At 37.1% G+C, this 127,649-nt stretch overlaps 4 protein-coding genes across 5 annotated transcripts in view; all 4 read left to right on the top strand.

The window, feature by feature from the left end:
- Positions 1-2,592: 2,592 nt before the first annotated feature.
- LOC141443242 (uncharacterized) lies at positions 2,593-11,263 on the top strand. Its single transcript, XM_074108454.1, has 5 exons — positions 2,593-2,732; positions 8,747-8,975; positions 9,291-9,455; positions 9,850-9,963; positions 10,753-11,263. Exons 1-5 carry the CDS (start codon positions 2,609-2,611, stop codon positions 10,874-10,876), a joined length of 756 nt encoding a protein of 251 aa, XP_073964555.1. The 5' UTR covers positions 2,593-2,608; the 3' UTR covers positions 10,877-11,263.
- A 5,664-nt stretch (positions 11,264-16,927) lies between these two features.
- LOC141443250 (alpha-tocopherol transfer protein-like) lies at positions 16,928-22,032 on the top strand. Of its 2 annotated transcripts, none has more exons than XM_074108467.1 (6): positions 16,928-17,222; positions 17,747-17,897; positions 17,983-18,087; positions 18,415-18,529; positions 21,364-21,574; positions 21,767-22,032. In XM_074108467.1, exons 1-6 carry the CDS (start codon positions 17,093-17,095, stop codon positions 21,919-21,921), a joined length of 867 nt encoding a protein of 288 aa, XP_073964568.1. In that variant the 5' UTR covers positions 16,928-17,092; the 3' UTR covers positions 21,922-22,032. The 2 variants fall into 2 exon arrangements, with proteins under 2 accessions (XP_073964568.1, XP_073964562.1); XM_074108461.1 differs by having other exon boundaries at positions 16,935-17,222; positions 18,415-18,562.
- Positions 22,033-32,768: 10,736 nt separating this feature from the next.
- LOC141443265 (semaphorin-2A-like) lies at positions 32,769-113,879 on the top strand. Its single transcript, XM_074108476.1, has 15 exons — positions 32,769-32,968; positions 92,652-92,739; positions 94,519-94,570; positions 96,639-96,809; positions 97,418-97,688; positions 98,003-98,233; positions 99,336-99,481; positions 101,112-101,227; positions 108,973-109,127; positions 110,025-110,205; positions 110,524-110,799; positions 111,331-111,465; position 111,774; positions 112,943-113,050; positions 113,374-113,879. The coding sequence occupies exons 1-15, from the start codon at positions 32,839-32,841 to the stop codon at positions 113,446-113,448; spliced, it is 2,136 nt and encodes a 711-aa protein (XP_073964577.1). The 5' UTR covers positions 32,769-32,838; the 3' UTR covers positions 113,449-113,879.
- A 12,455-nt stretch (positions 113,880-126,334) lies between these two features.
- LOC141445463 (semaphorin-2A-like) overlaps positions 126,335-127,649 on the top strand; it is a 20,934-nt gene continuing 19,619 nt past the window's right edge. Inside the window, exon 1 of the mRNA XM_074111306.1 lies at positions 126,335-126,398. Coding sequence (XP_073967407.1) covers positions 126,335-126,398 — 64 coding nt within the window. The remainder of the gene's footprint in view (positions 126,399-127,649) is intronic.

Raw genomic sequence — 127,649 nt, forward strand, 5'->3', positions numbered from 1 at the left:
AAACTTTAGATGGTTAATAATATATAAAATTTGTAAAAGAATCTCTATCTATATCTCAATATAGTCATTATTCATCATTGGCATATCAATGTGCCTAATTTATTAATTATAATCGATAATAATGATCTTTGTATTTTGGTATCGGTACTATTTCTGTATACTAATTAATAATAACTAATGCCATAACTCGGAGTCATCTGCTCCTAATGTGTGCTCTGCAACAACATATTATGAGTACTCATTGTGCGTCCCTTCAACATTTTTTACTCAATATAAATGAGTATTGTCACCAAGGGCATGGTCACCTATAAAAAAATACCTTGGCATATTCATCACCCATTTCGGTCAAACTGACGAAAAAACGACAGTTACCTTATCCTTAATTACACACATAATGAAATGAACGTCGTAATCATGATCAAAGACTATTTTGCTTCACTCTTAGATTTATGAAAATATGGATAAAAGATTTTCGTTGATGTGTACCTCTAGAGTAACGCAGTGCAATTGCAATACTACGTAATGGTAACCGTTGAGCATGTACAGCGCCATCGCATCGTAATGTCGGAGCATCAGAATAATACAGTTGCGCTACCAATTAGCTCTACTTATGACTAGAAAAGTATTGAAACTTTGAACAAATTTGAAGGTCAACTCAAAATACAAATTATGATGACAAATTACTCAATCGTACTTAATTGTATTATATAAGGTTTTTTGCATGTTTTGTTTCAGCGACTTGCCACCTGTAGCAGTCGAAACTATTCAAATGCCGACCAAAGCACCGACCGGGGCTATTGAATTTCGGGATGATGTTGATTTAATAGAACAGGTATTGCGATTTAAAATATATTAAAGAATAATAAAGGGAACCACATAATACATAATATACAATTGCGTGTTTCAGTTAAGATATCGTAGGCGTTATCAAAGAAAAATAAAAGCTGGGCAAGCGGATGTTATTACTGTGCAGTACCTACTTTTTCATCACACTTCCTCGTCAATGATGTTAAATAATATTTCATGCCTGTATACTAAAGGACAATGGCCTCAATTGTTTTCTTTTCAAGGGAGTTTATTACTTTAGTTTAAAAGTAAGTACGTCATTTCAGACTAAAGAGGTTTCAGGTCAGCCAACGTTTTACTTACATCTTTAAAACTTAGCTATAACCAAATTTTACACCATAAATTTTTTACTTCTTAACTTCTTTTTTATATTTAATTTATATCAAATTGTTTTGCAATTATTTTAGTTCATATTTTTAGCGTGTCGGAATAATGAGGGCTATCGCGTATGAATTCGCCACTAGAGGCGCTAGTGTAGCGTGAGCGTGAGGTCTCCGAAATGTCAAATCTCATAGTTTTTGGGTGAGCTACGCGGGTTTATTTATAATTGAAATAATTTTGTGAATATTTTGCAATATCTGAAATTAATTATGGCAAATATGCGTTCCGGGCAATGAATGTCTGTGTTTTGAGACAGTTTTGTCTTCGGAACCTTTGTCCTCCCATTTTCCGAAAAAACGGGAACTATGCAACACTGTGGCATGCTCGATAATTTTATGGTACGGTTTTAAGGTGTATTAAATATGATTTTAATCTAAACTATGTTTTCACGCCCGTAATAACAGACTTTGAAAGCCATACTTAAAAACCTCACGCAACAGTGCGCCATCTAGTGAGACAAAAAACGACAGCCTCATTAGCTTTAAATTTATTAAATTTTTGTTACTTTTACGGTCATCCCGTAAAACCCATATCGAAAATACAAACTGAAATATAGATGCACAGAAAAACCAGCAAAATAAGACCAGAGCTGGAAATCGAACCCAGAATATTATTACGAAAGTGAGAAGGACGGTACGATACCAACTTCGATTTTAAAATTTTGTTGTAGCACCCTATATTGCCGGGTAGCCATTATTTTATTCAGTTTGTTTTCTTAGCACAAAATAATTTAATTTTTTGCGTTTTTTTTCTCGCAATGTGATGAAAATCATTGTGGGCGTCACGGGCCGTAAGGGGATTACAAACGTAATCGAGTAATCCCCTTCTTACGCCCCTTAGTGCACAATGTACTCAACAATATCACGATGTCCAGAGGGTGGTTATGTTAATTAAATAGATTTTAATTTTATACAGGATGCTAAGGATATTGCCATACACAGCTCCACTAAGCATACTCAGCCCCACACTGATAAACCTGCTACATCTTCCGACGACAGAGCGATTTATAAAGGCGTTGATTTTCTGCTGTCAGTATTACTTACAAGTAAGCAAAATTTGTTTTATAATGATTTTTCAGGTGATAAATAGTAATTAGATTAAGTTACAAGCAGTTTCTTTAGGTTGCAGATGAAATGGCAAAATCGTATTTTGGAACAAGAAACCAAAGTGAGAACTCCGTTTTGTGACATACTGGAAACTGAATTTCGGACCAATTTAAACGACTTGCGTGTTTTAGTGGCTAAGGAGTACTGTACTATGCTCATTGGTATGTAGAAATGTAACCAAGTAGGTAATTGCTAAGAGAATTAAAGTACCTACACTATCGTTTAATTGTAATCATTCTTTGAACAGGCGTGCTGACACTAGAAAGTATCACCACATGGGACCCGCGAAAAAAAGGCGTTCCCTGTCGGACAAGGATGCGCGTCTTTTCGAAACTATGTTGCGGATGTGTGTGCAGATTGTCTGGCTAGCATTAGGGCGAAAAGCTTTCAATCAAATAGGTACAGTCAAGTGTAAAAATATGAACTTATTCAAAGTTTAAAAAATAAGTATCACAGACTCTTATTCCTACGCAATAAGGCCGTAGGTACTCGTAACATTTAGTATTTATTTATGAATAGATACTTATTTTTGCACTTGACTGTACACAGAAACAAATTTATACCTAGGTACCTATAAACTATACCTCATTTTTTTAGCATTAGAATAAGGGTAAACAATCTTGACGAGCCTTTCTATTTATTTTACGTAACGTTTAAATAAAACAGTAACTATTAGGTACTTATGATACCAAAAGAATGTAAAATATCATATCCTTGCTAATTGTTCATATTTGCTTGGACTTATTTTTCAAAAGTGTTTTTGAGTATAAACACACTAATGTTAAAAAAAAGAAGTACAGTAATAGGATAAATAATTAGAGCTTGTTTAAGCTAGATGATGCGTGCCTCACTCAACCAAGTCTGTACATTATGACTATATATATTTTTCACCTATGATGAGTTCTGTGACGTTTCGAGTTTGACAGTTTTAGATGTACCAATTATCGAGTGAACTATCGATTTTTCTAAGAGTTATCAGTGCCAATTTTTGAGATGCATTATATTTAAAAAAATTATTTTCCAGTTTCCACCCACGGGCCACCGTTTTCTCGTTATCGCTCAAAATAATCCTAAACGAATTACAAACTCTCGACTCTGGGAGTTCAAAACAGTGTTTTTAGACCGTTTCGGCATTTTGACAAAAAATAACAACAAACTTAACGAGAAACAGTAACAAAGTCAACAATAACAGAATATGAACAATAACAAAATACAATGCTAAGAAAATGCAACGGACATCAACTCGCTCTCGTATTAAATAGTATAAGTGTCAGAGGGACCGCACGACACGAATTCGAGTTTCGAGTTTCGTAGTAGCTCTGCTGACGCATTCGTACTGACAAGCACTGGCCACAAAATGGCTGCGGCGCGTTCCAAATAGCCGCGTTTACAAAATCTTGCAAGTTTTGTTTAAGTAAAAATTTAAAATATCTTAGTGTGCATTGTTATTGAATAATGAACCGCGGCAATTGCCGATAATGTTGTGTTACATCACTACTCTGTTCCGTTTCACACATTGCGTCATTTAAGGGCAACACACACAGAGAGCGGGCGCGGGTCGGGTCGTGTCCGCCGCGGGAGCCGCGCGGCTCGTTGTATTCACACAGAGCGCGGTCGGACCCGCGACGGGCCCGCGGCGGCTATCAATGTTGCCAGTTTAGTGACTTTATCCCTAGAAGTGACGGCTTTTGCTTAAATCTTAGCGACCAAAAAAAAGTTTTGATTAAAAAAATGGTTTATCTGGCGACTTTTGGAGTACAAATGAAAACAGTTCTAGAACCAATAATAAGAATAAGAATAATTTTATTTTCTCAAACATGCTCGGAAATGTATGCGTTAATGTCACGAAAGAGACATGAAGATTCTCATTTATGGCTCCCTACCACCTCTCTACATAACTTCTTGGCCTAGGCCATGAAGTATGTATGAAAATCCATTATTGTCCGTTGCTCTAATTTTAATTTTACTTACTAACATTAAACTGACAAAGGAAAAATTACGAACAGCCAACCACACTACTCTATAAGCATTTGCGATACTGCGATGCGATGCCATGCGAAGTGATGGGATACGATGCGAAGTGATGCGATGCGATGCGAAGCGATGCCAAGCGATGCCAAGCGTTGCCAAGCGATGCCAAGCGATGCCAAGCGATGCCACGCGATGCCAAGCGATGCCAAGCGATGCCAACGATGCCAAGCGATGCCAAGCGATGCCAAGCTATGCCAAGCGATGCCAAGCGATGCCAAGCGATGCCAAGCGATGCCAAGCGATGCGAAGCGATGCGATGCGATGCGATGCGATGCGAAGCGAAGCGATGCGATGCGAAGCGAAGCGAAGCGATGCGATGCGATACGATACGAAGCGATGCGATGCGATGCGATGCGATGCGATGCGATGCGAAGCGATGTGAAGCGATGCGAAGCGATGCGAAGCGATGCGATGCGAAGCGATGCGAAGCGATGCGAGGCGATGCGAAGCGATGCGAGGCGATGCGAAGCGATGCGAGGCGATGCGAAGCGATGCGAGGCGATGCGAAGCGATGCGATGCGATGCGAAGCGATGCGAGCGATGCAAAGCGATGCGAGGCGATGCGAAGCGATGCGAAGCGATGCGAAGCGATGCGAAGCGATGCGAAGCGATGCAAGCGATGCGAAGCGATGCAATGCGATGACGAAGCGATGCAATGCGATGCGATGCGATACGATGCGATGCGATGCGATGCGAAGCGATGCGAAGCGATGCGAAGCGATGCGAAGCGATGCGAAGCGATGCGATGCGAAAGCGATGCGATGGATGGATGGATGGATGGATAGATGGATGAAATATTTCCTCACATTGTTTGAGAAAAGCACTATACAAGCCTCGGCCAGAACAGAGATTGCTGAACTCGCCCCTTACTTCATGGCTTCAGGCAATTATACAGTGCCGCGAGATATATGTGGTTAACAAAAAAGTAAAACCGACTCCAAAAAAAAAAAAAATAACAATAAATGGAACCGACTACAAAACCCTTCAAAATATTTTCCTAGGTGTACCTACTAGCTCGAAGTCGGTGCCTCAGCACGAGCCAGCATAAATAATTGAAATAAAAAAAAACGACACGCTCTTGGCCGGTTCTTGTTTATTACTTCATCACGTCTAAACCACTGAACCGATTTAGATGAAATTTGGTATACATATAGTTGTAGTCACAGAGATGGACATAGGATAGTTTAATCCCGAAAATTTGTATAGTTTCTGCGGGATACATTGTATACCGAATTTCATCTAAATCGGTTCAGCGATTTTGACGTGATGATGATGGCTGATGAAGTAATAAAGAAACAGACTTACAAACTTTCGCATTCATAATATTAGTGGGATAGGATTAAAAGTAAGTATTTTTTTTTTATATTAGTATGTTGTTCGACAGTCAACGTCATAAATAAGTGATCACTGTTTAGGTATAGGTACCTTGTCGCTTTCAGTCGTTACACAATTTCGTATGGCTTATCAAACATGACGTTAAAGTGCCAAGGTACAAAAGTGATCACTTATTTATTACGTTGAATGTACCTACACGATATGTCATTAATTAATTATAATATTTATCTAATTAGTTATCAACATTTTTTTTTCACGTAATCCAACCTTTCAGACCGCAGTGCCCTGTCACTACAGATTATTGTATTGTTACACAATTTACATAAGTATTCCAAATTTCAAGTCAATCTGACTACTGGAAGTGGTCAAAATATACTTGCAGAATTTGACTACAGACGGACAGACAGACAACGGGACATGTGAAACTAAATAAAAGGTTGTAAAAAGTAGCCTTTATGTTATTCCAGCTATCTACGTACCAAATTTCATTCAAATGCCGTTTTAGTGTGAAGGAGTAACAAACAAACAAACACACACACACACGCACACACACACACACACACACAACGCACACAAACTTTCGCATTTATAATATTTACTTATATATAGTACTTGTCAATTTAATTAGCTGTACATGGCTGACAATTATATTTTTATTAGAAAGTTAACAGTGTGGATTTTACTTTATTATTTAAATTTATGTAATGGTTAAGTTACAGAAATACGTTACTTTAACTTCCCTTAAAAAAAAGCCTGGGTGCCGGTAGCCCAGTAACACACTGTAGATAGGCAATGCTAATATATCAATACTGTGGAGTCAAAGTTATCGATACTATCAAAAATTCGATATATCGTTGCAACCCTATCTGTCAAAGGACGCGCGTGCGAAGGTAAAGCCATAAATCGCACGCGGCATCCTTTGACAGAGGCGGCGCGTGTCAAAGCGGCGGCGCGATACAAACACCGGCCATTTGCCGCTCGGCACGGCTGCCAAATTAGGGGTTTCCCCTCAAATTTAGGGGTAAATAACTGGGATGGGGTATTTTTAAGGATTGTTGGGAAGTTTTGCTTTTTATATTTATTTTGTATTTCTTCTATTTCACATTATTTCTTGATAAAAAAAATAAAAATACAAAATTATTGGGCCTGGGGTAACCCGATCTAGCCAGTCAAATTTGATGACTCAGCATGACCCAGCAGGATCGTGAGGTAGACGACTATTGTTCCATACCTGCTGGCTCGTGCTGAGTCACCGACTTCGAGCTTTCAAGGGTTTTGCGGTCGGTTCCATTTTTGTTATTTTTTTTGAGTCGGTTTTACTTTCTTCTTAAAAAAATATTTTTATACGTATTAACCTGTTGAACCTAATAAGATTTTGCATTACCTGCAGCAACGCATGCTAAAATGTGGTATAGTAGTTAGGTTATATTAACATATATATGTTTTATCCAATATAGCTTTCATCGAAATTAGCCTAGTGTGTATTTCTTTTCAGTCTGTTCCATATGGGTATCAATGAAAGGGCTCGAAAAATAGAATCTTCACACGAAAAAAAATCAAATCCATGTCGCTGCCATCACAAAAGCAAATTTAATCGTCTGGACCATAGTTCAAAAACGGAACCCGTATAGTTTCGCCATGTCTGTCTGTCTGTCTGTCCGTCCGCGGCTTTGCTCAGGGACTATCAATGCTAGAAAGCTGTAATTTTGCACGGATATATAATGAAAACTATCCCGACAAAATGATACTTGTACAATGAAAATTAAAAAAAAAAAAAAAAACATTTTTTTGGGTACCTACCTCCCATAGACGTAAAGTAGAGTTTTTGTGTATGTAAGTAAGCCGGTGGGTGGAAAATTAAAAAAAATCTGGATGGTAAGTATATCAAACTACAATCCTGCCTGATGTCATTATACGACATGTTGCTGTGTGTGTAATCATTCACTTCATTCTTGTGGCACTACCTATACTAACATGTTTTAGGGGGATTTCAATGAATTATAGCAATTTTAGGGGTTTTTAACTTAAGTTTTAGGGATAAATATTTTAGAGAGTTGGTAACTCTGCGCTCGGCCGCGCGCTGTTTGTGACGACGGGCGACGGGCGCGGGCCCGCGCACGACCGCGCCGCGCCCGCGTTCTGTGTGAAGGCGTCCATATACCGCCATGCAAATACGCCCGTCGCGGGCCGCGCACGACCCGCGCCGCTCTCTGTGTGTGTTGCCCTTTAAAGAAAAAAATATTTTTCAATCGTATTCGATGGATTTTATTTAATGAACACTGATATTGCTATATATTTAAAAAAGTACAGTTTTCTTTTTTTTTGATTATTTTGCTTCAAAATAGAAATAATTTTTAAAAAATATTTTGCGAACATAGTATGCGTAAATGCGTAATTCGGAAAATTTTCAAGTGTCACAGAACTCATCGTAGGCGAAAAATACAATAATTAGACAGCAAATTTTTACAATAACCGCCCGAGTCTAACGGGGAACGAAATCTCCGTTAGACTCAGGGGGTTATTGTAAGATTTGTTGTCTTACTAATCATAATGAACTGATTTAGTTGAGTGAGGCACGCGTCATCATAGCATAGACAAGCTCTACAGTAGTTTAAAAAAACCGGCCAAGTGCGAGTCGGACTAGCGCACGAAGGGCTCCTTACTAATCTATTTAACATTTTATAGACATTAGCAAAAACGGCAAAGAAATCACGTTTGTTGTATGGGAGCCCCTTAAAGATTTATTTTATTCTGTTTTTAGTATTTGTTGTTATAGCGGCCACAGTTATTCATAGTGAAAATTTCAACTGTCTAACTATCACGGTTCATGAGATACAGCCTGGTGATACACGGACGGACAGACAGCGCAGTCTTAGTAATAGAGTCCCGTTTTTACCCTTTGGGTACGGAACCCTAAAACACATAAAACACGCTATAATGGTAAACTGTCGGATTGATTATAACGTGAACTGCTAAGATAAAAAGATCACGCAAACTTTGAAGTGTCAATAAATACTAAAGAAGTCACACCTCAATTCTATTGACAGAATTGGAAGTCAACCGGCTATTTAAGTCAGAGATCTTTAATGCGGTGGAACACACGTTACATACCAATTACATAGCAAAAATGTCTAAAGAAGAAAGAGCTGTCCTGTTGGGATCATGTGTGCGACACGACAAGAAGCTAAACACGCGATCACCTCTGATGAACGAGGTCTTCTGTGACAGAGACATCGATTACCGTATGATGGGCCTCGGAGTCATCAAAGTGCAAAGGTATTTACAAATTCGATAGCCAGACAGCCAAGGGTTCCGGTTTAAATCCCCGGTTAGGGCTGATATTCGTACGAAAAATACAAATGTTTGCTTGCTCTCGAGTCTCTGGTGCTTAAAATATATTTAGTATGTTATTTACCTCTATATACGTATCGTTGCGTAATACTCATAGTACAAGCTTTGCTTAGTTTGAGATGTGGTCAAATAGGTTGGTTACAATAACGTGCACTGAATCTGAATTTTTGAACTGATTTTTTTTGGAACTCAAGTCTTTATTTTTTTCTGTGGCCTTAAATTGCCTGATTTCCTTCTCAGGACTACGCCTCGTATCCAATATATGTACAATGCGGTAGCCGGCCCTGAAGAGAAGCTAAACGAGCTGGGTATACCACTCGGAATAATCGGCAAGCCTCGCACAGCGTTCGACACCATGTTGAGACCTGTTCCTACTGCTGGTGACGGAAAATCAAAACCTTCTATGTAAGTTTATTGGTATCTTGTCACAATCACAAGAGGTTTTTCCGAACTGGTTTTCGATTATTTTTGACATTCATAAGTGCTTGTTATAGCCTAAATTGAATAAAAATATTTTGACTTTGACTTTTTTGAATCCTGATAAATCTGGTAGCATGGTGAACGGTTGTGTTGCTCTGAATATGAACTCTGGTTGAGTTCGAAACGCGTCGGTGTAGTGTGGTGGTGGTGATAGTTAGGTTTGTGTGAATTGTGTGTTCTTACAGTGTGGAGGCGGAGGAGCTGCATGAAGACATATTTGTTGCATAGCGTAGCTATCATAAGGTGCGGGCGGGGGTGCCGCGCACTGTTTTACCTAGCTTGTTAACTGGTTTAATCGTTAATTATCGCCGTTTAACAGGTCTTCTGCAAGTGGATACAGCACTAGAAGCAGCGTTGGTTCCATGAAGAATCGGTCAGCGGCCGCTCAAAAATTATATCCCGACATCACCTTACCAGCTAGGACTCCACATGAGTAAGTAATCAGACTTTCAGATTAAGGGGCTGTTTGACCATCCATTGATAAGTGTTAACTGACGGTTAAATGTGATGCCGTCTCCGTCTATTTGAACAAAACAAATAGAGACGGCATCACATTTAACCGTCAGTTAACACTAATCAATGGATGGTGAAACAGCCCCTAATATATCTTAAATTTCCCTATTAACAAAAAATAGTTCACCAAATGCTTTCTATACATTTTAGTATAAGTATGTTGGAAACAAATGCATACTTTGTATGTACTTACTCGCAAATGTTGTTACCTATATCTTGGCCTGTCCATCTAGATTCTGACGAATTCTTGTTATACGAGGAGTTCGTGATACCAAACTTTTATTAGTTTAAAATCATCATGTCAATCGCATTTCAGTCACGGTAGAGACGAGTTTTCTGTTTTTTTACACGATACTGACTCTATCATTGATTGACCCTTTTCCGGAACGCTATAATCTGGACATCTTTAAGGTAAAAGTGAACAGACACCTTCTAGGCAACGTGTACCATCTTAGGCCTCATCTTCACCTTCCATCCAGCGAGATTGAGGCCAAACGTAAGCCTATGAAAAAAATCTCACCTAATGAAAAGTGCAGATGAGAATACCTACTCTAGTCTTGAAGAGCCCTAGTTTGTATCTATACGGAATTATCTATTATTCTATTAGTGATTCTATTCCTACCAGTTACTAGAAGCGAACCGCTGCATACGGCCCAATGCAATACGGACTACGTAATCAAATCTATGACCATAGTAATATTTCTCACAGGGACCACTTTCCCCCTTCGTTCCCGAGCGAGCCAGAAATCCCACGGCCGTGCAGCGAGACCCAACGTCGTCGCTGGCAGAATCGCCTAAAGCGGTTAATGCATCCACAGTCTGCAGGTCACTAGTACAATATCAAAGGTTACAGAAGGTAAGTCAAGAGCGAAGTCGTGATGGCTTAAATGTGCCTAAAATGGTAACTGTCGCAGTACCGAAGATCATAATTTTAAACGGTGTGAGTGAGCAAACATTTGAACAATATTTCTTTGGCGAACAGTACACTGAACCTTGTATTTAAATGCTGTTCAACGATAAATGCTGTGAGGTGCTCTACCGCAGTTAGAAAGGTTAATTTTTATGACAACTGTTCTTCATCAGACACATCTTTCTACTGAACTTTTTCTGCTTTGATTATGAGCTCATTAGGTACATTTTATTTTACAAGTTTGCTAATAATTGTTATTTAGTTTAATCTGTTTTCCTTTACTAATATTTAACTAAGATCTTTAATGATTGCCTTGATGTTTTATTTAAAAAACACAATTTCTTGCGGGTTTGGAGTGGGAAAAGTGAACTTTACTACTCAAATCTAAAGTAGGTATCTGATCTAGTCTGATGTAAACTTGTGTGTAATTTGAACTTTGTCGCTTAACTGGAAAACTATTTAATGTATTTGAATTTTCCGTAATTTCTCTTAAAAATATTTTGAATTATGTTTTAAGAAAGTCTGTACCTATCTTCCCCGGCTTAGACCCATTAACTTCATAGTCGTAGAAACTGACTGGTAAATATATTTCTGAAATTGCTCCTAGTAAATTGATATCGATTTCCGTTGTGCCATATAATTTAATGTATTCCAAATCACTGCCTTACCAGGTGATAGGTAGGTAAGTTATAGAAATTTTAGTTCATAAGAATCGAGGACTTCGATTGGCGGGTGACAGGATAATTGCGGTTTCAATGTATGCTTCATCCAACCTGCTGTCTGAAGACAAGTCGGCGTCTGAAAATTACTATATATGCTGCTATATTACTCTTTTTTTCTAAGTAACTGTTTTCTAAAGATTTAAACAATGTACAGAAGTACAAAAATATGTTTTTATTTGAACTTCTTAATAATATGCTACCACGGCACATATTTTGGAAGGGTTGGATAAGTTCATATTTATACATTCGACTGTACCTATGAGTATTTATCCTTTGCAAATTTGACGACCGGATGGCCAAGTGGTTAGAGAACCTGACTGCGAAGCTTGAGGTCCCGGGTTCGATCCCCGGCCGAGGCTGATATTTGTATGTATAATATGTTTAATATGTATTTAAATATGTATTTATCTATAAAACTAAGCTAACCATAAAAATGACATTTTTAATACAAGCTTTTTTTGCTGACTGTACTTGCATTGTCACTCAAACTACATTTGCATACCAAATTTCAAGTCGATGCTATTAACCGTTGAAGAGTTCCGTCCTGCAAGGACGATCCTGGCCGAACTACCAGGATGTCACTACTAGATTATTATATTGTCACGCGATTTACATAAGTATACCAAATTTCAAGTCAAACTGTCTATACTGGAAGTTGGTCAAATTTAACTTACAAGATTTGATTACAGACCGACAACGGTGAAACTAAATAAAAAGCTTGTAATAAGTATGTTTATCCGTTGCCTAGTATCCATAGTACAAGCTTTGCTTAGTTTGGGACTAGGTCAATTGGTTTCAAGTGTCCCATGATATTTATTTGCAATCTGTTTAATTATGATATACGGTATAAATATATACATAAATATGGTTGCAATTTAAGTCAGTTAATATTTATAAGCTGAGCTATTTAACATACCTACCTTGAAATTAAATATATGTATATAAAAATCAAAAGCAGTAATATGTCGTCACTTGCAATCCCATTATAAAATAATAGACGGTTTAGATCAGAATTAAGTTTAAATTTTTATTTGATCTTTTATCGAGTTAACGAATGCGAGCAATATTATAACTAACAATATTTTGCACTTTAAAAATGAACCCTCTGCATCAAGTTAAATTTGACAAGGCTTAAAACGATCAAGCAGCGACAGAGTAATTATCCCAAAGGGGATTAGTGATTTAATTACAGTGGGATCGATCGTTTGTTTTTATTTCATATATATTTTTATAACAAGTTATTTTCGTGTTATTTAAAAATGTATTCTGTATGTGCCTCACTACAGAATTAAACTTTTAAAGGTTAAAGAAGTAAAATATTGATATGATTAAGATAAGAAACAACACGATATAGGGGTGTACCTAGGGGGTGTGTAACTTGCGAGGCTTATCGTGCGTTTGAGGCATTTATCATTATTTCCTTACTTACTTATCGTTATAAAGTGTTACAAATGCAGCTGACCTAAATGCATATTAATCCTGTTTGACCAATATGCGATCATAGAAAATCTCTATTTTCAATACCTGGGCCATTTTTTATTTTGTTGTCGTTTTTTTCTTTCATTTTGAGTTCCTCATTTTATACTAAATTTTCAGTTTAGTTACGAAATTTCCATACAATTTTGTGTAACTCAATGGAACAATTTGTAGGACATATTGTGAAATTGGCCTTACCATAGTCAGAATAAGCAACTTTACCAATCCACCAAATTGCATTGAAATCTGAGAAAAAAATATATCGACAAAAAATAAAAAATGGCCCACCTAGTGCTGCAGAAATTACAAAAAGCTGAGGTTTCTGTACAATTTTAGGTACATACTACATACATACTTAATGGAAACTTACGTCGTATGTTTGTATCTAAAATCGTTTGTCTTACCACAGAATACTTGATAGTACAGTCGAGTTCTATTTAGTTTAGAGCAAAATTTAATCAAAAATATGTGAACACGACTCTAGTCTAGTGTTAACGGCGTAAAAGCCTGTTCAGGTATGTTTGATTGAATTTTTGCTCAGACGTATGAACTAGACTGTACAAGTACAGACGAGTCACTCTCCAAATACATTTAAATAATTAGGGACTCTTGCTACGATATAACATTTAAAGTGCAATTCCGGTCCCATAGCGCTTTGCTTTCAGTCATATTAACTTACAAGTTGCCTCTCTTTCTATCGCGTTTCTTATCTTTTCTGACTATGATAGGGGCTGTCTTCTCTTGAAAATAATATCATAAATCTGAAAATAAATCTGTTTTTTTCATTATAAGTCACTAGCTCTTACCAGCGGCTTCGCACACCATAAATCATTAGGTCTAGCAATTTTATTGAATTTTCGGGATATCACCAAAATACGCATGGGAATTCACAAAAAATTATAAAAAATCTGCACTCACTTTCATGATTGAAGCTTTGAAATCCCCGTGGGAATTCCCGGATAAAAAGCAGCCTATGTGTTATTCGTTAGTCGTTACGTTAGTTTGGATGACAATGCAAGTACATTTTGCAAAAGAAAGCGTGAATTAATAATTAACAACATGCTAAGTGAAAACTAAACGTAACAAGTATACCTACTCTACCCAAAATAAAATAGGGGCTGCGGTGTTTCATTGGTAAAACGAAAAAACTACTCTATTGAAAATGGTTTTATTAAATACATACGACATATTAAATAACACAAAAATTAAAGCGTATCTTTATTTAGTTTTACGAATAAAACTCATGGGCCATATGAGTTTATTAAGCCTTATTTTCTGTTGATTAGTAGGTATACCAATATCTAGCAATTTTCTCTCTAAGGCAACATTTTTGCCTGTCGCGGCTAATGACTTACGAAGGTTATCCGTTTTACGTAATATTATTAAAAGTTCATAGGTATGTTGATATATGTATAATATTATTTGTGATATGTTATGATGGGCCGAGGGCTCTTTGAAGGCGCCTGGCGGACCGTGAGGCTCACTCACCCGGCGTACGTTGATGTTCTGGAAACTTGAACGGGTAACTTTATTTGAAGCTCACCGCCCGCCAAGCGCTTTGCTATCTGGTTATCATGACGTTATTATTATTGCTGAATATTTGGACATCGATTGTGTACAGTCCCTGCATTAGTATCTGCACCGCGAAGAGTGCAAAAATATTTGACACGTACTATTCCACGGCCCTAGAAATAGAGTGAGTATTTATGGACGCTTTCTTGTGTCAGATATGGTGATGGTGACTGTACTGTACGAATAACGTTCGGTATGACCCGCATCTTTTTTGAGCCTGTATCAAACAAGTGGTTCATGGCTATCGCTCTATGATGCGTCTTTTCAAATGATTCTCAACTTTCACAAGCGTCAGATTTGGCGATCGTAAAAAGCTCGGGACTCAGAAAATCAAGAACAAAATTAATATAGATAGCTATGCAATGCATTTATACCTAGTGCTATCCACGAAGACGCGTGATTTTGTCAAAATTAGACATGACATTGTAATATGAACCACGGCACGCGTCATCGTGAATGGCACAAACTATATCTTCAGATACAGTAAGTAATAACTTTTTGATTTGTTTCATTCAAGTTATAGAAGTACCTAGGTTCATAGCTGTGAACGTTTTTGAGTGCACGCAGTACTGGGCAGCTGTGACCGCACGTTTCGGCCGCGCAGCGGTGTGTGCTATCGACGTGTGTATCCTGTTCACTGGCCATGGCCGCAGCTCACGCCTCGGGCCAAATACGTGCATGGCTCACCAAAAAGTTATACAATTCCGTCAAAGATTAAAAAACGGAATCGTCGGTATGGGAACACCATTTGTTTTCTTTAGCTAATCCTACTAATAATATAAATACGAAAGTTTGTGCGTGCGTGCGTGTGCATGTTTGTTACTTCTTCAGGCTAAAATTGCTGAGCAGGTTTGGATGACATTTGGTATATATAGCTGACGTCTGTTTTTGTTTCGATATGCCCACGGGATCTATGTAAAATCCTAACATGTTGATCGCTAAGTCTAGAAACTTATTTTTAGGGTTCCGTACCCAAAGGGTGCCAACGGGACCCTATTACTGAGACTCCGCTGTCTGTCTGTATGTCTGTCTGTATGTCTGTCTGTCTGTCCGTCTGTCACAGGGCTCTATCTCATAAGCCGTAAAAGTTAGACACTTGAAATTTTCACAAATTATGTATTACTGTGGCCGCTATATACGCTATATATATACAACAAATACTAAAAATTGATTAAAGGGGGTCGTCATACAAGAAACGTGTTTTTTTCAGCGTTTTTTGGTTGCTAGACGTTATTAGCCGTTGCTAAGGCGACCGAGTCGCCTAGCAACGACTAGCTATTTCGGTTGAATATTTACCTTTTAAGTTTGCGATTTTAATGATGTTTTATAAAAGCTTCGATAATATAATATAGTGACTGTCTGATTGTGTGGTTTACTCGTTTTTGTGTAAAATTAATAAAGCAATTTATGAACCACAAACCTCAATGAAGCCAACTTTGATACAGCGCTCGCCAAATCCACACCATATAATCACTATGTTTACCTATTGTTTTTTACACTAAAAAAGTCATACTAAGTATTTAACTCTATTTACAAGGTTTATAATACAGTTTAAAATTTATTCACACTAGTTTACTGAACTATATTTTGTTTTTAAAACATTGTACGGAGTTGCGGAACCCTTCATGCGCGAGTCGCTCGTACTCGCACTTGACCGATTTTTTACGGGTATTGTTAGACAGGGTAAATGATGACGATAATATAAATTTTCATTGGAATTTAGTGAAACCTCGGAATTTCAATTGGACTGCCACGTAATGGTTCACGGGAGCGATCTGCGTAAAGTCTAGTGTTTGATAAATAGTTTTGTTATCTGTGAGTTTTCTCATGTTCTACAAAATATTTGGCTAAAAAATAATAAGAATTAAATGTCTAAAGGGGGTGCTTTCATCAAAAAGTGGTAAAATTCGGACCAACCACATTATCAATAAATTGAAATCCACGTCTCTGCCGTAATGCAACAATGTGACGAGTATTTAAAATACTTTGGGTGGTCAATTCTGCATACTTTTGCTCTGGTCAGATTCTATCGAAGCGTACCCTTTACTTTCCGGGATCGAATTATACGAGTCACCTTAGAACGGTTACTTTAAAACATTCAGTAAAAAATCCCTGCGTGCGAGACGAGACTGGCGCTTGAGTACAACGAAAATAAAAAGTCCAAGACTGGAACAATGCTGCGTCTGGCCTCAACAAATAGTAGCTTGCTTGACCTTGCTCCAACAATACTAGGTATTCACCGTGTGGCCGTGTCATAGCCAGAGCCGTCTGGGACTCTCAGAGACTCGCATGTCTCCAACCAATTACGGGTGTATTCGGTCTAGTGAACCAGTTGTTCTTGTCAATCGAAGAAGCAGTTACTAGTAAAGATGCCCGTTGTTATTGAAATGTCAGTGCTTAAAGAGCTTGAAAAGCATCCCGAGATAGCATTTGAAGACATCACAAAGTTGAGGGAATGGATTAGGAGCCAGCCGCATTTACCCCATGAATATATCACTGGTTAGTAGAAATAAGATATTTAAGTGCTCTAAGCAACATATCAGCCCTAAACTGTTATAGCATTCAGTCTTGAACGTAAATAAGCGTTTTGCTCAGTTTCTCTCTGTGTCTGGACTGGCACGCATATAAGCAGAAAGCGAACTTTTAGTATCTACTCTTGACAATGACTTAAATACAGTACTTACTAGGAAGTAATAAGTATTTGAATTATCTTTTGATATCTAATCGACGTCATTTTTATCTAATCCGCACCAAAAGTTCGCTTCCTATAAGTTCATATCATAGAGAACCTTTTGCGCGTCAGTGCCCTGACCGCAAAGGTCAGTTCATTATAACGTTGTTTGTTGTAATGGGTTGGTGCTATGAACCACTATGAAAACCTATATGCGGTTGCTTGTATGCGTTTTAAACACTGAGTGAAATTCATACCTGGCGGAAGTTTGAAAAAGACAAGTAGGTAGTGAATGCGTTAATTATTATTACGGTCAACAGAATTTCTAAACTATTCATCTATATTTTTCTAGATCTGGATATAATCTTAGCATATCATAGCTGTGAACGAAATATGAACAACACGAAAAAGGTTATTGATTGCAATTTTACATTGAGAACGTTATTCTCATTTTACCAAGACAGAAAAGTTAATACAGCAGTAGAAAATGCTTTGCGAACTTGGTTAGTAATAAATAGCAATTGTCACGAAATTTCAATGGTTATTGAAACTTATATACAATTATTTAATCATTTTTGTCAATCGTAGGCTAATAACCCCGTTGAAAACCAAGTCTATAAAAGAAGACCGAGCTATTTATTGCCAATTATTAGACGCCGACACCAGCAAATTTGTTTACAGCGACGTAGTGAGGTAAGTGCCAATTGTGAACGATTACTCGCCTACCTAGCCTCTCATCCTACCGAAAGTTTGTAAGTCTGTTTGTTTGTTACCCCATCACGTCTAAACCGCTGAACCGATTTAGATGAAATTCGGTGTACAGATAGGAGTCCCGGGGAAGGACGTAAAATAGTTTTTATCGTAGAAAATTGCATAGTTCCCGCGGGAAGCGATAAACGAATTCTACGCGGATGGAGTCACGGGCATCAGCTAGTTTTCAATATGCAATTTTACCCTTACTTTATTCAATTATACTTTTCCTTTTTTTACTTATTATTTTATTTTATTTTCCACTTCTAGAGCTTTTGTAATGATAGTGGATCTGTGGCAACTAGAAGAGGGCACAGCGCCGGGCGTCGTGGTAATCGTGAATATGGACCGGGTGTCGCCGGGGCACTTGTACAAAATTGATCTGGTAGTCGCACAACAATTTTTCTATTTTTTACAGGTAATTTACAAATAAAATTAATCTTTACTATCCAAAAGAAAATAGGAGCCACGGAGTATCATTGGTAAAACGAAAATACTAATAAATAGTATATAATTCCTTAAAAAATGATGTATTAATACTTAATTGCACAATACTCATTTTTTATCCAATCAGGTGGTAGGACCTTGTACAAGGTCCGCTCGGATTGCTACCACCATCTTGCTCGCTAATCCTGCCGTGAAGCAGCAGTGCTTGCGCTGTTGTGTTTCGGCGTGGAGAGTAAAGGGCAACACACACAGAGAGCGGGCGCGGGTCGTGCGCGGGCCCGCGACGGGCGTATTTGCATGGCGGTATATGGACGCCTTCACACAGAACGCGGGCGCGGGCGCGGGTCGTGCGCGGGCCGCGCCGTCGCCCGTCGTCACAAACAGCACGAGCCGAGCGCAGTGTTACCAACTCTCAAAAATATTTATCCCTAAAGCTTAAGTTAAAAACCTCTAAAACTCGTTTTTAATGAAAATGTTTACTTTAAATTTGAATATTTCGCAAAAAAAATACTGAATCGAAAAATCGTCTTAGTAACCCCCTAATGCTTTTAATTTAAAAGACCCTACACTAAGGTAAGGGTTTTTTTTTCTATGGGAGGTACCCAAAAAAATTTTTTTTTTAATTTTTCATTGTACCATTTTGTTGGGATAGTTTTCATAATAAGTATATCTATGTTAAATTACAGCTTTGAAGCATTGATAGTCCCTGAGCAAAGCCGCGGACGGACAGACAGACAGACAGACATGGCGTAACTATAAAAATGGCAAAAACGGAACCCTAAAAACCGTATTCATGCGCAGTAGCTAGTTCATTTAGGCAAGAATAAAATTTATTTATTTTATTTTTTTAATTAATTGGTAGGTACTACAGAAAAATCTGTTATTTTTTCCATTGACTAGTATAAGCTTATTCCTGTCTATAAAAAAAAAACAGCCACTTTTAAAAATTTCATCCATCGCCCATCATTACATAAATTGGATTTAATTAAGTAAGTAGGTAAATAAAGTTTGACCTTGGTGCGCAAGCGCGTTTGTCGTTTTCCACATATATCTCGCGGCACTGTATAATTCTGTGTCGAGTTGAGAAAAATGTCGTATCTATTATTGGTTCTAGAACTGTTTTAATTTGTACTCCAAAAGTCGCCAGATACCTAAACCATTTCTGTCGTCAAAACTTTTTTGCGGTCGCTAAGATTTAAGCAAAAGTCGTCACTTCTAGGGACTAAGTCACTAAACTGGCAACATTGATAGCCGCCGCGGGCCCGTCGCGGGTCCGACCCGCTCTCTGTGTGAATACAACGAACCGCGCGGCTCCCGCGGCGGACACGACCCGACCCGCGCACGCTTTCTGTGTGTGTTGCCCTTAAGACAGCCGGTGAAATTACTGGCACTTGTGGTATCCCATCTTAGGCCTCTAGGTTGGCAACGCATCTACAATACCCCTGGTGTTGCAGATGTTTATGGGCGGTGGTGATCTCTTACCGTCAGGAGACCTACTTGCTCGTTGCCATCCAGTCGAATAAAAAAAAACAAATATTTAATGTATTCAGATAAAAATGCAAAAATATTTTTTCACCTCAGCACCTCAAACAGGCAGGTTTTGCTATGAGAAATCAGTGAGCAAAATCGCATTTTGCTCACTCCGTGAGACAAAGTAACTTTTTAATTTTTTTTTTAAATGCTGGGTACAGTGTTGGGTCTACTCACTAAATTCCAAATATTTGAACTTTACTTTGATCTGTCATTTCACTTCAACACGAAAAAAGCGAGAGATAGGATCAAATGTGTTGATTACAATCTTAAATTAAATTTTTGGTATTATAAATATAAATTACATGACAACGAAATATTTCCAAAATGTAAATTTTACCGATCTTTTAATAAAGTATGCAACCTCGTTGCACGAAAGCCGCTTCTCTTGTTTTTTTTTTATAAAAAGAATTCCGTATATCCTCTACAGTTGGAATAAATATTTGTTAAATTGTATGAATTTTTAACAAATCTATTTAATGTTTATGTAATATAAATCTTAGTAAAATTCATATATAAAGTTAATAGCATTTATAATAAATTATACGTTATTGTCCAACCTTTTTAATGACCCATGACGCTTTTGCAGTATTAAAAAAGTGTGACATTAGTACAAGATCAAATTACAATGCATGTATTGAGTATGAGATTTGTATTGTATACCTACTGGACACTTTGTTATGGTTTTAAATGTGATTATGATGTTTGTTTCTTAATAATCGGATTCTATTTAAAAAAATGTGTTTGTTTGTAAACAGGTAGGTATAATGTAGTTTTATTCTTATGTTACATTTAAATTATGTTCTCGCTGCTGAGGTGAAAAATTGTATGTGTCACACGAGAGCAAAGTTTTTTTGCATCTCGTATATAATTAAGAATCCCTTGCTGTTCTCAGGATTCTAACCTAGAATCACTCGCTGACGCTCGTGATTCAATTATAGAATCCTTCGCTTACTCGGGATTCAAAATCAACACTCGCAACAAAAAACAACTTTGCTCTCTTGTTGCACAAATAACTATTAATTTCATTTTACAGATGAAACTCAAGTGGCTCTTATTTTCTTTTCACTAGGATTTAGTCATATAATTTTTTGTTAATATTTTGTGCAATAGGAATTCTGAATATCTTGTTCAATTAGGAACTGCATTTGGAATAGATAATTAATAATTACCTATATTCCTTTGTATTTACTGTGTAGGTAAGCTGTTCTGTTTTTTTTTCATACCTATTTTGTGTTTCAGGAGGCTATGTTCGTTCGACTCAAAGAGTTCCATTTTATTAATGCACCGAGTTTCATCGACCGTCTGCTATTTATGGTCAAACCATTTATGAAGGAGGATTTGTTGCACAAACTTAAAGTTCACACTGTCGGCTCTAATACTCTGGATGAGTACATTGATACGACCGAATTTTTCAAGGAGGTGGCTGAAATAAGTTCCGAAGGTGAAAGAGGTATCAAGTTAAGATAATTGTAATTGTGTTAAACAAATGAATGTTGTTTTTTTTTGTCCGAATGGGTAAACAGAAATGGAATCGCTTTTATCTGTCACATTAAATTTATCAACGACTCAACGAGTAATGAAAGCTCTTAGTGTTGTTAAAAATACATGAACATGATATACCCCATTCACGGTTTTTTTTCAGATATTATGTGGAATAGACTCAAAGAGAATACAAAATATTTCGAAGAGGAATCTAAGAAGAGAGTGGACGAAACCAAACGACTCGACAAATCGGTGTCAATGGGCAATATCTTTAGCGGCATGGAAGAAACTTTCAGGAGTTTAGAAATCGATTAGCGTTTAAGATGTCGTTGAATTGATGTCGTGTTTAAAATAATGTTAAAGTACCTACGCTTTTATTAGAACAATAAATGTTTTCGCTCATGTCAAACTTAACGTCTAAGTTTACTTGCCTGTATAATTTTATAGTAAGGGGGAATAAGTTGAAAATAAAATGCGTAAAAGTAGGACACATACTGTAAGATGATATTTTAGTTAAAGTGATATTCAGGAATCAAAAACAAATTTGACCACCGCGTCGAGTGTTTCTGCAACCGAGTTTAGACTGTCTATTCAAAGCGAACTCGCTACTGATGGATCTTGCCGATTCATCAACGGCATTTAAGGTACATTGTTACTGAATAAACATCCGAATGGAATGGACACAAACGATCCCATCAGCATTCACAAACTCTCCGCAAATTGCATATAAACACTGTACTTATGATGCTTCATTTGTGGTTTCACTATATTAAGTGAAATAGGAGGATTGCAATCGGATATAAATAAACACGTAATACGAAAATTTAAGTCAAACCGGCTACTGAATGCGAGTAAGTAATATTTTTAGATTTCAGTGAAACGCTAATGTAGTTCTCGCTAAAAATACGCCAAGTGCGAGTTGAACTCGGGCACCAGGGGTTTCGTACATATTTGTAGGTACCTACCTACCTATATATAAATATCAGTGTTAGCAGAGCCGCCTTCCCTAAGCAAAATATAGGCAGTGTATGATCTCTGAGCACTTTAGATGGTTACCGACATAGACAGAGAGACAAATAATTATGATTTTCAAATATTTTTTTTGGTTGTGCTATCAGAGCTACCTTAAATTTTATACCAAGTTCCAATTTTCTAATACAACTGGAAGTACCCTATTGGTTTTGGATCCCCGGAAATTAACATAGAAACTTATTTTTTCATAACTGTATCTTTTGATGGCGCATGGCGTTGACTTAGAAGTTTGATTTTTTTCATTGCTCCAAAGGGTAGCAAACCTGGGTACAGTCACCAGCACCAATATCTGACACAACAAGCGTGCATGAATATCTGATACGACTTTATTTCTAGGGCCGGAAGGACCGCGTGTCACATATTTTTGCACGCTCTGCTGTGGCAGATATTAATGCTGGTGACTGAACGTACATATTTGATTTTAATTTCAGTTTATCACCACACGTTCTTAATATAAAGGTCTGGACTGACGGACAGACAGACGGGCAACAGAGTGATCCTATAAGGGTTTGGTTTTGCTAACTGAGGTATGGAAATAAATTAAAATAAATTAATTAAATCTCAATAAAGCAGAATAACATATCACGAAATATCTTCAAAACGATGATACAGGTATGATAAGTATGGAAGTAAAAAGCTGATATTTCATGGAGAAGGAATGGCGATCAATGCGGATGCATAAAATGAGACCCGCAGGGCTCCATTTTGTTGCAAATTTGAATACCTAGCCATAAAGTTGGAGGTAAATTTACATTTCCCTCCTGTCTTTTAGTATGCTTTTAGTGTATCTTTTTCAAATGTTGATAAAGATAGATTTGACATTCTGGAAACAAATTAATTAGAGAAAATGTGTAAAGAAGAGGTAATGAAATTAATGATTTTAATACAGAAATTTAATCTGAAATCCACAACGCAATCTTTGAATCTCCACGATTGCTCTGTTTTATCATCAAAGTATTTACGGAAAGAAAACTTAATTTTTCACTAATTTTTATCATGATGTAGTGGTGGTGTAGCGGTATAGCACGCGGTACGGAATACCGAGGACCTGGGTTCGATTCCCAGTGCTGGTCTTATTTTTCTGGTTTTTCTGTGCATCTATATTTCAGTTTGTATTTTCAATTTAGGTTTTACGGGATGACCGTAAAACTAAAAATTTGGAATTGAAATAAAAAATACAAAAAAGATTCCAAAAATCAATCTTAGACGACCAGATGGCCTAGTGGTTAGAGAACCTGACTACGAAGCTTAAGGTCCCGGGTTCGATTCCCGTGTCGGGGCAGATATTTGTATGAAAAATACGAATGTTTGTTCTCGGGTCTTGGGTGTTTAATATGTATTTAAGTATGTGTCTATCTATATAATTATATTTATCCGTTGCTTAGTACCCATAACACAAGCTTTGCTAAGCTTACTTTGGGACTAGGTCAATTGGTGTGAATTGTCCCGTGATATTTATTTATTTATTATTAATCTAAATTTTTATCATGTTTAAGTTAGTAGAAACGCCTTCTACGCTGAAAGGAAGTAATACTACTAGTACTATTTTCCAAGGCGTATAAGTTTCACAGGAGGCCACATTTTGTATTAGTCAAGGACCCATGTATCAGAATCATCATCAGTCATATCTGCCACACATTGGTTGAAGACTATTTGCCTTGTTAAAATACAATAAACTTTAATAGGCGATGTAAGCATGCACTGACAATATTGCAAGCAGGGTATGAAACCTAAGAACTCTAGCACGACGCGTCATTGACGGCAGTTCGTGGTAGATGACATAGAGGAAATTGCTTCCTTGCAACGCGATGCCGGTATCTCGGGTGGCCGGTCCGAGTGCAAGAGCAGAGCGGCAGCCACGACGTATGCCATTAAAAACTTAAAACAAAGCGTTCATTACAATATATCCATGATTAGAGATTGTCAACTTAAGAATAACAATGAAATACCATATTTCATAATAAGTAACTGATCTAAAAAGAAAAAATGAGACGTCAATCAAGATCATTTCAGCAAAATTGATCGGCTACGTTATCCGCAAGGCATCAACCGAAAGTAACCTGAAAACCCGTTGTACATTCTACCGGCCAAGCGAGTAACTTACTGTTTACAAATACAGATATACTCGAGTCACAGCAAAGTCAGCGTTGTCCCAATTTCCCACCTCTGGTCCGGACAAAGCTGCTGGCTACAATACCGAAAGAATTTGCGGTGTAACGAGCATTATACCTATAAAACGGGTTACATTGTTCTGTGGGCCGTGATGTTCCTCACGTGGCGTATTGTATCGACTCAATGATTCAGCCGACGATGGCGTAATGTTACAAAATAAAATGCCAGGAACCCGCTGCCGCTGCAATCGCTGCACCATTGTCTCCTAACCCAAATACTGTAGGTACAAAGACATTTGGGGTTATTAAAATTAATCATGCATTATGTTGCGTTAATAAGTTAAGTACCTACCTACTGAGATTCTATTTGTGAGCATTTAGAAAAAATATAGGTAGAGGAGTTATTATACTACGATTTTATAGGATTGAGATATTTATCGTTTCACAAGCATTTTGACGTAAGTATAACGAAAATATTGTCAGTTCCATTCCTAAAGCCGTATTGCTTACCGTTTCTGACGCCCGCGATCGCAATCAAATGACTCATTTCGCATACAAAATCTATCATTTGATTGCGATGGCGAGCGTCAGAAAATTAAATGTTAGGCAATAAGGCCTCTGGTAATAAGTACGAGTAGGTAATATGCTTGCATCTCATTACAAGTGCCATTGACTTTTAGTGAGTAACTAGTAGGTACTTTTTGTTACTGTACGGACTTTTACTATACGGACACTATAATATACTTACAATTTTCTAATTTTACTAGATTTTTACATTTATTTACACTTTACAGAATTTATATAAAACTAAAACTAAATCAAAATAAATCAATAAAACTAAAAAAATACAAAAATCTAAATTAACCAATAATGTACTTATAATTTAAATAACTGACCATTATAACTGGACATTTGTAGGTTAAATAAAAAAACAGTTCTTTAAAATACTTCAATCAAATTGCCCACAGAGGCGAGAACTAAGGAAATAGCATCGGACCGATTACAAAACGATGCTAATAAAATATTCCATATTATGAAGGTTATTTCTCCGCTAAGATCGTTGAAAAAATGTTTCGAGTATATCTTGAAAGTCCATGTCTACTACGTATAACAATCATTAGCAATCTATTACAGCACAATGAACAAAACGAAACGTTTCAATATTAAAATTGGCGGACAGAATAAAGTGCATGTGCTGTTACATAGTAAATAATTCTGGCGAGAGCTTCGGCATCCGCACTTGCAATAAAACGAACAATGCAATTTAGCTAGTGCTGCATTCACGAGACTTCTCTGTAAAAGTTGGTTGGGCGGTTGTTTTGCCCGCGCGACGCCCTGTCCTCGATTACCGACGCGCCGACATAAACCATGTGAAAACCTAAACTAACGGGAATCACAACTCCGCAAAATATTAGGATCAGGTGCCGTTATAACCGAATGTATTGCAAAACAAAAAACTGGCCGAATAACACATGTTCCCGTCTCTTTTTGGGCGGCTGCCGTAACGGTCAGTGTTCCATGCACATAACTTTAATGTGTTTCAGTTTGCGTTGAATTTATCCTATGGAGTAAAAGTGGAGCACTTTAGTATTGCCAATGTGTTTGAACTTTTTTAAACGAGTCATTTAACTGGGTCATATTTCTGGTTCACGATATGATCAAACTCAGGTAAATAAATACCTGCTAATTGGGAGTAGGACTCGCGCACCAATGTTTCCTAAATATCCAGTGATAGCAGAGTCCCAGTCCTAAGCAAAATAATGTACGCAGTGTCGTTCTAGAGGTAATTTTAGATGGTTGCTGAGATTCACTTTTTTTTGGTTGTGCTATAAAAGTTACCTTCATATCAATTTCAAGTTTCTAGGACAATTGAAAGTAGGTATCATCGGTTTTGATTCCCCAGAGATTTGTATGGAAACACCGTTTTAATGACTATAAGTACATCTATTGAGTGTGTTAACTTAGAAGTTTGATTTTTGCACTGCTTGAACGGGTCGCTGAGCATTTGATGTAAATTTCAGCCCATACGCCTCCGTACATTCCTGAGAAACAGGTTCTTGACATACGGACGGACGGACAGACAGATAGGCGGACAACAAAGTGATCCAATAATGATTCTGTTTTTGCCAACTGGGGCACGAAACCCTAATAATAAAGTGATTTGGTTGGTAAATAATAATCGTCACCTATAGTATCTGTTACTACGGCAAAAAAATATACAAAGGATGCACAACACAGTTGAGCACGACACCGTTCGTCATAAAATGCGGCGACGTCCGATTTGTGGGAATAGCGTATAAAAATTTCATAGAGTCTGTACGCGCGTGCAGTGTCCGCCCGCATCACTCGCCGCTGCATAAAACATGCAAATTGGACCACTTCGCTGGTGTGCCTAAGTTCACTCGCTTTTGCACTTTTATGTAAAATTGAGGCCCATTAGTCATGTAAATATTGTTAAACGTTAACGTGGGCTCGCCACACCTCCGCTCCGCCACGAAACTGTTTATATACGGCACTCTCATTTGTGTATTCATTCAAAAACAATTAGGACATTCTTTGAGATTAATTATTATTTTTCTTTTATAAGTTTTTAAAAACTTTTAATTGGCGTGACATGGTAAAAAATACATTTCATTGTTAGTGTTGAATGCCACAATAGAAGTTTAATGACTGCGGCGGATCGTCGGCTGTCGTGGATGTGCGAATGAATGGCGGCCGTTCGGCGCAATACCATCTAATGAGCTTCTAAATTATCCAACGAGCTTATCTATTTATTTATCTACCAAACGTCATTTAAGTTTCCTTCAGTCTGGCAGTCGGTACGCTAACATAAACCATTCCAATGTACTGACTGGGAAAATAACAAAACACGTCTCAAGGGCTTGGTAGTTAAAATAAATGAAATGAGAATAGGTGTTACCATGCAATAGAATTGTGGTGGCATATTTTGATATTATATTAACTGTAGATAGCAGAACATGAATAAGTTTTGTAATTCAGATTTTAAGTTACATATGTTATATTATGCTAAGTTAGAGCGTTAGTAAGAAATTAGGTTCAAATGTCTGCTTCAGACTATTTTATAAAACAGTCCAAACGGTTGTTAAAATCTTAAAAATAGAAGGTGATCTCTTTACGTCTTCTCAAGAGTACCTAGATAAAGTTTGTGTTGTCGAAGGTGCCCGGCTGGAGATTAACCGCGAGGTCTCACTTCATCAATTACCCCCGCGCCCGCGCCCCGCGCCCCCCGCCGGCCTCGCTGCCCCTGCTGACTCTTCCAGGACCCAAAGACACGCCTCCGAACATCTGCTTCGAGATGAAACGTTTTGTTCCTCTCGAATGATTGATCTCAATTGAATGGTGTTACATACTTTAAAAAAATTATAGTCGTTATGGAATATTTATACCTAGAGATTACCTACTTTGCAATATTCAGCGCTAGTGTAAACCTTACACGTTATTTACATAATAATTTGTACTAGGGTGCTGCACTAGTTTCCTGACTACCTGTTCACCTTTATAAAGAACAAAGCAATTTTGGGCGGGAAGCTTAGCTACGAACATGTCTAACGAACCGTGTGTGGAAATTTCAAAAAGCTACTTTAACGAAGAACATTGTTTTAGTGTTCTTCCATTTCCTTCAGATAGTTTCTTTGTTACACTTCAGCTAGTAGCTTTGTATTCTCAATCAACATAATGTTCATTTTATTTTGTCAGAACTTACTATGGACGTCACAAATTAAATGTCTGTAAGCTATAATTTTATAAAAAAAAATATTCGACTGGATGGTAAACGAGCATGTGGGTCTCCTGATGGTAAGAGATCACCACCGCCCATAAACATCTGCATATTGTTACATAACATAACATAAGCTTACGATTTGACGCTGCGACGCCGCACATTGGGGAACTTAAAAGTCAATAATTAAAAAAATGCTACTTGTCTTTAATTACTCGTACAAAATTTCTCTCGACAAAGTGGCGTCACTTAAAAAGTATTCAATGACTTGCTAGCGTAGTTCGAAGACCGAACCGACATTGAAAGAGCCGTAGGTTATGTACGTATCGAAATTCAATATAATGATATTTAATAAAATTTTGTAATTCCTAAAATTTATTACGAAAAATTAAACTCAACCCAGACTGAGTCACAAGGCAAAGACATTCATTAATGTTGGAATTTATAATAGAGTTGTAAGTTGTGTGGCATATTTCGGTCTAGTTTGTTAGCCAGTGCTGCATGATCATTGTTGCATTGTTTACGATTGCACGATTAAGGCAGGATTGGTGCACTACGGTGCCCGCTGAAACAAATTGAATGTATTAAGAACAGCTTTATAGGTACTGAGTTTATACTGCTCACTTTACGATACTGCGTGCGTGTTCTTTTGTTTTATAGCGGAATTATTTTTCTTGGTGTAAGTTGCTTGTTTTCTTTAAAGAATTCTTTAGCAAACGCTCGTTTTCTCTTTAGCTGCTTGGTTGTTGATTTGAAAAGATTTAGATATTTGTAGAACATGTGTAGTATTTTTGAGTTAAATTAATTGTGATATTTTAAAATGCTTTAGACGTTTCCACCATTATGGAGAGTTTTAGGGTTTTACCGTACATTTTGTGTTAGCAGCGCGATAATAATACGAACTATAATTTCTAGCAGTGTTAATCAAGAATTGCCATATACCTTATACATTAAATCCACCATAAATAGCATTGCGATGATCGGCCGTAAACAGCGAGGTACCTATTGACGGCTGAGATATTGTAATTGGAGTGGCCGCGTGGCGCAGCGGGTCGCAGCCGAGCTGAAGTGCTACGACCTTTCTCCTTTAATGGATACCGAAACCTTCTCCGCTTTTACGCGAAAAATCTTTTGGAAAATAAATGAATCCATACCGTATGTAAATGGGACGCCGTCGAAAGTTTTTATTGAAAAACTTGAAGAACTGATGAAAATGGGGCCGCGACGTTAAAGATCTCTCCGAGCCCCTTATGAAATATTTACCGAGGTATCTATCTACTCTTAAAATGTGATACTTCAGTTCTTTTGTGACCCGTTCGGTTTGTTATTCAGGCGCGCGCATCTATTCATTTGTGTATCCGCTGCGTACACCTTGTCTATATTAGCCCTTGGCTAGGTATACTTAATTAATAACTTAGTCTGTCTTCGTGTTTGTACCAACTGTCTCGCAGCTCGTAGCTAATTAAAGTAAATTTACGTGGAATTATGGTGAAAGGGTGTTGTTGTGATAATTAAGTTATTTAAGATTAAAGGCGAGTGGAGGCCACTTGGCAGTCCTGGCTGAGGGCGCGGGTTAAGTAATTGATAAAGCTAACCCTGCTGCCCTTAATCACGGTCAGCTCAAAGCTGGGACTTATCGACAAGTTTGCAGACAACTTAATAAATAGATTAGTTGTTAGTGCCCACTTACACATTGGATAGACGCTTCGCTTATCCACTTTCGAACATTGTATTTACCTGCTATCATATTTAGGAGAGATAATGTCGTTCAATCTTAATGTGATGTTTTGTAGTCTTAAAGTACTTACATACACATGGTAGGTAATCTTAAAATTTGAGTACCTTTACTAGAGTATTTGATTAATTGGTTTTTAATTTTTGATATTTTTAAGCTACTTTGAAGTTTAAATTTATTAAGAAAAAAATCAATAATCCTGTTTGCGACTAACAATTTTTATAATTTATAATGAAATATATATTTATATGATGATGAATAACATGTAGCAATTCCATTTACTTACATGCCTTACCTCGCTATATTGAAAGTAAAGTTGTCAAAAAACAAATGCTTTGTCTTAACGACTCTGAAAATCATGTCAAAATTTGTTTACTGACTAACATTAAATTATTTCTGTATTACGAAGCTTCCAGAAGCTAGGGCATTGCTTAATCACGAAACATTGTGCACATACATGCACACTATCATATGCACAGTTTATTAATTTTGGATTGTAATAGAGCCTGTTTAGTGTCTGAATGACCTAACGTGTGGCGGACGTTAAAAATCAGATTTTTCCAATGAGACCTGCGTATGACTACGAATACTTATAGCTTGCTTGTCGAAACTATTCACTCCCAGATCCTTATGGAAGAGTTATATATAAAATATATTTATAAATATAACATGGTGATAACCTGTGAATGTATGACATTTTTGTAAGCTTTATTCTTACTTCACGATTAAGAAGTACAATCACCAGCATCAATATCTGACACAACAAAGTGCGCATAAATATCTGATACGACTCTATTTTTAGGGCCGGAAGAACGTGTCAGATATTGTTGCACGCTCTGCATGGCTGATATTAATGCATGTTACTGTCCACATACCTAAGTGAATCAGTTTATTAGTGAAATCTTTCAAGTCAACACCCGTTAGCTAAGGTGAACTGATTTGAATTTGATGTAGAGAATAAAACAAATAAAAATGAATAAAAACATTGTTCGCATGTGAACCCTTTATTGTTACAAAACAAAGAAACAAACAAAATTGCCAAACATTCAGATACATGAACAAATGTGAACGCTTTAATGAATCTCTACCAGGCAATCTTTGAGTGGACGAGTGGAACACTTTGTCTTGACAGTATACTTAATGATAGTTAATTTCAAGATAAACGATATTTAAACGATTATTCACTACTATACTCATTATAAAAATAAAATCCATTTATTTCGGGCAACTTGGCCAATACAATAAATACCTTATAGACTAAAATACATATCATCAGTAATATTTAAAATAAATCTTCTAATCTTTATGTTCTAATTGCTATTTTCAATATTTTTGATGGAGATTTTTGATACAGACTGCGTACTTTCATGTCTGTCTGTCTCTTCTGTACCTACTAAAATGTGTCTTATGAATGACCAAAAAACATTAGAAGACTAAGAGTGTATGTGAAGAGGTCGAAAGTCAGTAACAAAATAGACTTAAAGTTAAAGGTAAGTTACGATCCAGGACCCTAGTCTACTCTAGACGCACCTAAATTTGATATTTCGAATTCAACCTGCATATTTAGAGCTGATGTAGGTCGAGCGGCGAGTTAGTTTTGTCTCGTCTATGTTTACCACTGACGAGGTGGAGACTTGTATAAATTCCGTCCGTAATTTACGACACACACGACTAACGTGACTCATACGTACCGGCTTGCTAATAAACATATACAAAAGAAAAAATAAACTACTAACTTCCTTTCGCGTGCTTACGAACATAAAAGTTTTTCGTGCGTATCCTAACGAAAACATAAATTAGGTAAATTTACTACGTTTTATAGAGAGCATCCATCCCCTTCGTTACAATATGTTCGTAACGACCGAGGGTCAACGCGCAGTCAGATCTCCCCCACGATTTCGAAGCGGCTCCGGATCGGCGAAATTATCAAAACTTTTTAACTTACAACTTTTTGTTAAGTCTTGTCCTTACGAGTGGAGCGGAGCGAGCTTCCTCATTCGTTTGGAGCTTTCAAAGTTCGAACCGTTTCGGATTCGTGCCGTCCTTGTTAGGCACGAGAAAAGGGCACAGGCCAGAGGTAGAGTCTCGGTTCGGTTAGATCCGTTGTCTCTTGTAGCGAGTTTACCGGTTTGATGGCAGCACGACGGCGAATCGTCTCGCCGCGACTCGGGCCAGGCCAGTTGCCGCCGCTGCGATGCCGGAGGCGCACGCCGCGCCTGGCGCTCGCCGACTCCACGCTGTGACGATCGCGACGATACTTCTTCCCCAACTAATAAATCACGCGAGCCGAACAAAGTAAGCGCTCACGAACAGATTATAACTTGATACGAGATAACAAGCGCCGTATGGCTGTGGTGATTAATCGCTCAAGTACGTTCAACTCGTCGAATGATTCGAAATCAACCGTAATCTCGTAGCGTTTCGATTTGCGCGTAATGTAAACACGGTTTAAGTTTTCTGGAATAAGTTGTTGACTTTGCTAACAATAGTTGTGGATGCATTGTTTGACGGGTCGTGTAGGTCCGACGATGTAACTTCAGTAGAGGTATTTACGGTGTCTCGGAAGAGTCAGTGAGTGTGTTGGATGTGCCGGGGAAGATAGTCTTGGACTTAGGATGGGCGGGCAATGGACGTGCGGCGTGCTGTGGGCCGTGCTGGCGGCGGCGCTGGCGGACTCCTGGACCGCCTACCAGGAGCAGCCGTGCTGCCGGCCGGTCTCGCACCACCGGATCCGGCACCACCGAGGTGAGTCACTCGCAATACACTCAACAACATACGACTCATATTATTATTTTTCCACAACACACATTTCTAAAAGGATCTACTTATTCGTTATATCAAAAAGTAAAATGCGCTACAAATAGTAAAGGCAGAGCACGAAATGAACGGAAGACATTTCTAATACTTAAATAATGAAGAGATAGATTATGACCTATTCAAATAGGGCCCGTCGTTCGTTATTATACAAATGAAAACATTATTCAGATGCCTATTTGGATAGGTACTCATGCAACCTTCTCATGCACAAAGGTAAAGTAGAACGGGACGGTTTGAAGACGATTCAAATAATTAACAGACATTCAAACGGAGGTCATTGTCCGATAGATAACTTTAAGTGTATGCAGATAACTGGGTTTACCTTTGTTCTGAGCAACTTGTGACTAATCGGAAACACGCGGTAGGTAGGCAGTAGGCGCCGGCGGGCACAATTGCTCTTAAATATTGTCTGCCCACTGTTAGTTAAGATTTGTGGGAATGATCGCCAATTTAGTTTCACTTTAAGTATATCCGAATGTTGAAATCATTATAAAAAATAAGCTCTAGGACCATGATTTAATTTCGGATATTGTTTACTACTGTTCTGAAACGAATTAGTTTCACAATATTTTTTTTACCGAGGTTTAGGTACCTTAGGTACTTTGGCTTGCTTTACCCTTTTATTAATTGATAGGTTAAAGTTTAAACATTGCTATCACCTTCATAATAGGTATATTTAAAAAACCGGGCAAGTGCGAGTCAGACTCGCGCACCGAGGGTTCCGTACACATTTATAGGTACTATGTAAGTAAACGGGAATCGTGTCTTGAAGATATTTCTCGCTTTTTCCGAGTGATTTAAAACTACCAGTGTATGCAGAGCCCTACTCTTAAGCAAAATGTACGCAGTGTGGGGTCAGATTATATTGGTCATTGATATTTACAGACAGACATAAAAAATCAAGACTCAGACTTTTCTATTTGGTTGTGTTATAATAGCTACCTTCGTACCAAATTTCAAGATTCTGAGTTCACGAGAAGTACCCTGTAGGTTTTGATTTCCTTGCGAGTTTCGAAAATTTGCGGAAATTTGCAGCATAAACGGCTGCATCTTTTGATTGCGTTGGCTTAGAAGTTAGATTTTTTCACAGCTCTAAGGGACAGTAGACTTCAGTAATTGTTTTTTTTTATTTTTTTTTATTTGTGGATGGCAAACGAGCAAATGGGTCTCCTGATGGTAAGAGATCACCACCGCCCATAAACATCTGCAACACCAGGGGTATTGCAGACGCGTTGCCAACCTAGAGGCCCAAGATGGGATACCTCACGTGCCAGTAATTTCACCGGCTGTCTTACTCTCCACGCCGAAACACAACAGTTTCACGGCAGGATTAGCGAGCAAGATGGTGGTAGCAATCCGGGCGGACCTTGCACAAGGTCCTACCACCTGCAATTTGATATAAATTTCAGCTTGATACCTCCACGCGTTCCCGAGAGAAAGGGTCTTGACAGACAGACAGAAAGACGGACAAAAAGTGATCCTTTAAGGGTTCAGTTTTTTTCTTTTGAGGTACGGAACCCTAAAAACGATGATTTGATTAATGCACCACAAAGACAAAATAGCAATCATAATTTAGAAAAACTCACTCTGATATTGCTATTGATATTTATTAACATTATTTTTTACCGCTTTAACTCTAGAATTATGTTTTTTTTAATTTTCCACAATTAATAAAAGGAACAGCTAAAATTATTGGTTATCTTGTCATAGAATTAAGACACCATTAAAATATTGCTGGCTTTGAAAATGCGTGTTACTTGTCATTTCATTATAGTTGATAGTCGTCTCTACACACCTTCAATGCCCTTCATAATATTAATATATTATAGTAAAACGGATATATTAAAGAAAACCTATGTGTTGTTTTGTTACTTACTAGCTTGTTAAATATTCTTTGTAAATTTTACCTCAGTTAAAATAAATACACAACAAAACTCAACAAAAATGCTAGCTATGAATTCAAATTCTATCAAAAATAACAATTACTTAAAGCTTAATTATTTCGTAAACAGATCCCTGAATCGAAAAAATATTTTAACATACTCACAACGCTGGTGAGTGCAAAAGTGGCACAAGTAAACATAATAAAATAACTATGTACTAATTAACTGCTACAATACAATAATTACAGTCCATTATTAATTGTTCTTATATTTTGACTTTTTCCACTCTTGCACTCACCCAGCGACAGTACCTTATATACTGAGCGGCAAAAAATCTTGCCCCCAAATGTATGCAGTAATAAGTAATTTTGTATGTAATTAGAGTGGGCCAAATTTTGTGCCGGTGAGTATACTTCGACGGTTACGTAATTTCTCTGGAAAGTATTCCGAAGTTCATTGGGGGGAAGTTAAAAGGTTATTTGGGGGTCCAGATTATCCTGATTTTTCGAGCTCGAGGACCTTGTACTAACTTTACAAATTGACATTTGATTTTTAGTGTGAGATAAGGATCCGTAGAAAGCATAAAACTTAAAACTTTGTTTATCTTTCATCGCCTGTACCTATCTTCAGTAGGTATATATTAAGACTGAAAATCTAAACATCACGCAGGTACGACTTGTAGAAAATTGTACTTATGTTCTTAAATTTGGTTATACTTACAATACAATGTGTTATACAATTATGTGCTTCGTTTATGAGATATTACCTAAAACTGCTAAAAGTGGCTTCGAAGCAGTAATGTTTCGTGTGCTCTGCCTACCCTATTTGGGAATACAGGCGTGATGTTTGTGTGTGTGTGTGTGTGTGTGTGTGTGTGTGTTTGTTTAAGAGATATCGAAGAACTGAAAAAGCCAGTAAATTATGAGGTTATTGTCCCCCCTCACAGTTAGCACAGCGTTCTTGAGGTCGAAAAGATAGGATAGTCTTAGTTTACACCCAAGTAAACAGTGAAATTCCATTAACATCGGAATATCTTCCAGAGAAAATACGTAATAAAAAAAAACCCACTTTACTCACATCACAAGTGCTACTAAGCCAAAAGATTTTTTGTTGTTTTACCACTTTATAATACCTAAATGTTTTTGACGGATCAATGCCAAATTATAACTTTCTAGTATCTACTATACCGACAGACTGTTGTTAATTTTTATGGAACCATAAAAAGTCAGTAGACAGGTTAAAAAATTACAAATATTTATTTTTTAACGGGATATAGATCGCGATTACCTCTAATGAGCTCCCAATATTTCCGTACAAAATATTTCTTATGAATTTAACCCTGAGTTATTAAAAACCATAAACCTCATATTACTTAGACGAACAGACCTTGCTTGGCAGCGTGACTGAAAGTGAGATGGGCCTGTGTAAATTTGTAAATGGCTGTGTGAGTGTTAGAGTTGCCCTCACTGCTAAATATGAGTTGTCGATAACCATAGGTACCGTATCCCCGGTATCCCCGTATATTCGGTATCGTCATATAGGTAAGGCACACAGTACAAATAAATCTTAAGGGCTGTTGCAGTAAAGTAGGTACTAGAAACTTCATAAATATTTCTAAATTAAAAAAAAATTGCCAGCAAATATTTGTCACTCCCACTCATGTCACTTGTCGTTAACTTTACACTAGAGTGTTAGGAACCTATATTCGTATGTCGAGAGTATAAATAGTAAGCTATGAATAAATCACAAACAAGATATGTACCTACTTAGCTTTAATAAACACTTAAGGTATTTTTAGTTAGCGTGGCACAAAAGTTCAATTGTTATCTCAATATTAAAAATGACTCGAACGAAACGTATGAAAATAACTATAATAGTATATATTTATCCGTTGCTTAGTACCCATAACACTAGCTTTGCTAAGCTTACTTTGGGACTAGGTCAATTGGTGTGAATTGTCCCGTGATATTTATTTTATAACAAAACTCAACAAATAACTGGCAACTAATGAATAACTAAAATCATTAAATTCTCAATGTTAAGTTATTTTACTTATATTTTATCAAATCTTTAAATCGGAGAAAAACAGCTACAAATTTTAGTACAAAACTTAATTGTAAGAATATCGATATAGGTATCGATAAAAAATATTCAAACTCTACGCCGTAAGTGCTCAAGTTCACGGATACAATATATTTTTATTTAACACATAATTATTAGAAATCAAACCATATTTATGAAATAGACTGTTGACCGCTTCATATTAGCATATTAATAAGTAAATTGAGAATACATTCAATTAAAATAAGAGCTATAAAAATGGTACTTGTACAATCATATTTACCTATGAAATGTATGTTTATTTGGGTTATTGCAGAAGGTTGTATCACAACTCAACACAGAACACGACACCATTCTGGAATCCAACCGTTTTATGCAAAAAATCGAAAGGATTGCAGAAAAAAACACAAAACAAATACGACGAAAATTTTGACAGGAGGCTAAAGGAGGCTAACTGATTCAAAACGGCCTCACGCTGTAATTTAAATTTTTCTCTTTCCCGCACATAACTTATGCCGTAAGAATCGGTTTCTTCACTCGCACCACTGTTGGTTTATTTACGCCAGTAATATGAGGTTTATGTTAAAAACAGACACACTGATGGACAACAAAGTGATCTGATCTCATTATGGTTCTTTTATTCCTTTTGAGGTTGGGAAACCAAAAAATCACGCCACTTTTAATTATAAATCAAAACTAACAATGAAAGCTTTTAAATTAGGAGCCTGTCATAGGTCTGAGTATTTTGAATACTAAAGCAGATTTAAGTGGGATATTTGGAGAGTTTCGTGCACATTAAGCGCATTTTCGTGTCGAGATGATGGATATTTAATATTTGGGAACGAGTGGTCCGTGCGGAATTCTTTCGGGACATCTTCAGGCGAGACGCGGACAAAGTCTCCGTCATTAGCAAGTAATAAGCATTCCTCAGTGACGTGACACCATGAAATAAAAAATGCGCTTTATTAAATGCTTGGTCATGACGCTCATAAGTTTGGCCGTACATTGCTTCTTACTTTTATTAAAAACGCACAGCGCTAAGAGCAAACTTAGAGGTAATATCAAAAATTTTGCGAAGAAAGAAAAATACGCCATTTCTTCATATTAAGAGGACTTTGACTCTTCAAGCATATTTATTATAACGCAATTTATTTATTCCATCGTCAGTCCGACATCTATACTTCGTTTTTTTTAGCATTAGAAAAAGAGTAAACAATCTTGACGAGTATTTTTATTGAAAAACGTTTTAAAAAAAACAGTAACTATTTACTTAAGATACCAAAAGCATGTAAATCATATATGTCCTTGCTAATTGTTACATATTTGCTGTGTTTTTCAATAAAAATACACGTTTAGATCGTTCACCTTCTTTCTAATGCTAAAAAAAACGAGGTATCTATATATATAAAAGAAGAAACTGACTGACTTATAGATCAACGCACAGCCCAAACCGCTGGGGCTAGAAACTTGAAATTTGAAATATATATTCCTTAATAGATGTAGACGCGCACTAAGAAAGGATTTTTCGAAATTCCCACGGGATAGGGAAATATCTAAAATTTTTTCGCTTCTTTGTTTGTAGTCGAATCTCCGAAACTATTGAGCCGATTTTAAAAATTCTTTCACCTTTAGTAAGCTACACTATCCTTGATTGACATAAGTTACTTTTTATCCGGGATAATGCAAAATTCCCGCGGGATAGAAATAAATTAATTCAATTTCGGAGCTAATTTAAAAAAATCTTACATATTATGTGATATGACTATCTCCAAATAACAAAGGCTACTTTTTCTTCGGGAAATTACCAAAATTCCCATGGGATAGAAAAAACTGAATGCAACTTCGGGGATGATTTTAAAAATTCTTTCACCAATAGAAAGCTACACTATTTCTCATTAGTATAGACTACTTTTCTTCGGGAAAATGCAAAATTCCCGCGGGATAGAAATAAGTAAATTCAACCTTGGCTTTTAAAATTTCTTTCATATGATATAATTGACTATCCTCGATTGACATAGGCCACTTTTTTTTTCGGAAAATCCAAAATTCCGATGGGATAGAAAAAACTGAATTCAACTTCAGAGCTGATTTTAAAAATTCTTCCACTCATATAAAGCTGCACTATTGCTGATTGGTATACTCTTCTTTGGGAAAATGCAAAATTCCCGCAGGATAGGTAGAAGTAAGTAAGACAATCCAAATTCGGAGCTGATTTTAAAAATTCTTTCACTAATAGTAATCTGCAGTATCTCTGATTGACATAGGCTGCTTTTCTACAGAAGAATGCAAAATTCCCGCAGGATCGAAATAAGTAAATTCATCATTGGGGTTGATTTAAAAAGATATTTTACCAATTGGGAGCTACATTATCCCTGATTGGCATACGCTACTTTTCTCCGGGAAAACGTAAAATTCCCGCGGGATAGCAAAAAGTGAATTTAACTTCAGGGTTGATTTATTTATAATTCTATACCTAACTCCACCTGAACAGTACCATGACTGGCTGACTGACAGACAACGCATAGCCAAAACTACTGGTGCTAGAGACTTGAAATTGGCATAGATGGACCTAAAGTAATACAGAGGTGCACTAGGGAAAGACTAACACTTAGAAAAAAATCCATGGAATAGGAAAATATCTCAACTCTGTTTGTTTCTTTGTTTGTTGGGGGTAATCTCTATTACCAATAGAAAGCTACAATATCCCTGATGGACAGACTTCTTTTTTTTAAATGCAAAATTTCCGCAGAATAAAAACAAGTGTTTTCAATTTCGGGGCAGATTTTCAAAATTCTTTCTATAATAAAAAACTACAATATGTCTCTCATCGACAATTAAGAATATTAAAATAGATCATAACAGTAATTCATGTCCCGCGGGGACTTTACAATTTCTCGAGATACAATCCTATATCGTGTAGGAAGTCGCCGGCAAAAGAAACGCGTAGTACTTTAACGTCTTTAACGTTTCAGCGAAACAGGGTTTCAGAGTTGGTACGAATTATGAATGATTAATTACGTATGTAGGTTGATTTTTAAATTCCAAAATGTGCACCATCTGTCTAAAACAACGTCTTACTGTAGTTATATTTCCATGTACCTACCTAATCCTCCGAAAAATCAATCAAAAAACGAAAAAAAAGGATCGCAGAAAGTAAATGTATGTTAATTGTTACCCCAAATTTAACGCGAGCGAAGCCGCGGGCAAAAGCTAGTATTAACATATAAAGCGACTACTCGTACATCTTATTACGTCTTCATAACATCTCTTAATTGGAATTGGGGATCGGTTCGACCGGTTTGAATTGCCTACGTCGTTATTTTGAGCACAACGAGAAATCGTTAGAGGTTTGGCGTGCAAGGAGGCAGAGCAAAAAATACGAGGATACAGAATACGTGATGGGTGCCGGGGGAGGGGAGAACCGGCTCAGCGTGCGCTCGCGCAGGTAATTGACTCCGCGTCTGGCAAGCGTTAAGGTAGCGAGCCCGTCGGTTGTATGTATACAGGATTTAGGATTTGGTTATACAAATAACCCTACGAGGATACGCCTTTCGTTACCTGCACGTCGAAGTGGAGAGGTTCTCAACCAGTTTCTCAGAGATGGCTATGTATGTTCTCAACAAAAAATTGCCAAAAAAGTTCTTCCTTCTTCTTCCCATTCCTCTCCTATCGGAAGTTGGACAATATCATGGCCATTCTGATTTTGGAGGCCGCTGCTCTAAACAAGGAAGTGGTACTGCACTTGAACCAGTCTCGTAAATTCTTCAGCCACGAGTGTCTTCTCCTGCCCATGTTTCTCTTTCCGGCCATCTTCCTCTGGATAATAAGCTGGACTCTCTACTTGGCGTTTCTCATCACATGCCCAAAGTAACACAACTTTCTATGCTTGATGGTCTTTAGAAGCTCAAGGTGCTTGCCTATTCTTAAAAAAAAAGTTACTCCATCAAAATTAATGATGTTACCGTAAAAGTCAACTCCTAATTCAGTATTTTGTATTGTTTCAAAGCAAATAAATGAGTTTGAGTTTAATATGATCTACGAAGTCATCACACCGAAGGAAGAGTACAATGCAGGTACAGTCAACAAGAACTACAAACAGAAAAAGCTTTTATTAAAACTAGTTGTTGTCCGCGGCTTCGCCCCGTTTCAGATTTTTTTCATCACATAAATTTTCCAGACAAAAACGAACATAACGAAAAAAATATCCAATTTGGTACTGTCGTTTGGAAGTTATGCCTCTGCATACATTTCGCCGATTCATTTACATTTATATAGATGCTTATTTTATTTATAAAAACTTATTTTAGTAGGTATCGTTTCGTTAACTTAATAAATATGTACTCATCTTATTTAGCTTGAAGGGTCCGCTACCTTGACGCTCACTTGGCTAAATTGAGTTATAAGCCAGTCGAATAGGCAAAAACTAAATAGTAGTAAGTCGCAATCATTGAACGGGTTTGGACTTTGGAGGCTTTAATTACGTGTCTGATACGGTAGTGGTAAATGTTGGTTCAGAGAATAGCGAGAATCGAAGTGCTCTGGGTAGCATTCGAACATGGCGGATGTAGACAATATCTAATTTTGCTATTTCTGTTTCTTTGGCTAGTTGAAGTATAATTTTGATAGTGTTTTATGCGGCGATTAACCTTAACAGTCAACAGTGATCACAAAATTCTATATTGCTCTCGTGTCTGGCATTTTTTAATGCGCAAGTTGTCTCCACGTGCTTTCTGGAATTTTACTATCAAGTTGCAAAAACTACAATCACCGTACAATGTCCCTCTCAAAGAGAGTTTACCTTGACACTGGCGAAGTTATCCTATTAATTAGGACAGAAAAGCCATATCTTAAAAGAGAAGAAGTGCTCTGATGACGTCACATCTAGAAACCGAGTTGAGTACTATTAAGCTATTAGGTAAGGGGTTCCTTTTGAGGTAAATATTTAGTTTATTTAATTCAGACAATAATTCATAATCATTAATAAGATACTTGAACAAAATGACATCTAATAACAGATAATTTAAATAATAATAATAAGAATGAAAATAAATACAGATAATAATAAACATTATGAGTAAATGAGTATGATTAAGAATATATATAGGTATGTAATGAAATTAGAAACGTATTTGAAAGATTTCGTACCTAACATTAGACAAAGATATCTTTTTGTATTATCATTGCTACGTATTTTATTATTAATGGATTTTTATTTTTTGATCTTGTTTTTCTTTTATTGTAATTTTTTATGTAAATTGTATTGTTTGCTAATTTGGCTATACTATAATAAATTAGAAAAAATATCATGACTTGGACATTCACCTATAGTGTTACATTTTTTAATGCCGATTTTTAAATAACTAAATAGATATACATAGTACCATACTTTAAATAAAAATTTAAACTTTACCAATAACTCAGTACCTAAAGTAAACCTGAGTATGCTGCTTACTCATTCAATCTATTTACAGATGGCCGTACCGACTTTGGATCACTTTTTACTTTTTTTTAAACAAAAGAGTTCTTTTGCGTTGTTTTTACACTTATCTCAAGGGAGCTCTATCAAGATTGGGATAAAAGCTTGTGCGAGTGCAGTTAACAGTAGAGCATTTATATTTTTACTGCCAAAAGAGCTACATTACTGCACAAAAATGATCAACTTCGATGCACAGCAATAAAGGGAAACTATGCTAATAAAAATTCTTCAGCAACATGGCAAAAAGATTATGAACCCATTAATAATTTAAATAAAAAACTGGTCAAGTGATACTTTTTAACAGTATAAAATGTTTTTTGACGTGTAATTTGTTGCACTTCCTTCTGTTGGAGGCATCGCACGCATCGCATCAAAAAATGTTTTTGAGGTTATTGCCACGAAAGCAGTATTTTTTATTTTTACACGTCACTTCTTGCTTGTCTATTGTGTTACATTCTTTTATTTTTTTTTCTACTTCGTTTGACTGCGGCAAAGGAACTGGCTCATGGTCATGCTATATTTAACGTTTGAGCTCCACAGAAAACTCGCATCAAGAAATTGTTTTTGAGATTATTGCCACGAAAGCAGTATTTTTTTTCTTTTTACACATCACTTCTTGCTTGTCTATTGTGTTATTTTTTATTTTTTCTCCTTCGTCTCGCTGGGGCAAAGGAATTGGCTCATGCATACAATTATTTAACGTTTGGGCTCTCATGGTGAGTGGAGGCCCTTTTTGGTGTCTTGTCGTGTCACCAAGTAACTTAGTTTTAGTGCTAGTTTTACTCTTATTACTGTAAAATCTATGTTTCTTTCTTTCTTTCTTTCTTTTCCGCTAAATTTGGTGATCAGTTAAACATAAACCTTTAAAATATGAGTGTGGTCTATTGTTTTAAACTGTCCTGATTTTCACTCACAGTTATAGACTCTACTCGAGTGGAGTCTACTTGTGATCACGGTCACTGCAATGTGGTCGAAACGTCGAGGTAAATATTAATAGTGCGATAAGTTCCGTTTTAGTATTTAACTATGTGTGTGGTCTATTTCCAATTTATTGATTAAATTTCGAACGTTGTTTCTCACAACTTTTTTATGGCACCTGCAATGTTTAACTGTAATTTGAAGGGTCAAATCTTGTAAGTCGTATTAAAATGAAAACCACTTCTAGTAATCCGATTTGCTTGAAATTTGTTACGGACAATGCAGTTTTGATAATGATGAAAGTGGCTAAAAAGGTTGCATTTTTTCAACAAATACTTATTAATTTTAAGGACTCTATGTAAATTTTGAGAACGAACCATTGATAGAATTTTACAAATTATGATTCGGTTATTCTCATTTTACTGTGCACCCATCTAATTACCATTTCACTTTTGCTTTCATGCAAAAGCGACACAGCGCTGAGACTGAGTGCACATCTAGGAAATGGATGGCTGCTATATACATTTATCTCTGTGCATGTGTCTAATTACCGTGTCACTAGTGCGGAAAAAAGCGGTAGGTAATTAGACAGGTGCACAGTAAAGTGAGTATAGCTGAATTATGATGCGGCAAGTGTCTTATTTTATTTCACAAAATGCGTTTTTCGCGAATCCCCAAGATGCCTTATAAATGAGTTTCATTCAATAAATGATTCCAAATCGACACTTAGGAGACATATTTATTTATATTGTGTCGGGTGAAAATAATTTAAAAGTGAAATAGGTACCTGTACCTGTAATAGGTTGATGTACATCAACTTATAGATATCATGTTCATTCAACACATATTTTTTGGAAACTTTCAAATTTATTTTCATGCCTTGCTGAGGAGTTCGAACGATTTGCTCAAAATGACCAATGATCAAAGACAGCAATAAGAATAAATAACGTACCTAATAAGAATTTTGCAAGTTACTGAGTTGCCTTTTTACATAATTTACCAATCAAAAACTTTACTTAATATACATTACGGATGAGTCCAATACCTCACGAGTAGGTAAGAGGCAAATGCTCTGTTGTTTTTAATTTAGCTAAGGTACAAATTATTCAAGGATCATTCCGTGGATATAACTTTACGGAGGTCATAAGCCATATCCATAAAACATATAGCAACTTGTACATATAGCGATGATAATGGTCGAGTTTGTGTGACATAATAGGTACGTTGATTTATGTCTATGTGTACCTATGTGGTAGGTGGGTAGTTTTTTGCACGAAAACATACAGTGTCATATAGATGTAGTTGTCTGTCATCCACGAGTTGCCATGTAATAGCAAGATTCATTTACTTCCAGCTTACAATGGAGCGGTGCCTTACCAATAAAGCAGAGTGTACTGTGTACTCGTAAGAGGTGCCCTAGAAAAGTCGACAAACTATTTATCGAATTTCATTTCATCGAAAACAATTAATAGAATATTCAATACTAATATTTTCTCTTGGAGTAATTTCACTTCATCGACTATTCATTACATAAAATAATTATTAGTACAACAGTATAAGGATTATTATTTAAATTAAAATACATTTCATCAAATATTCATGACGTATTATTATGAAACACCAGAAAATAGGTTAGGTTAGAACTACGACCTCAAAAAAAATCGCTACCAGTAAATTAGGTTAGGTTAGGTTAGAACTGTGGCCCTAAAAAATAAACCGGTACCAGAAACCCCATCAAAACTAAATCGCTTCCAGTAAATTAGGTTAGGTTGCGACCCCAACAAAAATAAATCGCTACCAGGAAAGCAGGTTAGGTTAGGTTAGAACCGCGACCCCAACAAAAATAAATCGCTGCCAGTAAAATAGGTTAGGTTAGTTCTGCGACCTCATCAAAAATAAATCGCTACCAGAAAAGTAGGTTGGTTGGGTTGGAGCTGCAACCCTAACAAAAATAAATCGCTACAAAAATAAATAACTTTTCATTCAAAAAAGTATGAAATAATAAAATAAAAAATGAAGTTCTGCCAAATAAACTATCTATTAAATTAGATTTAAAAATACTTATTTTAATCATTCAAGGTAATGAATATTCGATGAAATGAAAAAATAGCAAACGTTACTACTGATACGTTGGTACTGATATTCGATTAAAAGTTTGTCTAAATTTCAAGTGTAAACCAGTCGTAAGCTACATAATATAAATAAAATTTTGGGCAATGAGAGCGCTTAGCTTTTACAATTACAATTTAAACAAGCTGTTCGTTGAAATCTTATGAGTGTTTTACAATGTTTTGTTTTCTTTTATGTCTGTTTTATTAGCGTATTTAGTGGTCGTGAGACCAACAATTGAGTGTTCCCGTCAGCTTGGCGTGTGGTCCGTCGAGAGGCCGTGAGGAATCGGTTTGACAGCGCCGCCGACGACGATCTTATCGCTCTTTAATATAAACCTATTAACTATGAACCAGCTCTTGATTCGGTATTAGATACCGCTACCCGTGGGCGTCAAAATTAACCTGTCGTTAACCAATTTATTTATATAAGCTTCAACAATAGAAAATAACAAAATAGGATCCATTAATATCAAACACGTTTCTGAATATTTTTTTCGGATGTTATAGTATTTTTTTTATCCATTCCTTTTATTTAACAACCAAGATACACATGGTATACGTATCGTAATAGGTAAAGTTTCAAGTAATGCAAGGCAATATAGCATGGTGTCTTGTAGGGATTTACTGAACGGTGTTAAACGAGCTTTATTGCCCGTGTAGCGTCGCAAGCCTGCGAACGGAGCCGGGCCTGTGTAAATCGAACTGACACTCTTGCACCTACGATTGACTGACGCTGACGAGCTCGAACCACTTTAGGTATCTATCGGGTAAATACTGCGTACATGGAGCTGTAATTTGAACTGCCTTTGCGTGGGTATTGGGACGGCAGTTGATTAAAAACTGCGGCGTCAATGGCTCTGTCAAAAATATTGCAAACGTATTATATAGCTTTTTTGTAGCACATCGAACTTTGAAGTCTTTATTTAGGTCTTTTTGGCAGAACAGTCGTAAACCGCTGGCTACGAATGATGCGTACTCTCGTAAACGCTTCGTAATATTCAGGTAAAGCTGTCCAGTTTTGGTTTATCTAAGTTACGACTCACTGTTAGCTGTTGTACTTCGATGTTGACAGGTTGTAAAAGCGGTGAAATACGGGTTGCTTTACGGTTGAACATGAAGACGCAACCGTTAGTTCTCCAAACGGGAAAACTTGGTATGAATAGTTTTTAATTGGGTACTAAAGAAGATACGGCATTGTTTCGACAGAATACGAGTGCTCTCATATTCATGCATGTATGTCAAATAACCTAAAAACCATTTTAAAGCACGTTCATATGCTTTACCGCGTCTATTAAACTTCAGAACCACAACAAAGATTGTTGAGATATAAGTTGGCAATTGTTTTCCAATTTTTGTGCAATTCATACCCGCCAGGTTGTGTTTATGGCAACGCTTAGTTGAGTGGAATGATTGTGTAAAACTGTTGGACGGACTCCAACGGGTGCGCGCGCGAGAAACAAACGACACAAATAAAGTCAAATAAGTGAACCTCGCTGACTCCCAATGCAGTGCCGCGCCGTGTACAGGGAAATCAACCGCTTTATGAGCTTTGGAAAGAAGGCTGCCTTGTACGTTAGCCTAGATTAGACCATTAATTGACTTCCGTAGAAGTAGTTTATTGGCTTAATCTTGAGTTTTACCATGAGTTCGCTAGGTAGGTAAGATAATGCCATCCATCCCAGCCTATATACGTCCCACTGCTGGCCACAGGCCTCCTCTCGGACAAGAGGGCTTGGGCCATAGTTCCCACGCGGGCCCAGTGTGGATTGGGAACTTCACACGCACCATTGAATTGCTTAATGGGTTTGCGCAGGTTTCCTCACGATGTTTTCCTTCACCGCAAAGCTCGTGGTAAATTTCAAATGTAATTCCGCACATGAATTTTGAAAAACTCAGAGATGCCATCCGGTGTTTGAACCCACGACCCTCTTCTTGAGAGGCGATAGGTCAAACCACTAGGCCACCACGGTTTTTCACCAAGGCATCCGAAAATATTCCAACGCTAGCTCCGCTTATACAATGCGCTCAGCATAATCGTAGACTCTGGCCAGCCAAAGCTGTCCACGGGAAATCGCGGCAAAAAAAAAATGAGGCTGACAACACTTGCTGTACACTGATCAAACGATGTTGATACTTAGATATTATTTCAATTTTCCAGATATTAAATTATACTCGGGGACTCTTCAAGCTACATCAACATCAACATTCATATACCTAGTAATGTGTGAAAGTTGTTGATGCACTTTAGGAGTCACTTGACAAATTTTATGTTATGACCTTTTTCAGTGCCCATTTACGTACAGTCCAGACGTATCAATTTTAATTTAATTCTAACATAATCTTATAACGTTTTGCATTTTCAAGATGGTAGGAGGTTGCATAGTTTTTTGGTTAAAAACTATTACATACTACGAGTATACCTTACAAGTTTCCCCTCTGCTTTTACCTAACTGTACGAAGGAAGGTTATTTAATACTTGGCCAGCAGCATCAATACGTTCACTTACGAGTATTTAGTATCGTCCCATTACGCCTAGTGTCCTGTCTGTCTCTGACAGTGCAGCAAATTGTCCATATAAAATATTATATTAACATTGGATGCCCGGATGATTGAAATCGCACGCGACTTATAAAAGGTTTGGAACTTTTGTACAACTCTTAAGTTTCCTCTAGCTGCAAGTCGAAAACTTAGGAAAAAAACAGTCAAGTCTTTCGTATTTAATCGGTAAAAGAAATCATTATTAGTAACAATTCGATTTCATACGATTAACTTGAAACTAATAATTCCCAATATAGATTGAGGATATTTATCCCGAATCGCAATTTCGATTTCTTATCGTACCTAATTCGTAAATGACTTCGGGTTGAGCCCATTCGTATCTTCCAAGAAATTCTTGGTCAATAATCCATTCTGTTTGGACTGTGTTATACGTATGTATACCTACACGCGTCGGGCTTCATTCCTCCGCAGGCGTGATCGCGGTAATCTAACGGAAGTGATAAACAGAACGCCGAGGAATGCGATGGTTTTTACATCACCTAAAGGTCAAATTTCTTTTGGAGTAAACGTTTAATCGATTATAAAAATACCGGCGCCTTGTACTTATGTGTGCAGCAGTATACTATTAAGTTTGTAGATAGCAATTAGGCACGTTTATTCTTTTACGAGTATTAGATGTTCGTTTAGGCTTGACTTGAAAAGTTAATGTTTGTCTTGTATAGAAAATTAAGCATTTATCAAATTCGCGATGACTTTATGAGGCACTATGTAAGTGAAAACGAGTCAAACAAACTTAAAAACTTACATTTAGTAATACATTGTGGAGGATTCAACTGATTGTTAATCCATTTTAGTGTTGTTGGATTTAGGCCGCCCTGAGCATTATGGGTCACTAAATTTATCAGTCATCAGATAAGTGCCGATACGTGTTACACACTAACTTTCAAAAGCGTTCGGTTTCGGGTTGACAAATCTAAAATACGTTCGTTTGTAAAGTTGAGTGTATACATGTAATATATGTAGGTACTTGCAGGATATTGTCGGCAAGAGTTGCGTGTTGCGTCTCGCTGGCACCGCTCCAGTCGTTTCAATTTTATCCCGCGGGACTCTCTGTAAACATCCCTAAATGATAAACGGATAATTTAACGCTTCAGCAGAACCCGAAAAATTGTGCATCCATTTATTTCGTCGGCCATACGAGCGTGAAGACATTCATTGTAGAAATTTATGAGTTCACGTAGAGGCCGGTGCTCAGCTTGGAGTTCGTTTAATGCAGTTCTACTTTGTAATAAATCTGGTGATAATAGTGTAAAATCATCATTTAGAAGGTTTGCATTAATTTGCCTTAATCGGACGCTATATGAAGCTCATTATTATCGAGCCTAAGTGTACAATATTTGCGTATTTTAGCATGATAATGTAGATGGTTGTTGATGATACGTGCCGTCGCATATTATTAAAAGCTTTTACCTGTTTTTATCCAACTATGATAAAATCATTATAAAAAAATATGACGTAGGTATCTAAAAGGTTTTTAAAATAAGCTCTCTCCTTTCTGTCCGTTTTAACAATTATATTCAAAGTTACCTTAAAAATACACATTTAAATCCAAGCGCCGCGAGCTGAGGCTAATCTTTATGGTTACAATAATTAACGCTCTTTCAAAGGTGGCATCTTGATGATGGTCGTAAACCAATATAATGCCAACATCTATACAGCCTGCTTTTACGATTACTTTATGTGTTATTAAGAGATCATTAAGTAAGAAAATACACCTCAAGCGTTAAACGTACTGTAGGTACTGTGATCAATCCGCTAGGTTGATAGAATACCTACTATTTGTGAGAGTTAATTTGAAGTGAGAAAGTTATTTTGAATTCGTATCTTACTGCGATCAAATAAAATATGCAATTATATTACAATTGATTCTTTTAAAATAGTAGATTGTTCAACAAGGGACTTAAACAAGCCATAACTACACTAGATGTGTATAGTACGATTGTCATTGTCATTATGTTTGTTTAGTCTCGCGTTAAACACTCTACTTTTCACTTTGAATGTGAGGAAGAAAATGACGTTCTGTACAAAATTAAATTGTTCCTTTTTTTAAATGCACGCTCAATACGACTAATGGACATACACTCGCGGTCAAACAATACGGGTCAGTGACTTTCGTTTTGAAAATTAAAAGGAGTACTAACACGAAACTGGCTCTATATTAAAGATAATTTAATATCTTATTAAATACAACCTTCAAATGTTTTACATAGATGGAACAATTTAAAATTTGAAAAAAAAACTCGGATTAGGGTCTAAATTCGAATTGCACTTGTTTTACTTTTGCCTGTTTTCTTACTTTTGTTCTCAATCTGTCAAAGCATAATGATAAACGGCACTCATTTTTGTTTTTCTTGGTAATTCTTGGTTTACTATCATGTCGCTAACACCAGAAGAATGTACACGTATCGTCAACTATGTTAGAAGAAAGCAGAAGTCAGAGAAGAACAGCGAGAATAACCGGCGTGTCACTTTCTACCGTGCAGATTAGACATGGGTAATCTCAACTCCGCGAAGTGATCTGACTCACTAGATCCAGCTCCGGTGTCGGTACCGAATCCGCTTATTGAATCCGACTCCTTTATTGACTCCGGTTCTTTCGAGCGATTATTAATTTATCTATGGCCGATCCGCTCCGGCTCGGTTCGGTCGGTCGGTGTCGGTACGGTACTGCGGTGCCCCACCCGCTGACTGAACTGAAGTACAGATTCGTGAGAGAGAGAAAGATTTGTTCGTTAGTCCAAGCCCGAGTACCGAGCCGAACCGACCAACCAAACTAGATAATAAGATCCAAGTCCAAGATCCGATCGGCAGGGCTACTACGAACCGAACCGAACCGAATCGACCAACCAAACATAGATAATAAGATCCAAGTCCAAGATCCGATCCGCAGGGCTACTACGAAACTCCAAAATCGAAGTTCGTGTCGTGCGGTCCCTCTGACACTTATACTATTTAATACGAGAGCGAGAGGGACGGTACGATACGAACTTCGAGTTTCGTAGTAGCCCTGCCGATCCGATCCGAGCCGAGCGAGAGCGAAAGCAGGCGGACGGAGCGAGTCAGTGTGAGTGAGCGTGACGGCTATCACGAGCGAGGCGAGCCGCTCGATCCAGTCGGAGTTAGTAACTCCGGAGTCAATAAGATTTGAAAGGAGTCATTAAGGGATTCGGATCCGCTTGAGGATCTGACTCTTTTGAATCTTCAGATCCGGATTTACCCACCTCTAGTGCAGATGAGTCGTCCAACGTTTCCGAGAAACTGGGCAAGAACATTAGAAGACCAGGAACAGGCAGACCGATATGTACTACAGCTCGAGAAGATCGATTTATTGTTACAACCATGCTCCAAAATGGGCACCTCACGGCCGTTGAAGTCAAAAATCAACTTCGAGAGACCCGAAGAGATGACATACTCGTAAGTGAGCGGACTGTAAGGCGGCGGCTCCAAGAAGCTAATTTGACCCCATATAGACCGGCAAATGGCCCAAAACAAATGGCGATAATCCTCCATTAACAAATACCGTTATTGGCTGTTTAGGGGTTTCCATAGTTAATAAAAAAAATACTTTAATCCCTAGAGATTAATTAGGAGCTTTAGTCGAAATAAATAATTTATTATTATTATTACTCTCGATATGCAGAGACTAAAGTAACATTTTAAGAGCATGAAAAGTGAAAAAGATTTTTTCACCTCAGCACCTCAAACAGGCAGGTTTTGCTATGAGCAATCAGTGAGCAAAATCGCATTTTGCTCACTCCGTGAGACAAAGTAACTTTTTATATATTTTTTTTTAAATGCTGAGTACAGTGTTGGGTCTACTCACTGAATTCCAAATATTTGAACTTTACTTTGATCTGCCATTTCACTTCAACACGAAAAAAGCGAGAGATAGGATCAAATGTGTCGATTACGATCTTAAATTAAATTTTTGATATTAAAAATATATCGATAGATACCTAATAAATTACATGACAACGAAATATTTCCAAAATGTAATTTTTCCCGATCTTTTAATAAAGTATGCAACCTTGTTGCACGCAAGCCGCTTCTCTTGTTTTTTTTTAATAAAATAATTCCGTATACTGCCTCTACAGTTGGAATAAATATTTGTTAAATTGAATGAATTTTTAACAAATCTATTTATGTTTATGTAATAGAAATCTTAATAAAATTCATATAGGTTTAATAACATTTATAATAAATTATACGTTTATTGTTCAACCTTATTAATGACCCCCAAGATGAGGCTTTTTGCAGTATTAAAAATAAGTGTGACATAGCACAAGAAGGTCTAAGTTCAAATTACAATGCATGTTATGAGTATGCGATTTGTATTGTATCTCCTGGGCACTTTTTTATGGTTTTAAATGTGATTATTATATTTGTTTCTTAATAATCGGATTACATTTTAAAAAAATGTGTTTGTTTTATAAACAAGTAGGTATATGGGGTTTTACTCTTATGTTACATTTAAATGATGTTCTCGCTGCTGAGGTGAAAAATTGTATGTGTCACACGAGACCAAAGTTTTTTTGCATCTCGTGTATTTGAATCCCTTGCTGCTCTCAGGATTCTAAGCTAGAATCACTCGCTGACGCTCGTGATTCAATTATAGAATCCTTCGCTTACTCGGGATTCAAAGTCAATACTCGCAACAAAAAACAACTTTGCTCTCTTGTTGCACAAATAACTATTATTTTGTGTTACCAACTCGTCACGTCGTGTCTGAAAAGTATTATTTAGATTCCCCAGCTATAGAGATAATTAAGTAGGACTGTTAAATGTACCTAAATAAAAAGATTTTCATAAAAATAAATTATAATACAAGCTTGTTACTGACTGTGGGTAGGTACTTGCCTAGTCATATAAACTACATAATTATGCACATTAGTATGGTATTGGTATAGACACCAATATCTGACAGAACAAAACTTGCATAAATATCTGATACCCACGACTCTATTTATATTGCCGTTAGGTTAGGACGTATCAGATATTTATGTACGCTCCGCTGTGGCAGATATTAAATTAATGCAGATATGACCGTACATCTCAAGTTAATTCTACCACTAGAAATGATATGATTACCGACGCATGCATGGACACCGAGAGACACTAAACTAAAATAAATCTTGTAAAAATATGTTATTTTATAGGGTATACCCACGCAAAAACATGTGACAAATGCACAATAAATGTCATTGTTGCACAAGGGCAGAAATAGTCCATTGCGGTTATTAAATTTCCCGTGAGTATGACGCCGTCATAGTTTGACAGGGCGCCGCGCGAAATCCAATTCCCACGATACAACAGCGGGCGCGGGCGCGATACCATCGCAGCCTTCGTCGCGCCGGCACATAAATCTAGCTTTGATACATTTTGGTAAGGAGCCAACTACGGTGCACCGAGGTATATTGTGTAAATCACTATTTTACATTTGATACTTGGAATATAACTCAAATGACAGATGATGGCGACAACTATCGTGGCCGATCCGTACCACACGTACTCACCACATAAGAAAAACGTCCAGGCAAAACAATGGCTGACATTTATTTCTAAGATTCGATGGACTGTTTCCCGAATGAGTTGAGTAGAGGTACAACACAACATGTTTGCAACACAAAAAGTTGATTGATTTTACAGTTACGTTTTATTGAGTGACGTGAATAAAATGTTTAATTAATTCCTACAACCATTTAATATTTTTTTTTCTTTATCAAAGAACATGATGATGTTGTGTTGATAGGAGGTATTAGTATGAAAAAATGTTAGAGGAGAGAGATATCGATGATGTCGCGATGGTGTAAAAACTAGATATACGTACTAAATGAATTGATTTGAAATTCTTATGTACTTAAACGAGCAATTCTTGTACATTTATATACATGTTATATATTTATTTATATTGGGCATCTCAGAAATGGCTCTGACGACTTCGGTTTTCGGAGGTGAACAATCGATCTATAGCTTAATCCTACGGCTGGAAAACACGTCTTTTCGAAGTAAGTACTGCTTTTATTTTGGAACCTTTTTGCAGAAAAGGTCATGGCGACATCGCATTGCTTGACATTATAAAGCTTGCTGTGCATAAGTGGTCTACGTTGGGTCTACGGGTGGGCTAGGAGGAATCCAATGGTTTCATAGACATGGTAATGGCTTTTGAAGTGAAAATTTCATGCTCAGTAAGATCGGTAATTTCGATAGCTCTGTCATCAGCGTGGTCTTTAGCGATATAGTGATGGACTCATAAACTGAGCGTATAGAGTTCAAATCTCGGCTGGAGTGGCTTAGTTTTTATTTTTATTTATATATTTGTTTCTTTTACGTGTTTCTTCTAGAGACAAGGAACCACGGATTGGTTCGAAACGAGTCGGGCATGCATGGCCTTTTAGTAAGTGCTTAGTTTAAAAGTTTTAGTAACCAGTATATTTTATTTTATTAGTATAAAAAAGAAGCGTAAAGAGTCCCTTGCGGCTTACTTCCAGAATAAACGTTTTGATTTTTGATTGTTCATGCTTTTCTATGTATTTAAGTACAATATTGTTGGACGTGACGAGAACAATTCAAAAGGCTTCTGAGAGGGCAAAGTTATTACTTGCTCAAATCTTGGAACAGTAAAATAAAGCCCTATAACCTCGTCGTACCAAACAATATAGCACCGTGTAATCGCTCGCTGGAATCTCATCAAACTGCTGACTACAATGAATATGAGCTGAATCACCCAACCTTGTTCATTCGATATTCACATTATACAAATCCGATTGTAACAAAGATTTATCTTGTGCAATAAAGGCATTGTGGCTGAAGCTCAGCCATTCGTACGCATTCATATCGAAATAAAGACATTATATTATGATGTCGGAAACTAGCAGCTTGGTTGGCTGCATAATGAATCGTGCGGCGGCTTCGATACCCATCTGCGACCGGCTGTGGCCGCTGCGCTGCCTTGCCTCCCTTGTTCCACGCGGGACGCTGTCCACTTCTACATGCTCCGTATATACTTACTCGTGTATATATTCTATTACACTAGCAGATTTTTGTGTGATTTGAGGTTAAGATGCAGCTTTGATAGTAAAATTTTGGTAAACATTTTGTGTTTCATCATTGAGATGAGGTCAACAATCTTAAACTGTCTTAATTATTGGAAAACGCGCTTTAAAGATTAATTACGGTTGAAACCATAATTCATGAGACTAGATTCACATTTCAATGACAGTTAAAGGGTTACCAGGGTTCGACGAAATTAAATCGGATAATAGCCGATATCGATATTCAGTGCCGATTCGACTAAATGGTTTGCTAAGTGCCTCCACCTTTACAAAATTAAATCTAATGTGAGGTCAGATCTAATACTAAAATTGTCAAAATAAATAAAAAAAATTGAATCGAGGCCAGTCAAAACAATAAATAAATGAAATAACTGTCGTTGGTTCGTATTTGCACTCCTTTAAATGATATCTTACAATGCAAAGTAAATTATTAAACTAATTCGATATTGTCACCGCAAGTAATGGATAAATACTACTAGAAGCCAATGCCGTTATGATTTTTTAATATCGACACGAACAGCACTACCCTGACTCTGGCAACACTTGTGCAAAATGAGTTGTCAATCTAGTCTCACGAATCATGGTTTCAAGTAGGATTGTAACGGAGGCCTTCTTAGCGGAGCGAAGGCGGATGCGGAGGCGACGAGTTTCGCCTCCGCGGATGCGGAAGTTAACGGAGGCGGATGCGGAGGTGAAAGTGGGTGTGGAAAAAATAGTAGTTTATGCTTTATTCAACTCAAAAATCTCTAAAATTTCAAAAAAGCTGCCAAATCTCACTTGTTTTCGACGTCATCGTGCATGTGACTTAAATATACAATTACTTTAATATTATTACTGTAATTATACTTTTTATTCCTTCATAAACTAATTAAAAAAGGGGAGAGATACATATTTGCTTTTTGCATAGTGGTACAGATTCTAACAGACTTCTTTTTTTTTACTTTTGACAGCTGCGCTACCACGAGCTTTTATTTAATGTAGTACTACCATTGGTTCTCATTGGATATAAAAAAAAACGTTTTTGTTGTATTTTCAACAACTTTGTACAAAATCACTTTAAAAAGTCGCGGTTCAATCAAACATATACATAACAATTTCGTACGTCCAAGCAACGAGACAGGTTGATTCCTGTCGTGTGTTATTTGACATACGCCCGTCCCCACCCCGACCGCGTTACCGCTGCGCGCCGAGATAATGAAATGAGAAATAAACCTCAGTTAAAACTCCGCAAAAAAAATTGCGGAGGTTGAGGCGGGGGCGAAGATACGATTTCTTGCGGAACTTCCGCAATAACGGAGGCGGAGGCGAAGTTCCAGTACAACCCTAGTTTCAAGTATAGGTACTAGACACAACATATGAAATATGAATGTCTATGTCACATCATAATTTAATTGTTATGGGTAATATGTCAGGTCAGCTACTTGTTGCTAAAGGTTCAAATATATACTCAGCGGCACAAAATTTGGCTTCATACAAAACTACCGATTCTGCATACATTTGAGGGCCAGATTTTTACAACACAGCACGCTACAACTGTACACAAAATAACATAAAACACATGAAATTAACAGTTAAAAAGAAAACAAATAAAAAATACATACAGTTGAACACAGAACCTTCTCTTTTTTTGAAGCCGGTTACAGACAACTTAGCTTAGAATTAAAAAAGAAGCATGTACCTAAGTAAAATATAGCGATAAGATGATTTCAAAATTGTTTAAATTGAAAAAATAACCCAGTAAACAATTTCTTTTAGGCTATCGAGTGAAAGCAATTAACAACACTTAAAAGTTGACTTCGTAGCCGACGTGGGTTCTGAAAGATCGCACCGCGGTTCAACTCGGCAAGTTGGAATTGGAGATTTTTTCTTAGTTGGGCCGGGTGTTGAGTCGGTTAAGTAATAGGGTTCATTTTCGACGGTGAGGAGCGCTCGTTAATCACGCGGAGCATTTCCGTCGCGCGGTCGCCGGCCGCCGCCGACCGCCGGAACACACAGTTTATTTTAGATTGTTTTTGATAAAACAAACAAAGACAAATGATTAAGACATATCGTTAATCATTTTTGTGGATTATAGCGTATTTCCTTGTGCAATGCGTTACGGGCTTGTGCAGTCATTATGGTTTCGTGAGCGACGTTTTACTGTTTTAGCGAAGGTTATTTTAAGAAAGCTCAGAAATGGTCTGAAAAACAAAGATATTGAACTTGAAATATTGAATAGCAATTCGACAAATTTTGTGATCTGGAGCAAGCATTAAAAATACAATTTAAATGAAGATCGAGTTAGCAGAGATATCGGCGTGAGCGTGGGCGGGCGGCGCCCGGGGCGGCCGGCGCGCTCCGGCCCCGGCTCCGGCACCGGCGGGTTATGAAAAAGCGATCACCGGCACCAAGTGCGCCCTCGCCTGCTCCAAATTAATGTGTCACAAACTGTATCGCGTTATATTGATGTTGAAAAATGACGCGCACCGGTTTGATTGCAATCGTAAATCTCAGCGCGAGGTGTTCCGTCTAAAATATGTGAGGATTTCGACAATATTATCTCCACACCTGAGTCAATAGGGTATTGTTACTTCTAAAATTAATAAAATCTTCAATACTTGTAGCCCATTGAGTGTTTATTTTTATTCCAGGGAAGCTCAATCCGTATTAATGTCGAACGATAACGTATCGATTAATGTCTGTCGTTGATTAGTTGCTTGGGAAGTGGGCTGATTGTAATATTTGCAGCAGTCCGTAACGTATCTTTGATTAATAGAGGCATTATTCGTTGGACGTGGATGCGGAGGCCGAGATCGGAATTATTATCGTAGCTCACGCTTGGCTGATCACAGCACAAAATTAAATTAGGCTTTAGGCGGGCGGTGGTAAGGCGAAACGGACGAACGTGCTGGATCCCGACGAATTTCTGAGTTGGCTGCGATGCGGCAACTTGTATTCATAGGCCGGTCGAGGGGCTGTCGTCCCATCGCACTCGCTTTCGCGATAATAGATCCGTTGAAATTTATTTTCATTCATTGCCGACGAACATAGGAATTGACTTAGAACAGGTTTACCTCTGGCATTAAACATTTTAAGGCCTGGTTAAATTATGCACGTCTGTTAGTTTACGAACATTTATTGTCTGAAATATTGTTAGAAACTTGAAAACTAAATTACCAGTTTAAAACTAATTTAAAAATTATCTATTATGAAATCTAAATGTCTTTAAGCATGATATACTTACTTACATACCTCAAAAGAGCAAGGTACTTACCACACAAGTTACCTAGTTCTCTAGCGACCACTTGGGCTTGAGCCAGTGCTTTTCTTTATCAATATCGTTGATTATTTGTAACATCCATTACATTTTTTTTTCTTATTCCTTGACTACAATTTTCAGCTCCGAAGCAATTTTGATAATCATCAATACCATCTCCAGCCCGTGTTAAACATAAAATATGAGTACTACTGCTGGGTACAGCGTACAGGATCCGTGTTAGAATAAGAGGGTTTGGGGCTGTGGTTCGTAACTAAACAGTTTAGCATTCAACAAATTGTTTGGCTGGAACAACACTTAGTTATACAAGCACACATTAGATCAGGGCTTTCCAAACTTATTTGTACTGTGACGCACTTGGGACTAACGCCATTTTTATACGACGCCCCTCAACCTAGCCCCCAAGAATACTTACCAATTTTAGTACTAGCCTAGTAACAGGTTATCAGTTTGGAAATTGCCACCCTCATTTCTTTGTCTTCGTTTATTTTTGACCTGTACTTGTTCATTATTACTTACGCAGTCTAGGTCAGTACTTTGTGATTTTATATGCCTTCTAATAATGTCATTCAAAAGTTCAAACATGAAGTGACAGCGACAAGGTAGTAAAGTGTAAACGTATCTTTGACCTCGACTGTACATTTATACCAGTGCCCACATGAATACGTGCGAAGTGGACACTTCACTCATACTATGCACTTCACACATACTAGAACTCGCAATGCCTATACTGCTAAGTAAATCAATAAAACAGCACTGCGAATGACATAATTATAATTTGTTTCAATTTATCGCCTCCAGTATTTTATGAGCCCACATTCGACATCGGTGCACTCTCCATTAATTAATTTTTAATCAGCCCATGTTTACCTATGACATGCAGCAATGAATAAAATGTTTCGACCGTTGAGTGCATTTCATACTTATCGAGTTAAGTTGATAATTCTATGCAATTTATTTACTATCAACGAATTAAATTGCTGTCTTATTTCTTTTAGGTTATTCTTGTAGACTTCAATTATTTTATTAAACAAAAATACTATTAGGTAATTACTGTTTAAGCACTATTACAACTTACAAAATTGTCACCACTTGTAATACAGCTCGTATCGATTTTTTTTCTGAGAGAATTTTATAAACATTTCTTACCTATGTCAAGGGTTTGTTGTGGTATGGATTTTGATACGTTTTTTTTCCAAAGTAGTGATATACTTTTAAAAATAACAATATAGTAATACGCTTTAGTTTTTGTTTAGTTAAGATGAACATTAATATAAAATATCAGTTCATTTGCTATTGACTAGGTACGGATAAATTACAAAAAGTAGTAGAGAACGGAAGGCAAAGTTTTATTGGTGAAATTATGAAAACGATATAATCTGGGGCTGACATACTATCAAAAATTCAAGACTCAGTAATCACATAGATGAAATTATAACTATAAATGACTAGTTGAATTGTTAAAAAAGTTCTTAGGTGGTACTTTTGCACTGGCTTTTTCTGGAAGCACAATAATCCTGGTATTAACCGTATTTTGCGTCTGTATATTTGCATTTTTAAGGTTCTGTACCTCCATAGGGAAAAGCAAAATTCTTATACGATCATTTTGTTGTGCGTCTGTCAGTCTGTCCGTCTGTCAAGACCCATTTTCTTAGTAAAGGTATCGCACTGAAAATAGCGAATGCTCAGGTCTGCTATTCCTTAAAGCAGTGAAAAAAAATCACACTTCTAATCCAACACAGTCAAAAGATACATGCACACACAAACATCATGCCTGTATTCCCAAAAGGGGTAGGTAGAGGTAGAGCACACGAAACGTTACCACTTCGGAGTTAGCAAAAAACAAGACATTCAAGATATACAGCCATTAAAAGAGGTGTTGCCATCCGAATCGTTGTAACCGAAAAACCTATAGAGTAATTATGGCTGTTCTAGAAACTGGAATTGGATTCGAATGTAGCTGTTTTGGCACAACCAATAAAAAAGGCTGAAAATCTTAAGTTGTTATGTCTGTTTGTTTATGTCAGTAACTATTTAAAATGACGTCACACTCCGTACATTTTGCTCAGGAGAGGGGCTCTGCGAACACTGGATATTGATGCACAAGTCTAACGCGCACTTGGCCGGTTTTTTCTTTAATGAAAACCACTGACAATGTAAATACTGACTAAACTTTTCACTTTGTAACTCGAAAGACTTTGATTCTTTATTTCAAAGTGTTTAATTAATTAGTTAAAAGTAGATATAGTTGGCAAAGTAGGTACGTGTTTTATAATTTTCAGGGTTCCGTACACGTTCTACATGGAACCCTTACAGTTTTGCCATGTCCGTCAGTCCGTCCATCGATTCGATCGATTGATAGAGGTATAAAGCTGTAACTTTGCATGGTGTCGGATACCGTAAGATAAGTCTTTCAAAACATTAAGTTTGCTAAATATGAACAACCTATATATATATATATATATATATCGTCGTATCCTACGAAAAGAGCCACAATTACAAAATGCTCACTTTTCAGGAGAAGTGTTTTACAATAAAAACTAAAAGACCCTATGGTGATAGTGGCTCTTATCGTAGGATACGACGATATATATAACGTTTTCGTGAACTTAGATAAACTACCCAAGATATAAAACTACTATACTTATAAGAAAGCTAAATAATGCCATAAATATTGGTTTTAAAACGGGACGTTGCCATACCATACGTATACAGTAACAAGTGCTAAGTGATACTACAATAACACCTAGAACTGTAATAAGTTAGCGAATACCTACACAATACTGCCAGTATACAGCTTTAGCAACAGAATCAACTTGAAGTGTGACAAAATACTTTAAGTTTTCTAGTAGATTTCTTGAAGATTTTAAACAACAATGATGTTTTTAAAATATGTTTTATATTACCTACTTAAAGTTAAACACACAAAGCTAGAAATTAGACGAGGACACCTTCATTGCACTGTCACATTTTTGACACGAATTTAATAAACACAATTTTGCATACATTTTGGTTTGTTTTCCACTTTCTACTGTTTTATGTCATACCTACTAACTATTACTCTAAGGTTTAATTTGCTAACAACTCTTGCAATGTGGTTTTAGTACTCCAACTTAATGTAACCTTATTATATAAGTAGTTTCATAACAAAAGTGAATCGCAATTTGAACGAAATTTACTATAAAAGCAAAAATATATAGATTTATCCACCATAAACCAATAAAATCTGTATCCGGACTACATTTAGTTTTTCTATGTTTAACAATGAGTCCAATGTCCGATAGGATTTCAAAGTGCTACAAACAGCGAGGAATCTCAGAACAATGACGGGAAATTGCTTCTCAGTGCGATTAAGCTAGTCAGGTATTATACCTACTCGTATTACCGGATTTTTTTGAGTTGAAGATTCAGGCTTAACATAGTAGATTATTTTTCCAATATGCTTGGAAAGGTCCGCCTAACTGTGGGTAGGTACACGAAATTCTTCCTTATAGACTGCCACAAATAAAAAAAAACACTTGAAAAAATTCCATTATCATACTGTTTTTTAGGGTTCCGGAGCCAAAATGGCAAAAATGGAACCCGCCAGTTTCGCCATGTTTGTCTGTCTGTCTGTCCGTCCGTCCGCGGCTTTGCTCAGGGACTATCAATGCAAGAAAGCTGTAATTTTGCACGGATATATATAAGCTATGCCGACAAAACGGTACAATAAAAAATAAAAATAAAAATTTATGGTACCAACCATAAACGTAGTAGAGGTGATTTTTTTTCTCATCCAACCCTATAGTGTGGGGTATCGTTGGATATTTTATAACCATTAGGGGTTTGCTAAGACGATTTTTCGATTCAGTGTTTGTTTGCGAAATATTCAACTTTAAAGTGCAAATTTTTATTAAAATCGAGTCCCCCCCCCCCCTAAAATCTAAACCGGTGGGTGGAAAAATTAAAAAGAATTCAGGATGGTAGTAAGTATATCAAACTTTCAAGGAAAACTATAACGGCTAAATTTGCTTGAGTATTATTAGTAGTTTAACGTCCACTTGCAGGCTTTTTAATCTAGGTTTAAGTGGTCTTAAGTCCTATGAGATCCATAAAAGAACTGTCAGTTTAAGCTTTAAATCGAGATTTAAAAAAGCCTACAAGACGTCCTAAGAGTAAATACTAGCCTAAGTTATAAAATATACCTAAACTTGGAAAATTCCGTCTAAAATACGAAATATTCAACAAATGTAAATTAAAAATGTAACTCTTAGCAGAAATAAACTTTTCTATCTATCTATCTTATTATAACGGATAACTCACGTCTTAAACCGAGTTTAGCTCGAGATGTTTCGGGCTATTTCGTAGCCCTTCCTCTCAGGAGCACGCGAACCGGCGGCTGCCGCAACACGCACACTACGCGCGACCGCTCTGCTCGCACGACTGTCCGACGAAACTAACACCGGCGCACAACTACCCGCATTTTTATCGTCATTTTTACTATCAATGTCTAATGTAGGGTAGCACACAACACTAACAACATCACTCCGTAAAGGCACGTTCACACCAACCGATGACGCAGCACGAGTATTTAATACTGTTTTCCAACTCGGGGGTACCGACCAACCGCAATCCCGGTTAAAATTCGGATGACGACCAATCTCAATGGCTTCACGCACTTTCCGCGGAATGAAAAACTTTTCTCTCGCAAGTACAGACACCTTATCAAACCTGATGTAATGCGTCAAATCCGAATCCATTGAATGCTCGGCCACAGCAGAGCCCCTGTCGTCCTGTTTCCTCATACTGCGTATGTGCTCCGATACCCTAGTAGACACGTTACGCCCAGTCTCACCGATATAGCTCTTGCCACACGAACACGGAATCATGTATACCCCGGGGCCACTCAGGGGCTCCTTATCCTTCGGCGATCGCACCAACTGTCTAAGCTGCATATGAGGACGGAAAATCGACTTGATGCTATATCTTCGGCGTATCAAGTGCCCGATTTTATCCGTTATCCCCTTAATGCGGGTAGTTGTGCACCGGTGTTAGTTTCGTCGGACAGTCGTGCGAGCAGAGCGGTGGCGCGTAGTGTGCGTGTTGCGGCAGTGCTCCTGAGAGGAAGGGCTACGAAATAGCCCGAAACATGTCGAGCTAAACTCGGTTTAAGACGTGAGTTATCCGTTATAATAACATTTAATATTAGTGAGTCTCACGGTAGTTTCATGTTTAAAATACGAAATCCTTAGAAAAATATTACTTAATTTTTTCGTAATGGCTACGGAACCCTATTTTAGGCGTGTCCGACACGCTCTTGGCCGGTTTTATTCCTTTTTGTCGAACCCGACAAATTTTTAATAAAACTGAATATTTTTTGATAAGATCGTCGTCATTGAAAGATATCTGACACGAGCTTACTCGTAAAAATTGAGCATTTTTTGAAGCGCGGAAAGACAATTTTATCTCATGAAAAACTTGAAGCTAAGCTTTCAATTAACGTAGTTTCCCCAATCATGAGTTTAATTTGCAACGTAGAAGGGGATTTAAAGGTTTTTTTAGGTAAACACGGGCTCCCGAATAGGTACTCAACGGTGGAATATATTTTTAAAGAATCTCAAGAAGATGCGCGAGGGAGGGGTCAAATTGAAAAGTTTCCCTTTTCAGTCCTACTTAACATTTCGGTCTGTCAAATGTATACGTAATCGAATTGCCTTAATCAAACTTAACGAGTAAAGGAGCAAAGTACATTTTGAAATAAATTATATCATGAGACGTACTTAATACTTTTGTTTTTCACCTATAACTTCACAAAGGGGTATCCATTGCGTGAAAATGAGAAGCCGCGAGTAATGTTTTGTCACCTTTGAAGTGTAAAGAGGATCAGCCCTTTTGGCTTTAGATTATGAATATTTTTTATTTTCTTATTTAACATCTAAAATTAATATTAGTACCTACCGATCTACCTATTAAAATTAATACTGACTTTATTTATTTCGTAGCTGGCTGCACAAATGATTATTATGCTGGCTTTAATAACTTAATGAACGCAGCCGCGAGCTTAGATGCTGCCTAATATGTATTAAACAAATTAACATAAATTGTCTGGGGTTTAAAAACATGGTGCGCTATTAGCTTATGCAACATAACCATTAATCGATGAAGCACTAAAACAATTATGTGCCGTTAAAATTTAAGAGAAACTAATTTAGTTGTTCCTTAACCGCGCAACTAATGTCGAATATTTATGATTTTCCGTAGTCTGTTTTTTATCCCTTTCATCTTTTCAAAGTCCAACAACTCCATACTAAAAATACACGAATGTTTCATAATAATAATAACATCAATAAAATATAAGTATAGCTACAAAGAGATATCACTATTTCATTAGTGTTGACATGGATTTAAAACATGTTGCAAGAACCATAAAGTGATGTCAGATTAGCCCGCTGTGCTGTGGACAAGATTTTTCTATATTTAATCGCCGAACGAGACAATTCGTAGAAGGCTGGCGACGCCTCACCAGTAGAGCAGCTGCTAATTAAAACGTGCCTCAGAGTAATGTAAATTTCTCGGCGTTAAAGCACGCTGCGGGTGACCTGCCCGTCGCCATCTTAGTTATACGACTATAGGTAGAGTCATTCACGATGACGCGTGCTGTGGCTCTTATTACAATGTCATTAATGTCTAATTTTGACAAAATCACGCGTCTTCGTGGATGGCGCTGGGTACAGTAACACATTCGTTCTTTAAAGCGATTTTTAACAATACAAATTCTGTGTGTTTGTACTGGATGTTATGAAGCAGACTGACATCCATCCATCCATCCCAGCCTATATACGTCCCACTGCTGGGCACAGGCCTCCTCTCAGAACAAGAGGGCTTGGGCCATAGTTCCCACGCGGGCCCAGTGCGGATTGGGAACTTCACACGCACCATTGAATTGCTTCGCAGGTTTGTGCAGGTTTCCTCACGATGTTTTCCTTCACCGCAAAGCTCGTGGTAAATATCAAATGTAAAATAGAAGTGCTTTGAACCCACTGCAGAAATACATTATAAGAAAAAAATAGATAAAAAATAGACTTTTTCAAAATAAATGACAGCTTGTAAAAAATAGTAGCACTAATTTAATGAAATGCAAAGAAAAGCTTTGGTGCTCTATTATATTTTCACTAAACTCCTCATTAAGGAAATTCCTCCGAAAGACGTCCACTGCTGGACGTCGGCCTCCCCCGAGGCTCTCCACTCAGACCGGTCTTGTGCTTTCCGCATCCACCGCGATCCCGCGATCTTAACCAGGTCATCGCTCCATCTTGTTGCTTGTTGTGCTATTAAGAAAATTAATTTATCAAATAATTATAGTTTTGTAATAAAAGAATGATAGCAATAGTTATTTGTGCAATAAGAGAGCAAAGTTGTTTTTTGGTGCGAGTGTCGGATCCCGAGCAGGCGATGGATTCTATAATTGAATTACGAGCGTAGCGAGTGATTCAAACACTCGAGATGCAAAAAAACTTTGGTCTCGTGTGACACATACAATTTTACACCTCAGCAGCGAGAACGTAGGTTAGAATAAAGCCACATATACCTATTTACAAAACAAACAATATAAAAAAATATATAAATAATCCGAATAACCACATTTAAAACCTTTACTCAAAAATGATACGTACAGTCGCCATTACATTTTTAAAAGTCATCAAAAAGTTAAGAATGTCAGACAATGATCAAAAGTCTCTGGCAAGTAGGTAGAGAGGTTTTGAATTCGGAACGAAAAAGTGTCCAGTAGGTACGATACGAATCTCATACTCATAAGAGCGATATACGATATCGGCGCAAGTAAAATATATGAAGCGGATCGGATAATCTGAAAACGCTCTTATATGCATAGTAGTTTGAACTTAGAATTATTACTTGTAAAATATGTCATATTTTTTAATACTGCAAAAAGCCTCATCTTTGGCTCATTAAAACGGTTGTATAATTTTATTATAAATGTTATTAAACCTTTGAATATAATTTTATTAGGATTTCTATTAAATACTTCTCGGCCATAATATTCGGACATAAATATATTAATTGCAAATTCATTCATTTTGACAAATATTTATTCCAACTCTTAAGAGGTAGGCAGTATGAATACGGAACGATTTTATTAAAAAAAAATAACATGAGCAGCGGCTTTCGTGCAACGAGGTTGCATACTTTATTAAAAGAGCGGGAAAATTTTGACATTTTGAAAAAAAATCTTTTTCATTTTATTTATTATGGATATATTTTTAATATTAAATATAATGACCCGGATAACTCACGTCTTAAATCGAGTTTAGCTCGACATGTTTCGGGCTAATCCGTAGCCCTTCGTCTTCGGAGCAACGCGACTCAGCGGCTGCTGCAACACGCGCACATATATCTAATACATATGTATATTTTTAATACTTACTATGAATTTAATCGACACATTTGACCCTATCTCTCGCTTTTTTCGTGTTGAAGTGAAAGTGACAGATCAAAGTGAAGTTCAAATATTTGGAGTTCAGTGAGTAGACCCAGCACTGTCTAGAATAAAAAAATAATTAAAAAGTTACTTTGTCTCACGGAGTAAGCAAGATGCGATTTTGCTCACGGATTTTTAATAGCAAAACCTGCCTGTTTGAGCTGCTGAGTTTATTGTGTAACACTATATTTTTATGTAAGACTAACGTTGGTTGAATTAAAAGGTTTTTGATTCTGGTGATGTGATAAAAATATCTTCACAGGTAACGCGAGATAGATTGATGTATTCAGCACGTGGGCGATAACGATAGACTCTTTTACACGTCAGAGTGATGATGAATTAATGACACACGCCGTACCATATTTGCTGAATACCAGTGAATACTTTCATAAACTAACTGTGCGCTCGGGCTTTGCACGGGTGCACTTATGAAGAAAAATAGCACCACTTGCTGGCTCGTTTGAACGGGTAGAAAATTATCTTCATGGTTTTTGTTTGTAGTCTGTTAAATTTTTCATTACAATTTTTTTATTAAACATTTGTTGTTGTAGCGACAATAGAATTACGCATTATGTATAATGTCAGTCTATCTATTACGGTTCTTGAGATACAGCCTTGTGACAGACAGATATACAGTAATTGGTTTTCGTTTGTCACCGGTTACGGTACCCTAAAAAAGGAATTAGCAAAAACGGTTGTACCTATTCGGAAGTGAAGATCATAAATACTAGAAAATAATTATTTAAGTAGGTACTCGTACCTTGCTTACTTCTCATATCGTAAAAGACGTCAGTATTTGAGCTTCAAATTTTACAGCTAAAACAATCGAGACCCATAAAATAAGGTCTTCAAATCAACTATTACAATCGGAACTCTTTGTGGATGCCAGAAAACTCAGTGATTATTTACGTGACACCGGATTCCTGAAAACGGACGTGCGTCTTTGGAGCTTCATTGAAATGCAAGAGGTCCGTTTATTACCTCGCAATCAATACCGACCTGCTCATTTCAATAGGTTACGGAAATCGAAACATGGTCGACGCTTTGATTCGTAGACGTCTGTGGGTTTAGTTTAAAATAAAACTTTCGAGACTTATAGGTTAATTATGATTTTCTGGAGAATTTTGGAAGTTTCGTGGTAACAGAATACCACAAATAATAATCCTTATGTTAACATCTGCTTCCTTTCGGGGCAGTTAGTATCAATCCAAATTGTTTGCTTTTACCCTTGCAATTGCAAAGTACTTATGTAATTCATTAGATTTCAACAATTTGTGAATTGAAATTAAGGTATATGAATGTGAGCTAATCTTGCCTAGTACCTACCTACCTGTACTTACTTATTTTGTCTTGCAATTTCCCATCAAACCATCGAAATAGTCATAACTTAATGCTAGTTTCATACGAGGGCAAGATTATGGCAGGAGAGTCAGGCAGAACAGTAGAAAACACTGTAATGCTAGTGTCTGAACAGCCTGAATTAGTAGGTACACAGAACAGTCTTGACAGTACTGTTCTGTATCGGCGTGTGTGTTCGAACAGTAGCAGTACTGTGCTGTCTACTATTCTACCACTGCCATGTCCTCGTGTGAAACTAGCATAATAGTTTGGTCAACCAAATCCTAAAAAATAATTGCCTTTTCGAAAAACTATGAACAAAAGTTAATTTCATTCTGTTGAGTATGTTTCAAAACTCCAACGCAAAAAATGTACACGGTCATGAAACGAAATAATTATGTAACATTTGCTTTTAGGATTTGCAGTGATACGCGGGGCGGTCTGTTAGTGTTTATTTATTTGGAAGGATTAAACGTGAAGCAAGCGGGAATAGTGGAGCAAGTACAGCTGCCAGTGGTCCCTACTTAAACTTCGCTAAACGGCCAGCTTCACTGAAAGCCTTCTAAACTCCGACTGCATTTTGCGCTCCGCATTTTGTGTGTTGAAATAATGTTTGTTTAAGCAAGGATTACCGGCGAAAACTAAAACTACCATCTGTTTTATAGACAGATGAGAGTTTTAATTACAAACTAGCGCCACTTTTTGCAACTTCTTAGTGGATGAAATCGTGATGGGATGAATTATTGCTTCGTATTCTTTGTAGTTAATTGAATGCAGGGATGTCATGAAAAGTTACTCTTTGTGAAAACGGTCTTAATTTCATTTTGTATTATATCAATAGCTGAATTGAACCGGAAGACGAAGCGTTGGCAGGCCTCCCACCAGGTGGACTGACGACATCGTGAGAGTTGCGGGAAACCGGTGGATGCAAGTGGCGAGTTGTCGTTCATTGTGGCGTTCTAAGGGGGAGGCCTTTGTCCAGCAGTGGACGTCTTCCGGCTGATGATGATGATGATGAATAGCTGAATTAATAAAAAGGTTGTTACATACAAATATATTATTAGTAAGTAAAGTACCCGGTATGACTAGCGAATAAAAAAAAGTTTCAGGGTACATCAGCCGTAACCATTTACTCGCAAGTAGGAATTTTTTAGGGTTTCGTACCACAAAAAGAACAAACGGAACTTTTATGTAGGATCACTCGTGTGGCTGTTAGTTTTTTCGTCTGTCTATATGCCCGTCTGTCTGTTTGGCTGTCTATCTGTCTGTTTGTCACAGTGAATCTGCCCCAAAACTACTAAATCGATTGAATTGAATATGTAGGTAATTGGGTTATCCAAAGACGAACATATGTATCATAAATAAATTAAGTTTAAACAGGGACGCCACTTTTGGAAGGAAATTAGGAAAAATAAAAAACAGCAAACTATATCTTGTGTGTCAAAAAAAATTTAGGATCTAGCACAAGGTAGGTACAATCGTGGCCATAAATATCGAAACAGCGATCTTGGAAAATATACTTATTAATATGTAGGTATGCACAGATTTCATTGTTACTGGCATAAAGGTGTACAATAGATGTTTTTGAGTTACGTACTTACGTAGATATATATAACTTCAACTAGATACATAATGCAGTCTAACACAGACACATTTTGCATTTGATATTTCCGACAAATAAAACGGGAATGCGATGGCTATGCGGTGCATAGGTAGTCTAAACAATGACTGGTGCCTGGAAGCTTGTCAAAAGTTTCCAACAAATCCAGAGAGCAGGAGTTCCGCCGTCCGGATGCCCGGGATTCCGTCCGCGCCGCCAGAGGTGCCGGCCACTGTCATGACGAGACAGGCTATAAATTTACCAACACCCGGTAAACCGTACTCGTAAATACGTAGCTCTTGTACCCTAATAGCAGCCACTTTAACTACCATCTTATAAACGAACGTACTTCAAATAGTTCTATCGCACTTGATTGATGATTCGCCCCAATGTATCTAAAGCAGACGCTGTAACACTCGGAGTGGACGTTACATCTGATATTAAAAGCATGACATTAATATATGCCCCTGCTCTTAAATTGATTCTGTATTCAAAGAAATAGATTAAAACTTCAATAAAACTTAATTGAATACCCATCAAAATGTCAGGTAGCGATAAGCTTGCTCCCGAACGATCCGTTTCAGAGATGAAAAATGAGAGTCGAGTGTAATCTGCCCTCCGAAGACAGCTGCTGATGGGCGCGAGCGAACCTGGATGTAAATCACTGCGGCTACACCTACCACTGCTCCAGCACAACCGCAATTAAGATAAGAACTAACCTATTATTAGACTCTTTGACAATATTCAAATTTGTCTGAATTCCTGTCTACCTTATAAATTACTGTCGTTTATATTATAGTCTCTCGTAATATTCTATTTCCTTTAGGCTTCAACTTTCCCATTATTCACTTTAAAACACTAAAAAGCGGTAAAATAAACTGTTGTTCACGACTCTGTGGCTAAACGAGCTCAAGTATACAGAAATACAAGATACCTAATGCAAAGCAAACATACAAATGTCTACCATTCGAGTTTATTCACAGAGAACAACGTAGGATCGACTTTTAAAAGCTTTTCGTATACTTTAGGGTTCCGTAAAAGTTAAAGTAGTGATGTTTATTTTCGGATATTTGATCATGAGTGTTTATTTTAAGTATAATGTGTAGTTATCACCAGAAAGCCGTAGGACTGTTATGGGACTTAGTCGCAATATAATTCTGAGCTAGCGAAAGGTTTTCTTCAAGTTATCACGTTTCAATCGAATCTCTTATCGCAACAGAACCCTAGACTATCGATTTCGACTTGTGTTGATTCTTACAATCGAGCTGTGTTTACCGCCGGATGTCGGGTTCCAATAGAACGAGATAACGTATCGGATTACAATGAATAATAAACGATCGCTCTTGTCTCGTTCGACGGAAAGTAACCTGCAGTCGGCCGATGTAATACTCGTTTCATGGGAAGTATCGCATCCAAGACTAACCCGAGTACTTACAATCAAGTTTCTATTTCGTATCACTAGACAAAGAAAAATAAGTTATGTTGGAAAAACACCAACATTTAATTATTTTAGACGGAAAAAACACGGTAAAGTATACAGTGTGTTACCGGCAGCCCGGCTTTTTTTAAGGGAGATAAAAGTAAGTATTCCTGTAACTTGACCATGACATTAATTTAATTTATAAACTAAAATTCAGACTTTGTTAACTTTCTAACAAAATTATAATTGGCAGTAATGTACAGTAAAGTAAATTGGCAAGTAATAATCAAAAGTATCTGTCGGCTGTCATTTACACTTAGTTGTCAATTTACTTTGCTGTACATTGCTGGCAATTACATATAATTTTGTTAGAAAGTTAACAAAGTCTGAATTTTACTTCATTAAGTAATTAAATTAATTTCATGGTTAAATTTCAAAAATACTTTATTTTAACCTCCCTTAGAAAAAGCCTGACTGCCGGTAACACACTGTAGTTTCCCAAATAGTTTGTTGCTTAGTTCAATGAGCAAATGAAAATCTTCGCTTTCAAACAGTTTTGTTTTACGAACTTTAGACTTAATAACTGTGGGCATGTCATTGTATGTATGTAAACTCTTTATTGTACAAAATAAGTAAACAAACACAGATTACAAACAATGAAATATATGTACAAAGGCGAACTTATCCCTTTAAGGGTTCTCTACCAGTCACCTCCCAAACAGTCAGTCAGTCAGTCAGTCTACCTTTGAGTGGATTATAGTAGTATTTAGGCTCGCATCTCTGTTTTTTGGGATTTGATGTGCGAAATTATATTTGAAAATCTACTAAGTATATAATTTAAGGTTTACGATGAAGGAAAACATTGTGAAAAACCTGAACAGTTGCAAACCTGAAAAGAAATTTAATGGTGTGAATGAAGTTTCCAACCCTCACAGACCCGCGTGGGAATTACAGCCCTTTCATTCAGAGGGGAGGCCTAATGTCTTGTCTGCAGTGGTACGCATATAGGCCAAGATGTATTCTTAATTTTTGATGAAAGACAATCCGAAGATAAAAATCTTAAGATAGTAAAACTCGCCATTGCAAAATGTATCTAACGCAAGGTGTCTATGGGCGGTGGTGATCTCTTACCATCAGGAGACCACTTGCTCGTTTGCCATCCAGTGAAATAAAAAAAACGAAGTCGCTCCGTTTCGAAGTGAAAGACGGACAAACATACAAACACACACACTTTCGCATTTATAATATTAGTATGGATGTCTTCAGGTGTTTAGGTTATGCTAAAAATTATTCGTAGTATGCACTGTACTGCTGATTAATACTTTATGAAATAGGGAGCATCGTGTAATTGGAGTTAATTAAAAAGATAATTAATGCTCTTATGCTGAAGGAAAATGGTGATCGTTTATTAAGAGGGAGGTTTCTGCGCATGCGTCTTAATAATAATCACAAAATCCTTTATTAAAAAGTACTACTTATTATTAGTTATGTAATGACGAGTTTGGGTAGTCTTGATGAACTGGCAGTAGGCTAGCGGATTTAAAGGAAATTTTTCATTTTTGTATGAAGTGTGGCGTAACCTCCGCTGGTTGGACCTTCCGCCACTTCATTAAGGATACATTACTCCTTTTGTACTTGTTTACATTGAAAATTCTCTAACAGTCCTTTGTCTCATTTAGCATTTATTTATAGCGTATTCAATTGAAATACCGCTCCTTTCTCGTTTTATCGCCGTAGGAGTTGCTCCAGTCGGACCCCGGCTCGGTTTTATTTGTTTTGTCAGTTTTGCTCTTGTTTCTGGGTGCTACTGCTGGCGCAGTAAACTGGTTTGCTCAAGGAATTGATGCCTGTTTGCACATAAAATTTACACGGATTCAAAATAGTAGGCATACACGCTGAGCGGTTCTGGGTAGCCCTTTCTGATATAAGTGAAATAGAGTATTATGTGTAGTGTATATACTCTCTCTCTCAAGTACATGGTAATATTAAGCTTTTGACTTTTAAACCTGTAGTTGTAATGACGTGCTGACATGTAAATATTTAGCAAGTAAACGAATCTCAATCTCTTACACATCAATATCTTTTCTGCTGGGTAACACTGAACAAACATTTTTTTTAAAGTATTTATGGATCTTCGAATGCTTGAATATAAGTGATATGAGTTAGTAGTTTTTTTATGTCTAACATTCCATCTACCACGCTAGTTATATAAAAATATTGCGCAGAACTGCGTCCAAAATCCTTCCTTTTATCTTTCCATTGTAGTGTCTACTCTTCTTTGTTAGTACTGGCTACGCGCCTCTACATAATATTGTCTATGTCTTTTATACCTTTGTTAATGTGTCGCTTTCCTTGTCAATATCATATTTAAATATAAAACCGTTGCCATACAAAATCATCTGCTTTTACGTGTAATCACCGATCGAAATACCCTAACAATTGGTAGCAGAGCGTGGTTATCGTGGTTACAACGTGGTTGTGGTGATTACGTTTTCACACGGGGAAAATGTGAAGATCGTTATAAAATAATAAAACAAAAATGTCTTCACAATACCGTATTGAAGCACTGTCAAAGAAAAATTATGACACATGGTGCCTTCATGCCCAAGCCGTATTAATAAAAAACGACTTGTGGGAATATGTGAGCGGCGAAATAACATTGTCGGACAAATCGAAAGAAGAAGAAAATAAACAATTCGCGAAAAAGGACTTACAAGCCCGAGCGGAACTACTTTTGCTGATTTCCCCATCCGAACTGAAACAGATAAAAGGATGCACTTCTTCGAAAGAGGTATGGGATAAATTAAAATCTATTTATAAAAGTACCGGCCCTGCTCGAAAAGCAACATTGCTTAAACAATTAGTCCTAAAAAGAATGAATCCGACTGAAGATGTTAGAGATCATTTAAATAACTTTATGGACGTTGTGGATAAACTGGAGGAAATGGATGTAGACATAAATGCAGAACTATTAAGCATTATGATGCTATACAGCCTGCCTTCAAGCTATGAAAATTTTAGAATAGCTATTGAGTCACGAGATAAGTTACCAAATCCACACGACCTAAAAATTAAAATTATTGAAGAGAGCGAAGCGCGAAACCAATGCACGAGTACTGAGGCAACTGAAGCATTATATGCCAAGAACAAAAACAAAAACTCGTACCAAAAATCATTTTGCAAAAACTGCAACAAGAAGGGGCACTCAACTGAAGCCTGCTGGTGTAAGAAAAACTACTCGAAGAAGGAAAAAGAAAATAAATTTCCAAAACGCGAACAGAATTTTAACATCTGTCTGGCATCAGCAAATGAAGACGACAATAATATGTGGTGTCTGGATAGTGGCTGTACATCACACATGAGTGGTCAGAAAAATTTATTCGAAACTTTAAGCCCTGAAACAAACACTTTGAGATTAGCTTCGAAAAACACTTCAACAGAAATTCAAGGAAAAGGAAAGATAAAGATTTCATCAAATAACGAAACCTTTAATCTAAATGAAACCTTATACGTTCCTGATATATCAACAAATCTGGTATCCGTTGGGAAGATCACAGATAATGGATATAAAGTTGTGTTCGAAAAGCAAATAGCATCAATAATCGAGGACAATGATGTGATTTTACAAGCGCAGAGAAACAAAAACGGCTTGTACTATTTCGATTTTGATCAAAAGGAGCCAAGAGCAAATTTGGCATCTGAAAATGAAGCAATGATATGGCATAAGAAGCTAGGCCACATCAACGAAAAAGATTTAAGAATGATGGCCAATAAAGGATTAATGCGTGGATTGGAACTAAAAGAAGTTAAATTCCAAACATGTGAAACCTGCATAAAAGGTAAATTATCAGCTTTGCCATTTACTAGTCATGACATCACATCATCCGAACTATTAGAAATCATACACACTGATGTATGTGGGCCATTCGAAAACGAATCAATCGCTGGATCAAGATATTATGTATCATTTATTGATGATTACTCAAGATATTGTTGCATATATTTCATAAAGAACAAAAGCGAAGTCATTGAAAAATTCAAAGAATATAAAAACAGAGTGGAAATGTTCACGAAGAAGAAAATTCAAAATTTACAGTCAGATAATGGCGGTGAATATAAGAATAAAGAATTTGATGACTTGCTGAAACAATATGGCATTAAAAGGAGACTGACAGTACCTTACACCCCCAACAAAACGGTGTAAGCGAGAGAAAAAATAGATCCTTGTTAGATAAAGCCAGATGCTTGATGATTGATTCTAACGTCCCTGCATGCCTATGGGCAGAAGCAATTAATACAGCGAACTATCTAATAAATAGAAGCCCGGCAAAAGCTCTTAATGGAAGCACTCCATATGAAAAATGGGTGAACAAAACACCATCTGGAAATCATTTACACATTTTCGGAAGCAAAGCATTTGCATTAAATAAAAGGCGCAAAGGAAAATTCTCACCTAAAGCTACAGAAGGAGTATTCGTGGGATACGCAAAAAATGCAAAAGGTTTTAGAATTTACGTACCAGACAAAAATGAGGTCGTAATAGGCAGAGATGTCAAATTTATTGAGAAAATGTACTATCCAGAAAATAAAGCTGCGAAATATGACGATTTTGAAGATAAACCTGAAACAGAAAAAGAAAATATTATAGAAATGAGAATAAACAACAAACAGAACTTACCTTTACAAACTCCAGCTCGTCATACCGTACCATTGAATGAATGTCCTCCTGTAACAAGCTCTTCATCCCCACCTGTCGATAACCTAGAAGAAGAAATTATAAATGATAATATCTCGTCAGCTGAGGATGAGTGGGCCGAGAGTGAAGAAAGTCAAAGTCCACCTACAATACCAAGTTCAAGTAGACAAAGACCTCAAAGAGTCAAAAATAAGCCAGTTTGGACTAGAGACTACTGTTTACACGACGACAAGGAGGAGAGTATGATTGTATCAGAAAACAATTACTCAAATTTATCAGAAGAAATAAACAATGGAGAAGACTGGCATGACGCTATAAAAGCTGAAATGAAAGCGCATATCAAAAACGAAACATGGAGAATTGTTAAGAGAGAAGGTAATGCAAAACCAATAGATTGCAAATTAATTTTAAAAAAGAAGATTGGTTTAAACAATGAAGAAATAAAGAAAGCAAGACTTGTTGCCCGAGGGTTTTCACAAAGGCCCGGCATTGATTACAACGAGACTTTTGCACCCGTTGCAAAACTTAGCTCCATCAGAACTGTCGTTGGTTTAGCAGTTGAACAGAACCTACAATTAAAACAAATGGACGTCACAACAGCCTACTTAAATGGAGATATTGATGAACATATCATTATGACACTACCTGAAAATGTAGAAGAATATGTGACAGAAATTTTAATTGAGGAAAGCCAACAAGACGACTTGACTGTCTATAATAAAGCAAAACAAATGCTAGAAGACTACAAAAATATAAAGGCGAAAAAGTCTGTAAACTACAACGATCACTTTATGGCTTAAAACAATCAGGCAGACAGTGGTATTTAAAACTTGACTCAGAATTGAGAAATCTCGATTTTAAACCATCAAAGGCTGATCCATGTGTGTACATACTGGAGAAAGGAGGAGCAAAGATCATAATATCTATATGGGTCGATGATCTACTGATAGCATATTCTTGTCCAAAGAAAATGAAACAAATACAAGACTTGCTAATGACAAAATTTCATTTAAAAGATTTTGGAAGACCTGAAAGAATGCTTGGAATAGACTTCACATACACTAAGGACACAATAAAACTAAGTCAAGAAAAATATGTGGAGGATTCATTAATTAAGTTTAAAATGGAGGGATGTAAGCCTACGACTGCACCCATCGAGCCCGGACTCCACCTACAAATGAATGAAAAGGGTAAAGTGGAGGGACTGCCATATAAAAACTTAATTGGATCGCTTATGTATTTGGCCGTCGCTACAAGGCCTGACATCATGTTCGCAGTGAGCTATTTATCGCAGTTCAATGACTGTTACAGCGACGAACATTTTAAATGCGCAAAACGTGTATTAAGATACCTGAAGGGTACTAAGTCCACAGGATTAATTTTTAAAAGGACGAACGAACCATTACACGGAATGGTAGATGCAGATTGGGGCGCATGCAAGCTTGATCGAAAATCCTTCTCAGGATACTGTTTTATTTTTGGAGGAGCCTGCATAAGCTGGACATCTAGGAAACAAAGGAATGTGGCACTTTCCACAGCTGAAGCGGAGTATACTGCTATTACAGAAGCAGCAAAGGAAGCCCTACACCTTTTACCATTATTTAACGATCTTGGAATAAAGATTGAAAAGGTTCTGATTAAAAACGATAATCAAGCAGCAATAAAAACTCAGTCACAACCCCATGGTCACATCTAAATCAAAACACATTGACATGAAAATACATTTCATCAGAGATTGTGTTAAAGATGGAAAAATATGCCTTAGCCATTTGGGCACAGAAGACATGGTGGCCGACCTTCTAACAAAGGGACTATCTGGACCAAGGCTGGCTCAGCTGAAAAAGCAATTGGGCTTGCTGCCTTAAGAGTCGCGAGGAGGAGTGTTAGTACTGGCTACGCGCCTCTACATAATATTGTCTATGTCTTTTATACCTTTGTTAATGTGTCGCTTTCCTTGTCAATATCATATTTAAATATAAAACCGTTGCCATACAAAATCATCTGCTTTTACGTGTAATCACCGATCGAAATACCCTAACATTCTTTCTGTTGTCCTTTCAATCGTTTAAAGGTTAACTGGAAGAGATCCCTTTAAGGGGTGTTCGCCTTTGTACATGTCTTTCTCTTGTTAATTGTAATTTTCATATGTTTTATGTACAAAAGAGTTACAACAAAAACAACAACAAAAGCCAGTTTGCTGCGAAGACTTGAATTATGAATTATGATGAATCAAAATTTCCGTAAAGTGGTATTCAGTAATGCAGAATTTTATCAACGATGGCAAAATTCATACTTACAAGGATAATGTACGAAATTCACGACAAAGAACGTATAACATGGTGTAATTAAAAGTGTAAAGTTGGTGTGACGGAGCTGGGATTGTGCCGTGCCAAGCGGCGGAGGGAGGGACGTGCCGCGGGTGGTAATGCCTGCGAGACCGAACCCTTTGCCTTCTGCAGAGCTACTACGAAATTCGATAATCGAAGTTCGTATCGTACCGTACCGCCAACGCTTATCTTATTTTATACGAGAGTGAGAGGGACGGTACGATACAAACTTTGATTTTCGAATTTCGTAGTTGCCCTGCTCAGTTAGTGGGCTGCTCGGATTTTTCAAATCCTTAACATTTACAAGATAATTATACTAAGAGATGGAGAGCTACTAGCTGATAAAATTTCTACTCTTATATAACGAGTAGTTTAACAGTAGGTACGAGTATCGGAATAGCGACTAAAGTTAATTGCCCGGAATGGAATAAATAGTGTCTTATTGCATCACATTTTAGGGTTCCGTAGCCAAAATGGCAAAAACGGAACCCTTATAGTTTCGCCATGTCTGTCTGTCTGTCTGTCCGTCCGCGCCTTTGCTCAGGGACTATCAATGCTAGAAAGCTGTAATTATGCACGAATATATATGTAAATTATGCCGTCAAAATGGTACAATAAAAAATTAAAAAAAATTTTTTTTAGAGTACCTCCCATAGACGTAAAGTGTGGGTGTTTTTTTTCTAATCTAACCTTGTAGTGTATATACTATGTATCGTTGGATAGGTCTTTTAAAACCATTAGCGAGTTGCTCAAACGATTTTTCAATTCAGTGATATGTTTGCGAAACATTCAACTTTAAAGTGCAAATTTTCATTAAAATCGAGCGTCCCCCCCCTGTAAAAATTAAACCGGTGGGAGGAAAAAATAAAAAAAAGTCAGAATGGTAGTAGGTAGTGTATCAAACTTACAAGGAAATCTATAACGGTTAAGTTTTCTTGAAAATTATTAGTTTATTTAAGAGTAAATAGCAGCCTAAGGTATAAAATATACCTAAACTTGGAATATTCCGTACAATACACGAAATCCTTCGAAAAATATTAAATACTTATTTTTTTCGTAATGGCTACGGAACCCTATTTCAGGCATGTTCGACACGCTCTTGGCCGGTTTTTTAGTAGATAAAATACTGAAAATACTGTGGATGTAGGTACCTATTAGTAAATGAAAAAAAAAAACAACGCTTTAGGGGATGTTTCACCATCCATTGATTAGTGTTATCTGTCGGTTAAGTGTGATGCCGTCTCTATTTGTTTTGTTCGAATAGACGGAGACGGCATCGCATTTAACCGTCAGTTAAAACTAATCAATGGAAGGTGAAACAGCCCCTTAACATTGTTTATGTGTGTTCCAAACAATAGCATAATTATGTTTGTGGTTGGACGAGTTAAGTGTTATGTGTCTGCATTCAGCTCAGCATGTAACTCTAAAATATAGTATCCCACGAATATGTGCTGCGCTAGCAGGGACACCGCAGTCTTTTTTGTCGTCTTGGAAAATTAAAAGCTCGGTTCAGTGCAGGGCTAATTAAAACCGTAGCGCGAGGTACGCCTGTGACGTCACACCGGGGTAACCATCATACACAAATTAAAATCAGGTTTTTTATGAAATCTTGTCACAAATCTTGTACAAAGTAATACTTGGATAAGTATTTAGATCGTTTATACCTGCTGAGTTGGCAACGTTGGATTCCATAAAAAATCAATGAAAATTAAAAATGTGCTCTGATAGATAATCTTCTAATTAATGTTTTTAACGGTTTTTAAAGAAAATAAAAGTCTATCACGAATATGAATGTGTATTTAATTTTTTCATATATAATTTTGAGTCAGTTTTGTTACGCCCATGCCGAGTGTATGAAGAAAACGTCACAAAACTGCAATTTTTTTTTGGGATTGGTCTAAAAAAAAAAACATCGGAATCGATTGTGCTTTTGCTTCTGAGTATGAAAAAACATATTTTTCCGAAATTGGAAAAAAAAATAATGGGTACACTTTTTCGTGGAAATGCCCGTGTTGAATATGTCATTTCATTATAAATAAATTACTCTAAATCGGCATCTTAATTCAAATAAAGAAAGAATTGGTTTAAATATGATTGAATATTCGTTAGATCTCATCTTCTATAATACCAATACCTATCATCGCTGAAGAAATTTACTACTACTAGTAAGAAATTTTATGAAATCAAGTTTTACTAAGGTAAAGTCGACCACGTAAGTGCATTTTTATGAAAGTTTCTACAATTCCTACATAAGAAGAGAAACAAAAAGGCTGATTATCACATTGTCTCGAAGGTAACGATAGACTTTGATGTTTTAAACCGCTGACATTCAACTTTTGGTGTGCTTTACTACAAACATCAAAAAAGCTATGAACAGAAGTGTACTTCACTGAAATAGCAAAGTAACGCCTAAATGAATATATGGTCAATAATATATGGTTTGGAACGAATACGTAAAATGGTCTCAAATTTCCCGAATGCGTGGGTCGTCTAGTGTCCTGCGCCCAGAGTGCCAAACAGACGCGGCGGCTGTTTGTCCTCGCTCCGTGGCTTTTGCAGTCACCCTACCTCCGACTTACACCACTACGACCACTACTAATGCGCTTTTCTGCATACTTCGCAACAACACAAGTTCCGCTAAGTTTATAACCAAACTCATTACAATTGCGGCACATTTTTAATTATTACGAGCACTGTAACTTCTGCAAAGTCATATCGTATTATGGATTCAAAAGTTGTGACGTTTTAATTAAAATTACAACTTGTTTGAGTGTTCGCTCGTCGTACGTGTCTCATGTATGTACGTGACATCCATTGTAAGTATTGTTGCCAACTTTGTGCGGGTCGTCCTACCAAACGAATATTATTTTTCGTAAGTAATTAATTATTTCTGAACAGGGTTTCCATAATCTTTTTTTTTTTCACTTTTATCTATTGAATGACAGAAACACACATAATTTTTTACTACTTACCACGTTTCTAAACGTAAACTTAATCGTTTTTTTCGGCCGTAAATTTTCTTGATCTAATTATTATTTGCGTTACTGTGCCATGTGTTTCTATTCAATGTTATTTTGATTGACCCCATAATTAACACTTAAAAAAAAGAACACTTGAAGCTTATGTTACTTAAACCTCATTTTGTCTTTATCTGTGACTGACTACATTATTTGTACGTTCTATACTTATTATAAATAAACCCAAAAATACCCTGACCCTAAAAATGCAGAAACAAAAAAAACTTAGGATTCTGTTCTACTTTGAAGTTAATTAATTAATTTGATGTTAAGGTACTACTTACTGGTTGTATAAAAAGTAAAATAAGAACGCTTCAATAGGTACATCAGCGATCATTTATTAAGTTTGTAAAGCGATACCTGCCGACATTATTCAAGTGGCGTGGTTCAGTTATTGCCGGTAGCTTTTAGCGGGTGGGATGCGTCCCGGATCCTGGCAGGTAATTAATGCGCTGGCGCATTGCTGCAAAAATGTACTGAGGATTAACACGCGCATTACCGCCGCCCGCTCGCAACTCGCTGCACGGGACACAAGAGCTTACTCAATGGAGAGCCATTCTGATGACAAGTAATGTTAAGGTAGGCGTAATATTTTGGTACAAGTTACTAGTGACTTTGCGGAAAACTTTCAGTCAATAAAAGTGTCCGTTCTGTTGTAATCAGGAAGATTCAGTAAATCAGAAAAAGTAAATAATCTAACGAGAAAAGCTTCCCTAATCTCACTCAAGTTTGTCATGAAGCCTAAATGAGACTGTTCATTGACAACGTTACGCGCCGCTAAACAATATTTGAGAGGAAGTCACTCTCGAGAGGGCAGTTGGCCTCTTCCAGAAAAGGAAAGTCACGAACTCATCGCGGGGCCATTGCCGAGTCCCAACAAAATAAATATATTTCGCTGATTCGAGACGAAATTTGCAAGTCTGCCAAGAATATTCGTACAAAATCGTTTTCCTATAATTGGAGTACATGTGAATTTGTATTCAGAAGCGCATCCACGCGGCGGATGGTATTTCGCCGTTTCGCGGCAACATCGTCCTCCATCATGCGTCTTTATGAAGGTAATTTGTACGAATCTGCCTTTACGGGACCGACTACACAATTTATCAATAGCTTTTCAATTGGAGCTGTTACCCTCCGATGTTCCCAAATATTAAATGACAGCTATTTTTATTTTCGATCTCTGTTCAATGTAAACAATGTCAACAAAATCATCTTGCAGCATTTTCTCTACAAAAATTAGAAACAAAATTAAGTTACACTCTTAATCTTTGGAAACATAATGATCCGATTTAATAAAATGAAACGAAAATTCGAAGGTTTTTGCGACGTCGTAAATTATTAAGCGGATCCTCGGGAGGATTTTTCAGTTTGCCGTCTTTTACATATAGACAGGAAGGCCTTTAAAATAAATTGCGCCTCTGGGGTTTGTCGAGCTCTGATAGTAATTTACAAATGGGGTGAGACTAAATAATCCTTAGAAAATTAGGATTTATTTTGTGAGGTTGACGTTGGGTCACATCGGGGTGGTTCAGGCTGGCGGGTGCAACGAGTAGGTAATGTATGCGGTTCGTCTGGGGCGTGCAGAGTTACTATTGGCACAGTCTTGGCGCACTGACACCGAGGCTATCGGTGTCACGGTTGGCTGCCCGCGGGCCTGAGCTTCTGCCCTCGCCGCCGCCGTCTATCCTATTTGTAAATAATTTCATGCACATTTCGAGCTGTATTTACTTTCTAACATATTAATATAGGTATGTCTGTTGAATTTTGAAAATATACTTGCAAATAATATTTTCAAAGGAGGGTGGACTAATTGGCCTAGTGACCAATAAGAACAAGCGATATGTCACTGGATAAATAAATAAATAAAAATATACCTAATTAAAACTAACTTACTCTAATAAAAAAACTAAACTATGTTACAAAATAAAAACGTCACCCAAATTTTCTGCCTCAGGCATTGACCCCAAGTATTTTACTAAAATATTAGACATTCGGATAGCCTTTGACTGTCTACTTTTATTAGTAATTTAAATTTATATTTTTTATTTGTGTAGCGTAAGTTTGTGGCTTTTGTAAGTATAGGATTATTTATTTTGTCCATATATTTGTAGCATTCAAATTTAATATAATGAATTTAAACAATGACTGATATTAAATATGAGCTAGGAAGAGAAAAATCATTTGCTAGTCTCAATGCTACTTACCGTCCAGTTTCTATGCAAAATTCAAAATTATCCGTCCACTATCTTTCCACTTAAACGTGACTAGAATAAGAGTAGATAGTAAACGAGTTCTGTCTCCCCGTAGTCACTTACACCGAATATGGGTAAACAACCCATACAGGAGTGCCTTCCGACATAACGGCGGATTTAAAGCTTTGAAAATCGTGCACCAACCTATAGAGTGCACTAAACCGCCTTATCTACCCTATTCCTTAAGATAGATGGCGACATCTTCCGGAGAATGCATCTTTAAGGAACTTGGAGATAAGATTTTATGTTCTAAATAATAGTGGGTGGGTCAGTAATGAGGAGGGTCCTTTAGACTACAGCGAGGGATAATTTCAGTCTTTCTTCATCTAAATTATATTTTTCTCCGTCATCAAACAATGCACCCCTTAAATTAATTAAAATCATCACATAACATACATACATCTCTACTTTCATTTGAAGGGAAGTGAATACATAACAAATCTGGATTTGTTATCTTTTCATGTTTGTGATAGATATTACCTATCAAAATTCTGTTAATTATTATCATTTGTTTCTTTGTAATAGCTGGCCACGTTGTCTGCTAACATAAACCTTAAGGAAACTATAGGTCTAGAAACTAGAGCGACTAGCATGTGCATTCGAGGCACCCGTCACAAATGGAAGCCAGCAGCGAAGCTGTCTGGCTTTGATGATGGTGCTGCCCTACCACACTCCGACTGACAGACTGACTTGACCATTTTTTTTCTCAGTTAATCAATTTATTAGTCTTCCATTTTTATTTGTTATTACTTTCTAATGTATCTTTCTATGTATAGTTTATAGAATATGTGTAAGTAAATTATATTTATTCTATATAACTATAGGTCTATATTGTGTTAATTTAAGTCTGTTCATAACTCTGTATAAGACTGTTTGTTTCTTATCAATAGGTAAATAAATAAAAACTCTGTTTTTGGGGGCCGTTGCCTAAAGCTTCCCTTTTTTGAAATCGGCAGTTATTTTCAGTTTAGTCAATCCATAATTTGTCATTGCTTGATCCCGTACAATAATCACTCAATTTCATCCTCTTTACGAATGAACTGAAATAATTTCCTTGCTCACCCGCGACCTCTTTACGAATATTTAGTTTATTTTCATAGAACAATAACAAAACACAAAAACTTTATACAGAATTAAACAAAATTAATCTTCCACCAGCAGTTGCTGAAAGGGCCAAACTTACTGAGCGAAGATCGTAGAGCACGTAGTCGGGCTAATAATACAGCTGTCACTAAACTTTCTCTATTCTCTTCAAATGTGTATTGGTTTAAGGTGTTCCTTGTGTAAAAGTCATGCATGACTTTGTTCAACTAAGTCAAGTGCCTACATACATGAAGACTTTTGGCTTATTTTAACTAAGTAGTGTGATAATATTGTTTTGGATTACCTTTCGTTCTACTCAATGCAGCTCATTCCAGTTACGGAAATGACAGATTTTATATTCTTGCGATTAGATTTAAATCGTCTCTCATTGCTATTGTAAGGAATCCTCATGTGTGGTGATGGACAGTGCCAACTCGGCAGGCGGCAGAGGTCGCGACACAATGGGCGCCGAACCCGTCGGTACCGCAGCGGCAGGTCCACTCCACTGACCTACATCCGCTTTGGCACCGCTCACAATCGCCGCTTCAACTTAATTGTCCCGACACTTCGAGCTTCCTAACGACTGTGCCGCAATCGGCCGATTAAAGGGGCGACGGGACCCGCGTCCCGAGCCGCCACCGGCACTCTTTGCGTCGTACTCACCGCGTCGCCCGCGTCGGACGTCAACTGCAATGGAGATGACGTTATGCAAATCACAGCTTTGTTGTCAGGCGAATGTTACCGAAAACAATTTTGCATGGCATAAATAGAGTGGCGCATCGTCGCCGTGCGACGCGGTTAAAGGAGAAAACACGACACAATTTCTGAGTGCCATGTTACGGACATATCTACACATAATGAAAGAGGAGGATTACAATTTGCCTTTGTGACTGCGTCGTCCAATTACATTAATCTGGCGCACTCGTGCCGAGGCGGCGCCGCCGCAAGCAACTTGATTAAAAATTCTATTAGTTGAAAGGCACAGACGTCTCCTTAATAGATAAAGTGCGCATCGCTACTAATAGCAACTGCCTTAGTTAGTGCTCATGATTTTTGATACAGTACTTAGTAAAAGCACGTATATCCTTACTCTACGTACCTATACATATTCAGGTGTGTAAATTTATTTTGGTACGAAACTTGTAGTAAGCGTTCAAAGCGGTTTAAGCCTGGTTCGAAATCGTGCCAAAAGCGGCTGCCTCGTGACCCGGCTTGTATTATCTGACTGTTCCAGGCATTCGATAAACGACTCAAGTACGTTAAATGTTGGTATGCATGTAATTGTGTTAGGCAATCGTCACCTGTGCTGTGCAAGATCCTTTTAATAATGCATTTGCATGTGGCTGGAAAATGGTCGCCCGCGAAACTGCCCGTAGTGGGACCAGACACAATGCTTTACATATACACTTAGTCACCCTAGCAAACGTATAGTATTTGGGTTAACTATTATTATAGTCATATAGTTTGACCTACCAAATTTCAAGCAAAAGACAAGGCCATGGATTCGAACTCGATTTGTTGTACCCAGGTAATTTATGTGTGAAGTTTCATTGAGAATTCCACATCAGCTATTGTGTATGACGCCCTATACCAAACTCTCTCGTTGTGAAAGGAAGACTGCTTGTGGATGTACTAATATTACGAGATGGGGATGGAATCTTCGTAATGTTTTGCTATTTCTGTTGTTGAAAGAGGCAACCTTTGTCTATTAAATCTCAAATGTAGAGTCGAAACAAGATTCACCTAAAAATAAATCAATGTCCAAACTCGAGTGGTTAAAAAGAAAGCAAGTAGATTCGAGCGATTTGCCGGCCGATATCGGCGCCGGCGTCCACGCGGACAGATTTACGCGTGTGTTGCACCACCACTATCTAGCTCTGGGGAAGGAAATAGAGGTAGAATCAGGATTTACATCGCTGACCGCTTGTATTGTTTGACTTGAGATAACTGAAAAGAGTTGGTACGGATACCCACCTCGGTTGATCTTGAGATGCTCACTATGAAATCGAAAGAAGCTCGTGATATATTTAGCAAGATACAAAAAAAAAAACAAGTTAAACGATTTTTAGTGCTTCTAATGTAAATAATATCTAAAAAAAATCATGCATTGCCTAATCATGGCTTTGCGCTAAAATGTGCTGGGTTGCAAGGTGTTTAGGTTTCAAAACAAACGACAATGACCAAATAAACGAAAAACTTTGTTTAATAATCAGGATAAGGTTAGATAATTTCAGGATTAAGGTAGGCATACGTTGAAATAAAAATGTATTTGATCAGACATACTTAGTTTGCTTAAGTACGAATGTTGTCATGTCAAATATTTACGTACTCTACGTATTTATTGACGGGACCTACATAAGTAAACATCTAACAGTAGGTATACACGAGATTTTATTTTGACCAAATTATTTTATGACAAACAACAATAATACCTCATTCAGTACTAAACTGTAAAGTATCTAATGTAGTGTCATCTAGTTCTTACTACTTCCTGTAAAAAAGGTTGCCTGGAAGAGATTGCTCTTAAGCGATAAGACCGCCTATTGTTTACGTTGTAATTTTCTTTCGTGAGCCTGTTTTCTGTATTGCTTACTATTTCTGGTGTACAATAAAGAGTCATTGTATTGTATGCAGGTAATCGTTATATAGTACCTACATATGATATATCCTATGGTGTGTCAGAGGACATTTAAGCTCTAATTTATTTGATTTTCTTTTAACTAAATATTTTCGTTCATATAGTCGTGTAGAAAAGACAAAAAAATAAAGAGTGAAAGAAAGAGAGCGAGTGGTAATAATAATAAAAAGAAAGAGACGGTCGTTGTGGTTACAAACAGCTGCCGCCTATGCACACTCCAAGTAAAACGTTGGCTAACACTGCACTTGTCTTTTTGGAATGTTCAGCTATTCCATTTCAACTGACATGCTCGCCGCTACCACCATTGTTATCCAGTGGCTATTTAAATGATTCAGCGTTCTTAACTACACTGGGAATTATTTGTTTTAGAAACTATTTTTACCTAAGCTGAAGGAGTGAAAGTTATACCTAGAGAGATTGCGTTGCATAGGAGCAATGCTTTTTGTTCTTTTGTTCTAGTAATTTGAACTTCCGATTTGAATGAACACTGTATTTTTGAACAAAGTTTGTTTTTAGGGTTCCGTACTGTCCAAGGGATAAATTTATACCCTGGTAGAGTCACCCGTGTGTGAATCTGTCTGTCTGTCACAGCAAATTTGCACCGAAGCTACTGCACGCAGTGTAAGTTGAAATGCGGCACAATAATTAATAATTTATGTGACTCGAATACAAACAAGAGCTGAGCGTTTTTTTCTGAAACTGTTTTGAGATACAGTTTCTTATAAAGTAACAGTTTCGTGCCGAAACGAAAAACAGTTTCCTTAGACATACACTTCGATTTGAGAAACGATACCACAGACTATCACATACATACGTTGACTTGAGGAAATTTGCATTTGTTGACTTGAGTTGACTTTTCTCACACGAACATATATCTTAAACTAGTTTCATAACAAACGTTTTATAATATTAAAAACTGTTTCTTGAAAAAAAAAACTGTTTCTTGAAGCAAACTGTTCAAATATCCTAAAGAGCTACACTTAATAAAAGTGGGGGTGTATTTTTTTTTCTCATCCAACCCTATAGTGTGGGGTATCGTTGGATAAGTCTTTTAAAACCATTAGGGGTTTGATGAGACGATTTTTCTGAAATACAAACCTAAAAAAAGGATGGTAGTAAGTATGTCAAACTTTGAAGAAAAACTATAACGGCTGAGTTTGCTTGAGAATTATTAGTAGTTTTACTCTTAAATAGCAGTCTAAGGTATGAAATATACCTAAACTTGGAAGATTCCGTATAAAATACAAACAATATTACTTAATTTTTTCGTAATGGCTACGTACAGAACCCTATTTTGGGCGTGTCCGACACGCTCTTGTCCGGTTTTTTATGATCATGATCACATTTCAAGCGCATTGAAATGTATACGGAACAATTTGTATTATTATTTTTTTTAGTTCAGTATACAAAAAGTTTTAAGGAACGCATTTGGCATTTATTTACTGTTATACTTATAAGTTATAAAGAGCCACGATGTTTCATAGAGATGTTCAAACTAACTTTTCCAATTTTTTTCTTGAATATTTACTCACCTATCTACACCAATAAATAATTAGAAGAAAATAATGCAAGTAAAATTTGTCCACAAATGAACCCTGAATCAAAACATAAAGGAAATATTAAAACTTTGAGGAACATAATATTCCGCGGCTTTGTTTCAAAAATATTTGCTTTATTAATTAGACTTTACTTTTAAGTTAAAAAAATGAAAGTAAAGGTAACGAACGAAATGTTAATTATATCCGAAACGTAACTTCGCAAAAGTATTAAAATAAAATAATTTTAAAACAAGCATCGCGGTCGGCTCTGTTTTTCCACAAACAGTGAGCTTCGGCCGTTTACTTGTTGCGGTATTTAACCGGCGACGGTATCTGCATAATGTGGTCGTCAGTGCCAGCGTCGCGATACTTCGCCTCGTTATTATGGATTTACATTTTAACCACACTTACCCATATTGCCTATTTAGTATAAATTTATTGCTCTATTTGGCATCGTTGATGGACTAATTATACACAAACATCGGATAGTTTATCCGTTGGTATTTAAATTTGGGCGAAACCTTATTAATTAGAGATGCGCGCGCTTGAATGTTCCTGCACAAATCGCTGTACACATTCGTTAGATATCCAAACAATGACTTCATTAGCGCTGTAATCGCTGCGCTGCGGTATCCGACCGCCGATTGCGGGCAACGCCGGTGCACAACACATATGTTGTACTTATCACGCATATGCATGCATGGGAACCGAAGCTTGGAATTTTTCCATTTACGTAATTTCTATTTAATTGTATTGGGGCAGTTACCGCTTTATATTTAGTGAGTTGTGAGGGTTCGCTTGTAAGTATGGGGTTTTTCATTAGCTTATTACCGGTTCTTTTTGCATGCTGTAAAATATTCAGCAATACTTTATCAATGGCAGTACTTTGAACCCGTTTTGTATTGAATATTTGATTTGAAGTGTACTAGATATTATTAAGTGTATTGTACCTACAGCAGCCTACGTAAGATACCATAAACTCAGAAGTTACAACAGCTCATACAAGTTAGGAGTTTTCATCAAACTTAGTCGGACTCCCACTCCTGTTACTACTAGACCAGTTGCGTTAACTACTTATGCCAGCGCAAATGTTTTGAAAATAGTCTCTATTCCTATAGTTCCAGTAAGAGAGTCTGAGAGGGTAATTTGAGTTTAGTTTATACTACACACTTGATCGACGACTAACTGCTACCAAAAACTGCTTCAATAAAATGCAAGTATTATAAAGTAGAAATTGCAAAGAAAATAGGGGCATAGCATCTGTTATCTAGCAGAGATAGATCGCATGTTAAAAAGTATTCATTAAATATGGTGTTAAATATTAGCCAAGGCGGAAACAGGAGAATATTATGCTTGTATGAAGTAACGGATGCCTATATTTTCCCTTAAACTTGCCCCGCCGAAATCAGTTAAATATGTGGTCTACCACCCTAAAGCTGATAATCGTTTGCATGTCATAAAACAATAATCTAATAGACATGTCTATCAACTTGAAAGTTCGACTTTAGCGACATATTCATTTGATAGGAACTTGTTTAAAAATTGGTAGACCATTTATTTAGCTGATGGTACGCTACGAAAAACAAACAAAGTCACAACTTTACAAATATATATGTAGCGACACAGTTGTATAGCTACCTATATAGCGATATATTTATGGGTTAGCTATAACGACGGGCTCGCCAGTAGTCTTTCGCTCATAGGACTGTGTACTCGTCCTATAATTAATAAAGAGGAAAGACTTTTTTTTATATTTTTAGATAATTATTAAGAATGAGTGCCGTTCAATCGTCATACAAACTTAATATAATTTCATTTTACTACTTTCATTAATATTAATATTAATTTAGCATAAAAAACCGATTTCATATTTTTATCGAGCATAAGCTTTAAATAACATAACATTCAATAGTCATAACAACTATTGCTATAACCCTTAGGGTGTCAATCGACCGGCATCTATCTCAAAATAATACAATTAAGTGTCATGGCCGCCCGCGGATTAATTTCGCGAATTCGCGGATTTTATAAAAAATATCACGTAAAAAAAACTATTGCAATTTTTTAAATAAGTTTTACACTGATGGTTAAGCATGAAATGACATATCTGATTGAATAAATGTGTATGACATTCAATATCTGTGAATTTAATTAGTAATTATTAAATATCTGATTACCACATTTTTCTCGTCCCGTACTAAAATAACTATAACTACGAAATAAATCAATTAATTGTATAAAACACTAATTGATTGCGTAAAAAAATAATTTATTTACAAAACAAAGCCATTTTATAGTCTTTCACTATTATATTAAATAATTTCATTTCGAGTATTCGGTTACTACTCATATAATGAATGAAACAAATGTAACAAAACTTAGATTAATGATGATGAATAAAATTCAGATCTATTGTCAAGAAGACATTAATATCAAAGGCGTATTATAAAGTTAATGATTATATCATGGACAGGGATATTTGGAAATAATTCCGATCCGCATTAGCGATCCCTTCAAATAGCGAACCTACTGTGTTAAAAATAAAGTTGTGTTAAATACTTGTGATGTATACATATCATTTAATAATATTGTAAATCTGTTTTAAAAAAAAATATATATATATACCTCGTTGAGTTTCTTGCCGGATTCTTCTCAGCAGAGGTTTTTCCGAACCGGTGGTAGATTTTTTTTTGACATTCATAAGTGCTTGTTATAGCCTAAATTGAATAAAGATATTTTGACTTTGACTTTGACTTTGATGAGATGATAAACATCATGCGTGCCAAATGCAAACAAAACATTTGATTTGTGCAAGCGAGCGAAGCGAGCGAGCAAGACGGTTCGGGGCAGAAGCGACTGTTAGGTTTTTTTTATAGCAGCCGGATAATATTGCTTCACAAATGATCTTTGCTGTTGGATTTTTGCCAGGTGTTTATACTATTCGATCATTATCCTCGACCTTTGTATAAAAATGGTTTATGATGAACTTTGATTATTATGCTGCATGATTATACAGTTCTTTAATATGCATAAGATAATTATGCAAATTGAATAATATGATTTAAGAAATTCGGCAATTTAGCCACAGAAGATGCAAGTTCAAATCCTCTCCGAAATACCGAATACCGAACATTATTTTCGTTTAAAAAAAAATATATATATATATATATATATATATATATATATATATATTGTTGCTACCATCACGAGAGGTTGCGTGCGCGCCGGCGGCGCCCGCGGAAAATTTTACTGTCATGTCATTCGGTGCAAATGGAAAATCGTCCACTTGAATTGACCATTTTGAATTTGGACCAAAATGAATATCAACCAAAGTGAATTTAGACAAAATGTAATTGTGCTGAAAAATATTTACAACCAAATTTATATTTAGTGTCAATTAATTAATTCCAAATGGGATATTGCCCATTATAATTTATAAATTAGGAGCAAAATTAAATACGGAATAAGTGAATGTTGTCTAAATCAAGTTTTAACTTAATATAGGCCCAAAACAAATGATTTCGGGTGGAACATATTTACAATTCGTCATATTTCAGAGTTAGTTTTTTTTTCGGCATACATCGAATTTGTCAATTTTACGATAGGACAAGGTTCCATTTTCGGTTCCAATAATCACGGCCATTGTGCCCACTGACTTAGCCCAGCCCTAACCTGCTATTCAAATTACAAGAATTGCCACACAGATTGTCAAGCTTGTTCCTTACAAAATGATACCCATGAGAAAAATAACCGCCATTTTAACCCGTGTAAAATAAAGGCGTAACCTCCCATATTTAACATCTTATGATGTGACCACTTAAGTTCATTGATAGGTACTCGAATGGTATCATTTGAACCATGTTTGATTTTTGTTGACAAAATAATCATTTCCATTTTCTTTTGTTCGCAGATCACATACGAGAATTTTCATGCGGTAATCTCTTTTACCGCACCCTGTACTTGAATGAAGAGAGAAATACGCTTTATGTAGGTGCTATGTAAGTATATTTCGTACTTGCCAATTTAAATTTTCAATTAAAACATTAAATCTTTCCTAAAATACTTACCACGGAGGAAAAATAAAATTAAATAACGTTACAAAGGAAAACTATTCACGAGAAAATGCAGAAAAAGATTTTCCAACGACATTGTTGTAGTTATTTCCGAGACGTTCAGGAAAATGGTTCCACTTTTTTGAAATTTTAATGTGTGGTCGTCTTGGACGTGGAGTTTTACTTTGTATCTAATTACACATGGCTACTATGTTCTACATTATTTTGCATGCACGATGTTTAGTAGTTGTAGCACCAATGATAATATTATTTAGGTTAACTCATTCATTAACCTAGGTCAGTAATGGTCGGAGTTGAAACAAATTGTCTCTGAGAATCATACAAATGGTAATTGGATGTTATTTGGTAGTCATTTGGTCTCTAACAACTCAGCTTACAAAATAATAAGTTAAGCAGACTAAATGGAGTCGGGACATGAAAGCGAATTATCCGCTATTTCCGTCAACTACCTACTCTGTCAACCTGTATACAGATGTTAGTAAAATTTAGTTCAGCTGAACTCACAGAAGTATAAAAATAGCAGATGTTGAGTATTTAAAGATTTTGATTTTAGGTTCTTTGCGAGATTAATATTCTCTTGCTCTCTCGACACGAACCGTGTTCGTACCAGAGATTTGATTGGACTTAAATCAGATCAAAACGTACAGTTAATAAGTTTCAAAATTATGGATATGTATACCTACTAGCTGTTGCGCGCGACTTCGTCCGCGTAGTATTCGTTTATCACTATCCCGCGGGAACTATACAATTTTCCGGGATAAAAACTATCCTACGTCCTTTACCGGGACTCAAACAATCGGTTCAGCGGTTTAGGCGCGAAGAGATAACAAACAAGCAAACAGAGTTACAAACTTTCGAATTTATAATATTAGTGGGATTTTGATACCATTTACATAAAAAATTAAGGTAGTAAAATAACGGAGTGACTTAACATTAACTTGCATGATCCAGCGCAATACTTTAATAAATAACAAAAGCGCCGATAATTCGCTCTGTGCACTGAACTGTGATCAAAGCCGCCGACTAACTTCAGAGACAACATGAAAACACAATTAATGTTAGTTCTGCTCGCATTTACACTTGCTACAGTAAAATAGCGAACAACTATAATTTAACGAAACATTTAATAAAAGGCCTTTAATTCAGTTTTCACATTACTAATCTATATTAATATTTGATATAATGATTATCGTTTATGCTTTATAAGTTATCTAATTCTAAGCCATGCGGCCACGTTATTTAAGAACACTTGGTTAAAATATTACGTGGTTTTTTCTAATTTAGGATTTAAAATTAAGTATTATAGTCAAATCCATCCATGTATTATAATCTAATGTCAATTTCTGGGCACTTTTGCAACTAAGTATTGATAATATTTTTTATTTAACTTAAAAACCAACGTTACTCCTTTTAAAATAGAGAAAAGTAGAAGAAACACGCATAGAATGTGCAATTATGGACACTGACTTATTCAGAAAAATAGAGCGTTCAGGGATTTCCAGCGGTAATTTATGCGGCCCGTTGAACAATTCCATGAGGCGGGTAAAACAAATAAAATGGCCGCATTCTGCACATATGCCGGCGACAAAAACTATTCGCTCCACTCTGTTGCTCCTTGTCAACTCTATTTGGCTGCTTGCTGCTTTAAATTAACAAGAAATTTTTGAATTATGTATTGTTTTTTAATGTTTTGTTTTGTTTCAGGGATCGAGTTTTTAAATTGAATATGTCAGATATTAGTCAATCCCACTGTGAAGTAAGTAGTTTTTTTTAAATAACTAAATAGCACAAAATAAATAATAGTACAAGTAGTTAGGTTAGGCTATTTATTCAAGATATTTCATACAATTTATTAAATTTAAAAAATAGTTATATTAATTAGATAATATGAAGAACATAAGTAAACTTGACAGTCACATTCACCACAAGTGCCATCACTTTATGAGAAGGGAATCCTTTTAAGCGCTTCTGTTTTTATAATTACATTAACACTTTAGCTGTAAAACATGTTACGTATTCACATACCGAAGAAGCACTTTATTAAATGGCGCTTTACTTAGTTAATGAGCGTTATATCGCTTAATTGCTTTTGTAGACGCGAGAAAAGTAATTAAGGGTGCGTTATAAAAGATTAACTCATAATAGTGAAGAAAAAATATAAATGATGTGGTCGCTAGTTTACTGTAAGAGTTCACAGTTATTTACACAAGATATATTTATTACGGAATCAGTCAAATAAGTGGTCTACCAATTGTTAAACAAGTTCCTATCAAATTAATATGTCGCTAAAGTCGAACTTTCAAGTTGACAGACAACGTCTATTGGCATTATTGTTTTATGACATACAAACGATTATCAGCTTTAGGGTGGTAGACCACATATTTGGCTGATGGTACCTAGATCGTGATTAACTCTTCATGATGTCCCGATATTTCGATGAGACTCAGAGTGGCTATTTGCTAATGAAATTGAACTAAACAAGGAATAGTGCTTTCAATGGTCCAATTGATTTAGAACTCAGTAAACATCGTGAGAAAACCTGCACACACTTGCGAAAAAATTCAATGGTGTCTACGAAGTTTCCAACCCGTGCCGGGCCCATGTAGGAACTAAGGCTCAAGTCCTCTTATTATGACAGACGAGATGATGAGATCATGATGATAGAGCTCCGAAAGTATTGCAATAATCAACGTTTGCCGTAAAATATATGGAATGAGTTGAAATATCATCATAAAAAATGCAGTAAGTTAAACTTTCGTGATTTTCACTCATAGTCAAAATACCACCAACGGGACTTATCACGCTAACACACACGAGTAATATTTACCTCGACGTTTCGGCAACATTGCAGTGGCCGTGGTCACGAGTAGACTGAAGTGTGGGGTGTCAAGTCTGCCCAGCAGCGCGAGTCCTTCGAACTACCCGCACTTAATCACTAATAGTACCGGCACTCGTATCACGAACTACCCGCACTTGGTCATTTTTTTATTTGTCACCCCATCACACCGACACACAACACTAACAACGTCCGATCGTCCCTCCGAACACACACCGCCAAAACGTCGAGGTAAATATTACTCGTGTGTTCTTAGCGTGATAAGTCCCGTTGGTGGTATTTTGACTATGCAGTAGGTAAGTTAAGTTACCTATCTTTTATAGCAATTCTGAGAAATACTAAATAATCAATAAACCTCACAAAATCCGATTACCGACATACAACAACAACAAACGCTAACATACAACCTCATGCCGTGCTCTTACCCCAAACGCATATAATATGTACCTATACCGTTCTTGGTTCCTTTGTGGGTAAAACTGTTTGAGATATAAATCCCTTTATGACAAATAATGGAATAAAAATTCAGGCAAACTAAAGTATCGAAAACAGTATTGTGTCAGTTATGGGCTAGGGTCAGTAATTCCTAAAATAAAACCGTTATAACTAGTTTTGCAAAATCTTCTCTATCTTCCTGATTTTAGGTCAGTCATTTTACAATAACTATAAGTACCATCGGTAGAGTAGTATTGGGAGGAAAACCTTATAGAATAGGTATGGAGGTTTACTTTAAAAACATTTACACTGCAAAGAGTTGGTGTATTGCGTAAAACTTGGCTTTTATAACAATAGAGAACTGACGAAGCGATGGCAGGCCTCCCATCAGGTGAACTGACGTCATCGTGAGAGTCGCGGGAAACCGGTGGTTACAAGTGGCGAGTTGTAGTTTATTGTGGCATTCTAAGGGGGAGACCTTTGACATCTACCGGCTGATGATGATAGAGAACTGTCTTGTCACTATTTAGACTGATCATTGAACTGTTTTCAGCGAGACGCACTGATCCTGGAAGCCAGCAACGTGGCGCGCTGCGTGAGTAAAGGCAAGTCGGAGCCATTCGAGTGCCGGAACCACGTGCGGGTGCTGCAGCCGTTGGGAGACGACGAGCGGCTCTACGTGTGCGGGACTAACGCGCACAGCCCTAAAGACTGGGTAGTCTATGTAAGTGACGTTCCAACAAGCTTTTATCTAAAGGGTTTACGCTAACTGACGCGGTTTGCACGGAGACGTCTATTGAAAAATAGTATGAGCAGCGTTAACTGCACCCGTCCGATGGCGTGCGCCTGCTCCGCGTGCAGCCGTGCACCCGCGCCAGCTAGCGTAGACCCTAAGCTATCTTTGTTTAGGTCCAATCTTGCAAGTTGCATTTCACCAACTTCCAATTCTAACAGTCAGTAAAAGAGATGACGGGTATTGAAATTTCTGGAATAGTCAAGTTCGCATCCGACTAGAAATATAACTTTATACTTTTTGTAATACCTCAGCTTCTTCAATATATTAGCTGATAAATACGGCGATAGAACGGTGTATATTGGAAAATTCTAGAGCAATATAACAATTGGCAAGAATTTTAATCAGATTAAACAACACGAAACGCTGTAGTGCAATAGAAAATAGATCAAGAAGACAACACTGAAATAAATTAGTTGAATGCAGCATAAATACAAACGTAAACGGATAAATACTGTTTTGATATAGATTGGTATGATTCAGATTCACTTTAATAAAATGTGACCTATTCTGAAACTGCACTAATATATTTGTTTCAGTTAAATTTAACGCATTTACCGCGGCACGAGTATGTGCCCGGAGTGGGTTTTGGGGTTGCCAAGTGTCCCTACGACCCGGCTGACAACAGCACAGCGGTGTGGGTCACAGAAGGGAACCCCGGGGGCCTGTCTGCTCTCTACGCGGGCACTAACGCCGAGTTTACCAAGGCGGACCCCGTCATATTCCGCAATGACCTCTTCGACTTCAGGACGGGTCAAAAGAAGTTTAACTTTAAGAGAACTTTGAAGTACGATTCCAAATGGCTGGACAGTAAGTATCGTGTGCAATAAAAAAGGTTAAATAGCAAATACCTATATACTCCAATATCTGATTTTTTTCTTAAACCTGACGAATATTTCAATAAGGTAAATGTCCCAGTGTTTGATATTTTAATGCGTATAGATGATACCACTACCTCTATTATTGCTAACGACTTCAAAACATTTTTTTATTGGCAAAAATAAAATTGAGTAGGTAACATTACAGTTTGACACTAGTGCACCACGCAAACGAAGACAACTACTGGGACAGTGACCAGCACTAAGTATTATATCTGTGAACTGAATTAACTTTTACTTTTTTAGAAACCAATTTTGTGGGATCGTTCGACGTCGGAGAATACGTGCTATTTTTCTTCAGAGAGACGGCTGTGGAGTTTATGAACTGCGGCAAAGCCGTGTATTCACGCGTAGCCAGGGTGTGCAAACAAGACACCGGGGGCAAGCACATACTCAATCAAAACTGGGTCACTTATTTAAAAGCCAGACTAAACTGTAGTATCCCTGGAGAGTTCCCGTTTTATTTTGACGAAATACGTAAGTGTTGACTAATTTTAAATTAGGTTATTCATTGCGGAAATCTGACATGTTTTGCTTATACCCAATAAATATATACCTAATACAGATACAATGTAAAAATGTAATATAACCCGGGTTAATTTTTTCGATCGATCTATGTCATAGTTAGAACATATTTATACGTTGCTCGCGTTTGAAAAACCTAGGGTTATCTAAGAAAACACGTGCAAATCAGCTGTCGTGTGCACATCGCACATGCACATGTTCAGCGATGCGGTAAACTGTTAACATGACAATGTGCTGATTCTTATCCTGAGTTATTTTAATTCATAGTGGTAACATTTGCCTTTGACTAAGTTGCTTTTGTTAGTGCCCCCCTCTACGAGCAATACTTATATATTTTATTTAAACATTACATTTTATTGGTGAAGTAGCGTGGCTAACTTCATATTTCTTGTCCGCAAAATATTTTTTGCATGTTGTTTACTTAAAACTATGATACTTACTATTAATTCAATCGCCACGTAACGCAATAGTTAACACTGCCTCAGATCGACCACTGAAAGAATATACGCCGTTGTGGCGCGATACCGAATTTTGGATTTTAATGATGATGATGATGACGTTCTGGAGTTTCTCAGCAGGGACATAAAGGTGTTTTTCCACTGGCGAGACCATTAAAAAATTTAATTTGTCATATCGGACACCCTCTTCAATCCATGCCTACTGTTTCCACCGAGAAGATTGAAATTTTACATTACAAATTCTCGCCCCGCCTCGTCTTGATTCGGTGGAAAAGCACATCAAGGCTCCCAGTAGGCTTTCACGCGTCATGGTCCTGTGTCTTTAAGGTCCCGTGAGTTGGAATCTATTGAGGACTGACCGACCGTCTTCATTAATGCTTCTGTTACCAGAAATTTGCCACATCAATATGGCTTTCAATAGCTATATAAAAAAACATTTCATACAATTAAATCCATAATTTGTTAGTAGCAAGGTTGACTTATAATACTATGTCATATAGTTAATCATAATCAAATGTAGTACAGTAGAACAAATAAATAGTAATTCTTAAAAATATCAGCAAGATATGACAGTAATAAGAGCGTGTTGTGTACAGAAAGTGTATACCAGATGGCCGGCACGCCGCACCGGTTCCACGCGGTGTTCACGACGGGCGCCAGCGACGGGCTGGTCGGCTCCGCCATCTGCACTTACACCATGGATGACATACAGGAAGCTTTTGATGGCCGGTTCAAGGAACAGGTGAGTTTAGTCATACCTAATATTATGAATACCAATGTAAGCTTGTTTCTTTATTACGATTTCAAGCTGGAAGCACTCCACCGATCGTGTTGGAAGGTATGGATGTTGTTGGAAATAGGATTGTTTTTATTTCGGAAAATTTTAAAATTCCTTTGGGCACGGCGTTAAACGAATTCTTTGCATACAAATTTGCGGGCAACAGTTAATTTTACTATCAGCTAATTCAACAAGTAATTTACCTGCTTGCTTGAATGTATACAAGGAATCAAAATTAATTAGGGCGTAATGAGTGCTTTAAAGTGGCAACTGCCTATGTTCATAAAAGTACCACCTTATTAATAAACGTTTGTTATGCTTCTGTTAACTTTTGTTTGTAACAATATGTCACTATTATTACATTTGCGATTACCATACACAGCGAAAATATAATGTATACATTTTATAATTCACAACACAGTAATTATGTTAAATCATTCGAGGTTTCGTATGTAATTCAATTCACGAGAATTTCACTAAGGCCAGCCAGCAAGTCCATGACGTTTATTGAATCACAAAGAAATTATAAGTTAATCAACGACTTCAGACAGCTAATTGAGTACACTTAACCTTTGTAGGCAGTTCTGCTGAGTCATACAGAAACTCTCGAAACTAACGGAAAGCTCAGTGATTGTTGAGATATCTCGACTCGGGATTAATGCTCGGAGAAATAATTGTACTGAAGCGAAAGCGAATATTCAAGCTAAATCTACTCAAGCACGTGTATCAAAGTTAGCGTTTACACTCAGTAGGTACGTCCTACTTTGAAAAACTATCTGGAATGTTATAACAACTGCCTTATTTAAAACAATTGAAATTGAAATCCATGCGAATATGTGCGCAGATGGTCCGAACAAGCGCACCATTAGTTTAACGTTGCTAAAAAATAAACATACCTATGGCAGACAAACTAGGCTTTTTCGAGCGGAACATGAAATAGTAATTGGTGCATTGTCGATATTGTACTCACTATTGCTCCAATGTAATTCATTTTTTCATATTTCTTTTCTACAGTTGTTTGGATTCAAACCATAGAAAATTCACTAAAGCGTACAAGTTATTTGACGTTAATTTTGTAGCATTTTTAATAAAATATTTTTACGTTATCCAGAGCATAGCGTCATAATAAGCACCAGTGAGGTAACTCTGCCGTCTAGAAAGGGCAACTACGCAATGCGATGTGGGGCAGGCTAACGTCTCCCTGTCTGTCACCTTCAGTGCACTTCAGGACTCAGTCGATTATAGGCATTTAGCATCAAGATGAAGGATGTGCCCACTAATAGAAATTGCCGCTGTGCCCATTGCTTTTACCGCTATATGAATAGAAGCCCCAGTGGGTCATTATTTAAGCGTTTATTTTGTAGGCATGATTTTCTTGGGCACACAGGGTAGGACAAGTACAGAACAATAAATTAAAAAAATAATTTAAAATGTCATCAAATTCTACAACCAATGTAAGGATACAAAAAATGTGACCACGAATAAGGTGGTTGAAACGCTCGAAATAAGAACCTAGTTTATTTCGAACAAAATTCATCCATCCCTTTCACACTGGCCATTTGACCCCACTGAGGTGTTGTCCCTGGTGCGACAGGCTACGTCGAGTTCGGCGTGGCTGCCGGTGCTGCGCGCGCGCGTGCCCGAGCCGCGACCTGGCACTTGCGTAAACGACACCGAGGCATTGCCAGACAACGTACTCAACTTCATCAGGTAATATAGCGTCCGACATGGATACTTTACCTTCCCAGGCTAACTTTATCTAATTAGATCTAGGTGTAATCCAAAAGTTGAACTTCACATATAATTAACCTTAAAAACCGGCCAAGAGCGTGGCGGACACGCCCAAAATAGGGTTCCGTAGCCATTGTGAAAAAATTAAGTAATATTTTTCTAAGGATTTCGTATTTTATACGGAATCTTCCAAGTTTAGCTATATTTTATATCTTAGGCTGCTATTTAAGAGTACCTAAAACTACTAATACTTAAGCAAATTTAGCCGTTACAGTTTTCCTTGAAAGCTCGATTTTAATGAAAATTTGCACTTTAAAGTTGAATACTTCGCAAAAAAATCAATGAATCGAAAAATCGTCTTAATAAACCTAATGGTTTTAAAAGACCTATCCAACAATACCCCACACTACAGGATTGGAAAAAAATAACCCACACTTTACGTCTAGTTTTTTACTTTTTATTGTACAATTTTGTCGGCATAGTTTACATTTATATATCCGTGCAAAATTACAGCTTTTAGCATTGATAGCCCCTGAGCAAAGCTGCGGACGGACGGACAGACAGACAGACAGACAGACATGGCGAAACTATAAGGGTTCCGTTTTTGCCATTTTGGCTCTGAAACCCTAAAAACGACATACTGGAAAAAGGTTCCGGTATCTTAAAATCATATTTTAAATTTAGTTGAAATCTCAAGAAAATGCAGGAGTTGCATCCCCAGACGACCTTATCTTATACGTGTAGTGGAGTTTATTTCGAATCACACCGAACTACACCCAAATCAATAGCCACCGTATTAGCCACGCACCATCTTCGGCAACCGGCTTCATCTGTCTCCCGGGAGTAATCCCAAGCCTTTACCCCGCATTAGTTTCGCGAGGCGCGTGTTCTAATTGGGTCACGTGCTTTAATTGATGGCGTGGTGTGAAATCGCACTGGTTCAGTGTTGCCAACTCGATGTTTTGGGCTAGAGACCCGTAGGACTAGTTTTGAGGCTTCAAAAATATTAAAGTTGTTTCTTTTCGCATATAGCTTCCGGAGCATTTGCCCAACCTAATACAAAAATTGTGTCATTTTGGGTGCCTGCATAAGTAGAAATTTAGGTATTAGTGTTTTCCATTAGTATTGGACGAAAAAAAAAATTAAAGACGAAAATTTTACTTTCTTATTAATATCTGAGCAGTAACTGATGTACATAGGCATTTTGTGTCATATCCATCCACGGGAATCCTGATTTTTAACCAGTACCTAACATGTCGCCCAACTAACTCTAAAAGAATATTACAGTTTGTTAAAAAGATGTCAGACGTTTTAAAATACTGATATCTGTTATCCAAAATATTTTGTGTCAAATTCATCCACGATATTTATAGATATTTTTTTTTTTAATACAATACCCTGTAAACCCACAAAAGAAAATTCAAGTTGTTAGAGTTTACGTGTTTTGATTATTAATGGTGTAAAAAACACTATTCATAATTTTTGTCATTTTCATCCACGGATTCTCATTATTTGAAAAAAAAACTACCACGAAACGTACTTCGCGCGAATGGCGAGCGCGGGAAGTACATCGGGTGCTTGGGCGCCGGCTGGCAGCGTTCGTTTGTTTATATTACCCGCGCTTCGCACGCGTAATCTGACAGTTTAATTGATTTCCGAGATTTTACTGAATTCTCATGGGTAATCCCAAAAATTAAATCATAGTTATCATTGACTTTGTATTAAAAAACAGCTGTGCAAAATTTTATGAATTTAAGTCTAGCGCTTGTCATTTCGAGATTTTATGCCTATCCCATGGCAATTTTTTACGAGATACCTACCTAATAAGTTTTTTTTTTTTTGCTGATTACTTTTGGTTGACTGTAATTTCATTGTTATCTAAACAACACTTCCGCACCAAATTTCAAATCGATGTCATTAATCACTGAGGAGTTCCTTCTGAGGAGACGCTCCTGGCTGCTTTACCAAGATGTTACTACCAGATACCGGTGTGAAGTAAGCGGCCAAAAGTTAGCGCCGATTATAACCCAACCCAATTAAGAAGTTTGAGTTATTATTTGCATTTGTGAGGTCATAAGACTGACAAAACACACACACACTAGTTGATATATGATACAAACTAGTTTTATATTTAGTAGTTAGTATGACACAAACTAGTTTATATTTAGGGACAAGTATTCAACCTGAACGTCTGGTGAAGCAAGAGAATTATTGCCAGCTACAAAAAAAAAAAAACCAACATGGAAATGCGAACCTCTTCAGGTCTTTCCATAAAATAACACTGGATACTAATGCTTTCTACTAAAGCTGCAACTGCTAACTAACCTCAACTAGTCTAGGAGCCACGCCCGATTTAATGAAAGCGGTGTATTTTTTTTTTGTAATAAAATGAGAAAAACGACATGTTGCAAATAGCAAATACGAACCTCTCCAGTATTTTGTGGCATGTTATTACGCACGTTGAGAGCTTTCGATCAACGCTTCAAGTGTCCAGTAACCTCATTTTAGTTTTGAAGAAAGGTAGAATTAAAGTTAGCGGCCGAAAATAATCACAACAAAAATAAAAAAAACATTGATTAGAAACGTGTTCCTTCCAGATATTTTATTAATACGATTATGCATTTGAAAAGATTTCCATCAAATCTGAAACTGCCCATAACCAAAGCCTAGTACGGGAGTTACGCCCGAATAAAAGTAGGCGGCCGAAAAATTTTGCAGTAATATGACAAAACGACCAACTTGGAAATGCGAACCTCTTTAAGTCTTTCATATTATAAATACGGGATACAAAGCTGCAAGAATTTACTAACCTCATCTAGTTTAGGAGCCACACCCGATTTAAAGAAACTGGCGTAATTTTTTTTTTTGTAATAAAATGAGAATAACAACTTGTTAGAAATGCGAACCTCTCCAGTTTTTTCTGGCATATTATTACGCACTACGCCTACTTTTATTCGGGCGTAGCTCCGTACTAGACGTTGGTTATGGGCAGTTTCGGATTTGATTGAAAGCTTTTTAAATGCATAATCATCTATTAAAATTTTCTGGATGAAACGCGTTTTCAAATTGTTTTTTATTTTTATTTTAGTTTTTTTTTCGGTCGCTAACTTTAATTCTACCTTTTCTTCAAAACGAAACGAGATTAGTGGACATTTGAAGCGTTCATCGAAAGCTCTCAGCGTGCGTAATAATATGCCAGAAAAAACTGGAGAGGTTCGCATTTCCAACATATTGTTATTCACATTTTATTACAAAAAGAAATACGCCGCTTTTTTAAATCGGGTGTGGCTCCTAAACTAGATAAGGTTACTAAACTCTTGCAGCTTGTATCGAAAGCTTTTAGTATTCAGTATTATAATATGGAAAGATTTAAAGAAGTTCGCATTTCCAAGTTGGTCGTTTTTTTATATTACTGCATACATTTTCGGCCCCTACTTTTATTCGGGCGTAGCTCCCGTACTAGATGTTGGTTATGGGTAGTTTCGCATTTGATCGAAGCTTTTGAAATGCAAATCATATTATATATAATATCTTTCAGATATTAATATAATATCTAGGAGGAAGGCGTTTTCCAATCAATGTTTATTTTTATTTTAGTTGTTTTTTTTTCGGCCGCTAACTTTAATTCTACCTTTTCATCAAAACGAAACAAGGTTACTGGACATTTGAAGCGTTGATCTAAAGCTCTCAGCGTGCGTAATAACATGCCACAAAAAACCGGAGAGTTCCCGTTTCCAAATCGGATGTGGCTCCTAGACTAGATGAGGTTAGTTAACAGTTGCAGCTTTTATAGAAAGCTTTTAGTGTCCAGTGTTATTTTATGGAAAGATTTGAAGAGGTTCTCATTTCCATGTTGGTGTTTTTTTTTCATATGGTGTAGCTGGCAATAATTTTCTTGCTCCACCGGACGTTTTTGTGTTTTTTGTCAACTCTTATGAACACACACAATGCAAATAATAACTTAAACTTCTTAATTTGGTTGGGTTATAATGGCCGCTAACTTTGGCCGCTAACTTCACACCGGTAGGATTGTTGACGCTAAGCGCTGCTATTTTAGATATGCAGTGACGCGATAGCCAGGTTTAGAGCTGGGCACACTCCTTGACCATACAAGATATCCATCTTCCTTTAAGTTCGAGTGAGAGAGAAGGGGCTTAGGGGCTAGATTACATCCTACTAATATTATATATGCGAAAGTTTGTATATCTTGATGTTTGTTACTCAATCATGCTTTAACGGCTGGGTAGCATTAGCTGAAATTTGGGATACTTATAGATATAATATCGATTTAAATTAACTACATATATGCGTCACGACACGAACAGATAAATACAAATCCGACTTTAGCGTCATAAGCAGGATCCACGTCAAATTTCGATCATTAGAATTTTCGAACTTAATGCCAATCAGTTAAAGTTGACATTAGTTTTGTCGAATGTCTAAATTTAGGTGCTTTCTGCTGTTTGATACTATGAACATACCATTTCTAAATTTTTATATAAAACAATACAATACAATGACTCTTTATTGTACACCAAAATAGTAAGCGATACAGAACAGGTACACAGAATGAAAATTACAAGGGTAAACAACAGGCGGCCTTATCGCTTAAGAGCGATCTCTTCCAGGCTTAGAGCAACGCGGGCTTCCTACCGGAAGGGAGCAGCCTTAGCGGTAGATTACCTTTAAAAGTTCTGGCGTTTGTTGCGGGGGAAATGTGCATACAAATGCAGTTCGGCTTACTTAGATGCAAAAACAAACTGCCAACTGACTGTAATGACGACGTTAACACATAAATAATCCAACAATACACTAATAATTCGTTTACAGATGACTCCAAACTAACACATTGACAGTAACATCATTAAGTCATCGCTTTATCGCTTATGCGATTTATCGCTTGACCGATCCGAAATTTGTACCGCTAGGACTCGATGTTGGTAAACGAATCCGACAATAATGTACGTCTTTGTTGTTTAAATGTAATTAAATAGCAATAATACGATAACAATTTACTTCCATGTGAAATGTAACACCATAATTTTGCAAGCTTGATGTCCCAGATCTCTTTTTACAGCAGGAAACTGAACAATTCGGTATTTTTAGCACCGCCGCGTTCACTCGCGCTTCTCGATTCGGTCTAGTAGTTTGAAATCCGAGCGCGCCTTGTTTTATAAAATTCGTATGCCCAATTGGGCTTGTACTTTGACAGAGGGGAACGCGTCGAATGGCTACTCCCTTCCGCCCGGGTTGCTCTAAGCTTCCAGGCAACCTTTTTTATATATAACTATCAGCCTTTTTGGTTCTTAAATTAATGTACCTATTATTTACATACTTCATTATTTGAATAGATACTACATTCAGAGTATGCAAAAAAAGAAAGTTATGCAATTTGTTCATTACGTAGCGGAGATAAAAGTCAGTCAATTCAATACTCATTAAGTTATATAATAGGCGAAGTGCATAGTTTAAGGCCAGCGAAAAAAATGAAAGAGTTAAAAACATTGCAGGATCGCTATACTCGACAACAATGTCGCATATAAATTTTATTATTATCAAGTCTCAAACTTGGTCACGGTAATATCTAAGTTGGCACAAGTCAGGGCTATTACGAAACTCGAAACTTGAAGTTCGTGTCGTGCGGTCCTCTGACACTTACAGTATTTAATACGAGAGCGAGAGGGACAGTACGATACGAACTTCGAGTTTCGAGTTTCGTAGGCCCTGCTGTACCTACAGCCAATTCAGTCTGGTTCCAGAAAAAAAAACATCTAGCAAATCAAAATAACAAAACAAAACAACTGATACCTACCCATTAGGTATCAGTTATTTTGTTAGAACCTCGGACTTTTTTTAATGTGTGTGAAACAGCTCGTGGTGTTTTCAGAGGAAAAATACACCTGCAGTTTTGATATAAAATTAAATATCGTAATACATTTTGAGAAATGTTTATATTAGTCTCGGCTGGAATAGCAATTGCTGGCTTTGTATAGTTAAACGGACTCGCAAGTTCGTTCGTTTAATACTCATACTCAGCCAGCAATTGCCTACTTCCATGCGACGACAGTACTTGTATTATCTAATATGAATGCTTCCATAGATGAAATCGTACCGAACGAACGTGTTTGCGTGCTTATGCCCCCGTCGCCCCGCCGCTTGACCGGCGCGTTTCGACGCAACCATTTGTTTTTATGTTTTATTCATTTAAATATCGTGGGCGAAAATGACACAAATTTACAATGTCGATTTATCATGCATTTATGATATAAAATATGTGAACTCTAATGACTATAATTTTTTTGAAGCGTTTGTAGGTTAAGAAAACAAAATAATTTAAAATCTTAAATTGCGTGGTCTAATTTGGCACAACTTTTTTTTATAGGCGTATGTAAGTAATCTGAAATAGGAAATAAATATTTCATAAACTGTAATATTTTTTTTCACACCATTTTTACATACTGTCCATATAACAGTTTGCACTGGACGAAAATGACACAAATTTGGTTTACATACTCCACAGGCTATCCTAGATATGATGCCATAATTATTTTTAACTTTAAATTTATTTTGCGAGATTTATTCAAATAAAAAAAAAACAACCACAAATCTTCAATTGCTGAAAATGCAGGCAACAAAAATGACACAAAACGCTACAATAAGCTTCATAGGTACGACTGTACCCACAGGCAAAAATAAGAAACTTTAGAATTCTTGAAACTTAATACCTCAAAATAACGTAGTCCTATCGCCTATAGAATCAGCGTTTTTTTAAACATCAGAGTAAAAGTATAGAGAAGCGTATAATAATGTTATAATAAGTGATTGCTTGTAATTTAATATAATTAATTATACGCATAATACGTAAGTTACCTGTACAGAAAAACTATATCAATTAAAATTATGGATCGAGCTGCTACTCGAGTTTTCATTACATACATAATTTCAAGAATTATTTTTTGATTAGCAAAAACTCTGGTTTAAAAAATATCGAGTAATTGCTATAAGGGGCTAATTTCCGGGTAGGCCTACATAAACAAAACTGTGAGTGATGAAAGATGATGATGAGTGTAAAAAGGCTAAATTTAACCCCGATGGTGAGTTGGCAACACTGCACTGATTTCCTCACATCGCTTGCCTCGGCTATTATGGTCTAGCCTGGGATTGACTTTCGAGTGTTACTACCTACTGAGGCGGGATGTGTGTTGTAACTAGGTTACGTTAGAATTCAGATCCTAGCGCGATCCTAGATCATGAGCGCTTGTCGGATTAGGGTTGTTTGTGATGGATGGGATTGAATTCCTGAGCGCTCTTGTGAAACTCCGGAAAGAGGTAGGTAAAGATAAAAAAGCTGAACAAGAAATATCCGTGGGTGTAAGTCAGAGTGGTAGCAAATTGGAAACAAATGTTTTCTTTTCAATGGAACGTGGTTATTTGTTTTTTGAAATTGTAATAAAATAATCTGCAGTTGTAAAAATATTTCGTGTGGGCTTCTTTTATTATTCCGTAAATTCTAATGATGCACTTATGAGATAAAGTATTGTCACGGCATGCAAAGGCTAACTGCATTATAAGTAGACTTGCCTTTGACAGTACTAGGTGAAGCCTTTTTAAGTTTTCAATAGTATGTTAATTTTGGGTAATTAACTGACTTTTATTCAAACTAGATATCGCCTGCACCCTTGTCTTTATGTCCGTAGTTTGTTCTATTAACGACTCTTGTACAGGTCGCATCCCTTGATGGATTCAGCAGTAAGGCACGAAGGCGACGCTCCAGCGTTCTACAAGCGTGATTTGGTCCTCACCACGCTAGTGGTCGACCGCCAGTTCGTGGATATGCTGGGAGATGATATCACCTACACAGTGTTCTATGCTGGAACTAGTAAGTATACTAATACACTAGAGATCAATCAAAAGGTTATCACTGTCTTTACCATAGATTTTGCAATGCCGTTACGTTGGTTGAGGTTAAGAAATTAAAAGAGAATTACAACCTTCAGACGCTTTTTCGAGTTAGAATTTGTCGTGCGTAGTTCCGGTAGGTAATCTTCAGGTCATGGACTGCTTATATTCATGAGAATACTGAAAATGGTTCATAATTCACTATCATGATTTGAAACGGCCGACTTAAATACGAAGAAAACATTGTCAGTTAATAAAATAACGTGGTTGTAATTCTATTAAATATCTAATGTTTACTGTTCAACCATTGTGTTATTTATTTACCGACCATTGTTTTATAAACAGCCAATGAGGCTTGAGGCAAAAATGTCCAATGCAGTGCAACGTAATGGAAACTGCGGTTGGTTCATTTGCATATAGCCAGGTTCATTTAAAAAGTGGATTCCATATTACCCTAAATTATGAGTTATCACATTTGAACCATTCGTATAATGTTTGTGATATGTTATTTTAATATACTGTTGTAAATTTATAGTATGCATTTTAAAATATTCCCGCATGCATTTTAATTGGAATTTTGTGCAGTTCGTACCTACTGTAAAATGCGTACGAGAATAATAAAAATAAAATAAAGTTTATCTTTTTTCGGCAATGTTACTCGTTGATTGAAATCCGAAGATGATAAACTCGTAGTGGCCAAAAAGGCCACATACCTAAATAAAGTATGTATATTTTTTTCTAAACTACTACAAACTTATGAAAATTTTTCGACTGCCTATTACAACACGCCTCACTTGGCTTATTTTATTGTTTTCACAAAAATCAATACATATAATATGCAAATTGTTTGTTTTGTTGATAAGGCTTGTTTAACCAGGTGAAGGTTCCGTGTACAAGATAGTGCAGTGGGCGGGCGGCGGTTCGCGCGTAGCGGATGTGTGGCGTGCGGCCGGCGACGAGCCCGTGCGGGCGCTCGCGCTGTCGTCACGAGTGCATGCGCTGTACCTCGCCACAGACAACAGGCTGCGACAACTGCCGCTCAGAGCGTGTGCGCATCGGTGAGTTACAACCATAGTTGCAGAAATTATCCTTGTGAGTACACGCTCTGTATCCCGCCACAGACAACATGCTGAAGGCTTTTACTCGTTGTTAAGCGATGGTCTTCATAACATCACTTCTACGATATTGGTACAAAAAGTAGTTTATTAGACGATGATAACTCTTCTTTTGCCGAGAAATTCAGAAACAAAGCTGTTTAGGAAATAGGTCATAAATACTTGTCAAGAGTCAAGTGTTATCTAGAATCTTCTAAGCACTAGAGTAAGGGACTGTTCCATATTTTTCTAAATAATTTACAAGTTTTTTTTTCCACGTAGCTACGACAGTTGCGTGCGATGCGTCCTCGATCCTTATTGCGGTTGGGACAAGGAAGTCGGCGCGTGTCGTCCATACACGCCTGGGCTCCTCCACGACGCAACTAACTCCACACCTTCCATATGTGAAGCTAGTGCACCGCTGAAGACAGTCAGAGCTGGCTATGGGCAAAGCGTCCATCTGGCTGCCTTCTCCAAGACGCCGGAGGCTTTGAGAGACCAGTATGTGGTGTGGTATCACCATTCCAGAGAGAAAGGGAGATACAGGATTAGTTTTAAGTGAGTACATATAAATAGCTTTTCGGACTATTTAACCTTATGACATGTTTGGCACCAGAACATAAGCAGATCTTATTGGGTGATAGCTGGACGACCTCTACAAGTTTAGCAAGTTCAGACGCGACATGCTTTTGGAGTAATTTACCAAATTCGTATTTTTTCAAAATATATTATGTCCCTTGGTATGTCTTTATGTTATTGTAAGGGGGTTAGTAGTTTAGTTTTCTTGTGAAATTTTGAAAACTTATAGTGAAATTTGTCGTAAGGAATACTTACATAGTTCCCCGCTAGGTATCACAAGGTCTAATTAGCAACCCTATGTCATGTCGCATTTCGTCCAAAGAGCATCTCTTGTGAAACAACTCGTCTATTTAGCGAGTAATCAAAGTAGTAATACGACAGCTCAATTTGCCACCTCTAACTTGTTTTTCTCTTGAAGATCAAAATCAGATAGTAATGCAATAAAGTACATACAATGAAGAAACAAAATGTTGATCACTAGTTTAAGTTAAATCATTATAATAAATATAGTTGGGAGCGAGTACTGCAGACTTCAGAGCGCGGCCTAGTGCTGCTGTCCGTGACGGAGACGGACCGCGGCCGGTACGAGTGTTACTACGGGCCCACGCTCGTCGCCTCATACAACCTGGACATAGATATACACAGGTAAGAAGGAAAAAGTACTCTGAAAAATCCTTTAAATTGTCCTTTTAAACTTTTAACATAAACCAGAAATAGTTTACAATCTCCGCGTACCTACTACGAAAAATCTGTGCAGAATCAAAGTAAAAAATGCACGTGAAATATCTACCCTACGCCTACTTTTCACTCTGCTCGTTATTTCGGTCGTTGAAAGTCGCAACACGATTAATACGTTAAAGATATGGACATTTATTGACATATTTTGAACTGAGATTGCATTTATCCGCTAAAGAACTTCATTATTTTTAAAACATGATATTATTATCTTTGAGAGTAATAGTAATGATTTCAATAACAGGCACGTAAATACAACGGTTTCTGGTTTATTGTGTATTCTAAGGCTGTCCCTTAGTTAAATTGCTACATGATGTGAGAGAAGATTTTGCTAAACTTCGAGGGCTGAAATTCGGGGTGCTATCCTATCCCCGGGTTGTATAGTACATCGCAACCCTCTTATACCTAGGCAGGTACCTTGACTGCCTACCTATAGAGCAATTTGTTTTCAACTATTTGTTTTCAACTATGTTGGTTGCAATTACTTAAGTATATATGTCATCAAATTCTAACTGTTATAATGAGAACTAAATATGCAAACATTTTAAAATCTGATCCAGGTATAACATTTTCAACAATAAAATTTAGGTTTTGTACCCCAGAATACTTATACGTGCTTACGTTTTACCGTTTTACCCACTGATTTAAACCTGTTTCTTAATGACGGTGCTAGGCTTAGTATACTTTTTGTGAGTGGTATAATAACACCCTAACCTGTAATTGTAGAACAGATATCGTCCAGTAAATTACGGCTCATTTACGTATGACATGACGCGGTAACTATAGGTAAATGTTATCATTTCCAAGGCTGAATACCTAATTACAGAAGAAGCATGTAAAATAAGTTTAGTCATGAACTTTCTTTGTTGGTAAATTTATCTTTACTTGTCTGAAAATACAATTGATTCATAAAAATATTAAAAAAAAACTTATTAAGAATTACGTGCGTGCTATTTTGTGACGAAAAAGAGTTTGTGTTGAACAGTATTTAAAAGTAAGACTTCAAAGAACCGACTGATTTGTGTAAACGTAAATACAGTAAAATACAGATACATGTAACCCCTTAGTGCAGGCTCACTCATAACAGGACAGGGGTGGTGCGTTTCTTGCAGCTGGCTGTACATACTTATCAATCATATCATAAGGTTATGGATTGATACTACGGTACGAAATATCTAGTGTCATACAAAATCAATGTAATCTACAGTTTTTTTTATTATGTTTCTACAGTTAGATATTTATAACAATTCACAACAAATTTGAAACTGATTTCTTTGCGGGTGTTGGCATTAAGTATATTCTTATATTTATTGTGGAAAAGTATAACATGGTCCAACATTTCAATAGTGTTGCAGTATTTAGTGCTCATGCTTGAACTTCGTTCTAGTGTACGCAGCCGAGCAAGTCGCAGGAGTATAAACAGGTGTACTCGGATTGGTGTCACGAATTTGAAAAATATAAAAGCGCGATGAAAGCCTGGGAGACACGGCAAATGGTAAGTGGGGCAAATTATATTTTCTAATAATTCTCAAATTATAATATCGGTAAATTTTTAGTAAGTGTGTTTCGAAATAAATTTGAATTTTTGCGCAAATTAGGATCATCTGACATAGCATCTAAATGTAGAGCCATAACCTGAACAGGAGTATATGTCGTTAAAGCAATAATAACATTATCTAAAATGTACCTAGCTAGAAAGTGTTACTTATCAAGACAAATTTTGCGATTTAGTGCCTTAAACGTACCTATAAATTTATGTATTCCACATTAACAAAACGCCACACTAAACAAGAGCTGTAAAATCTGTTTAATTTCCAGCAATGTTCCAAAAGCGTGAACGCGTCATCGAGCCAGAACAGCCTGGGCAACGAGATCGTGGCATCGCTGCGGTGATAGAGCACAGATGATTAATGAGCGATTACACCGCCTTGCTGCATAAACTATCTGATATCCCGCCGACAGCTCGTAGTCACAGCCGACCCTAACTATTTTGACAAGCTGCCATTGATTAAGCTTCAGTGATATAGCTTTTCATGAAGCTTATAACACAGCGAAAAAGTTGTTGTCTTTAAGAGGTGTCTTCGTTAAAAGCTTAAGATCTTTGAATCGGTTCATTCTTTGTTTCGAATCTCAGAGAGCAGTTAAAAGAGTGGGCAATCAATAATAGTCTGAGAACGATCTGTTCTAACATATTTTGGCCTCTTCTGGCTGGCTCTCAATGGATGACTGACTTGTTTTGTTTAGCAAAGAAATAGTTGGTTTTCCCATTCTTTGTTCGTGAAGTTCGTTCTTCGTTCTTTAACTCTGTGGTAAACAATTAAAAAGTTTTTGTGGAAAGAGAATGCGGTACATTGATTATTGTCGAAAGCGACTGAGTAGTTTAACTGTATCTGTATTTGATCGAAATGAATATGTGATTTTTTCCGTCTGTCCGTTAATGCTACGCTGTCTCGTAGTACTATTTTTTATTTATTTTAATAATACAAAACGGAACATTACAATATATTTATTACATTTTCTTAGAGTAGAACTGCAGAATAATAGTTTTGAAACTAGTAAGAAATAAAAAATCTCTCTGTAAAAAGTTTCAGCATATTAGAAAACTGCGTCGTAATGGTTCGATGTTTTATATAAACAAGCATCAATTTGCCGTATTATGTTGAGATGTCATGAAGGTAATGAAAGTGATTTTATTTAATCAGAATTATTCATTTCGTTCAGTGCAATATTAAGAACTGTAATAGCACAAGCGTTAAATCGTACAAAACGCGAGTTCAGTCGACTAAAATTTACTACAATCGATCGAATCGAATCGATGTTATTAAATTTATCATACTGAAAACAAACTGAGCAAAGCCAGTATCGTTATCGTTATCGTTACACACACATAGCACAAGCGTTAAATCGTACAAAACGCGAGTTCAGTCGACAAAAAATTACTACAATCGATCGAATCGAATCGATGTTAGTAAATTTATCATACTGAAAACAAACTGAGCAAAGCCAGTAAACTTTAATTAATTAACTAGCTAGGTCAGTGCATTATTGAAAAATTAAGTAATTCCATATAATATATAAGTAGAGTCAACGTCAAAAGTAGTACAGCACTTTTTCATTCTATCACATAACGCATTTTTTTTAGTCTTGTTTGGCGTTAAATACGTAGCTGTAACATGTATACGGTGGAGAAAAACGTCCTGGAACCTGCAAAGCAATTCAATGGCGTCTGTATTTCCCATTTCCCACTGGGCCAGGGTGGAAACTCCAGTCCAAACTCTCGTATTCTCAGAAGAAGCTTGTGCCCAGCAGTGGGACGTAAATGTATAAGCCAAGAGGGACGTTATAGCTATAAGATGACAAGACGTAAAAGTTTTGATACCGGCTAGATTTCTTTGTGCTTTTATTTGAGTAGGTACAAACTATGTAATTTCGTTATAGTTAGTCGACTGAAATATACTTGTGGAACTAGAGTGTAAGTTAAATGTTATAAACACATAAATGAAGGTGTGATTCCACCAATACAAAATGCTGTGATATCAGTTCTTTATGATTGTGCGGTCGTCAGTTGTAATAGGTTATAACTGCGTTTCTTTTCCCGATGAAGAACTGAACCGTTGTTGGGTGGTCCCGAAACTTGAAGCTACTGAGATAGTCATCGCTCTCCATTCATTTATCTTGACGTCCGTATCGCCTCCTCCAGCCACACGCCGTTGTCTACTTTATTGTTATTTAATGACACGGAAGTCTGTTTTAAATATTTAGATAAGAAATAATTACTGTACGTCCATCGTCTATCAGACCAAGCAAGCAGCCTTTCAACTTATATGCTTCGCAACTTGATTTGTCAGTCATGCGCTAAGGTCTTAAAGTTATTTATTAGAGTTAAATTATGCGGGGTAAAAGGATACATTTTGAACTTACTTTTTACACAGTGAACTTGTTCAATATCCATTATAATGCATTTAAAAGACGATGTTTATTTTAGTCTTATGATTTTCTCATTATTATTAATTCTATTTAAAATAACATTACTTTTTACCTAACTTTAAGAGAATAAACTATGTTACAGCAAATTTGATAAAATAATAAGCAATATGAACGCCAACATAGCTCTAAGCATGTAGATATAAATTTAAAGCTTATGAAACCCGATGTTAATGCGTAGAATTGTTAAAGTAATTTAATTTAATATTTTTGTTGTAATGTCGATTATGAGGTTGGGTGTTAGACCAAGGTTAGACCCGTCAAGTACATGTTACAGTACACACGGACAATCTGTTTAGTATGTTCCATGCCGTCCGGCAAATCGGAATGGTTTGTTGTGTTGATGGATAATCCTTTATTTTTGGGCTCTAACTTGGAGGTTGAATCGAATTTAATAGAAATGTTTTTGTTAATTCCAATTGGTTTTAGAATAATCTCGCTAGAATAGTGCCTTGTGAAGCATGCTTACATACAGAATAAAACTTTAAGTAATAAAAACTATTTATGAATATTTTTGCGTATTATGAAAATTTGAATGAATAGATTTTATAAACAATTATTGTTCCAGTTAGGTAGTTCGTTCGTTCTCAAACAAAGCAATAACATTGTATGAATATAAGATTTGCCAGTATTAAATTATAATATTATTTGCAAATTGATTGTAAGTATTAATTGTACTTAAAATAAAAAGGGTAAAATTGTATATTTAAGAGAATGAGCAAAAGTAATAGATTCAATTCAGGTTTTTGTCATAAATGCTCCTACGAAATTAGTGACAACTTCCCTTTACAACAGATGAAGATGACTATGTATCTACATTGTATATAAATTGTGAAATTTGGTAGAAAATTGCTGTATTGCCGTACGGTTATTGTAAAATATATATGACTAAGGTACAATGATAAGCGATTGTTTTATAAAAGGAACACAAATAAATTATTTTAGAGCTAACTGTTTACTTATTTTTGCTTTATTTTATGAGTTCCATAAACGAATTTCCAGCTTCTGTTACTAATCCTAGAACCTTTTATACTTAATCTAAATATCTCGATTTAAAGAAAATCTACCTCATGCAGCCAAGTGTAGGTATCAAATTTTCGTTGTTCACCAGCTTTTTTCTGGTTTTACTTCAATTTTTTTTTGTGAAGTGGCAAAAATAATTAAAATAGATTATTAACGAGACATGCAGTTCTTGATTAATATCCCTTTCTTTATACCTACAGCTAGGTAGCTGGTTGAAGTAATAAAAAACATAACCCTCCTTCGGTCAGTTGGGTAAAAACCACGATGATTCCTGACACCCAATCTAAAAATACTTAATAGACTTTAATATCACTGAAGTACCTTATTCTTAACAGCTAGCATAAATAAAAAAAAGGCTGTATTTATTTTGTAGGATTAATTTTCCCCCACGGATTAATTTTTACGAAATTTTAATTGCATTTTCAAATTAACCTTTTTATGTGTTAAAAGAGCAATGAAACTGTTATAAGAGTATCGTAAACGGGGCGCCTGTCTTGGATTGGCGAACATCAGGGAATTTAATTACAGGGGGAGTAGAATAATTGGAGACTCGTGGTAATGGCCACACTTTACGGGTAAATTAATAGATTCATGCCGCAACCCCGATGAACCTCACGGAGCCCGTTCTGATATTAATTGGCTCAAATCAAACCATTACTGAGTTCTTTTGCTTCGATGGCTGAAAAATCAAACAAGGCACTAATTTTTGGTAAATGGGCTTTGACTGCGTGAAGCTGAGTAACCGAACCTGATAAAAAAGTTTCAAAGTTAAAATACTGCTAAATACCGTATTTCCATACGTCGCACTCCAGCGGGAATTTTACAGGTCTGTCATTTGGTAGTTAGGTTCACAAATCAATTTTCGAGTTGTCATAATAAAGTATTTGTACTTTTAGTATTTGGTGACTAGTATTTGTAATGTGCAATCCCAAGTACCTTAGCAACTAAGGCTGTACGTGACTTAATTATCTATTTTTTATTATCCATTCAATTCTAAATAAAAATAAGATTGAAATAACGTAAAAGTATGGAGTAGGTATATTTGATTTACTTAACAACTTACTTGAGCATGTTATGTGAATATATTAAGTATTAATATTTTTTACAAGTTTTACCAATTAAAATATATACCTAACTAACGTACAACCTTAGTCGCTAAGGTATTTGGAATTGCACATTAAAAATACTAGGTACCAAATACTAATGCCTTGATCGCACGTACCGAGTAAACGGGCGAGACATTGCTCTCGGCCGAGTACTCGGTGCGTATAAACATAGCGAGCGAGCGAGCGCTTAACAGTGTTACAACTCGAAAATTGATTTGTGAACCTTACCAAATGACAGGCCCGCAAAATGCCCACTGGAGTGCGACGTATGCAATTTCTTAGTGATCTTACTAACATTATAAATTCGAAAGTTTGCAGGTACGTATGTGCGGGTCTGTGTACGAGTATGTTTGTTAATGCTGCACGCTACAATAGCACAAAGAATTTGGATGAATTTTGATATGTAGGTAGATGGACGTCTGGCATGACACATGGGCTAATTTGATAGGTAGGTAGGTGGATCACGTCTGGAATGAAACATAGGCTAATTTGATATGTAGGTAGATGGACGTCTGGAATTACACATAGGCTAATTTGATAGGTAGGTAGATCACGTCTGGAATGACACAGGCTAATTTGATATATAGGTAGATGGACGTCTGGAATGACACATAGGCTAATTTGATATTTAAGTAGATCACGTCTGGAGTGAAACATAGGCCAATTTGATATGTAGGTAGATGAACGTCTGGAATGACACATAGGCTAATTTTATCCCGATATTCATACGGGATCGGGATAAAACATTGAAGTGTCAACCGCTGGCTTAATAGTCATGAAATTTGGTACAACTGTTTTTAATGTAACGTCAATGAAGACCAGAATGTAATTTTTGGGACTTCCCAGGGGTTTTTTGTTTTTTTTTTTTTTTTTTGTTTTTTTGTCGTCTGGATTATCACAAAGCCTATTATTTATCCTGCTGTTCCCACCAGATCAGAATAAAATCGGAAAAAAAAACAGCCGCTAGGCTCGGAGACAGAGAGAGGCAGGTGTTTTAAAAACTCGTCGGTCCGCAATATGTCACCAACGAATTCTTTGATATTTTGGCCTCATAATGCGAAGGACTGATGAGAGCTTTGAGAAATTGATCGTAGTTGGGAATACGAAAGGTGAACGAGCCCGGGGCAGATCTCCTACCAAATGGACCGATCAAATAAGGGTCTCCAGGTCCCCGAGGTATAGCTCCATCGTCAGGGCTGCCATGGACAGAACCCGATGGAAACAAATAATCTTTTCCAAATGTGGACCGCCCGTTGAAGACCACGATCCTCAGTTATGAGGGAACGGACTGAACTGGTGTTTTATATGCAACATTAATGACATCTATGATATAACTATTGGCAATTCCTAATTAGTAAAATCACGTGATTTCAATTGCCGGATCTATTGATTTACGTACGCGAAGCCGCTGCAAGTCTAGTATTTTATGAATCACAAATGTTTTTTTTTCTGTTAACAAATTTGATCAGCAGCGGAGTCAAACGAAATAAAAAAATTACGATTACCAAATTACAACCATGGATCAACATCACTAGATCGATATTTAAAAAAAATGTGCCAAACTAGATGACTTATGTTATTATGTAGTAGGTACCTATTTAGTTACAGTCAAGGAAACTGAATCACGTACCAAGGTGAAACCTTTTTAACCGACTTCAAAACAGGAGGAGGTTATCAATTCCGTTTTTTTTTTAAATGTTTGTTACCTCAGAACTCCGTCATTTATGAACCGACTACAAAAAAACCATGAAAATAATTTTCTCAATTTTTTTATCAAGAAATGAGGCGCCCGACCGAGTTCAGAGTGGTAGAAAAATTATTTTCATGGTTTTTGTAGTCGGTTCAATTTTTTTGTTATAAAATTTTCATAACCAAATTAGCTTTTTTTTTTTTTTTTTTTTTTTTTTTTTTTTTAATGGCTTTCACCCTTGCTTTTTAGCAAGATGTATTTTTGCCAATGTCGATGTAGAGACATTACACGCATGAGGAGACTGTTCGGTTTATATAATTTTGATTTCGGGGGGAGGAACAGACAGGAAACCTAAAAACAAATAACATTGGTTATGGACGGTACACTGACAATAACAAGACGAAACGATTTTTTTTTTTTTTTTAGCGGAGGGGAATGGCAGACTGTTAAGCATGCTAACATAAAAGGATAAAGTGAAGAGGAAGTATGAAATATATAATATTAAGCATGCTGCAGTTGCTACAATTAATGTTGTGGCACTGTATAAATTTTATCAATATTTTTAAAAGAGGAGAATCTAGTATAGAAAGAAGTGTCAGAAAATTCATAGGGCGCGGAACATCCTTCGGCAATGCATCATACAGGGAATAAGTATGTTTACCACAATTGAAAAAAAGTGTGATCCAGGGTACCCTCATCAAGAACCGCATTGAGAGAGTTATCCCGTACTCTAATTTTTGATAAAAACACCGGAGTGCAGACATGACCTAGACGGAGTCGACAGATAGTAGAAGTGACCCATTTACTAGCAGAGCGGAAGTGATAAAAAAAACAAGTTTACGCGGAATTAATGGTTGAATGTTTCCGTAGTGTCGGCCTTTTCTGGTGTCTGGAGAGGTTCCACATGTTCTGCCAGGAGACCCTTAAATCAGTTCGAGTGGACATCATTAGGTCCGATGGTAAGATAGTCTTATAATCCTGACAACCAATTGTGATGGCCTCTTTTGCCCACATGTCCGCTCTTTCATTTCCCACTATGCCACAATGGCCCGGAATCCATACAAGAGTAACTTCTAGTCCTTTTTTTTCACATCGGTTTAGAGCCTCTTTAATTTCAAAATGATTGGGAGTTTAGTTTTCATTTTAAAATGATTTCCTACTATTGCTTGTAGACAGCTTTTAGCATCCGAAAAAATTAAGATTTTAGGAACGCTGTGTGATTCCGAGAATTTTAATAGCCTCCAATATTGCGATGGATTCCCAGTGAAAACAGATGACTGGGCTGGGCCTTTTTGAGTCAAAGCAATTTGTATTTGGGAATCCATACTGCTGAACCTACAAAGCCATTGGGATCTATTTTAGAAGCATCTGTGAAGATGTGTAGCCAATCCTGCCATTTTAACTATTTATTAAATATGTTGTTGGCCGCTGGCTATCCTTATCAATGCCAAATCAAGGATAACTTTTGGAGAATATATCAAAGACTCATAATCGGCCTCAAATATGGGTTCATGTAGGTGGTATATAGCGGGGGACGAGAGTTTTTTAATTTGAATACGACACAATGTATCTTGGCGTTTCCTTATGTGTCCAATATGTGTTTTTCAGACACTTCCAGGGAGAGAGCCTCTAGTTCGGGGTATAAGAGGATGGTTGGATACGGAACATGCCCTAAAAAGGAAACGGTCTGCTAAGTACTGTCTACGGAGGGAGAGAGGAGGATCTAAGCATTCTACCTGCATGGCATTTTTGGGTGAGGATTTCATTGCTCCCAGAGCAATACGTAGACACTTAGCTTGTATCAGGTCCAATTTTTTAAGTGCATTTTTATTGCAGGGTTCCACACGAGTGAAGCATAGTCGATCTGGCTACGGATTATTGCATTATATAACAGTTTTTTGGCAGTATGGGTGAGCGCCCCACCAGACTCCAGAAAGAGCCCGGAGAACATTAATGCCCCTTTCGCATTTTCCGGTTATGTGCTCCAAATGGGTACACCAGTCATTTTGGAATCCAGAAAAACACCAAGGAATTTAACAGAGTCCTTGCAGGGAATAACCTCATACTCATAGTTAATATCTATGTTCGGGATGGATCTGTTACGCGAGAAAGTTACAGTACAGCTTTTGGATGGTGACAAAGATAGCCCATGATCATCTAGCCAGACCTTTAGATATCTGAGTGCCTCATTTAATTTTGAAGAAGCCTCATCAAACGACTGTGTAACGGTGTTATAACGCTAAATCATCTGCATATTGGAGTATATTACAGAAGGGGGAGACAGATTGTTCAATATCATACGTATATAAATTATAAAGGAGGGGGGGAGTACTGAGCCTTGGGGGAGTCCCTGCCATAGGGTAAGAGGAGTGTAGAAGCTATTGCCAGTTCGGATTTTAATTATTCTTCCCATAAACAACTTGCAGATAAAATGTACTATCCTCACAGGAATACTCAGCTGAAGCATTTTTGCTCTGAGCATAGGAAGAAGGACATTGTCATAGGCAGCAGAGACATCCAAGAAGCACCCTACAACATGGTGTTTTTTGAGAGGGCTAGTCTAATATCTGAAGTCAGTATGCTTAGGTTGTCTATGGTACTTTTCCCCTTACGGAATCCAAATTGTGTGTTGGCGAGTAAATTATTTTTTTCTACGAACCACTCCAACCTATTTTTAACTAAATGCTCCAATATTTGCCTATTGTCGCGGAAAGGGCAATTGGGCGATAGGATTTGCTTCTTGTGGGTTTTTACATGATTTGAGGATTGGGATTACAATTTGGGTCTTCCATGCCTCGGGGATTTCACCAGACACAAAAAAACAGATTAAATAGATTTAGGAGGTGGTCTTTTGCAAAGCGACTTAGTTTACGGATGAAGATATACGGTATGCCGTCTTCTCCTGGTGAACTGTTACGGAGGCCGTCAAGTGCTAACTCAAGTTCATAGAATGTGAAAGGGCTGTCGAGAGGGCCTAGCCCGCTAGAGGGAGGAGATGGGTCTATGCAGGATTCCTCAGGAACTGATGGAGGGCTAATTTGTCTGCGAACTCTGCCAACCAGGAAGGGGATTATGGGGGATGGTCGATCGGGATCGAAGGAGCCTCTGAATTTTTAATACTTTTCCATACCAGCGATGGGGGCGTTCTTGGATTGAGACTTTCACAAAATCCCTTCCATCCTTTCTTCTTCGCTTTTTTTAGGAGACGTTTAGTGCGAGCAGAGATTTTTTGGAAGTCAATAAAATCTTCAGAAAGACCGGAATCATTGTATTTACGTTCGGCGTTCTTTCTTTCTTTTATCGCCGCCGTGCATTCCGCATCCCACCAAGGAGGGGAAGGGATCTTGCTACTAGCAATTTTTTTCTTTGGGATGAATTTATCTGCAGCTTCTATCAGAACGGATTGGAAGTGGTTGTAGAGTCCAAGAGGGTTTAACAGGTTGGAGTCGAGCTCTTTTAGCCTTTTTTCTATATAAAAAGAGAAGTTTGGCCAATCTGCTTTATCCAATCTGTATTTAAGGAGGGGTTGGGGGGCGGGGGAAGGCTGAACAGAGGATGGTTGGGAAATGATAATAGGGAAATGATCACTTCCGTGTGATTGTCTCAGTACCTGATAGGATAGAAGACATGAGAGGTTGGGAGAGCAAGCAGACAAATCCAGAACTGAGTTGGGATTTTGTCCGGGGTATACCCGGTGAGTGGGAGAGCCGTCGTTAATAACTGAGACATTTATGTCATCAAATAGGTCCAAGAGGAAAGCGGAAAATGCGTCTGAGTGCGAAGAACCCCAAGACGTGTTGTGACTGTTGAAATCCCCTAGGATGAGGAGAGGGGGAGGGACCGAGAACAGGATGGTGGAAAGATCGGGTATTAAATTTATATTAGGATGTGGGATATAGATGGATACAAAGTTGATTCCCATGACATTAGCCGCAACTGCGTTAATGTCATGTGAATGAGGAGGGAGGGGTATTTGGGAGAAAGAGTAATCTCTTCTGATCAACAACGCACAACCAGCACGACCATCACCGCGGTCCTCCCGGAGGCATGAGAATCCCGGGATCCTGAAGCGGGATTCCGGTCTCAACCATGTCTCCGAGATGGCCGCTACAGAAATGGAGTGCTCGTTGACGATTCTGACCAAATCAGGTTTTTTTGGGATAAGGCTACGGCAATTCCACTGAAGAAAATTGGCCTGGGGGGCCATTGGAGAAGGATAGCATCTCGGCAAGTGAAATCATTAAGGGGGGCAACGTCGGGCGGTAAACAATCGCTCCATTTAGCGATTATATTTGTAAGAAGTTTGAATAACAGTTCCATAAGGTCATCATTGGGCGTCTCAACTGGCGTCCGTCGTGACGATAGGGCATAACCATTTGGAAGTTGAGATTGTGGGGTCGACACGATATTTTTATGGGCTTGTCGATCATATCCGGGAGACAGGGGGGTTCTTGATCTAGCTTTACGGCTGACCGTCTTACGGTATGAAGTCGAGATGGGCGATTGGGGAGGGAAGGGAGGGGGACCAGAGGGGGGAGATTGCCGAGGGGGACTAGGGTCTGGGTCAAACATAACCTTGGCCACGTCCGCGTAAGGGCGGCGTACGGCAGGGAAGCGAGAGGAAGCTTCTTGATAGGAGATGCTGTGCTCTGACATTGCCAATTTGATGGACTTTTGTCTACAATATTCCGGGCAGCGTTGGTCTGTCGCGTAATGATGGCCTGAACAGTAGAGGCAAGTCACTTGCTCAGGAGCGATGTTGCATCCTTCACCAGGGTGTTTTTGTGCACACTTGAAACAGCGAGCATCGGAGCGGCACTGGGCCTGAATGTGGCCAAACCTCAGGCATTTTCGACATTGGATTGTTGGGAGAACGTATACTTCGACCTTCAGCGATGTAAAGAAAGCAAAGACTTTCTCAGGAAGTTTTTGACCTTCGAAGGTCACCACAACAGTTTGAGTTGGAACCCAGGATGGAGGACCTCCCTCATTGGTTACTTTGCGTTGGAGGCGTCGGGCTTTGAGAATTTTGCCATGTCCGTCTTTAAGGTCAGTCGCGTCAACAAATTCTTCCATCGACCAGTCGACTGGTACGCCACGAATCAAACCCATACGGGAAACATTGTATGTTGGGATGTGGGCTTTATATTTATTTCTGGACAAACAGGGGTTTTCTAAGATGTTATTAGCATCCACAGCGGTCATAAATTCTACCGAGACACGGTTTCTGCCTACGGACTTTATACCATCTTTTTTAATATTTTGAATGTTATCTTTGAATAAAGCGAGGCCAACCTTTATAGGTTGAAGTGAGATGGCCGAGTTGCTAGACTCTGCGTCTCGGGAGATGTGTACAATAAATGGGCCACTGTCATAAATGCCGTATTTGCGGGAGTCCTCGTCTAAGTCAGGGTGTTTGTAAAGGTTTGCTATAGATGCATTGTCGGCATCCGTTCCCTGCATCACCTTTTTCCCTTTAGGTTCAGAACATGCGGACGGCGATTGTTCCAAGAAACTAAGGCTACGCTTTCGTGAAATATTTTGCGTGTCCATCTCAATCGAGTTCATGGAGCTACCGCGCCCGGATCCGGGGGCTCCTCGTTCCCCTCCATAACTTTGGCCCTTGGCCAACCGGACAGATGGGTTATTGAGTTAGATCAATATTATGTACTTATTAAACCACCACCAGAGAGTTAATTAGGAAGGAAAGTTATTTTAAAGGAAATATAACCTAAAAATTGAACAGACTCACTGCACGGCGCTTCTGTCAATCCAACCAAATTAGCTTTAATATCTTTGGCAGATGTATGGGATGTCAATATGACATTAGTAGCACAACGGTTCCACCCTGGTACGTCATTCAGATTCCCTGACTGTACCTTGACTTGACTACTTGAAACTTACAAACAAAATCACCTGTTATAGGTACTTCTAGTAAATAACTTTCCATTCGTAGTACCTAACAATAGATAAATTTGTGATTTGGTCAACTCAGAATATTTAGATAAAACTCTAGTCATTGTTACTTTTTCCTTTAGTAACTCCAACTTCCAAGTAGTAATCAAGTTAAGTACCAAATCTGATTATTAACAGTATTAGTTACCGGTTAATCTTGCGGTTACTTTACGGTGAAGGAAAACATCGTGAGGAAACCTGCACAAACCTGCGAAGCACTGGGCTCGCGTGGGAAGCTTAGCATCTCATTCTGAGAGGAGGCCTGTGCCCAGATGTGGGACGTATATAGGCTGGGATGATGATGATGATGAATTTTGCAAAGCCTGGGATATATATTAAATTGCGTTTGCCGTACTGGCAGCTGACCGCTATCGCTTATCAATTATGTCAAAGTGAATAGCAGCGCTGATTTCATTTCGAAAATCGATCGGCTGTGGCAGTAATCCAGCGCTAGACAGTCAACTCTAACAGGCGATAATTCTCTACAGAACTGACGGGGGCCGGGAAGATTATTTACAGCTTACAGGCTATTAGTCACTCAAATCATGACGCGTCAATACAATACAAGTTTTATTTATAAGTGTGCATTTTAGTTTGATATTTTATTTTTCATGTCATTGTATTCTTAGTATGTGTGAGATAGATACAGATGAAGATTACAGATACAGATACAGATTAGAAATACAGATACAGATTACCTTTCGTGATGTGCCCGCTCGAATCCAAGAACTATCCGCAACCTTCGCTCCTTGATCATCATTACCCTTATTCCCAACTATGTTATACATGACTCGTCAGTAAGTAAAGGTTACGTTTGTACTCGTAGTTATAGATCGGTAATATGAAAGCATATAACTTCATTTTACCCAGCCTCGGAGACGTTATTTCGATTATCCTTTGATTTTCCACCCGAGCTCCGTTCTCCGTTCCTATAGTGCTCGAATACACCCCGCGAGCTCTCGATTTCGTTGCGAGTAATCGAATTAAGGAAAGGGCCAATAGAGTACGACTTAGTTGAGCGATGGAGCGAACGAAGGGTCGTTTTAAACGTCGCGGGTACACGAAGCGCATGATCGATCACAAGCGTACGTTAACGCATGTTACGCTTACATTTGAAACAATAATCTTCAAAGGACCACATAACCGTGAGAGCTGCCAAAAATAACAAGACCGGTATATTAAAATAGGATAAGCCAGAGAATAAAAAAAGAACCGATAAACGCACAATGACGTAAAATTTAACCCTCTCTATGTGAACACAGCAGTGCCACATGTTTGTGTGCTATTTAAATCTTCTTATTTAGCCTTGTTCGCTGCTCAACGTACCGCATTTAAATTACCGATTACATTCGTTGAAAGTTTTTTTGTGCTAAGACCGCCAGCTTAATTTATGGCATTAAAATATAAAAGTGAAGACAGCAGCTCCTTAACAGTTATTTCAGTGTTTATTTTCGGAGAGATCGTCATTATTTTCAGATGTAAGCGAACTATGTAATCTGTCTGTATTCATAGTTGCTGATTAAGGGCTGTGCCATCATAATAAAATTCAAATTAGCAAGATTTAATCTGGCATTTGACCGCGAAGCCCAATAACTGTTCATAATTTGGGGACTCGCTCGCTGAGTTACCCGTTGTCATGTTATTTTAAATATGCCATTAATCTCTATCGCTTTACTAAAAGGTTTGAATAAAATATTATAATTAAAATATGTGAGTTGTGAGTCAATTTTATACCTATCCAAAAACATTAAGTATGTAAGTTTATATTTGTTATGTCAGTTTAAAAGGAATTTTCTTTGAATTTTCTTTGTGTGTGTGTTGTGTTTTGTTTGATAGGTTCTTAGTGAATCTCTATCGTAATTCAACTTGGCAATGCTGCACTGCTGCCGACACTTTCTATAGTGAAAAATTTTAGTATTCTTAAGATAAGCTTTCATTACTAAGAAGATCAATAATAAATAATAATAATGACTTATTTGCTGAATATGGGTTTACAATGATATGCGTTTGTAATAATATACAGTTTGGATCCTTCATATTTTGCTTTATGTAGCATGAAAATTAAACACAGTATGCTATATTTAATTCACTATTCAATTGATATGTGCAAAGCACAGATTGCACCAATTTCAACATTTACAAACCAGCGTACTCTGCTCAACTAGCACTTGACCGGCTTTTTAATCGGAGTTGGTCGGAGCAAGTGTCGACTTCGCGAATCACTCGTGGGCCCATCAAGATAGCTTCTTCTCAATTTAAGGATCTCTGGACGAGCCCTCTGATAAGCCCCAGATTTAGTGTGAGCGAATTTGTTCGGGTAATTTACTTTTCAAGTT

Source organism: Choristoneura fumiferana, chromosome 2, assembly GCF_025370935.1.
Source record: "Choristoneura fumiferana chromosome 2, NRCan_CFum_1, whole genome shotgun sequence".
NCBI lineage: Eukaryota > Metazoa > Arthropoda > Insecta > Lepidoptera > Tortricidae > Choristoneura > Choristoneura fumiferana.

Excerpts from the sequence above, each read along its gene's own strand:
- LOC141443242 (XM_074108454.1), top strand. The coding sequence starts at position 2,609 with ATGGGACCCGCGAAAAAAAGGCGTTCCCTGTCGGACAAGGATGCGCGT. Across the intron at positions 8,976-9,290 it reads GGAGTCATCAAAGTGCAAAG|GACTACGCCTCGTATCCAAT; the intron begins GTATTTACAAAT and ends TTTCCTTCTCAG. Across the intron at positions 9,964-10,752 it reads CCAGCTAGGACTCCACATGA|GGACCACTTTCCCCCTTCGT; the intron begins GTAAGTAATCAG and ends TATTTCTCACAG.
- LOC141443250 (XM_074108461.1), top strand. The coding sequence starts at position 17,093 with ATGCCCGTTGTTATTGAAATGTCAGTGCTTAAAGAGCTTGAAAAGCAT. Across the intron at positions 17,223-17,746 it reads ACCCCATGAATATATCACTG|ATCTGGATATAATCTTAGCA; the intron begins GTTAGTAGAAAT and ends ATATTTTTCTAG. Across the intron at positions 18,088-18,414 it reads GTTTACAGCGACGTAGTGAG|AGCTTTTGTAATGATAGTGG; the intron begins GTAAGTGCCAAT and ends TTCCACTTCTAG.
- LOC141443265 (XM_074108476.1), top strand. The coding sequence starts at position 32,839 with ATGGGCGGGCAATGGACGTGCGGCGTGCTGTGGGCCGTGCTGGCGGCG. Across the intron at positions 94,571-96,638 it reads TTAGTCAATCCCACTGTGAA|CGAGACGCACTGATCCTGGA; the intron begins GTAAGTAGTTTT and ends AACTGTTTTCAG. Across the intron at positions 98,234-99,335 it reads GTTTTATTTTGACGAAATAC|AAAGTGTATACCAGATGGCC; the intron begins GTAAGTGTTGAC and ends TGTTGTGTACAG.